Consider the following 144179-nt stretch of genomic DNA (forward strand, 5'->3'; position numbering starts at 1 on the left):
AATTTCATAATTATCTATCTATGATGTGTTTCTAATAGTACAACCAAATCAGTATTTTCTTTTGATATAACTGTAAAACTAATCTGAAAAGTTGCTATTCTAAAAATGAAACCTTCATCTGGTTGTAAATATTAAGATTAAACCAGCAAGAATGAGTCTTTGGAAACTCTGAGTTGTGTAAAACATAGTGCGAAAGAGTGCACTTTTGTGGGGGTGGGGGAAGTCACATGATTAAATCGAGTCTTTCTGAGTAGTGATTTAAATCAAATCCACCCTGCAACCAACTATGGAGCAGTGGGTTGATGAAATTTGGGAAGTGCAGCAATAAAGGAATCCTAAGTTTAAGAAAGATGTTATGGCACCATGGTTTCCATTTATCTCTTTTAAATCAAATTTAAACCAAGTACAGTCACTTTTATTTTTTCTGACTAATAGACACAAAATAACACATACATACTTACACATTGTGATTAACGCGAGATCCCTCCTCCGTTTCCCACTCCCCCCACCCTACCCCCGATGGGCGCAGTGCTCCTGAGGAGTGCTGTGCCCTATGTGCGGCTCCTGGTGAGGAATCGCACAGAGCTGGGTCAAACCATGGCAACGGGCCACATGTTCTGAGGTCTTGGGCACAGCCCAGGACCATGGAAAAAGCTGGCCCAAAGGGGAGGGCGAGATCCCGGGGCAAGGGAGGGATCATCCCTCCCTGATCCCAGGATCCCCTGTGCGTCATGTGGATGCACAGGGACAATCCCAGGGTTTGCCCTGGGATTTCGCCCGGTCTAGCTAAGGCCTGTATCTTTTATGATCTTTTTCTCTGTCTCTGTCTGTCTCTCTAGCAGTCATTCTTTTCTTATAAACTGTAGTACATAAAAATGGTTCTTAGCCAATGCCAGAAACAATTTGTGGTCCAAAAAATAAGTGACATCTAGAGTAGTATTGATTTGACAATTTTTTTTTAATTCCATCTCTTCCTTTCTTGATTATCATTTTATTTAATACTAGCAAGTAGTTCAATTTCAAAGCTCTTATTTCATTACAATTCCCTGCAAATTTCACATTTCACTACAAGTGGCACATGATCAGAAATTGCTCCTACCCCTATTATCACACGTTTACATTTTTAATTATCCTGGATGTTAGCATGCACGCACACAAACACACACACACAGACACACCATCTTTCAACTGTAACACTTCCAGGCAATCAATAAATATAGTAGGGATAACACTGGAGGAATTGTTCATTTCCTCTTATCCTCTTTGGTCTGTTTTCTAAATGCTCATTTAATAAGTTTATCCTCTCTTCTTGTGTTTTACTTAGTTCTTTCATAGTAACTACATAGGAAGCTGCCTTATCGTGACCCTCACCTATGCCCTGTGTAGTTTGACATTACATTCTCCTAATTTTCCACATCCAAATGAATGATCATCCCTCTAATTTAATTATCTGGTTTTCATTTAATTAATATTGTTCATATTGATTGCTTCTATTTAACCTTTATAGTTATTTTGAAGATTTTTGCACAATTTCTTCTTGGAATTCTTGGAATAATAAATTGCGTCATACTGCAAGTTCCTTAGTTGTCTTCTTTATGACCTCCAGCAGACGAGTGTTTTATTGCATGCTCGTTACTGGGCACTCACAGATTTTCGTGGGTCTCTCTCACAACATCGTCTGCCTCCCACATGACTCCCACCCCTTCTAGCCTTCTTCGCGTGACAAAAAAACACCCCAGTAAATCTGACTTATTTTTAAAGATGGAAGTTGCCACTATCTCCTGCTGTGTGCAGGAGAAGCAGCGTGATCAAAACGGCCCACTAAATGGGCCATGTACAAGTTGTTTACCTCCTCTTTCAAAAGAGGAAGTAATGAGGGAGAAATGTGCAGGCGGAGAAGCAATAGTAAGCAACCACGATTTCCCCCTGTGTGATGACGCTCTATGACTAATTTTGCTGTTCTTGTTTTAACATTTGTGCTAACCTGCCCATTTCCTCACCTTGAAAGCAATAAATCAAAATCACCCTGGACAAATTAATCTTCAAACTCAATGGCCCTCTTTTAAATCCATAAATTCACAGTTTAGAAAATCAACTGGTCAGTTAAACCAAACTCCAGATCAAATACTAACCAATATTCACAAGCAATTATAACCAGTAGTTCCATTTGCTTGTGTTCCTTTGACCTCTAGAGAATGTGGCAGAGGCGCCCCCAGCTTCTCTCTCCAATTTAGAGCTGTGTTGCAATTTGGTCATGCGGTGCAGCAATATGGAGGATCCCTGCACTCCTCTCCAGTTTGAAGCTGGAAATGAAGGTAGGGATGGGGCATTTGGACATTGGAGAAGCTCTTGGAGTGCCTGCATGCCCAGCACCAACACAAGCCACAGAATGTCCATCTGGCTCCAGGGAAGAATGCTGGTAGGGACTGGCCATTTAGGTCTGGTCATTGGCTGATGGAACAAAGGCAAGATATAAATGTACTAACAATGCAATTCTATGCATGTCTACTCAGAACTAAGCCCAATGGAACTAGCTCTCAGGTAAGCATGCATAGGATTGCAACCTAAATGTAATGAAAATAATGCTTTGGGCTGCAATCCTATAACCTTTTACCTGGTATTAAGTCCCATTGAATCCAATGGTATTTACTTCTAAACAGACATGAATAGGATTGCAATGTTAAATCTGTATAATTCAAGCTACAGTCCCCCTATCAATCTTGTTCCATTTTAATTCATTATTGCTTTTCCATATTCGTAGTACATGTGTCATCATAGAATATAGTTAAATTTCTTATAAGTTGCTTCAAATATATGAGATATTCTTCAAGACATTTGTTTCTAACACTTTGATCCCACCGTATCACCAGATGGCTTCTTAAAAACAATAAAAGCAGCTGATAAAACACTAAAAGCAGCTGATAAAACACTATTCAGTGGCATTTTAAGATGTTTTAGGATGTTTTTAGGATGTTTTTAACAATGTATATTATGTTTTAATTCAGTTTTATGTATTTTATCGTTTGTTGTTGTTCCCCGCCTTGATCAGAATGGAGAGGCGGGTAAGAAATAATAATAATAATAATAATAATAATAATAATAATAATAATAATAATAATAACACCAACCATTAACCCAAGTAAATTGTTGATCAGCTCCAGCAAAAAGCAAAACATAAAAAGTGGGGGGGGGGGAGGAGAGAAAAAAGCAAACAAAGAGTTCTCAGACAATATTAAAATCCATTATTATTCCAAGCTTAATGGGTTAAAAAATCAAAATATATCTAAATCATCAGATGGGAAAAAAGTAATATTAGAATCATAGGGCTCATCTACACCAAGCAGGATATAGCGGTATGAAAGTGGTATATGGTATGTGTCAATGGGCCCCAACAGTTGTCCGTGCACTTCAATGCCACTATAAAGCAGTAGTGTGGCTCCTGCCTTTTATATGCCACTTTCATAGCAGAATATCCTGCTTGGTGTAGATGTGCCCATAGTCCACAGCCAAAAGATACTCTAATAAGATTGTTTCAGTAATTATCACCATGTTTATTTAAGATGGCTCCAGACAGTATCTTAATATACTGCTTCACCTGTACTAAATTTTCCAGTCCCAAAACAAATGGAAGAAACAAATAAATTACATCATTTGGTAGGTTATTAGATTGTAAGCCTATGCGGTAGGGTCTTGCTATTTACTGTGTAATCTGTACAGCACCACGTACATTGATGGTGCTATATAAATAAATAAATAAATAAATAAATAAATAAATAATAATAATAATAGGTTTTAGGATGTTGGCCTTCCTGCATCCCTCTTGAGGACACTCCAAAGGGCTGACTTCAAAAATACATGTTTGCAAAGTGGCCTCTGCCCATGCTTTAGCTGAGACTAACCAAGACAGGAGGAGGATGAGAAGGGAGGGGGGAAAGACTTCACCTGCAGCAGTATGGCATACTCCGGGGGAATGTCAGATGGTAAAATGGAGGGTTTCCCCTCCAGTTACTCCTGCCCAGCTCTCTGCCTGTGATCAGATGTTATAATTGGAAACAGGAAAGAATTCCAATACAGCTCCTAGGTAGCTCTGATGCCCTCTATAATCTAGAGGATGGAGTAAAAGAAATCTGTAGCAGCATGACGTTCAGTACTCAGGGGAATGGCAGGTATATTTCTATTTATATGTATAAATTATATATGTTTTAATTTTGTAAAGCTGCCTTGAGCCCCACTATTGGGAAAAATGTGGGATACTACTACTACTATTACTACTACTAATGACTTCCTAAAAATGCAGAGTGTAAATGTGTGTTCACATATTCACATATAGTGGAATGTTCTTTGAAAACTTAAGATCTAAATGTTAGAGTTGCTTTTTCTGGAAGAACGTTGTCTGTAAAGATTTCTTCCCTCATGCTTCCTCCCAGGCTTCTTCTCACTCTTGGGTTGTTGCCTGAAAAGCAAACAAGTCTTCTCCTTAAGGTATTTTCATTTCTAGCAGAATTTGCAAGCATTTGTCTTTGTCATTAATGAGTCAGGGAGATGGGCTTTTGAACTTTAAGTTGTTGCTGTTAAACAAAAATGAAAGAGGGGAAAAGACTGGAGATATTTGCCAACACAGGCGTCATTCAACATAAAAATAAAAAGACTAATAAAGCAAACAACCTCCGTTGTTGTAGGAAAAAATGAAGGTAATACTGACTAAGATTAGAAACTTCCATTTTTGGTTCACTGATGGAAAATTAGCATCCTGGTTTGAAGCATGAACTGGATATTGAGAAAAGTCTTCTTGGGAATATGGAGAATTTGGAACTCTAGGCTCATTAGTACCTCTGGTCATCCTAACCTGTTGCTTATTTTAGGAGTGCTTATCAAAGTGTGCCTTAGTGCAGAAGTGAGCAACTTGTGATCCTCCAGATGTTTTGGACTACAACTCCCCTGAGCCCTCACCATTGTCTGTGGTGGCTAGGGCTGATGGGAGTTGTAGGAAAAGCATCTGGAAGGTCACAAGTACTACTAGGGATAAGTGAGAAATTTGCTCCATCTAGGTTTATTTTACATATTTCCCGATTTGTATCTCATAGAATCATAGAATAGCAGAGTTGGAAGGGGCCTACAAGGCCATCGAGTCCAACCCCCTGCTCAATGCAGGAATCCACCCTAAAGCATCCCTGACAGATGGTTGTCCAGCTGCCTCTTGAATGCCTCTAGTGTGGGAGAGCCCACAACCTCCCTAGGTAGCTGATTCCATTGTCGCACTGCTCTAACAGTCAGGAAGTTTTTCCTGATGTCCAGCCGGAATCTGGCTTCCTTTAACTTGAGCCCGTTATTCCGTGTCCTGCACTCTGGGAGGATCGAGAAGAGATCCTGGCCCTCCTCTGTGTGACAACCTTTTAAGTATTTGAAGACTGCTATCATGTCTCCCCTCAATCTTCTCTTCTCCAGGCTAAACATGCCCAGTTCTTTCAGTCTCTCTTCATAGGGCTTTGTTTCTAGACCTCTGATCATCCTGGTTGCCCTCTTCTGAACACGCTCCAGCTTGTCTGCGTCCTTCTTGAATTGTGGAGCCCAGAACTGGACGCAATACTCTAGATGAGGCCTAACCAGGGCCGAATAGAGAGGAACCAGTACCTCACGAGATTTGGAAGCTATACTTCTATTAATGCAGCCCAAAATAGCATTTGCCTTTCTTGCAGCCATATCGCACTGTTGGCTCATATTCAGCTTGTGATCTACAACAATTCCAAGATCTTTCTCGTTTGTAGTATTGCTGAGCCAAGTGTCCCCCATCTTGTAACTGTGCATTTGGTTTCTATTCCCTAAATGTAGAACTTGGCATTTATCCCTATTAAATTTCATTCTGTTGTTTTCAGCCCAGCACTCCAGCCTATCAAGATCACTTTGAAGTTTGTTTCTGTCTTCCAGGGTATTAGCTATCCCACCCAATTTTGTGTCATCTGCAAATTTGATCAGCGTTCCCTGCACCTCCTCATCCAAATCATTAATAAAAATGTTGAAGAGCACTGGGCCCATCTCGTGGAGCCAAATGGGGAAACTGGTGTAATTTGTGGCTGGAATTCCGTACTTCTTTGGATCTGAGGCCTTAGCCAGAACTAGGCCATAGCTAGACCTAAGGTTTATCCCTCGATTGTCCAGGAGTCAAACCTGTTCATCTAGGTGACACACAGGGGATCCTGTGCTCAGGCAGGGGCGAACCCTGGATGATCCCAGGATAAACCTTAGGTCTAGCTGTGGCCCTAGTGGTCTGGTGGGATGGAGGGGTGAAATCTCAAGATTTTTTCAACGCGGGATCTCGGTGCACGATGACCTCAGACGGAGAGGCGTCGTGCCCGCCATTTTTCCCCTCGGTTAAAGGGCCAGCAGCGCACGAACGCTTGTGCGCAAAAGGTAAGTGATTTTTTTAAAAAAAATAATTACTTTCCCCGCTCCCCCCACCCCACCCTCAATGGACGCAGAGCTCCTGAGGAGTGCTGCACCCTGGGCGTGGGTCCCAGCTCCTCGTGAGGAATTGCGAGGAGTTGGGACAAACTGTGGCGCCCGGCCACATGTTCTGCGGTCTCGGGCTCAGTCCGAGACCACGGAAAAACCAGGCCTAAAGGGTATGGCAAGATCCGAGGGCAAAGGAGGGATCATCGCTCCCTGATCCCGGAATCTCCTGTGCATCATGTGAACGCACAGGTACAATCCCAGGGAACATCCCGGGATTTCGCCCTGTCTAGCTATGGCCTGAGATGCATTCCGAGAAAGAAAGGAAATGCACTCGACAACATGTGCATATTTGAAAAATGTGCAAACACACTGGGAACATTTCTAAAATTAAGCCAAACACTCTTTAATCAATGGAGGAATATGCCCTTTAATGTGCTCATTAATGCATCCATTTGAAAAATGTACACAAAAATTTCTTCCCCACCCCACCTCCCATAAAAAACAAAACAAACCTCAGGTGGAACTGGCATGAGATGGAATTGGAGGCAGGAAAAGGAGGAGGTCCACAGGCACAGACTTGATATATTTGCCCATCCCTATTTCCTTTGCTGTCACAATTTCCTAATCTCTAGAGCATGTTATTATCATTATTCTGCAATAGATAAAGTTACTGATAACTTTAGGTAAAGATACTGATAGCACAACAGCAACACTCCCTGTGGGTTGATGCATCTCAAACAGCAAGCAAGAATGGAACAACTACTGCCACAATACAGCTTGCTCTGTAAAGAGAGAACGTGGATAGAAAAGACTGAGAAATCACCTTCGTAGTGTGGCTTTCTGAATGAGGAATAGATCCCCTTTATGAATGCTGGATTACAAAATAAACTGCTGTTCCTTCCAGCAGGTCACCCTCTGAAGTTGTGAAGTAAATTTCTGGTCTCTGCCTCTGGTCTGATGACTGGCAGACCAACGCTGGAACTGGTACAAGAGCACACACACCCTCAAAGGATGAACTTATGACGTTGAGTTGCCTCTTTGCCGAGCAAAGTTTTGATACAGTTTTGATACAGTATGGGAAGCACTGAGGTCCAGGCCAATAAGGAACTTATGGCTGGCTGGTGGAAAGCTGGAGGTTGCAGGACTTTTTTTTCTGTCTAAACATGCATAGGATTGTGCCCTAAAAGATTCGACAGCCAATCAAGAGGGATTTTGCAACTATAAGCTTTGAAAGCCAAGGAGGAGCTGGAACTCATGAGTAGGGTGGGTGAGAATGTCATTTCAGTTCATTTTAATAAGAATTTACAAAATTGGGATGGGAAGAACTTGAGATTTAAAAAAATGAAGGTGGGAGAAACAGTAAGCAACAGATCCATCCAATTAGGCCCTGAGCTTTTAGTGCTTAGCTGTTGAAAGTCTGGGTTTGAGTATTCATGTATCCAGCCATAAATAATAATAATATACTGAATTAGGGTTGCCACCTCTTTTTTCCTGTCAGTCTCCTCATTTTTAACAGCTAAATATGGCAGGCAGGTACACACCATGGTCCTCTCCCTGTACCTACTGAATTTGGCTGGTGCAAATAGGTGTGATTTTCATTTTGGGAGCTTTGGCTAATGGGAGTTATAGAAATGTATTTTCTTTTTTTAAAAAATAGTTAATCTTTGATCAGAATTCATATTCGAGATGGAAAGAATGTAAGATTTTTAAAAAGTTTTTTTTTTAAAAAAAAACACTGAACGTAAGAGAAAGCAAATCAGACAGATTCCTCCATCGCTACTTGTAAGTAATTCAAGACTTTCAACATTGTCTGTCAACAGTGGAAGGGGATGCACTGATAGGGTCTATTGGTGAATGCATTCTTTGAAACTTCAGGAGGAAAGACTTGGAACCCAGAGGAGTCAGAGCACAAAAGAGGCAAATTATCATTTATCGGAACGACCCATGGAGCAGATTGGTTGGGAATTTAAACCTGAATTATCATGAATAGCTGGAGTGGGGACATGAAAAAAAAGAAACTTTTTTATTTTTAAAAAAGAACAAATAAATAATAATAATAGTGTGCAAATCAAGTTCGCCATCTGCCATGAAAAAGGCCGTTGTTTATGTTAAAACGTGTTGCTTATCTTTTTTCCTTATTTCATTTGCAGTCATCTAGAGCAGCACACCTCACCCAGTGTTATAGGAGCAAGATTTAATCCACCACTGATTAAACGATCATAATTGTGCCTTCTCACAATCCATTAATTATTTCCTTAAGGGCCTGAAACCCTGCCGAAAGTCTCACAAGCCTACACAATGTTCTTGGTTTGGTTTTAATTCATACCTGCTATCGGAAGCAGAGATCTCAAAACTTCTTACAAATACTTCTGTAATGTAATAGATGTGCAGTTGGAGAAGAGCTTAAATTAAACCAAATAGGATTGGATATATACCCTACTGGATTCCTGTCTACAAATATTCATCTTTCAGATACTGCGTGGGGTCCTGTATTAAACTTTGCTGATGATACCCTGCTTGTGTGAAGGAAGTCACACTTCCTTCAGAGAACTTGCTAAGAGGGGAACTAGATGTCGTGTGCTTCCCTCAGAACGCTAATGAAACTTAAATGATTGTGTGTGTGTGTGTGTGTGTGTGTGTGTGTGTGTGTGTGTGTGTATGTGTATGTGTGGTATTTAGAGAGGAGAATTAATGGGCAGGAAGGGATGTTTAACCTTCCCCCATTTGGCAAGACTTCCCTGCTGCAAATGTCTCCAAGTAATTGGTAACCATGTCTACCCTAGCAAAACTCTGAAGTAAATCTGACAGCAGGAAAAATGCCAGGGAAGAAATATTAGCAGAGGGAAATCGTTGGGTGCACAAGATGTTAAGCACCTCCTCCCTGTTGCCCAGAGATCCTCCCTTGTTAATGAATCCCCACCCCTGTTATCTTGGCAAATGTTGGTCCAGGAATACATTTGCCAAGGCAACCTGCGGTTCTGCCCTTAGATGGGCAGTGAAGTGATTTCAACTGAGAACATTAGAACAAATGAACTTGTGCGAATATTACATTACTTACAGTAGTAAATATTACTTCTCAGTCTCTCAGGGCATAGCTAGACAGGGTGATATCCCGGGGATCGCCCGGGGACTGTCCCTGTGCGTTCACATGATGCACAGGGAATCCCGGGAGCAGGGAGGGATAATCCCTCCCTTTCCCCAGAATATCGCCCTACCCTTTTTTAACGGTTTTCCCCGTGATCTCGGGATGATCCTGAGACGGTGGAACACGTGGGCAGGTGTCACAGCTTGTCCTGGCTCCTCATGAGTAACCGCGAGGAGTCAGGATCTGTCAGGGGTGGGGTGGGGTAGTGGGGAATTTTTATTTTAAAAAAACCTTATGGTTTTGTGGTCGAGCGCTTGCGTGCTCCGTCGCCTTAAAAAAAATGGCGGGCGCGATGTCCTCTCCTTCCTAGGATGTTGCGTGCTGTGTGCAGACAGAGGGGGAGATCTCACAATAACCATATTGCGAGATCCTCCCTCCTCCGTCACACTAGACCCGGTAGGTCTAGCCATGCTCTCAGTGGCTTTTGATACCATTGTCCATGGTAGCCTTCTCGACCATCTCCATGAGTTGGGAAATATAAAAATGAACGCAACAATTATTTGGTTGTGTGTGTGGAGGGAGAAACATGGATCCTTTAAGCAAAATTCCAAAAAGCATATGTCGGGACTTAGCTTTACAGTAGGGATATGTGAATCACTTGCCAGAGTGAATTATTCCTTCCATCTCTGGCTGGTGCATCCCATTTTTGCTACGGATCACTACGTGTTCTGTGGGCCCTTCTTTACTCTGTGTAGTACCTTCCTCCTCCCCTCCTTCTTTTAGGATGTCTATTTATCTGCACCTCTTTCTCCTTTAGTCCCAGAACCTTCTGAAACCTTTAGTTACAAATTGGTCTTCTTTAGTAAAGATAAGAAAATCTAAATCTAGGCAACAATGCATAATAATAATTGAGCAGATCCACTGAAAGAAATCTAGAGAAGGAATAAAATGTCTGCAATTTCCACCCTTCGGCACCATCTCTTTCTTTCTCCACACCAACCACATCTCAGAAAATTTTCAACAAGGAACAAAACAAATTGTGTGTGTGTGTGTGTGTGTGTGTAATTTTAGGAACGCTGCACCCAAGGCTGTGTTGGGAGGATTTGATCTGCAGTGGGGAAGAGAGAGGCTATGGTTGAGGTCTTTCAGGGAAGGGCCCTTACTAAAGAGCAAAGATTACTGAGGAATTAAATATTCTGAGGGAAGCAGTTTGCAGTCAGAAAGAACAAAAAGGAGACTGAGTCCTTATCCAGATGAATTCAGTCTTTTAAACCCAGCAACCAGCTCTTTACGCTGGGGAAAATGGGGGTGTAGGGGAAAGGTTGAGAGCCAAAAGCTAGCTACAGGGAGCTTTCTGGCTCAATGAAGGCATCAGCTTGGAGAGAGAATGTCAGACTCTGGCTAGTACATTGATTTAGAAATGCTTCCAGTGCCTGTGTATAGTTTTAGCATGTGTGAAGCTAGACCAGTGTGCAGGGCGACCCTATGAAAATGAGGACAGGGCTCCTGTATCTTTAACATATGTATAGAAAAGGGAATTTCAGCAGGTGTCAATTTGAATGCATGCAGCGCCTGGTGAAATTCCCTCTTCATCACAACAGTTAAAGCTGCAGGAGCTCTGCCCTCTTTTGTATCTGGTCACTCCAGCTATACCAGCTTGGGGTTGTGTTAGCATTGGATACAGGAAGTTCATGCTCAAGTGAACCCACACTCAACTGTGAGACAGGGCTCCTGCACCTATAATTAGGGACTGGAGAACTCATGGGGGGGGGCGGTCATCCTGTGAGTTTGCCAAGCCCTGCATTTCGGGGAGCCAGCTCCTACAAGTGCTCAGCAAAGCACACTTTCCAGGGCCTCTTGAAAGTGTGCAATCCCCCCGGCCATGCTAATGGTGTGCCAGGGGAATTGCCCCAGAAAGTGAGCTTTGCCTCCCCCCTCCCCGGTGCCAATCAGGGCCTTAAAAGAAATAGGGCTTTTAAGGCCCCCATAGGCATGGGAGGAGGGAAGAAAAAGTGGAATTTCCCCAAGGCTGAGGACATTGTGTATTACCTCCCTCCACTCTGGCATTAGAGTGGAGGGGAAAATGCACAATTCCTCCAGCCTTGATGAAATTGCATGTTTCCCCCCACTGCGTTAATGGCAGCTGCCATTAACTGAGGGAGGGAGAAGGAAAAAGGGGGGCAGAACTGTAGCATTGGGGTAAAAATCCACTGGCTGCAACTGCCTGGGCCCATGACGGCTGGACATGGGGGCATCTGCTGCCTTTGCAGACTCAGGTGGATTTTTGCCCCAATGCTGCTTTTAATAGAAGAATGAATTTCAGCAGATGTCCCTTGCATGACAACTCTGAAACTTCCTGGGCAGCCTTGTGAAAAATCATGATTTCTACACCTTCTTTCTCAGAATTCTTTACATGTTGTGCCAACAAGTAAAGCATTTTCTCAACAAGGACACAACAAGTATGGATGTATGAGGATTTCGGTCCTGTTTGCAAATGATGCAAACATGTCCCATTCTTTATTCTTGCTAATTAATCTGTGACCCTCTCATCTCACACTGTTCCCCCGCTCGTGCTCTTCGCTCCTCTGATGACATGTTTCTCACCTGCCCAAGGGTCTCTACTTCCCTTGCTCAGCTTTGTCCATTTTCTTCTGCTGCCCCTTACGCCTGGAATGCTCTTCCAGAACATTTGAGAACTACAAGTTCATTCGCAGCTTTTAAAGCTCAACTAAAAACTTTTCTTTTTCCTAAAGCTTTTAAAACTTGATTTTGTTCTGACTTTATACTGCTAGTTTTACCCTACCCTGTGCCTGTTTGGTGCATTCTCTTCCCCTCCTTATTGTTTTATTATGATTTTATTAGAATGTAAGCCTATGCGGCAGGGTCTTGCTATTTACTGTTTTACTCTGTACAGCACCATGTACATTGATGGTGCTATATAAATAATAATAATAATAATAATAATAATAATAATAATAATAAAATACTAATTCACCTGCCTGAAATGAAAAATGTATAACTTCCTTAAATGCAAAGAGCATTGGGTGGAATGGCAGTCTTGGGGCATGTCTAGAACTGCATGGTGTTGCGAGAGGGAGGGGGGAGGATCTCATGGTATTATGCGCACGAGATCCTCCTCCTTAGTCTACACGTGGCGTCCCAGGAGGACGTAGGATGTTGCCCCTGCCATTTTTTTTTAATGAAGATGAGCACTCAGGCACTAGAATGAAAAAGTGTGTGTGTGTGTGGTTTTTTAAAAAAATATTCCCGCTCCCTGATGGGCATGGAGCTCCTGTGCCCAGGTCCCGGCTCCTCGCAGTTACTTGCGAGGAGCCGGGACAAAACCGCGATGGCAGGCCACACTTCCTGTGGTCTCAGGATCATCCTGAGACTGCAGGAAAAAACATGATTAAAGGTTAGGGCGATATCCCGGGAAAAGGGAGGGATCCCCTGTGCGTTATGTGGATGCACAGGGACGATCGCGGGGTGATCCCCAGGATATCACCCTGTGTAGATATGCCCTTGACTTCTAGGCTTGTTATAATAGTCCATAGCCATGTGTCATGATAACCAGTGCTGTACTGCTTATCAGGACACATAAGCAATGCCATTGTGCTGAATACTGTGTGATCAGCCCACTGTCTAACTGATTAGGAGTGTTATATTTGCAAAAAAAAGTTTGTTAACATTTTTTCCTCAATGGAGAACTCTTCACAATTCACGCATTTGAATCACCAAAAGAGGCTGGCCCAATAAAAAGTATTCTTACTTTTATTTATTTTGTCTCTCCCATTGGCTAGGAGCAGCATGGTAATAAAGTTCATACCAAAGTGTTAAATGTTGCGTTTGGAATTCCACTAGCAAATGGTAGGATATCAAGAAGATGCAACTGTTTTACATTTTCCCTTTCCTCTGAACTGGATGATTTAATGCAGATGTACAGCACAACATGTCTTTATCTCATTGCCCTGGGTGCAGATACGAAGTACAAACATCTATTTTCTTTCTTTAAAAGTAGAATATCTTAATATTGGAAATATTTAGAGTTCGGTTGGACAGGAAATGGTGGCTGGTGATTTTAGCTGACCGTACGTCTTCAGCAACTGAATTTGATTGGCAGTTATCTCTACCCTGGCAAGAATCTCAAGTGTAGGTGTAAGTGGAAGCCGTCTGAGGAGCCTAGATGGACTGCACATGCCAGTCCTCCAGCTTCGCAAAGCAATCTGGAGAGCCAGCCTGTGTCAGAGTTCCCCGGCTCTTTGAAGCAGCGCCAGGTCTTACACATGTTTCACATTAATACAATGCGGAGACAGCACTGGAGCTGCAGTTTTGTTATGTCAGTGGTAACATAATGGCTGAGGCTCGCTGAGCCAAAAAAATAAAAATCCAAGCCATGCCAAGACTACATTTCTTTCTGAACTGCAGTATTGTCTGCTAAGTCTTAGAACCTGGATAGGTAATGTAAAGTGGTCTATACAACTCCCATCACTTTGGGACATTCATTTGATGCTCCTGACTATTCCCATGTTTCCATTGTATCTACAATCTTCACCATTTATTTATTTATTTATTTATTTATTTATTTTACTTAAATCTACAAATTCCCTACATTTTTCTTGCATCCCTTCTCAGTGTGGCTCCTCTAGAATCCTCCTCTAATGTTTCCTTTTATCTGACATCTTTCCCCTCCAGAAAATGCAGTCTTCATTTAATAATCTAACACCTACCAACCTTTCCATAACAGAACAACCTGTTTTCATCTTAACCTATATTCATCTTACTTAAATAGTTCAAAGAGTGGTTGCTCCAGCCCACCCCTATCTGCTATCTCACACCATTACCTGCCACTAGAGGGAGCTGTAAAGCCACAATTGCTTTGTGCCAGTTCCCCAGGCCAGGGAACAGTGCAGAGGGCCGAATTACTCCCATGTGGGGACTGTTGAGAAGCACTTCCACAAGATTGCGTTCTATGTGGTGAGCATAATATTTGAAGAGCTCCTGCCATATGTATTAGCCAAGTCATATGCTTCACTCAGATTGTGGCTGACATCCAGGGCCGGTGCTACCGTAGAGGCCACTCAGGCGGCCGCCTAGAGCGGCAAGGTAAGGGGGGCGCCGAATGCCGCACCTGGAAGCCGCTCTGCCACAGCGGCTCTGAGAGGGCAGCTTCCGGGTGTGCTGTTCCAAAGCTGCCCGCCTGCCCCAGCATCCTGGCTTCGCTTCAGCTGGGTGGGCACCGAAGCGAAGCCAGAATGCTGGGGGGTGCGGGGGGGGGGGGGCTTCAGAATGGCGTGCCTGGAAGTCAGTCTCCGAAGCCGCCCCACCCCCCACCCCAGCATCCTGGCTTCACTTCAGCTGGGCGGGCAAGATGGTGCCCCACGCCCAGGTACGCTGGGGTGGGGGTGGGTGGGTAAAAGCAGCTCGCCTGCCTAGGGTTCAAAATAGTCTGGCACCGGCCCTGCTGACATCATTGTGGAGACACTGTGTCTTATCATCTCTACCATTTCACTAGATATGTCCTGGGCAGAGTCCCTGATTCATACTCAGCTTAAGCGTTTTGTAAGAGGAAGGAAGTTAATAGCTCACCACGGACCGACGTCTTTGCAATGTTCCTTGCAATATCTAGCAAGATATCCTAAGAATGAAAATTTGCTGCTTGAAATGCTGAGTAGGCATTACTTGCAAGTAGATCCACTTGCAGTTAAGCATCCTAGCCTGTGATTTCAGTTTGGAAGCCAGCAGCCTACCCATGAGCAAATAAGCACCTCAGCAGGTCCTCTGGCAGGGAGCACTTCAGTCTGCGGCACTGAATTTTCTTTATGCTTTGTGAGTGAGACTAACAAGACCATAAATGGAATAATGTGAGATTGCTGCTAGGATCTGCTTGTGAGGAAGAGCTCCAACTTGTTGTGTGAAGCAGAAGGATAGGATGCCTACCTAATGGCAGTTACTCTTGAGTAGGTGTCCAAATAATGCCTCAAAGTAATTTCTGTCTATACCTCGCATGTGTAAAATTTACACGTGCAAGGAGTAGGCTTTTGAATAAACATCAGAGGTTGTCATATTCATTGGCATGCTTAAATTACAAATGCTCAAAAAGTAGCCCAGAAGCATACTTGAGATAGATTGTGCCTCTTTGTTTTGGAGAGAGAGAGAGAGAGACCGACAAGAGCTTGAACAGCCAACGGTAAACGAAGGTTAGTATTGAGCCATTAGTATTTGAACCAGTATTGAGGTTCAAATCCCTACTCAACTATGAAGCTTTCATTTGTAATTTCACGTTAGTTGTGAAATGACAGTCATCATTGTAGATTTCCCACAATGCCATGATTGGGGCTATTTTTTGTGGTGGCCAGCATTTCCCCCACAAAATCCTTCTCCAAGAGGGGCATTCAGTGAAACCTAAAATCACTGTCAGCCTGATGGAACTTTGGAAAGGTCCAGTATGTTTCCTCCTGAAAATTGTAGCTTCAAACCCCAAAAACTGCAACAGAGGAACCTGTTTTACTCCCTCTTTTGCCAGCAAGCTTCTACAAATTCAGGCCAAACTTTCAGCTTATTAAAAAGATGGCTCAGCATTACTGTTGTCACCATGACTTCCTTTGAAGAAAGCCAAGAATCATCATCCTCATCCTCATCGCACAAGCCACCTGCACCAATAATATAGTCAGACTTTGTGCACGTTGTAATTTAGGAACCAGTATCCCAGCCAAATTTGGCCTCTCTGAGGGATAAAACTTGGTGAAGGGCATGAAAGGGAGTGTAGCAGCTGCCACAGTGAGAGCCTTTTCAGAAGACACCTTAAACAATGGCTTTAAGCCAGAAAGCTGGGCTGTGTTCAGAAGACACCTTAAACCATGGCTTTAACTATGGTGAATAAGGCATCTTCTGAACACGGCCTGGCTTTTTGGCTTAACCACCATGGCTTTAACCATGATGGTTAAGCCAAAAAGCCAGGCCATGTTCAGAAGACATCTTAAGCCACAGATTTAACCATGGTGAATAATCCTTTTTGCTTTATTCACCATGGTTAAAGCCATGGTTTAAGGTGTCTTCTGAACGGGGCCTGACTTGCTAGCAGTTTACCTGAAAGGGCAGGAATTGGAGAGTTAATCCACCCACTCTCTGCTCTACTCTCAAAGCAGCATTCTGGCAAAACTAGTTACTGACCTGGAGCCTTCCATAAAGCTAGCAACACAGCAAGTGGAAATGTAAAGCAAAGCACATTTTTGTCTGTATTTCGCCATTTCTTCCTTAGGGCACATACATGGAGCCAAGGATAAGATGTATTGTTGCAAATACTAGTGTGGGTTGTAAAAGTAGAATTATTTTATTTTTTCACTAAAGTGTACACATTATTTAAAACAGGGTTCCTGTGCCTCATTGGCTCCTTCATTAAGGCACAAAGAAAAGCCACAATGTAGCTTGGTGTGCAATGGGGAAAGTAAGTGTGCAATCAACAAAAATGGAGCTTAAAACCCATTGCTATCCTGAGTCCTGAAAGGCTCAATAGTGTTTTGTGAGGTATTTATCTTGAACTAGCTTCTTGAACAGACAACCGCTGCGTTTTCAAAGAAAACAAAGGAACTATGAAGATTTTTGTTTTATACGGCTTGTATGGGCTGGAACACACATTATAAGTCTCAGCCCAAAGGCTACACCGTGGAGGTCTTCAAGCTGAAAAAACTTTCTCTCCAGCGTGGGAGAAGGGTTGCTTTTGGATTACACTTCCTCAAAAATGGCCAAAATGGTTTAAAAAAAATGCTATATAAACATGCTCACTTTCATTCCCAATATTAGTTAGCAAGAGAAAGTCATGTCAGTTTTTACCTCTATGTTGTAAAGTATATGAATATGGTAGGAAGAAAAAATGCTTGAAGACTTATCCCCTTTATACTGATTATTAATCACAGTAACATTTTTGTGACACAGTTAATAAATAATCTGCACTCTAATTCATGTCCTTCCCTTCTCCACATCTTCCTATTGCTGGCTTTCAGTGAAGCATTCGTGTTCACTCATTATCTGAGTATCATTCACAACGAATTGCAACCAGCACTGACTTCAAAGCACCAGGATATTATCGACATACGTAGATTTATTCCTAAATGTCATCCAGAAGTTTTTGTTGTGACTAAAGAAAAAAGTGGGTGCCTGAAGTATCCACTAATACAATTTATTTTAAAAATATTGGCCCATGGTCATAGAGTTTGTTTCAGATCTGCCCATTTTGGATGATAAACCATTAATCTAACCTAACTACCATTGACTTATCTAAATTGGTCCCAACCTAACTCTAGTTAGTTGTGGTTTAGGCTGAACTCCTGTATTCACTTACCTGGAAGTAAGCCCCATTCAACACAGTAGCACTTAATTTTGAGTAAATGTGTAGCTTTGATATTGACTTCTGTGGCTAACCAATTAGGAATAGCCACAGCGCTGTCCCTGACCATGTTGCTGTCCCTGACCATGTTGTCCTCCAATCACAGTGTTTGGGGGAGAGGAAAACACTAAGTGGCTGCTGATTCTGGCCATGGGGGGGTGCGTGAGGGAGATCTTTCTGCTTGGACATCAATCATCCACATTTCCACAGTGTGCAAGTGCTGCTTGGCTGGCTGGAAGGCATGGTGAGTGAGAAAGCTTCTACACTTGAGTCAGGCACAGGCATGCTCTTTATTTCAGCGACTGGGTGCATGGGGGTGGGGGCCTCTGTCCAATAGATCTGGAAGTCACTAGGTTGGAGAAGACTGGAGTGGGTTTTTAAAAAAATCCTAAAAAAATCAAGGCATGAATGGATATGATTCAAACTTGACATGGCTAAAGCCCTCCTTAAGAGCTATCACCTTGCCAAGTTTCATCTCTTTTTCTTTAAAAATTACACAGATGTAAGCATTTATGTTAATTTTAATTGAAAAATTCCTAAAAATTCAAAGCATGAACTGATCCGATTCAACTTTGGTGGGACTACGGCACTCAAGATCTATCACTGTGCCAAGATTTATCAATTTATCTTTTAAAATGAGGGAGCTGTAAACATTTCTGTTAATACCAGTTACCTGAATAGTGAACGGTTCTTCGACGGGTAATTTGATGAGGTGAAAAGAGGGGGAGAAAGGGGGGCACTCCAAAATTGAGGCAGAGAATCACCTCCATGGAACTCCAGATTGGATTTTGAGGCAGAGACAGCCCTCTTTGCACACCCCTAGTAAATAAGCATAGGTTGGGCTGCATGTTCCATTGAAAGAACAGGCAAGTTAATCATGGATCATGTGTTCTATCAGCTTTAACAGGATTTAGTTGGAATTACATTTTGCTGCATTGGGTTCTGTCTTAATTCTTGATGCAGCTGAGCAGAATGAAACCACATTGAAAGTAGAAATGACTGTAGCTTTTACTACACATTACAAATTAGATCATTTCTCTATTATACAATTTTTGCTCAATGGTTTCCTTTAAAAAGAAAGGCAAATATGTACAATTGGAGATAGGGAAAACTAATGAGATTAAACTAACTTCATAAGAAAGCAGCTACCACTCTATTAGGATGTATGTACAGAAAGAAGCCCATGAAGTAGCTTAACTAAAATAGAAAACAAAAAAAAAAGTGGGGGGAGAAGACAACGGGATACATCTTATTATGTTTTCAGATATGAAGCCTGAATGAATGAAAATCTTAAAATATTTAAATATTTGGGTTGGTTTACCTGGCTTTAGTGTTGGCCTGGGTGAAGGATTTAAGGCTTTGGGGCCAGGGAGAAAGTTTTTACTGATTCTCATTGGGACTTTTCTAATGGACCAATATGAAAACTGCTTTTTTTGGTCTACTTCAGAACAATAGAGTGTTTCTTATAAAAATGGGTGTGTTTGGTGGAAACTCAGGATGTGGAGGGTATTGCATTGAAAACTGCCAAATATTTGCTTTCAAACTCCTTGGTGTGACAATTGTGTTAATATTTCTAGGGATTTCTCTGACGAACAAAATTGTGAGAAGCATCTACTTAAAGGAGAGAGGTGCCATTAAAATACACAACACGTCAGCAGTTCAAAAGAGTTTAATAAATAATGAGGATTCATTTCTTTACTGTATAAACTATAAATATAACATATAGTCCTCATAACTTAAAATAATTTACAGGCTGAGGTAGGGGGCCGGGAGGAGGTGGGCATAGAGCATTGGTCAATTTCAGAGGTTCTCAGTTTTCCTACTGATTACGCATACACAGGCAGTGTCAATCCGAATGAAGCGCCAGGCTGCCTGCTTCCCTTCCATGGTCAGTGCCTTGACAAAGGTGTGCGTAGTGGTGCAGTAGGAATTCCAATGCCTGGCATCAATGCCTCGACACCCGCTGGACACTGGCTTAGGGTCTCTGCACTTGGTCTCAAAAAAGTATTGCTTGTAAGCATTGTTGTTAAGGTTTACATCCACCATCACAGTCACCTCTTTGCCTTTGATGTCTGTTGCCGTGGTTTTGTTGGCTACCCATACACTAACACTGTCGCATACGGAGTACTCTCCCCGGTTATGCACAGGATGAGTTGAACGCTTGGCACGGATATTCCTGTTGAGAGAGTCTGTACTGTCTAGGAACTCCACATTCTGCCCGTCCCTTGACAAAGGTGGAGGCTGTGTGCTGAACAAAACCCGAGGTGACTGGAACCGCCTCTTCTGAAAAAGCTTTGGATCCACAATAATGTTTGCAGCTTGCCCAGTTTTTCTGTCCTCTACCTTCCCAGTGACAGGCTGGTTCTGGCCTCTGTGCCGAGACGTTTTCATAACATGATGTGTTTTAGACCGGCTGCTTTCAGAAATGTCAGATGTTGCAGGAGACCCCAGTGGTGCATTATCTTCGCATTTTGGTGCTGCCCATATGCCGATCACAAACGCTATAATCAGAGTGTAGCACAGCATGGACATTACGCTATGCACCTAGGAGAGAACAGACCAGGAATATTACCGTAAGCAAAAATGACATACAAGAGGGCCCATTCCGAGTCTAGTGGATATGTGCTGATACAGCAATGGCAGTGCAAATGTACTGCTAAGATATTTCATGTTCTTTATGAGGCCCTGGCATGTGGATACCAGATGTGGCTTTCCTTCTCCCTCTTGCAGAAACCCCCTTCAAATAGCAAAAGTGTACTTAATAAATTGGAAATACTAGGAAATAATAGCTGCACTATTAATTCCTCTGGTACTTTTTGTTATTAGAAGATAACTTATATAGAGCAGTTGTTTGGGGTTATTAATGTGGAGCGCAGATACTGGCAAGAATTGCCATGGGTTACATTGGAACCTCTGTGATAAAGAGCCACTGTACAAAGATCAAGTATATTCTTTCTTCTAGACTACCATGAGCCACAAGTTCACTATAAAGCAGCAGAAAGGCCAGAAAGAATATATCTCCAAACTTCTAAAAGGCCTCTCTAACTTCTTAAAATCTTCTTTAAATAATGAGTAGAAATTGATAAAAAGCTGGCATATGGAGATAAAAGCCAACATATGAGCCCTGACCTGATATGTCATTGAGTGTAGAATTGTCCATTTCCTCAGAGTAGCACCAATATAATAAAGTGGTACATACAATCCAGTACACAGTTAAGTGTGCTTAATCACATTGATTTCAAGGTGCTTAAATATGCTTAAGCCTGTGCTGGAGTGAGGCCATGTTATAAAATAAACAAATACTGGCAAAACTTGTTTTAACTGAGTGTACCACAATCAGTAGGCAAAATCCTCAAGTTCTCATGGGGGAACTGTTCAGATCCTGATGTTTGCCTGTAGGTCCACCATCAGTTTAGTAACCCTTCTAGACAAGGTTCAGTCTCGAGCGTAAGGTCTCTCGGACACCTCAGATCCTGTTTATGTCCATTTGGTGTGATCATGCTTTGCTGGGGCCAATAACTCATGCCAAACTCAAGGTCCTTTGGTCTTTCAGAATTCTATGCAGAATTTATTTTACCTGAGGAAAGCTACAAAACACCAACCAGTGGGAGTTCCTGGAAATACCTTCTGCAATTAGAAAAATGAAAAATGCCAACTGGTAATTTAGCAATCTTCATCATAGCAATCTCCCTAAGAACATAATCAGACCAAATCTAGTCCAGCATTCTATTCACATAGCAGCCAACCAGCTGCTGGTATATAACAATAAAGATACGGAGGCATGCTGCCATCAATACTGAAAATAATATACACCCATCATGACTAGTAGCCTTATCCTTCATTAGTTTGTCTAAGCCCCAATTAAAGCCAGCTAAGTTGGAAGCAATCATTACATCTTGTGGTAGAGAATTCCATAGTTTAACTACGGGCTGTGTGAAGAAATACTTCCTTCTGTTTGTCTTGGGTTTATTTTATTTCAAATATGTCTAGGTCATCTTTCAGGATAGAAGCTTTCAGAGGGTGGCTTACAATTATAAAATACACATAATAAAAACTGGTACAGTAATAAAACAGCAACCTTTCATAAAAATAACAAACACCAGCATAAGAGCTTAGGTTCTAGTATTATGAGAGAGGGATAAGTTTGCTTTCTCTACATCACACATAGTTCTGTACAACTCTAACTTGTCTCCCTGCACTGCCCTTTTTTCTAAGCTGAACAGTCCCAGACGTTGTAACTTTTCCTCAAAGGGGAATTGCTCCAGCTCCTTGATAATTTTGGTTGTTCTTTTGTTCATCTTTCCCAGCTGAACAACATTCCTTTTGGGGTGCAGTGACCAGAACTGTACACAGTACTCCAAGTGAGATCTCACCATAAATTATGGTACTGAGAATTTTATTTTCAATGCATATTTTAATTATGCCCAACATGGAGTTTGGCTTGTTCACAGTAGATGCATGGGTCAACATTTTTATTGAGCTACCCACCACAACCCCAAGATCTGTTTCTTAGTCAGTCACTATGAGCTTGGATCCCATCAGTGTGTTGGTGAAGTTGGGATCCCCCAGCCCCATATGGCAATCACTTTATACTACATTTTCTGTTCTAATGCCTATTTTACCAGTTCTCCAAGATGCCTATTTGTTTTAACCATCCTAAATAATTTGGTGTCATCAGCTAACTAGGCCACTCCTAGTTCCCGATGATGTGTAAACAAATTGTAAAGCCCTGATCCCAATATAGAACTTTGTGGGACCTCACTGTTTACATCCCCACTGTGAGAATTGACCACTTATTCCTATTCTCAGTTTCTATTCCTTAACAAGTTACCAAACAATAAAAGAACCTCTCCTCTTATTTGATGACTGCTAAGTTTGCTTAGGAGACTGATGATAGACCTTGTCAAAACCCTTTTGGAAGTCCAAGTAAACAGTGGGGCAGCTTGCATGATTAAACAGTCTGATGTGGCTTATTTAAACCATGGTGGGCTGCAGTGCTTGCTGGCGTTGATTCTTAATATTTATCACTCAATCACAGCTCGTCATGTTGTGTGAACCTGGGCAGCGGTATAAATTCAGTCTTACACTAAACAGTTCCTAACCCCCTAGTGGGTAACTAACCTAAATCTAAATAGATGAACATCACTACAGATAAAACCATAAATTAAAATGTATTTAATGCTATTATTTTAGAAGAGTATAAATCAATATGATGGTTGTGAGTGTTAGAAACTTTCTCTGTGATAAGAGGGAAAGAGAATGTAACAAAAATATGAGATTACAAGAATTGCAACTACCAAACCTGGTACTACAAATATCATTAGCAAGACAATAGCTTGAGATTCTAACACTGTTATGATTCATTTGTGGTTTAAAGCTAAACTCAAATGCACTAAACAATTGTTAACTCCCCCATTTACTTCTTCCTGCACATTACTTGAAAATAAAAGCTAAACTAAAGCATTAGTTTAGTTTCTCTAGGTATGTGAACCATAAAGGTAGATGCTAGAGTGAAAGAGAAAGCTCAAGACTTGGGGCCTTGCTAGACGAGGCCTTAGCGCGCCTTGAGAGCCGGTTTTCCTGCTGTGTGTCCAGATGATGCACAGGGGAATCCGGCCCCAGGCCGCACTGAAGCCTCCTCTAACGCGCCATAAGCGAAGTCGCTTATGGCACTCCTTTTCCGCAGCTCCGGCCTGAGGCCGGGGCTGCAGAACGTCTAGAGACTTCTGTGGCTTTTTGCGGCTACTCGCTCTTGCAAAAAGCCACGGACTTGGCACAGCGCTCATACGAGCACTGTGCCCATCGGCCCGGGGGGGGGGGGGGAGAGAGTGGCAGGGGGAAGGCTGGACCCGGCAGGAGGGGGGGTAGAGCAGGCATCGGGGATGGCAAGGGGGGAGGGTGGGTGAGAGAGAGAGCGCCTGCCGCCGCCCGAGCGAGCAAGCAAGCGGCGCTGCCAGGGCAAGGCCTGGCATGGGGGGGGCGGCATCGCCCGGACAAGCGCCTGGCGCCGCCGCCCGAGTGAGCAGGCAAGCGACGCTGTCAGGGCAAGGCCGGGGACAGGGAGGGGGGGGCTTCATTTTTTTAAAAAAATGGACTTACCTAGTCCGGAGTCTTCGGGCCGCACGTGGCCCCTTTAAACTTAAAAAAAAATGGCGGACGCTACAGGGATCTCGACGTCCCTGCGCGTCCCGCGTGTGGAAGCCGGGGCGGCGCGCGCTAACGTCAGCGCGCCGTCGCCCCGCCTCCAGGCCAGCTTATCCGGCCGGGTTTAGCAAGGCCCTTGGAAATAATTCTAAGTTCCATATTCAGGAATAATTCTTAAGCTCAGAAATAATTTTAAGCTCCAAATTCAGAAACTATTCCAAGTCCTAACTTTAAAAAATATTCTAAGTTATAAAGTCTACGAGTCTGGAGAGGACCATAGTTTCCCAAGTCCTTGGATCGGAGGCAAGGAAGAGAAAGAGCAAAGTGAAGCTGCAGCGTTGCTACCTGTGCTTTTATACATTTGTTTTAGCCAAAGGCAGGGGCAACAATGAGTGATGAGACCACCATCTTCCAATCAGGAATGTTGGTGCATGAATTATTAGACCACCCATTCACCAATCAGAAGTGAGGTGTCTCTCTATCCCAACAATCTCACATTTTATGCCCATGTGTTTAGGGAACATCTCTGGCATTACAACTAACAGGTTAATTTGAAGTTTTTTTAAAAAAAATGGCTAAATGTCTGCCATCTGGGCATGTTATCTTGACTGGTGTATTTCTCCCTGGCATATCTTCTTTGAACTCATGTTCATCGTTGGTCATATCCACCTGGACAACTCCTCCCAACTGTGGCTTGTGCTTAGTGCTTTGACTTCTCCCATACAACTAGCATCAACTATGGATTTTTCTTATCTACAGGTGCACACCATGAGATATCAAACAGTAATTTTCTTCCTCTTAGTGGGCGTCTGAGCATACTCAGTTCTGCTATTTGCCTCGCTCATACACTCTGCATCCTTGCCCTGTGAACCTTTCCCTGCCCTGTACACCCACTACTGAAGCTGGAGAAGTGGAGAGTCAGGTTCTGTTGCTGAAGGAGAAATGGCAGTCTCAAATTAAATCACACTTAGGCCACAGCTAGACCTAAGGTTTATCCCTGGATCGTCCAGGGGTCAAACCTTTTCATCTAGGTGACACACAGGGGATCCAGTGCTCAGGCAGGAGCGAACCCTGGATGATCCCAGGATAAACCTTAGGTCTAGCTTTGGCTTTAGACTAAGTAAGGCACTGGGCTTCTTATTTTCCTGTGTTCTCTTGGAACAAATTGGTGTGGCAAAGGCGGTTTTCAGTAAGGGCAAAAGTAGCACAACAACCATACGTTGAAGGAATCAACCAATTCCCTTTCCCTCACATTTCAAATGAAAGTCAGATGTCTCAGGATGGACCAATTTAGTTTTCTGATGTCAACAGAAATGGTTTACACATCAAAATCCAGACATAATTTACACTCACCCAGTAGTAGCCTCCACCTTTAGTGTTTACCTTGCTTCTTAATAAGAAAAAGAGACATGGGGTGGCAATGAAATGCTGAAAAAGAGACTAGAATTGTGCACAAGGGCAGATTTACTGCTTTGAACTGTAGCAACTTTCAAGCAAGGATTTATTTCCCTTCCTCAAGGTATTTTTTATTGAATCGTTAATTAACATCAGGGTCTTTGCTTCCAGCTTCTAAAGATAAAATCCAATTTGGATCTTTTAGTAGGAAATGAAAAAAGGAATAATTAAAAATCAAGGAGGAGAAGTCAGGCAGTGTTATTTGTACGTGTAGATTCAAGCAAGGCTGGATTCAATGCAATACCTGTGATGAGCATGCTCAGTAATGAAAAACAGACCACAGGTCATTTGTGTTCTTAAATTCACAGGCCTGAAAACATCCTGGCTGCTCTGTCAGGAATTTTCTAAACATTCACAGAACATGCCATGTGCAGATATATGTTTAAGGAGAAATAACAATGCCAAAGGTAGACATTCAGTCCAAGCATATAGCCTTTTGTTTATTTATTATTGCATTTATATCACTCCTTTTTTCCTGCAAGGAACCCAAGCTGGTGTACATAATCCTCCTCTCCATTTTATCCTCACATCAACAACCCTGTGAGGTGTGTTAGGCTGAGAGTCTGTGACTGGCCCAAAGTCACCCAGTGGGTTTCCATGGCCGAGTGGAGACTAGAACCTGGATCTCCTGACTCCCAGTCTGACACTCTAGCCACTACACCACAATGGCTTAGTCAAGAAGGATTTTCACAAGCTTAGTCAAGAAGGATTTTCACAATAGTTTCAACATTTAAAAAGTCACAGATGTGTTAATAGGAAGAAAATATGCCCCAACAGATGGGAACGCCAACTAGATCAGTCTCCATTTTAATAACAATTGGCAAATTGTCTCTGTATATTTGATCATGGCTGTCCCAAGACATTTTGTTGTTTGAGGTAGGAGGAGAACATGTTATGCCCTTCCCTGTGCATTTTTGGGAAACCCCAAGTCTCCTGTCAGAATCACAGCCAGAATAATTTCCTTTGCATCTCTCCCCTGTCCCATGCCACTTCTTTACTATTTTTCCATGGCAGAAATCAGCTTTAATACCAAAGGCTGTTCAAAAGCATAACTAGTTTGGAAGCAGTGAACTCATGCATGCTCCCTTTTTAAAAATCCAAGGGCACATGCATCAATTCACTGAACCAGACTAGATATCCCTTCTAACACACTTTTAATTATTTTGTCATTGATCAAATGATTAAAAATCATTTAATGACTTCTACACCCTTGGCCTTAATTTAATGACCATATTGTACTCACAACCAGTATGGCTAAGTAGTGGTAAATGTGGACTCCCAGAAGTGGTAAATGTGGACGCCCTATGTGTAAAATGGGTATTCTGTTATGCAGTAGTTATTGTAAATATGAAACAGGAAGACAGCTATTTTAGATTGCAAAATATGGAGAAGATCTTGAAGTGTTAAAAGGAGTATTTAACACTTTGCTTGACAGAAGATGATCTTGCCAGAAGCAAACAACATAGATCAGGAACCAAAAAAATAAAATAAAAAAAATTAGGCACTGAATCTGTTATACAAAAACACAGGGTTTTCCTATCTCAGTAGCATAGACTCGAATTACTGACAGAAAAAGAATCAATTTCCCCAAACTAACAGTGCAGCTAATGGCCTGTAGATTTCAAACACAAAATTACAAAAGGAAATAATAATAATGATAATAATGATGATAATAATGATGATGATAATAATAATAATAATAATAATAATAATAATTTATTTCTTATCCACCTTTCTGATTAGATCGAGGCGGGGAGCAACAGCAAGCAGAAAGAACCTCTTGGAATGACTGGAATTTATATAAGGTACCCAAGTTCAAGCCTCTCTGCAAATTGCAACCTATCCCTATCCCTATCCCTGTTTCCTCACAAGTACTGTATCAGTCTTTTAGTCATTAGAATATTGATTCTGAATAAAACTCATTTTGGATGGCCTCAATCGGCAAACTATAAGATAAAATAACTGGCTTGAGCTACTCTCCTCCTGCTGTCTGGCTGCCTTCTGAGTGAGATACCTTTGTTAAAGAAGGGCTCCAACTGCTATCAAGTTAAGACATTCCAGACTACAACTGACACAATCGGGAACTAATAAAATGCATGCAAAGCTCAAGAGTGTAAGCCAAGCTACAGACTACAGGTCAAATCAGACATCTGTAGAAAAAAGGAATTAAGTATATTGGGACCATTCTAGAGAGGTTTCATTCCATTTGAACAATGGAGAACACTGTCTCTGAGAAGCAAACCTAGACAGTGGGCGTTGCTAGACGAGGCCTTAGCGCGCTTTGAGACCCGGTTTCCCTGCTGTGCGTCCAGATGACGCACAGGGGAATCTGGGCCCAGGCCGCACTGAGGCCTCCTCTAACGCACCATAAGCGAAGTCACTTATGGCGCGCCTTTTTCGCAGCCCTGGCCTGAGGCCGGGGCTGCGGAACATCTAGGAAGGTCCGCGGTTTTTTGCGGCTACTCGCTTACTCGCGAGTAGCTGCGAAAAGCCACGGACTTGGCTCAGCGCTCATACGAGCGCTGTGCCCATCGCGCCAGGGGGGGTTGATCCCGGGGGGGGGGAGATGGGGGAGGGAAGGCCGGACCGGCAGGAGAGGGGGATGGCGGAGGGCGACACACGGGAGATGGCGAGGGGGGGGTGGAGGGCGACACACAGGAGATGGCGAGGGGATGGTGGAGGGCGACGACGGGGATGGCGAGGGGGGGGCGGAGGGCGACACACGGGAGACGGCGAGGGGATGGCAGAGGGTGACGACGGGGGGGCAAAGGAGGGCAGATGGGGAGGCTTAAGTAAAAAAAACCCTTACCTTCTCCGGCGGCTTCGGGCCCCACGTGGCCCCTTTAAAAAAAAAAAAAAAAACGGCCGACGCTGCAGGGCTTCCGTCATCCCTGCGCTTCAGCCGTCTAGGAGGCTGGGCGGCGCGCGTTAAAGTTAGTGCGCCGTAGCCCCGCCTCCAGGCCGGCTGAGCCGGCCTGGTCTAGCAAGGCCGTGAATCCTTGGAAGAGAGGTCCAAGTACAAATACAATCCATTTTCTTTACTACTATTAGTTGTCTTTCAAATCAGGTAACTAGTGAGACTGAAAAGCAAATATTCCTCTCAGTGCCTATTCAGGTATTCGATTCTGAATGTGTGAAGGAGCCAGCAGGAACACATGGGGCTGGCCCCACACTGTTAACCTTGCCCACATGGCAGCCAGGGCTTCCTGGGCAATGTGCAATTGCTGTCAATATGAAGGGAGATGGTTCTAAATGAATAGGGTTTCCATCATGGGAATGGGAACTTTGACACCGCAGCTTGGCATGGAGCCAGCCCAGACAGGCTAACAAGATTTTCTGAATAGGTAAGAGGAGGGCCTTACAAATGTCTTAAAAAATAATCCCCCCCTCCAAAATTTTCAGGGCAATGTACACCCTCTCCACATTTTACCTTCACAGCAACCCTGTGATCTAGCATAGGCTGAAAGACAATGATTGTTCAAGGACACCCAGTGAATTCTGTGGCTGATTTGAACTTGGGTCTCCCCATTCTAAGTCCAACTACTACATTACACTGGCTCTGGTTTTGTGCTGGACTACCAAGAGAGGAGGATGGTACAACTCAGGGGAGAGGTAGCCCTGCCTCCAGGTAGGGAGGACTGCCATATGCACAGGTTGGGCAGTCAGTCAGGTGGAGCTTGAGGTAGGTGAGTAAGTGGGCAATGCATTGGCTCCAATTCCCTGGCTTGCCTTTCTAGGTGTTACTGAATGGCAGCAGGAGTGGTGGTGCAGAGGAATTAGCAATGGGGCATAGTCAATGGGAGAGGCAGCACTCTTGATGGTAGCAGAGGTTAAGTGCTAACAGCCAGGGCCTGCGTCAAGGATAGGCATGGTTGGGCACCTTCCAAGGGCCAACACCCCAGCAGGGCCCTAATGACAACAGCCCCCTAAAGTTGCTTCACTTCACCATTGCAACCTGCTTGCTCACCTGTCTCCCACTCTGGCACAGACACTGGAGGTGGTGAGAAGGAGGAGCAGTAAATATCACTGCCTACTTTCTCATTGGCTCTCTGCCTGTCAAGCAAGCAAGAGGTAGCAATGATGGGAAAGAGGAGGAGGATCAAAAGCAGCTGGTGACAGTGCTGCTGACAAGGTAGACTCACTGAGGGAGGGGTCCCATTGATGGGTGTCTTACCCAAGGGCCCTCCAAGACTTGGAGCTGACATTACCTACAGTTGTGCAGACAGTGACTGTTGTTGGTGATTCCACCACAAACTGCACTTTTCCAAGTCCCATCTTGGGAAGCAAGCCTGGGTCCCTATTCCATGGCTTACATCTCCAGCCAGGACTGGAATGATGTGGCAGCAGCAGGTCCCAGCAGCTTCTCAGTGGTGGTAGCAATAGGATGCTTTCAATGATGGAGGATATTGCACCCCAAAGGAAGGGTTTTGACATACCAAGCCTGCCCCCATCTTGTGTATGTATGGGGCCCAGGAGGAGAGACCGAAGATGTCCATGGCCGTTTTAAATGTTGTACTCAGCTGCTGCTTTTTGGCTGCCTTCCCTGCTCAATATGCAGGAGACAACATATACTGGCTGGCCTTAGTGGCCAACCAAAAATTGGTTGTTGCAAGGATTCCACTTCCCCCAAAGGGCAGAGTCTTGTACTTTATCTCATGCTGCATCTCTGAAACATAGCACAAAGCCAGGGATAATCCCTTGCTCCTCTCTTCAATTTTGAGCTGCAGAGGAATATTCTGTCCAATGCAAAAACAACCCCCCTCCAGCTCAGAGCTAGAGAGGGATAGAGGCTTGCTTTCGCTTTGCTCTTCAGGTGAAGAGACAAGTTCATGCGCATTCATCTCCATTTAGCTTGGAGCAGAAGCTGGGAGGCAGAAGTTCACTATAGCTTTGAACTTGCACCCAGCAAACAGAGAGTAACAACAAATCCCAGGATTCCATTCAACTTTGGGGCTGGGGTGTGAGAAAGGTTCACCCCCAATCCTCTGCTGCTCCAGCGTTGGAAATAAGCCAGGAGCCTTTGCGTTGGTGAGGGAGCGAGTAAGATTGTCCAGCCCTGCCAGTCTCTTTCCAGTCTGCCACCTAAAGTAGCCTGTATCACTCCATTTCATAGTAGGGTTGACTCCAAGTATGATATCCAGAATAAGCAACAGCAGTGATCCCATGTAGTGAAAATAAACCAATTAATGGCAAATATTTCACATAAAAGGCTTATTGAATCTGTGGAGCCAACTGCACAGTTGGAAATACTTGAAGCAAGTTGCTGAAGGTAAATTTTAATAGTAGCCTACTTAGCTCTTCCTACTAAAAGCAGCCAACAACTACATCATAGGGGGCTGTCAAGTCAGCTTCTCTGTACGATAAACTAAACCCACACTATGAAAATGTAGGTACACAACCAAAAAAGATGAATGGTATTTCCACATAGACAGTTCCTAGTCCTACCAATTAAAAAGGCACTGTGCAGTTTTTTTCCCATATTCACTCTTTAAAGGGTTTTATGATCAGGAAAAAATAGAAAGTAGTTGGAAAACATTGGGAGGGTTAAACCTGGAAGATGATGTTGTCTGACCCCCACACCCTAAAATTATGTGAATGATGCAGTGTGGTTTCAGAATAAAACTTTTGTCTGGAAGTACCTGAATGAGCAAACTGGCCAAGACAGGAAAAAGTCACTTCTTATGTCTCAGATCATAAAGAATACTGTTTTGCATAAAAAGTCTACGTGTACATGCTTACGCACTTGTATGTTCTTCATTTTCCTTTGTCATAGTTGGAAAACTAACCTTAGTAGTATGTCATCAGTCACTTACACCTGGGTGTTGACCAGAAAGTTGCTGCACCAGCAAGATCTTTCTTGCAACCAGATATGCAACCTGGTTAAAATGTTTTGTACTGGGTGCTGTTGGAGAACTTGAAGTATCTGGCTCAACAATATTCCCAAAACAAAAACTTTTCAAGCAAGTTTTCCCCTTTTAATGGGGACATAGGCACACAGCCTGGCTGGTGACCCTAAATTAAGCCCTCATGCAACAATTAGCTATGATGCTAAAATTACAAACCATGCAGGTATGAAATTACATATGTGCTACTACCAGTTGGGAAAAAAGCACAAATTGAGTAAAAATTATTCTTTGATCTACTTTGTCTGCAGGGAGCCTTTTAAATAATCTGATATGTTGATGCAGTATCACTACTATGTTATGTGCAGCCCAATTCTCTGAGCAGTGAGTAGTTTCAGGGTTTCAGCACCTATCGAAATTTGGCTTCCTTTGGACAATTGGAAGCTTGCTGGTGTTTTGTAATTTTTGCATTTATTTACAAGCATATAGGTTAGGCACAGATGGAACTTTACACCCTAACCCTTACCACAGAGCTCCAACTAAGTTATCTAATCCTCAGCTTGCATTTGTCTCCCAGCTTCAGAAACTACAGGCTCCAAACTCCCCCCCCCCTTTTACACCGACCTCTACACAGTGGTGTAGTGGTCACTTTGGAAGAGAAGGTGCTCATTGTGATGTTCTCCATTACTGTGCGACCCAGGGCAATCCATAAATTCAGGAAGCTGTGTTGATCCAAATTGACAAACCAGTTCTAGCCATTTTCATCTCCACCAGGAGCAAGCCATTTGTAAAGCGAATGGTTTTAATTGCACATTCAAGACCAGGCCACCAAAACCGCTTTCCATTACAATAGGGAACAGTATGTTGTTGTTGGGAAAAATTCCTTTTCCTTAGCTAAGCTCAGAGGGAAGAGGGAATTTTGAAGAGGTGGCGGTGGCAGATGATGCCAGCATCCCTGCTAATCAGAAAGTGCCAGGGCTGCATTCCTGTGAGACCTGGCTCCACCACCCTCGCACCAACACATTCCATAGCTGGGAGGAGGGAGGGAAGCTTAGCCCTAATTCCCAAATGGTTGTTTCCTTCCAGAAGAGTCCCATGATTGAGAGCAGTCTTCTCTTTAACAAAGGCATCCAGCTACTCTCCAACCATCCTACTGGTTCCATTAACCCTGCTCCTGTCCAAGTCCAGATTTTGCTATCAGGAATCACAGGCCTGGAAGGGATCTTGAGTGAACACCCAGCCACACCCCAAACCTACATAATGCATCCCATTATAATATATTGCTTCCCATTAAAATAAAACACATCCATTATACTGTATTCCATGTTCCAAAGAGCAGACTTTGTTAATGGAATTGTTTCAGAATAACGCTGGTTGCCATTCCACACATGTGCCAAAATTAAAGTGTTCTCCTCTTCCCACAAAACATGAAAACCTCATGCCACAAAAAGTACAGGATTACATTTTTGTAGGACTATCCTATAAAAATAATAACACTTTTGCCGTAAAGTCCACCACTTGAAGCAATGTTAATCACAGAGCTACTACTACTGGCTTATGCCAAAAATAATTCAAAAGCATTTCCAAGCACTGCCACCCTAAGAAAACATCGCCTCTATTTCAACTGGCAGCTTGTTTTAACCACAAGGAAAAAAAAGTTCCCATTTCAGCAGTATTTTTAATGTTCTTTTTTCTCTATATTTTCCGGATTCACCATCAAGGCTAAATCCAGTAAATGAAGCAGTGTCAAGCAAACGATGCTAAGGACAGCATCTGTCAGTGTTTCCATTGTCTGCCCAATTCTCAGGGATTAACATCATTCGCTGAATTGAAAACTTTCTTTGCAGGTTGTCAATCCAGATATAAATTACTTTCTCCTTAAGTATTTAAGCTAGTTGAAATCAATTTAGTTCAATGGTAAGCTGTTACACTTTCCCTTTTTCAAAGACTCAGGGCATGTCTAGACCTAGGGAGGGGAGAGGGAGCATCTCACGATATGGTGATCGCGAGATACTCCTCCTCAGTCCACACGCGGCGCGCGATGACCCGGGTGGAAGAGGACGTCGCGCCCGCCTTTTTTAAATTTTATTTTTATTGGAGATGGTGAATGAGCACTCCATCGAAAAGGTGAGGTTTTTTTTAAAAAGGACCCTGCTCCCCCCTCCCACCCCCAGTGGGCACGGAGCTCCTAAAGAGCTCTATGCCCCATGCCCGGTTCCCGGCTCGTGTTTACTCGCGAGGAGCTGGGACTAAACCGGGATGGCTGCCCACACATCCTGCGGTCTCGGGACAATCCCAAGAATGGGGGAAAAGTCAGGATTAAAGCCATCCCAGTTATCCCGGGGAAAAGGAGGGATGATCACAGGGATGATCCCGGGGCAATTCCCGGGATAATCCCTCATCTAGACATGCCCAAATTCTCTTTGCTCATGCACTAGAGGACACTAGAGACAAGGGTCACAAAATGGTGTATTTTTGTGTGTATGTATGGCAAGGTGGAGAGCTGCAGTTTGTAGAACAGTAGCATTAAAAGTAAAAATCCAATTGGCTTTATAGAATACTATTTGATACTTAAATAATCCATTACAGAAGCAACAAATTGACGTGTGTTCTCCAAGTTCTTTATATCGCTTCTTTTACTTTATTATAATACCCTATTTCTTCGATTCTAAGACACACTTTTTTTCCCATATAAACATCTCTAAAAATGGGGTGCGTCTTAGAATCGCAGGTGTGTCTTAGGTTTTTTTTTCTGTTGGTGGTACTGAAATTAGTGTGCATCTTACAATCAATGGCGTCTTACAATCGAAGAAATACGGTATTAAAAACTGTAAATCCATTTATTTCTCTGCATGTCTAAATGTGGTTTGTAGGATAATTAACTATCAGCCTCAATTTTGGCCCATTGAATTGAATGTGCTATTTAGAGCACTCCTGTAGCGGCACATTGTAGTGGAAAGTCAGAAGCAACCAACATCTGTCCAATACTACAGGGTATATACTATTACTCATATTCTGGTCCCACATATATTTCTGAGGACCTTAGAGCTCTCCAGAACATTGTTTCAGAACAGATAAAGAGGAGTAATGAAAAAGTCAGTGATTTTGCAAGGAAACAAGGCATGAAGGGAGTATATGCACCTTGTTTACAAGCAGAATAGCACTCCTCGAAGCATGATTCCGCTTGCAAACAATTTGTTTCCTTGCAAAATCATGGCATATTTTGCTGCTACCACCACGGTAAGAACAAATGTGGTGACAATTTTGGCAGTGGTGATGGTGGGGAGACAATGTAGCCCCCTGGCCCCTAAAAGTTGCCCATCCCTGTTTTAGATCACATTTTATTCTCACTGGTATTGGTTTATGGCTTATTTAGTAGTGGTGCCTCTAGTTCTAAAGAGACAGGATACACATATTTTAAATAAATAGATATATAATATAAATAGGAGTAATATTGTAGTATACAATATAATATAATAATACAATACCTATTGGTATCTGGCAACATGTCAACATCATAGTTGGCTCTAATAAAGCCTGGGCTATCAAGGGATATTCTGAAGCTCATATTTAAAGTGGATCCATCTAGTCTTTCATTAACTCAGTAGCAAAGGTCAGGGAGGAAGATGAAAACCTGCTATCCTAAATTTCCTTGATTCACATATAATTACATTTCAAAAACAAAAAAGCTCACAATCTTCTAGTGTTTCGTATTTCTGGTTCCATTTGACCATGACATCATGAACAAAGGACAACTCTCTCCACCCAGGGAATTGGCTCTGGGGTTAACAAGAGCTCCATAGAACCCATCTGCCTCGAGAGACTTGGTTTATTTGAGTAAGAGAATCCTTGAGATTAAGAGCAGATTTCTTTTTTTCCCACACCTATAGAATGAAGGAAACCAGGCCCTCTCTCCCCTACCACTAACTCCATGCAATTTAGATATTTAAGACTCAAACAATTCCGAGCAGAAATTGCAGTCCCTCTCCTTCCCTCTCTGCCCTGACTTCCTTGTTTCAATTATAGCCAATGCCCAGAGCTTAGTCACCCACTTTTGGGGGAAAAAATCAGCTTAATTTCTTAATAAGGTGTGACACCCCCAAGCCTGCAGAATCCAGGTACAGAAAGAAGTCTAATTCAACTGCATTGAAAGATCAAGTTTTGTTCTATTGTTATGATCACTTGTTTAATAATGATGTAATAAATACCAGATTTCTGTCTGTTCCTAAGAATTAGTTATCAAATACTTCTCTTTCTTGATCTCTAATTTTACAAAGCCAGATTACCCTCTTGATGCTATGGAAATTATATAATTCCTAATGTCTCACTAGTCCTGGAGTGAAAAACATTATCTCAGTTCTTGGTTCATTATTATGCAATGTCTATCTCAGTAAGTATAACCATGTACACAAGGCCAATTACATTTTTAAATTATCAGTTAGAGGAGTGTGGTACAAGTTGTTTTGACTTCCTAAGGTTTCCTTCAGACAGTTGGTTGTGCATTCCAATGCACATCATAATGCGCATTCTAATGTGCATTGTTGCATGATTAGACCTGGTTCAGCAGTTCAAAGGGAGGGCAGTGCAGCTTCATTTGCACTCACTGGTGTCAATTCATATATGAATTTGACTCCATGGCAAAGTGACATCATCATGTTCACTAAATGACTTTGATTGGCTAGAATCATGTAGCAAACGAGAAAGAAGAAGCATGGTTCACATTTTTAAAAATGGTGCCAAAGCAGAAGCAGAACATAGGAACAACAGGTAGTAGCCAATAACGTTCTTACGTTGATGGAGCTGCTTCCATCAACAGAACTGAAAGGCAAGCATTCCTCCTCTCCCCTGCAGCACCCCCACAACCTCAAAATCTGCCCCCGCTGCAACCCCCAACCCCTGGAACTTTTGGAGGTGAAGTCAGGGAGAAAGTCCCATCATACAAACAGACCTCTCTTTGCACAATGTTGGATTCCACCTGATAGCTGTGAAAAGACATGGAAATTCACTTGAAAAAGCAGAAGGTAGTGTTTGGAGGCATCCTTCAACATCCCTTTAAAAGGATGTAAATTCAATATCATTTTGATGGATGGTCTTTCATATGAATTTTTGTGTGTGTTTCTAAGGGCCTTGCTAGACGAGGCCTTAGCGCGCTGTGAGGCCCGGTTTCCCTGCTGTGCGTCCAGACGACGCACAGGGGAATCCAGGGTCAAGGCGCACTGAAGCCTCCTTTAACTGAGGCCGGGGCTGCGGAACGTCTAGCAAGGTCCGTGGCTTTTTGCAGCTACTCACTTACTCTTGAGTAGCCGGGAAAAGCCACAGACTGGGCACAGCGCTCAGCGCTGTGCCCATCGGGCCGGGGGGATCCCGGGGGTGGGGAGATGGGGGGGAAGGCCAGACCGGCAGGAGAGGGGGAGGGCGGAGGGCGACACAGGGGACGGCGAGGAAGGGCGGAGGGCGACACAGGGGACGGCGAGGGAGGGCGGAGGGCGACACAGGGGACGGCGAGGGGGGGGGGCGGAGGGCGACACAGGGGACGGCGAGGGAGGGTGGAGGGCGACACAGGGGACGGCGAGGGAGGGCGGAGGGCGACACAGGGGACGGGGACGGGGAGGGAAGGCGGGGAAGGAGTGGGCAGGAGGCATGGGAGGGGATCAGGAGCGGATGGAGGGGGCTTAATTAAAAGAAAACCCACCTACCTTGTCCAGAGTCTTCGGGGCGCATGTGACCCCTTTAACAACAACAACAAAAATGGCCGACGCTACAGGGCTTCCGCAGTCCCTGCGCGTCGGCCGTCTAGGAGGCGGGGCGGCGTGCACTAAAGTTAGCACGCCGTCGCCCCGCCTCCCTGCCGGCTTATCCGGCAGGGTCTAGCAAGACCCTAACTAGAAAAAACAACAACGGGGGACATTAGATTCATGCATATGCATACCAGGTGCTGCAGAGTTGGCTTTTTGTTGGGCTGATTATGTGATATGAATGCTGATAAACTGCTAATTCCTGTGCAAATGTGATACCTAAAATGTTCCCATTAATAACCTGATAGAGCCAAAATGGGGTTTAACTATTAACAGCTCATAATTCTCACTGTGTCTGGTTGGAGTATATTTACACTGCCCACATTTTCTTTGTGGGCTTCAGTGTTACATTTTTCCCTTTTGAGGTCTTACTCCCTTCCTTCTGCAGCTCTGTAAAGAAGGTGATTTAATTGCTTTGTCATAGCTCATAATAAGAAACATGAAAGACCAGGAATAACATATTAAAACCTGCATTGTGCAATCAGTAATTAAAGCCATACAGTTGGGTTGTGTGGCTTTCAGTGCAAAATGAAAACCAAGGTCTTGAGTTTATATAAGGACACTCCTGAAACCTTCATGTAATTGATGGCACAGTCCCTAGTAGGTATTAAGCAGCACCAATGGAAATCTGAGTTTTTTTATTGGAAACAAATGTGAAAGAAGCTTCCAGCAGCATCTGAGTTCCTTTTTCTCCTGCACTATATATTGCATCAGCAATTCTCTCCTGCTTCTAATTAACAGATATAGCCACACTTGATACATGCCTTTTATGATAGAAAGTATATCAATATGGTTTCCTCAGTTGAAAGAGGGTCTTTCTTCTTTAACTTTCATTTATGAAGCAATGTGCCATTGGGTTATCCCCTCCCCTCTCCAAACTGTGAGAATGGGCATCCAAATGGCAAATGCGGTTCAGTGTAAGCAAATGTAAAGTGTAAGTGATGCACGTTTGGCCCAAAAGTCCCAACTTCAAATATAACCTGATGCGATCTGAGCTAGCAGTGACTGACCAAGAAAGAGATCTTGGGGTTGTGGTGGACAGTTCAATCAAAATGTCAAGCCAGTGTGCGGCTCCTATAAAAAGGCAAACTCCATGTTAGGCAAAATTAGAAAAGGAATTGAGAACAAAACTGCCAAAATCATACTGCCTTTATACAAATCTATGGTGGGACCACAATTAGAATACTGTGTACATTTCTGGTCACCACATCTAAAAAAAGATATCGTAGAGCTAGAAAAAACACCAAAAAGGGCAACTAAAATGATCAAAGGGCTGGAATAACTCCTCTATGAGGGAATGTTACAACAACTAGGATTGGTTAGCTTGGAAAAAATGAGGGTAAGAGTGGCCAAGATAAAGGTGTACACAATTATGCATATATGGGTAGGGAGACTTTTTCTCCCTCTCTCAGAATACTAGAGCCTGGGGTCATCCCATGAAACTGGTGGGACATCCAGGACACATAAAAGAAAGTACTTCTTCACACATTGCATAGTTTCACTATGAATTCATTATCACAAGATGTAGTGATGGCTGCCAATTTGGATGGCTTTAAAAAGGGGTTGGATAAATTCCTAGAGGAGAAGGCTATCAATGGCTACTAGTCCTGATGGCTATGTGCTACCTCCAGCCTATGTACACTGTTTGCTGGGGAATATGGATGGGAGGGTGCCATTGCACTCATGCACTGCTTGTGGGTTCCTGGATGACAGCTGGTTGGCCACTGTGTAAAAAGAATGCTGGAGTAAATGAACCCCTGGTCTGATCCAGCAGGGCTCCTCTTATGTTCTTATATTGCTCTCTCCATCCATGATGTTTATATGCTTGCATTATGACTATCCTGGCAAGTAATGAATATGCTGGTTGCAGCAATATACATCTCCAGCTTAAGGCCCCTGGAACAGACCCAGGTCTACCACATTTAGAACACCTTAGGTTCTTACCTCTTCTTTTTGGTGTTTGCTCTGCATGGACTTCCAGGAAATGAACTAAAATGTTGCCATTAATGAAAATGTTGCTACCTAGTATAGGGCAAAGTACTTCTATTATGGCATCAAACCCATTTTTCACATTTCTTCAGCAGTTCCTTTCTCTTTTCTAGAAGCATCCTTGACTCGTGAAGTGACCCTTTGCAGTAGAGTGATGAGTAAGGTAAAAAAGGAGATAAGCTTGCTCAGACCAGACCAATTGTATTTCTGTCCCATTGAACATTAAGACTTATTCTCATTATTGATAATTTGAACAAAAGATGTTTGATACAGAAATTATTTTGTTTGCAATTATATGCAACAATATAGTATTATGTATATTAACTTGCTCCTTTATTGTATTTAAACAATCCCTGCTTTCTAAGGCAGATGAGTTCAGAATATATTCATTGTCATCAATCACTATGATCCAAAGAACAGAACATTTAGTAGTGGCTAAGAGTCTGCTCTGCAAACCAGGAAATCCCTGGTTCAAATCTCACTTTTTGCCATAAACAGAAGGCAGTGCTACACGAGCCATAAGTTCTATGTGGGGTGTGTTGAAACACTCCAAATGTACTACATTTTTTCAGTTATTACTATGACTATGGCCATGTTTACCCCAGTTCTTCATTGCTCCCTCCCAATGCAGAGAGCTTCAGCTATTGGGCAGTATAAAAATGTAATTAAGTAATTAATAAATAAATAAAATCAGGTTTGTGGATTGTACAGTAGAGTGGGCTAAACTATACTGCATTGACTTCATTATGAAGATTTGAAGTACCAAAACAGTGCGCATGTTCCCCACAGCAAGAATTTTCTAACTGTCTTCTAAGTTCTAGAAGCCAGGAAATAGAATCCTACCTTAGCCGTAGCTTTGCTGGAAGACTTGGGCAAGTCATTCGCTGTGTTCATTAATTTATTTTATTAGAATATTTAGTTTTTAGTGGCTAAGTTGTTGGGCTGGAAATCAGGAGATCCAGGTCCTAGTCCCCACTTGGCCATGGAAACCCACTGGGTGACTTTGGGCCAGTCACAGACTCTCAACCCAACCTACCTCACAGGGTTGTTGTTGTGAGGATAACATGGAGAGGAGGAGGATTATGTATGCCGCCTTGGGTTCCTTGGAGGGAAAAAAAGCAGGCTATAAATTAAATAAATAAAATAAATAAATGACTAATAATGATGACTTCATTTGCTGGGTATTGAAGATGAAAGAACTAAAGACTGTATAGTAAAACGTTCAAAATGAATGGTGATAATAAAGCATGATAATTTTCTAGCAACTAATGGGGAAGTTGCCTGGCCATCCATTCCAGTGTTCATCAGTGTTTTGTTTTTATAAAAAAAACACCCTATAGACCTGAGTCATGCTGAGTAATCTTTCATCACACAAATTGTACCCTTAGAGCAAGTTAATTGAAATGAGGGTAAAGGTTTCAGAGAAGTTCAAGTGCTTATATAAAATAAATCTGGAATGTAACTCTTGCATTGTCAGTGAGATATGCATTTTACTGGCCAAAGAAAGAAAAGCAAAAGAATGAAGTTACATTCTATATAGCTTCCTGTCCTGACAAGACTACTCAAATCATGTCAACATATGAAGTACTCCTTTAGCATCTCTAGTACTGCAATCCTATTATATTTACCTGGAAATAAGCCCCATTTAAATAAAAACTTCTGAATAGGTTTGCACTGTTAACTATAAGTAAACTCTGTGTAACATAATGGGAATTACTTCTGAGTAAACACATAATATGCTGGAAAACGCATCACTGAGGAATTACAATTCTTGGAAGAGAGGTGAGGTACAAATAAATAAATAAGTAAATATCCGCGGAGCCCTCCCCTCCACACTACATCTTAAAAGTCTGGATGTTCAGATTTCTGACTTCACCATCAAGTCAGATATTTCCCTCCCCTATTCCCCACCGACTCCTGACCCCTGGGTTTTGGAACACCTTGCCTGATAAAGAGAACTGGAGGTCTCAGAAGCATGCACACTTTTTGTGATCTTTTACTTAGGTATTCCTCTAATATGGATTTTGGAATATTTCTTATGGTCAACACCTTGATCTTTATTATTAACACTATCAGTTTCTGAACATCAGGGAAGGCCTGGACAAGTTGTCACACAGAGGAGGGCCAGGATCTCTTCTCGATCCTCCCAGAGTGCAGGACACAGAATAACGGGCTCAAGTTAAAGGAAGCCAGATTCCGGCTGGACATCAGGAAAAACTTCCTGACTGTTAGAGCAGTGCGACAATGGAATCAGCTACCTAGGGAGGTTGTGGGCTCTCCCACACTAGAGGCATTCAAGAGGCAGCTGGACAAGCATCTGTCAGGGATGCTTTAGGGTGGATTCCTGCATTGAGCAGGGGGTTGGACTTGATGGCCTTGTAGGACCCTTCCAACTCTGCTATTCTATGATTCTATGATTCTATGATCAGGGATAGTGACAGATATATGCAGAAATTTATATCTCCCAGAAACTGATAACATAGAACTTTGATACTAGCTCACAGCAATGGTTTATTTCTGAGGTCCCCAATATGGTGCTCAGGGATATCATGGAACCTCTCTTGGGGCCTCCTGGGCTCTCTAATTCTCCTAACATTTAGTTTGTATTTTTGTAGAGGCTTAAATTCATTTTTTTAAAACCCAGGGAGGCTGGCATTCTGCCAAGCAAAGTGCTGGCCTCCAAGGCCATCTTCATTTCCAAGAATGCCTCTGAGCCCTATGTGAGCTCAAAAACATTCTTAGAAAATAAAAATGGCAGGTTACTGTAGCCCAGTGCTTTGTTTTGATGCCCAACCAGCCACCCAGAACAAAGGTAAGCTGGAGTTGGTAGAGCAAATCCTGGGAGGCTGCGTATTTTGCCTGGATTTTTGGTGTGGGGTATGTATGTGTCTTTTGTGTGTGTATGCGTGTGTTTCTCTGAGCATCACCAGCTTGCTGTCTGTGAAATGGATCTTTTGTTGTGTTATGTGGGGGTAAATATGTGATTTGGCACTTAGATCCCACCACTGCCTTATATTCAGTTTTTAGGCATGTTACATGTCTTTGAGCCTTGTCAATTTGCCTTCTGTGAAATGGGTGTTGAAGCAGAAAATGGTGGATTCAAAAGTGTGGTTTTGTGTTTTGTTGCTCAGACCCCACCTCTTGTTTGTAGCTTCTTAGACAAGTCACCATTTTGCTTTCTGGGAAATCAGCAGCCTTTTTGTGAACAGGCAAACACCCCCAGGGTAGCAATTTTGTGAGTGCTTACAGCACACTCTCAACTTCCAAATGTGACCAAAAAGGTTGGGGACCCGTGTTTATATCCTAGACCAGTATCTTTTTCACCTAGAGCAAGCCACAACATAATTAATTAATGCATCCTTGAAAATAATTGTTGCACCAGAATTGTCCCTTAGGGCCAAACTACATGAAATGTTAAGTGCTGTGCTGAATTTGGTGCCCCTCCCCCATCCTTCAATCAAGTCTGAACCTGTCTTTTCTGTTGGTTTCAAGGTATATAAAGGTGGGGCTGCCTAAGATGCTGTGCTGACACGGGGAACTGGTAGTGCCTGCAGACATAAATGTTTTATTGCACTTAAAGTCACTGTGTTTATATCTAAAATAGCAGGCATAGGAGTGGGCTGATGATCAAGACTGGGAATGTGGCAGCAGGGCCGTTTAACCATTTCCCCCATCACAGTCCCAGCAAAACTCCCCAACACCCCACCCCCAAACTGCTATTTCGTATTGGGAGGAAAGCATCCATCTGTTTTATTTATATATTACATTCCTATACCGCCCAATAGCCAAATCTCTCTGGGCAGTTCACAAAACAAGACTCAAAGCCAAAAAACTACAATAGCATAATAAAACATAATATAAAAACATAAAAAGTTTTAAACATAATAAAATCAGAGTTCAACCCCGCCCCCCAAAAGTTAACCAAAGTAACTGCCAGAAGCTGTGCAAGTATCTTAAAACACAGTAACACATTTGTTCCAGAACTTAAAGACTAAAATGCCTGGGAAATTAAAAAAGGTATTTACCTGGCACTGAAAACAACAACAATGTAGGTGCCAAGCAAGGCTCTTGGGGGAGGGCATTCTACAACAGGGTGCCAGCACTGAAAAGGCCCTCTCCTTAGTAGTCACCACCTTACCTCATTTGGTGGAAGCACCCAGAGGAGGGCATCTGAAGATGATCTTAGGGTCCAGGCAGTATATATGAAAGGACATGATCATTCAAGCAATGTGGCCTCAAGCTGTGTAGGGCTTACTTAAAACCCAGAAACAGATTGAAAGTTAGTGCAGGCAGATCACAATGCACTGATGTGATATGATCATATTGGTTGGTCCCCGTTAATAATCTCCCTGTCCTATTTTGGACCAGCTGAAGTTTCTGGCAGCAACTTTGTCTGGCATCATGTGTGAAGGAATGCAATACAAAAATAAAAGTTACTCTAAATATCAGGAATGGGAACAGCAATGAAAAATGGCAGGAATAAAGGGTTTGGGGGTGGATTATGGACTCCCTGAAGTCACTACTTTCCAGCACTATTTGGCTCAGCATGTCTTCTATGTACAGTAGAAGGTACAAACATATACCCTCCAAATCCAAGTATATTTCCTGGGTGTGTAAATTACAAAGATAAAATGTCACTTCAAGTCCTCAGTGACTTAGGCCTTAGCTAGACCTAAGGTTTATCCTGGGATCGTCCCAGGGTCATCCCTGTTCATGTAAATGACACACAGGATATCCTGGGAGCAGGCAAGGATGACCCCGGGACTATCCTGGGATAAACCTTAGGTCTAGCTAAGGCCTTAGTAGGCAGCTTTACCCTGTTCTGCTCAGAAGCATCACATGTATTTGGTCTTAATTATGGATTCATACCTCAGCTGCCTTCTCTCTAAGGCTGATAGGACAAGAGGCAAATTGTCATACATATTTTGAAAGCTATATATTTTGCACAGCTTATATTTGTGCTACGCTATGCAGTGTGCTGCTCTTTTACTAGTGTGATGTCACTACGCTAAAGTGTTTCCACACAAGAATGTGTTATTTATAAGAACATAGCTCTGGAGTATCAAGGGCGGCTACATCTTTCTGCTTTAAAGAAGACTGGGTGTGGATAATTAAGATATGAAGCTACCCGCCTCTTCATTTTAAGCACCCAGCCCAGACTATAGCAACAATAGTTAGTGGCCTGCTTGGCAGACAGTGTACTTGGTTTCTGAGAACCAGAATGAAAATCATGCTGCAGGCATTGCTGGGACTTCGGTAGGATTGGGAGCCAGGTTCATCTGGTGAGAAAATGATGGCAGAGGGAAACACCCTTGAAGGGGAATGAGAAACTGTTACCAAACTGGATCCCTCTCAGAAAGTGAGCAGTAAAAGGAGAATGTTGATCCTGGCAAACTCAACTTTGTGAAACTGCAAGGAAGAAACAAACCCAGACTTCCAATTCCTGCTAACTATGTTTCTGAATATGATTGTCCACTTACACACCCACTGCTTGCTAGACAGAAAATGTATATGTAGTTGTAATGACCAGTAATGGTCTATGGCAACCCATCACTTCCAGGACACTGCCATTCTGTTAATGGTTTGCCACAGGGCCAAGCTGTTGCTTTGACAATCCTAAGTGCTAACAGAGTGACACAGCCACTGCTGAGTTACTTTGACAGAAGAGATAATGTAATCCAAATTAGATACCCAAGACAAAAATGACCTCCACAGAACAAACAGTTCTAAAATTAGCACTGTTAAGGCTGAACATGGCCAGGGGCCTATCAAAATAGTGAAGGGGAAAGAGTGGATGGCCACGCTCCAGTCCTGCATAAAATGCCTCCTGGAATGTAGGGCACAGGGTTTGCATATGATCCTTCAGGCGAGAAGGGATATACACCTGCAATAATGGAAGGCAGTGTACATCTAGGAAGCTGAGCATGGAGTATGGTAGTTGGGAAAATACACAGCATTAAATGAAACCATAAAGCTTACGAGAGAGAAGCAACTCTTCCACACCAAATTCCAGATGCATATATGCTTTATAGTTAATAGCACATGACATAAGGATTTGAAAGGTATGAAACAGTGCATTCACACAAGTGTGGTTATAGAGTTTTAAATGACTAGGAGCATTTCAACAGCAAGTGCTATTTTTTTTTTACTGCTGAACATTTTTAAAAACAACACTAATTTAAAAGACACAGAATAGGTCAATTTTTAAAAAAATGATTATTTATTTAATAGCCTGTCCCTCTGACAAAAAGGGCATTTACTCCTATTAACAATAATAAAATTCCAATAAAAACAAAAATACAATGAAACCATAAAATCAGATTTAAAAACAATTAAAATACATCAATAAAAAGAAATAAAACACAACTAGGTAGAGCTCCCTTCAACAGCAATCCAGCTTAAATGCCCAAGGCGTGTCTGAATAAAAAATATCTTCACCTCATGATAGAAATTGAACCAAAAAGGGAGCCAGTTCAGCCTCACTTGGAAGGATATCCAGGGACTAGAACTGCTCTCTGTTGACTTGCAAAAGTGTTGTGATCTGCCCTGTGTAAATACTTCCTCCCAAAACATTTTTTAAAAAAGACATTGACAGTGCCATTCTATTCATGTCTACTCAGATGTAAGTCCCGTTCAATTCAGTGGAGCTTACACCCATCAAAGCGGATGTATAATTGCAGTCATAGTGCTATATACCTGACATAAAGGCATGGATTTCATGATCCTTTGAGAGCTAGCTTGAACTGGAAGGTTTATCAGCCATTCTGTCTCTTGGTGCAGTGCAGACACTTGGTAGGGCACATGTTCAAATGTCAACTAGGTCAGGAGCCATGTGGGTTAGTCTGAAAGTGAGGGTCATCAAAATGCGTGAGGTGGCCTGAACTATGAATACAAGGTCACTTAAGGTCAAACTGAGTGAGCGGAAGCCATGGTATTATACTACATCATCCCAAAGGAGTCATGCATCAACAGTCAGAGCTGAGAAAGCTAGTACAAACATAGACAAAACTCACAGATCAGATCTAAGGATGAAGGGTCTTGAAGGTTGCCCTACAAGGTCGTGTGTGTGTGTGTGTGTGTGTGTGTGTGTGTGTGTGTGAGTGAGAGAGAGAGAGAGAGAGAGAGAGTAAATTGAAATTTTGAGCTACCACAGCATTCATCATTTCTGTACACAGGGATGGTGTGTGTATGTGTGTGTGTGTGTGTGTGTGTGTGTGTGTGTGTGTGTGTGTATATATATATATATATATATATATATATATATATATATATTTCCAATTACACCCCATTTTTAAGTGCCTAGATAACCAGGTTCCTGAAGTGGGAAGTGTCAAACGTGATGGCATGCCCCTTGCTTGTATTTATTTATTTAACTTATCTCATGTCTTTCCACAAGGAAGTATCCAAGAACATAACTAAATGCTAAAATATCATATAAAATATATCACAATTTAATATAGAGCATTTAAATGTACAGGAAGAGCAATGGTGCAGCTAGGGCTGGACCCAGTGACCAAAGCCCATGGTCCTCAAAGCTTCAGATGATGGAGGCAGCAGCAAATAGCCACAGCATCACCATCTTGGCTGGCATGGATGTGCTGGGCTCTCCTGGGGCTGATGCTGATCACCACAGCATCCTTTCTCTTATTTCTAATTTGTTTTGTATAGTCAGGGGCAGTTGGCCATGTAGGCACAAGGTTACAAATGAGCATTTTATTAATTTTACTTTAAATATATATTATACTTTTCTACAACAAAATGGTGCTTTTCCCCAAATAAATGTGTTTAGCATCAGAAACAAGCTCTATTTTATTCTTGTAATCATGATGATGCTATGATTTGAATTTGAAATGTGAAACTCCACATGCTCAAAAGATTTTTCTTCTTTTAAATCAAGGTTGACAAACAGTCTTGTTTTTATTGTGGTGTGTTTTGCTCAATCATATCAGGAATGCAGAAGCACTTGTAAAGTCTGGAATGGCAGTGGAAAAGTGGGGGCTGGGAAAAGAAACGTTAGGTGTGTGCTTTGCAACTGAAGTAACACAACATGGCCATGTAAAGGGGGTCCCCGTAAGACCAGTCACTCCAGGGTCTAAAATTACATAGCTGCACCACAATACAGGAGTTTGTTTCCATGTAGAAGATGGCAATCCTAGTAAACAAGATGGAGTAGTTGGATATCTGTCTAACTGAACATAACAAAGGCTTGAATTATGTACTACGGACCACTGTAGTGTGAATAAAGGCTACTGAATAAAGAAAGGTAAGACTTAGAAGGCAAACTCCATGAATCACTGGGGTGGAGTTGAGGTTGTGGTAACATGGCTATTATTTATAACCACTTTTTTTCTATGAGCTTATAAAAATTATATAAATGTAAGGTTTTAAAAATGGCCATGCCTTAGCCTACAGCTAACCAACTTGCAGCCTGTGGGACGCATATGGCTTCCAGAGCTGTTTTATTTAGACCATAGCTAGATGGGGTGATATCCCGGGGCGATCCCCGGGATTGTCCCTGTGCATCCACATGACGCACAAGGGATCCCGGGATCAGGGAGAGATGATCCCTCCCTTTCCCTCGAATCCCGCCCTACCCTTTGAGCCTGCTTTTTCCATGGTCTTGGGCTGATCCCGAGACCACGGAATATGTGTGCAGGCATTCTGGTTTGTCCCAGCTCCTTGCTGGGTGCAGAGCTCCTCAGGAGTTTTGCGCCCATTGGGGGTGGGGTGGGGCAGTGGGGAAAATTGTTAATTTTTTTTTAAAAAAACCTTATTTTTTGCGCACGAGCGCTTGTCTCCTTCAAGGAAAAAAACAAACAAAATGGTGGGTGCGACATCCTCTCCCTCCGAGGCCGTCGCGTGCCACATGTAAACAGAGGGTAGGTTTAGATGAGGCCTTAGTCTCCTAGATATTGTTAAAATTATCTCTAAAAACCAGCATACTTTAAAATAAATAAATAAGTAAATCCCTTATCACGCATAAGTTTAGGGATGTACTTGATAATCATCTTTTACAGAGACTGTAACTTGGAAATAATGTCAAAAATAAATTTAGAATCTAAGGGCAGTATCCAATACTGCAGCGGTGCTTCCACCTGCCGCTAGGGTAATAGGAAATAACCCCAGAAATGAGGAGAAACTTTCATTTGCAGAGCAGGACGGGTCAGCAGAGCTCCTTGCCACAAGCTCTGCCAACCTGCCCCATTCCAGAAATGATTGTTTCCTCTCCTTTCCATTTGCTTCAGGATCTGCTAAGGTTCCTGTTGCATTAGCAGCAGGTCCCCCTACTACTAGGGCAACACTGGATACTACCCCCCAAAAGTAAAATAATTTTCAGTGTTTCAGGAGCAACTACATATCCTTCAAGACTGAATGAGACAATAAAACTCTTCAAATACACAGAACATCCATGAATCTGTCATATAATTCTGATGCTACACTAATTCAGGAATCATATCTTCTTTATACTAATTGTTCAGACCTCATTGATCTTTTATTCAAACAAGGATAACTTCTCCCTCACTCCATTTCTCTAATACATTTTCTGAATGTTTTTTTAAAGTTGAAAACCCAGGCGCACTTACATTAGAGTAAGTCCCATTGAACTCAGTGGGGCAAAGTTAAAATGCACACATGTTGTTAGGCTGTTTATGCCTGAAAATGACTACAGAGTAATGGGACGTACCATTTTTCTTTTTCAGGACTGAACTCCTGTTTGTGAGGAAGATGCTATCAAGGTGGTTACATTTGGCTCTCCAAAGAAGATAAAACGAGGATGATGGACTTGAAAATGGAGGCAACGCAAGAGATATGAATTTCAAGAATTCAGTAACATCTTTAGATTATACCATAAATTATGACAGCTGATGTTTCTCACTCTGGAACATGTGCCCAGCTATTGCTTGTACTGCTGTGTGGTTTGGTATTCTATACTTTTGATTGCTCTGGAGTTTTTATACCAGGGTGTTCAATAATTTACACTTTAAATTAAATAAAATTATGGTTAATATGGACTTGGCTGAGAAAGGCTGGTATTGTTTTCAAGCAGAAGCTGGAGTTTTACACAATCAAAATCTCAAAACAAACTGCATAAAAATCTTAAGGAGTGGGGAGCCTGTGGCCCTCCAAATGTTTTCAGACTGCAACTCCCATCAGCCTCAGCTAGTACGGTCAGAGATTGTGATCCAACAGCATTTAGAGGACCACAGACCCTGCCTCTGGTCTTGAAATACAAGAAACATTAAAATATGTTGGAAATGGGTTCATCTGAAGGCACCCTGAATTATTTTCCAAAGGCCATTTGGAGTCTCCTAATACCAAATATATATTATACACACACACACACACACACACACACACACTCAAAAGAAAGCAACAACACACACATAACATCACCCAAAGTACTTGTACTGAACAAATAGGGATCAATGTTTTATATGCATTTTTCACAATATGTAATACTTCAAAAATAATTTATTAATGGTAAAAATATCACTCTACACTGATACCAACGTTCATTTCAAAGATTCAAATTAATTTACAAGCACAGACAAACTTACTCAACCCATCATGTACCATATTTAGACAATGAATGAGGGCTTTTTCAGTGGTGGCCCCCCAATGATGGAATGATATCCCTGAGGAGGCTCGCGTGGTGCCAACATTGTTATCTTTTCCGCGCAAGGTCAAGACCTTTCTCTTCTCCCAGGCATTTAACAGCATTTAACAACATATGCTAAGTTTGTTTGTTTTTAATGGAACCCATAACTGCTGTTGTTTAAAATGGATACTGTTTTATATTGTTTTTATATTTTTTGATAGTTTTAAATTTTGTATACTTTTTTTTTTAATGTCCACTGTTTTTAACTTTTGTAAACCGCCCAGAGAGCTTCAGCTATGGGGCGGTATATAAATTTAATAAATAAATAAATAAAGCAGCAAGAACCTGCAGAACATAACTTCATGTATCTCCTTCATAGTAGATGGACTGCCTTTTTCTTTTCTTTGGTAACTTCAAGGAGATTCTTTCCTGTTCCTAAATGAGAGACGACTGTTATCCATATGAGAGCTTAAGGGCTTGCTGTTTCTATCACATGAATTCTCTCTTTGTTGCCTCATGTTACAACTCTGAAAATACACTTGCTATGTTGAAAAAAGGTAACCAGGGAAGTCTAATGAAAGCTTGAGTTACATGTTACGTTACATTTATCTCAATGTATGCATCAAACAGCTGAGGAGATCCAAATCTCAATAGCATTTATTCTGTGCTCATCACTATTTTGGGTTTAGTCTTGATCACACTCTTAAAAAGACATACCAATTTTAGATTTTGTAATCAGGAATAGCTATCACACAATAAATGGCAATAGATCCTGATTTCACTCTGCTGTGCAACCTGAAGTCAGATATTTTAGTTGATATATTCAGCCTTCCTCCAATTATTGTTTAAAGATGTCTGATCTGGCCACAGTCACACATGCCTTAGTTACATTCCGTTTGGACTGCTATAATGTGCTCTATGTGGGGCTGCCTTTGAAAACTGTTCAGAAATTTCAGCTGGTCTAGAATGCTGCAGCCAGACTGTTGACTGGGGCTGATTACAAGGAGTATGTAACTCCCTTTTTATAACAGCTTTAATGACTACCCATCTGTTTCCAGGCAGAATTCAAAGTGCTAGTTAATTATTACTATAAAGCTTGGGACCAGGCTACCTGAAAAATCATCTTCTCCCATATGAGCCTGCCCAGTTCTTAAGATTTTTCTTTCAAAACTGCTGCCTTCAGAGGTGTGTTTGGTGATGCCTTAGAAAGAACCATTCTCTTTGGTGGCCATTCTCAGGCTGTGGAACTCCCTTCTGAAGGAGACTAAGGCTGTTTCTACACCTTCCTCCCCCCCACCCCCCAGGATTGTCCCTGGATCGTTCCTGCTATCCAAGAGCTCATCTGCACCAAGCTGGATATTCAACTATGAAAGTGGTATGAAAGCAGTGTATAAAAGGCAGGAGCCACACCACTGCTTTATAGCGGTATTGAACAACACTGCAGGATCTATGCTACTGCTTTATAGTGGGACAGAAGTGCACTGGCCAGTGTTGGGGCCCATGACACATCTACACCAAGCAGGATATAGCACTATGAAAGTGGTATGAAAGCGATATATGGTATGTGTCACGGGCCCTGACAGTTGTCAGTGCACTTCAATACCTCTATAAAGCAGTAGCGCGGATCCTGCATTTTATATACCACTTTCATAGTGTAATATCCTGCTTGGTGTAGCTCGGAGGATGGCAACAAGGGAGAGGGCCTTCTCAGTGGTTGCCCCCCGACTGTGGAATGATCTTCCTGATAAGGCTCGCCTGGCGCCAACGTTGTTATCTTTTCGGCGCCAGGTCAAGACCTTTCTCTTCTCCCAGGCATTTTAACAGCATTTAACAACGTTAAGTATTTTTTTAATGGACCCCAGAATTGTTGTTTTAAATGGATACTGTTGTTGTTTTTATACTGTTTTTATGTTTTTAAAAAAATTTGTATACTTTTAATGTTTACTATTTTTAATTGTTGTAAACCGCCCAGAGAGCTTCGGCTGGGGGGCAGTATATAAATGTAATAAAATAAATAAATAAATAAATTGGTGAAGATGAGCCCTAAAAGACACACAGGGGATCCCAGGAGCAGGCAGGGACGATCCCTCCATTTTCCTGGGATAACCCTTAGGTGTAGAAAGGGCCTAGGTTTATTCCCTCTCTGCTGTCCTTCTGCAGCCTGGCAAAGACCGCTTTATTCAAAAAGGCCTTTATTCAAGAAGGTGAATAGGTCTGTGGATTGGGTGCTGTTTTTTATTTTTTATTTTAATTTTTTATTTTGTAATTATTATGTTTTTATTGTATTTTAATATATTGTTTAATTGGTTTAATCAAATTTAATTGGGTCTGTAAACCACATAGAATGCTTTTTTTGGTAGAAAGACAGGATACAAACCAAATCAATCAATAATAGCTCTGTTACAACAGCTCTGTAACAAAAACTAGAGTTTTTCAAATTGAAAAATCAGATTTTCAGTATTAAATCTTTTAGAAATACTTCAATTTGCCCCTCGAGGATGAATTACATTTGAATTTGTATGTTTTATTAACATTTACTCTGCTTAATTTAACCATTTGCAGATGTTAATCCATTCAAAGGTCTAAAACATTTCATTCACTGGATACATTTGGAACTGAAGTTTACACTGGCTCTGCTCAGTCTAGAAAGAAAAGTTTGTGTACTTGAGGATACAGTGGATTTATTTATTTTTGGGCTTTGCTGATCTCCACATTTGAAATCTTTCCCCGGATAGAGGAAAGTCAAACACTGGATTTCTATATATACACAGAAACCTTTTTAAACCTGCAGCAATTTTAAAATGGCACAGCTAGTGCAAGCAAACCATATTTATAATGGAGTTGCCTTCTGAAAAAAAAAAAAAAAACCTTTCATGTTCAATCATCTTATAAGGTCTCCATCACACTTGACTCCAAGCCATTTCCTTGCTTCTCCTGACTGTGTTTGCAAGAGCTTGATTTCATGTTTGCCATATTTCTTCTTACTTTTTCTATGAAGCATCCAAATGCAGAGATGCACCCTTTCCATCTCATAATCCTTCCTGTATTTCCCATGGAAAAAGAGAGGGAGGGGCATACAAAAAGGTGGCATTATGTAAGTAATAACTCCTCTGTGTTGCAAAGTGATAACATATCCCATTCGAATTCCTTTGTTTCTCCAGCACTGTTAGTTCATTCACAAAGGCTTCCAGCTGTGTCAGCTGAGATCTAGTCAGAAACCAAGAGGGACTCCAATCAAGCCAGAAATACCTTTAGTTCTACACTGGAATCTGTGTGAAGATGTCAGACCAGCACAGGCCACCCGTTACTGCCTGGTTCATGGCTCCCAAAGAGGGAGGGAGGGAGGAACTGAATCCATGCTTTGGTGTGACCTCTTCAGTTCCTGGGAGTGAAACTGGGGAGCAGGCGTGAGTGGGTGTTCACATTCTCTGTTCGCCAATGCTGGAGGGAAGGCAGCTGTAACAGACCTCACAAAACAGGTCATTTTCTTGCCCATGGAATACATTAATGAGGCCTGGAAAAGGGGGGTAATGAAAATAAGAAAGGGAAATGGAAAATATGGACTTCTGAGGCTGGATTTTCCATTATGGCTGCTCCCTTCCCTTACCTTCTTCTGTGGGTATTCTCACCATCATCAAACAGTCACAGGCTATTTTAATGAGGAAGAGGAGAACTAGCTATCACTTGTGGTCCTACACGTGAAATTAACAAATAAAACTAAAAGCTTCCCATATGGCAGGGAACTTTTTGATTCTGTCTCTATCTAGTGTTACTGAGAAACTGCCATGATGGCTTTGTACATATAAAATTTATATTTTGTATTCTTGTTTGCATACTGCAGCACCTTGTCTAATAGGTACTGTTGCTTTGAGAGACTACATGGGCAAGAGACTCATGGGAGCTAACATCAAGAGGATCCTAAATCCAGTGACTGTCTTTAGTGACATTTGGGAACTCTGGATAAATGTAAATGCTTCCTAGTTACCAAGTCACCACCCTAGCCAGACAACCCACAAGAACACCTTTACACTTGGCAGGAAACATGTCCAATGCTAAAGCATCCTCACCCTGAAATGGGCCAGCAGGTTAAATCACTACCTGGACACCTGTCATGGCACTCCTTTTGTTCTACTTTTGTGTACCTCTAACTGTCTCTCAGAAGAATGTTTTTCATAATGCTTAGTAAGCTTTAATTCAATAAAGTTATTGCTAAGTAAAGTTACTACTGTGTAAAGATGTGAGTAAAGCTGATCAATCACTTCTTTGAGACAGGGTACTTCTACCCAAATACAGTCCCTACAGAGAGTGAATGCAATCTATTCTCTCAGAACCGAAACAAACATTGACAGCATATTTCACAATACACAAGTGCCAGCCTGCCCTGCAATCAAATATTTTTATCTGAACTGATCAGCACTCACCCTCTTCCTGCCCTTCATGACCTACAAAAACATTTATATAAATAGAGCAAAGGAAGAATTTGAGTAAAGATGCATCTGCAGAAGAGTTGTGAAGGGATTCTATATATACATCCATGGTACATCTGACAGCATAGTTCACAATCACAGAAGATTTCAGCTTGCTCTAGATTCTGCCTCTGAGTACCACAGACAGAGGATTTGGACAGGTGACGAAGTCTGCAGGACAGGATTCATACTTTTGGAATGAGAAAGAAACTCCCTACCTCTTCCTGCTATCAGTTTGCCCTCTTTACAAATCAGTACATCAAATCAATTTGGTAGGAAGCTGCTGTGCAAACATGCTCTAAATCTTTCAGAGCAGGGTAGGCAATCTTTTTTGGGCCATGGGCACATTTGAAAATGTGAGAAACTATCCTGGGTACCACCAGAAAGTGTAAACCATGGGAGGCATGACAAAGGACAAAACAGAAGTCACACTTGAAAAACAGAACTAAGGCCTTAGCTAGACCTAAGGTTTATCCCTGGATCATCCCGGGGTCATCCCTGTTCATGTAAATGACACACAGGATATCCTGGGAGCAGGCAGGGACGACCCCGGGACGACCCCAGGATAAACCTTAGGTCTAGCTAAGGCCTAAGTTCTGGCTAGAGCTCGGAAAGAGAAGATGATTTTACTAATCTAAAGGGAAGCCTGGAACTATTCCCACTAACGGTAAAGGTTCTGCATGGCTTGCAGAAGATAGAGAAGGACTTGGCACCATTAATTGTATTTGTCAATCATAGAGCTTAATATCACAAAGTGCTACTTGCAATTTGTTTTGTGCCTCTTGAGTACTCAGCTAGCAAAGTTAAAGGAAACAAGCACATATCTACACAGATTCCAAAGAACTGCAAAAAGCCTGCAAATCTGCCCCTGAACATTTTATTATCTACCTATTGTCATATTGAAATAAACATGTCGTTGAGAACAATGCTCTTAATCTCCATCTCACATGAAATAAGAAAATACAACAAATTAAAGTTGCTACAATGTTGTCATAATAAATTATGAATGTGACAAGAAAGCAATCATGGAATATGATTTTTTAGGTCATTGTGTATAGATGAGGCATCACTGTTTTAAGTATTAATCCTCTTTCTTCAAAAATGACACTTTTCTTTACTGTCTTTGAAACTGGGGAAACTTTCAAAAGCAATTTGTGATGCGACATAATGGTCTACTGCTCAAATCAAAGAGTTAAAAGTTCACTGAACATATGTAAGTTCTTGGGTGTTCCTCAAACAGTTCTTTAGATGCTGACCCTAACATTTATATTCCATGGGATTTATATCTAGAGAACTGGTTTGTCTCTCCACCCCAAAACTCTTGCTCTAATTCTCAGGTGTGTTATTTCCTGATTTCCAATACATATCCTCAAGAAATGACTTGATTATTCATTTGAGAATATTACCCTGCTTTTCATTCTGGAGACCACCTAGGTAGCTTACACCAGAAAATGTAAAATAATTCTAATACTTTAAACACATCAGCAAATGCATAAAAACCAAGCAGAAGATTTCCACCTTATTCTAGGGCAAATGTTTTCCCAAATACATACAGTTTGATACTTGCCCCAGAAGGGTATTCCATAATTTAGGTTAAAAGGCCTTGTTCTTAGTGCCCATGTTCAATACTTGTGATGGCAGGGGAACACAGGGCAAAGCCTCAGATGTTGACTTGTGTATGCTGGCAGATTCACATGTATGGAGGCATTCTTTCAGATGTCCTGGTCCTGGACTGTTCAAGGCTTTAAATGTCAATAACAGCACTTGGGTTGAGCCCTCAAATGGTTAGGCAACCAATGAAGATGGAAGGAAATTGGTGTAATGTGCTCCATATGGTGCACATCTGCTAATAATCTGGCTGCTGCATTTTGAGCCCACTGACATTTTCAAATACTCTGTAGAGATAGCCACATGTAGAGCATGTTTCAATAATCAATTCTAGATGCAACCAAGGCTCGAACAACAATGGCCAACTCTCACCTAGAAAGAGCTCAGCTGTTTCACCAAATGAAGCTGATGTAAGCCGTTACCATAAACAGATTGATTGTCATTTGGATTACTGCAATGCATTATATGTGGGGCTGCCTTTAAAAATGGTCTGGAAACTTCAGCTGGTACAAAACAGGGCAGCACGCCTACTAACAGGGATTGGCCGGCGAGATCATATCACGCCAGTCCTTCTACAACTTCATTGGCTGCCAGTCCAGGTCCGGGCCTGATTAAAAGTGTTGGTATTAACTTTCAAAGCCCTAAACGGTTTGGGGCCAGGTTATTTGAAGGAACGCCTCCTCCCATATGTGCCTGCCTGGACCTTGAGATCATCCACAGGGGTCCTTCTCCGTGAGCCCCTGCCGAAGGAAGTGAGGCAGGTGGCTACTAGGAGGAGGGCTTTCTCTGCTGTGGCACCCCAGTTGTGGAACAAGCTCCCCAGAGAGGTTTGCTTGGCTTCTACATTGTTTTCTTTCTTCCGCCAGCTGAAGACCTTTTTATTTTCCCAGTATTTTAATACCTAATTTAACATAAATTTAAACTTTGTTGTTTTAATCTCATATTTTAACCTATATTAATTTTGTGCAGTTTTATTCTGGTTGTACTTTTTATATTGTATTTTGTATGTGTATTTTAAATTTGTTTGTTGTTTTTATGCTCCTCATGGTTTTAATTTTTGTGAACTGCCCAGAGAGCTTCAGCTATTAGGAAGTATAAAAATGTAATAAATAAATAAATAAATAAATAAATAAATAACGCAACCCTGTTCAGAATAGTCAATATACCTATGCTTGAATTAACAGAAACCCCAACCAACCATACTTCCATCTTGTCTCAATTAAGTTTCAGCTCTCTCACCCACATCCAGTCCATTACTGACCTCAGGCACTGCTTTAGGATCTAAGCCCCCTCCCTTGGAAGAAATGAAAACGAAAGATAGAACTGGGTATCATCAACAACCCAAACCTCTGATTTCATCCAATGGTTTCATGTACTCATTGAACAGCATGGGGGACAAGATGTGGGGTCCCACATGCTATATGAACTGGAACAGCAGTGCTCACAGCACTATCTTTGACATGACTTTGCAGGAAGGACCAGAACCACTCCATCCCCAAACTAGTTGCACTAATAAAGGATTTTTATTCCAATGTCACAGACCTCTAAGGATTACCAAGAAAAGTCTTATGGCCACAAAAAAATAAAGAGAAAAATAATGCTCTCCTTGGTTGCTGAGAAAACCATGATACGAATCTTGTCACCTTTGATCATGATGCAGACAGTAGCACTCCAAGCTTTCCATATTCTATTATAAGGCACTTGATGGTGGAAATGTACACATACCTAACACTTTCTGATGAGCAGAGAAAACTCCCATCTTTGCTCGACACAAGATAATTATAGATATCATATCTAATATGCCTACAGCAAAGAAAAATAAAGCACAATTTTTTTTCAAAAAGTGTGTGCATGAGTCACTTATTGAATAACAGTTTTTGCTTGCCCCTGCATAGCTTCATGCTTCGATGCAAAGCATGCAATTTGTCATTTAGAAATATATCATCACATTTACGCATGGAGGAAATGCCTCACATGCTGATAAGGTTCCATGGGTAATGCAAGAATGAATTATAACCATATTAATGATGATGCAATGCTATTTCGCAATTGTCAATTGCACAGTGATAAAACTGCAACATACACAGACACAAAACTTCCTTCATATTTGGAGTTTTAGCAATTGCTTCTACAGCAACTACTATATTCTACTATATTCTATAACACACACTATGGAATGCAAACTATAGCTCAATACTACAAGGATGATCAGTAGCCAGAACATATGGAATTGGGTTCAATTTCACTTCTGCTAGCACAGAGTCACAAGGTGTGACTTTATACCAACACGGTGAGAAGGCAACAGACAGAAAAAATAGCATGACCAGGATTTGAGAAAGGGTGAAAATAAGGCTGACATTCTGCTTTTGCTGAACCTAATAAGATTTGACTGTTGGGCTGCAATGCACAGTAATTACAGACATCCCAGTGATGTATACGAAAGTAATCTAAGGCCACAGCTAGACCTAAGGTTTATCCTGGGATCATCCAGGGTTCGCCCCTGCCTGAGCACTGGATCCCCTGTGTGTCACCTAGATGAACAGGTTTGACCCCTGGATAATCCAGGGATAAACGTTAGGTCTAGCTATGGCCTAATACTGCTCCGGATTTAATAATTGGTGTCTAACATTATCAGTGGATCAACGGTACATGTCTATCAAATGTATTTGTCTACCATCTTATTTCAAGTGGACATCTCATAGTCCCATGGGCAAGAGGAAGCAGCCACCTTGGAAGGGGCTTTTGCTCTTAAAGCGGAGCTAGAAATGTTTTGAATATATCAATGAATGAATGAATCAATCAATCAATATTTAGAATAATAGTTCTGATTTTTTGAATTAAATGTTTCTATCCCACCTTTTCACTCTTCAGAGCTACAATGTGACTAACAAATGCTAAAATTACAATGCAAAAATAATGATTATCAAAATAACATATTATTTCAGGTAAAAACAGTCTGGGTAAAAGTAAGGTTTAGGGTAACAGAAACCTTAAAAAACATGGGAAGCAATCATAGAGATTCAAATATTTTCTAAGCCCCTGAAACAGAGGACAAGGCTAGATGAGGGAGTAGGAGGGCAACGACCTCGCGATTTAATGATCGCAAGATTGTCTCCCTGGTCTACATGCGGCACGCAATATTGCAGCCGCCATTTTGGTTTTTTTTAAAGTAAAATGCGCGCAGGAGCGCTCGAATGAAAGGTACATTGTTGTTGTTTTAAAAAAACAACCCTCCCCCTCCCCCAGCTCCTCACAGTTACTTGGGAGGAGCCGGGGCAACCCGTGATGCTCAGCCACACGTTCCATGGTCTCGGGGCCATCTTGAGACCATGGAAAAGTGGGAATAAAGCACCTGCAGATATCCCAGGCCAAGGGAGGGATCATCCTTCCCTGCTCCCAGGATCCCCTGTGTGTCATGTGGAATTGTGGATGCACAGGGATGATCCCGGGATATAGGGCTGGTCTAGCCATGGCCAGAATTGTCTTAAGATGCTATCTGGAGATCAGCAAGGAGGAAGCAAAGTGAATCTCCCTATGGTGTTCCATAATCTCAATGCTACTACCAAGATGCTCCTGCCTCATGTAACCACCCAGAGAATGTTAGTGGGCAGTATTTCTATAGTAGCTTTCATAAATGAAGTATTTAAATATAATTCTGAACTGATAATCAATGCTGCCAAGCTTATCTATCAATGCTTGCCATGAGCCTCAAGTATATTTGTTTCTCATCATAACAGAGGTTATTTAAAAACTGTTGTTTGTAGAACACTTGCTGGAGGTCTGCAGACAGCTGAGTTGCAATGCGTAACAGTTTTCCTTCCTTGTTACCTGCTCATTAATCACTTTTAACTAGAGACACAGCAAATATGATTTTATGTAGAAAATGCCAAACGGAGAGGGGGAGAGCTTGGATTGTAAAAAAGACCCAAACCTATAATTAGAGATTGAGGATGGGAGAATACAATTAGCTTTATATTAGATTATGAGTTAAGATAAAAATAATATGAGAGGTAAGAAGACAAATACCTCTTTGGGTAGCATTTTCAGCAAGCTCTACAAGGATGTGAGCTAATAAACTCACCTTTCATTAGACATCAGCTACAGTATTATGCCCAATGCTGATTACCAAATCAAAAGGATTCAAACTGGAGAGGATGCTATCAGCAATGATGAGAAGCAGTTTGCACAAAAAGGTACTGGTCATGTCTGGATTATAGATTAAGAACATAAGAAGAGCAATGCTGGATCAGACCAAGGGTCAATCTAGTCCAGTACTGTTCACACTGAGGCCAACCAGCTGTTGACCAGGAATCCACAAGCAGCACATGAGTGCAACAGCACCCTCCTGCCTATGTTCCCCAACGACTGGAGAACATAGCCATACTGCCTCTGAGGGCCTTGCTAGACCTACCTGATAATCCTGCCGGGAGTTGGGGCGACGTCGCGCTACAGCTAGCCGTCGCTACCTTTTCCACACATAAGACGCGACGGGGCAAGAGGAAGCCCCGTTGCGTCCGCCATTTTTGTTTTGATCTTAAAGGGCCATGTGCGCAGGAGCGCAGCGCTGGATAAGGTAAGTGTTTTTAAAAATAAATATAGAGTCCCTGCTCCCCCTGCCCCTGATTCCCCCCCACAATGCCTGATGCCCCCCCTGCCCGCTCGCTCGCCCCCCCTCCCTGATGCCCTGTCCCCCGTCCTTCTTTCCCCCTCCCCGATGCCCGGTCCCCCGTCCTTATTTCCCCCATCTCCCCTCCCCGATGCCCATGCCTGTGCCCATCCTTCTTTCCCCCTCCCCGATGCCCGTGCCTGTCCTTCTTTCCCCCCTCCCCGATGCCCTGTCCCCCCATCCTTCTTTCCCCCCTCCCCGATGCCCGTGCCCGTCCTTCTTTCCCCCCTCCCCGATGCCCTGTCCCCCGTCCTTCTTTCCCCCCTCCCCGATGCCCAATGCCCTGTCCCCTGTCCTTCTTCCCCCTCCCCGATGCCTGTCCTTCTCCCACCCCTCTCCTGCCAGGTCCGGCCTTTCCCTTGGCCCCTATCTCCCCCCCCGTGATTCCCCCCCCAGCCCGACGGGCACAGAGCTCTGCCCAGTCCATGGCTTCTCCCGGCTACTCACGAGTAAGCGAGCAGCTGGGAAAAGCCACGGACCCTGCTAGACCAGGCCATAAGCGAATCTGCTTATCCTGGCTTAAAGGAGGCGTTAGCCCGGCCTGACCCCAGAATCCCCTGTGCATCATCTGGATGCACAGGAGGGAGACCGGGCCTCACACCACGCTAACGCCTCGTCTAGCAACAGCTTAATACTGGAGGTATCAGATAAGGTTGCAATCCTAAATTTGTTTGGAAGTAAGGTCCACTGAACACAGTGGATTTACTTCTAAGTAAACTTGTAGAGAATTGCACTGTAGGGTCTTGATCCAGCTAAAGCTATTTGTGACATTGGGTACTTATTCATGCTTAAAGCAGACCAAGTAAAATCAATTGGACATGTTAAATCATAACTCTTAGTATGACTAAGGCCATAGCTAGACCTAAGTTTTATCCCTGGATCATCCAGGGGTCAAACCTGTTCATCTAGGTGACACACAGGGGATCCAGTGCTCAGGCAGGGGCGAACCCTGGATGATCCCAGGATAAACCTTAGGTCTAGCTGTGGCCCATGTCTAGATGCAAGTCAGTGGTTGCAATCCTATACATATTCACCTAGGAGTAAACACCAAGAACACAATGAAATTTACTTCTGAGTAGTCATGCATGGAGTAATGGAACAAATTTAGTTTTAATTGTAATAAAGTCAAATTTTAGTTGTACCAGAGCTAAACAGGATGGGTAGGAAATCAAGATATCAGTTTTTATATTAAAAGACATTCCATGATACAGCAAAATAAATTTAGGTTGGATATTTTCCCTGGGGCAGGCAACTAATAATATGTTTAACTATGATGATAATCTTTCGTTCCCAAGGGAAATTGTTGGGAAGGATGGGAATAATAAGCCATTTGATCAAACAGATATCTGAATGTACCTGATAAAGCACCTATGCACCTGCACAGCAATTGAAAGTCTAGCTTTCCTAAAAATGACTCAGGTTTACAATATATTACTTTGGCATTGGTTTTATTCCTTTTTAACACTGATGCATTGACATGCAGGTTAGAGATGGTTTGGTTAGGTTTATCTTTTTAACCATTAATGATGTCTATGGTGAAATATTACCTGCCCTCCTGCAATAAAACCAGGTCTGGCCGTGCCATGCAGTGGGGTAAAATGACCAGCTTCAAGTGGCACCATTGTTGTAGGAGGAGAAATGAAGCCAGGAATGGGTGTCAAGACTTTTTTTTTAAGTGTTGGCCCTCCCTGGACACAGACATTTGGGGTCCACTTCAGGTAGCAAAAATGTATTGAGCCAGCACTGCATAAAACCCTTAAACCACTTCCCTGTTGCGCTTCTACCAAATGTTGGTGACTGTGTAGATGAAGTCTCAGATCATGTGGGCCACAGTTATAGTGCAGCAAGGATGTGCACAAACATAAAATATCAACACACACAGTTCTGTAGCTGCACGGCAGCAATTAGGCAAGGTCTGATGGAAAATCCATATTCCAATCTACTGCAAGTCAGTATTAATTAGACAGCAAAATAGATAGCCATGATTACAGTTTGGCATCATTATATCACGATGGGAATAACTGTAAAGGTTCTTCTTGTCTGGTCATTTTATTTGCACATTAAGGAGTATTTTATCTAGCATTAGAGAAACATTAAAACAAACTTCCTGCACTAATCCAGAATAATTTTTCAAGGTATACAACCAAATTGTGAAAGGCCATGGTCTTTTTGCTGCTGAGAAATTATTCCGTTATTTATATACTTGTCAGAACTCATATACATGAAAATTGGTTCACAACAGGTGAGCAAAGAAAAAGGTTGTAGCTCTGCTTCCCAAGCTCAAATGGAAAAACAACCATGTTAACATCCATATTAAATTAACAACACAGAATTGGTCATATCTATAGAGCACCCTTATTCAAGGCCAAGGCACAGAAAGGAGAGAAAGAAAATATACTTTACTGCTTTTTATTTGGCGTCATTGGCAAACTTGGCCACTTCACTACTTACTCCTAATTCCAATTCACTTATGAACAAGTTGAAAGAATTGGTCCCAATACCGATCTCTGTGGGACCTCACTATTTACTTCCCTCAGTTGGGAGAATTTACTATTTATTCCTACTTTTGTTTTCTGTTCTTTAAGTTTGTTTAGGAGTCTTTGGTGAGGAACTTTATAAGAATCATTTTGGAAGTCCAAGTAAGCAATGGCCACCAGATCACCCCTGTCTACATGTTTGTTGACACTCTCAAAGATCTCTAGAAGATTAGTGAGACAGGACTTGCATTTGCGGAAGCCATGTTGATTTTTTTCAGCAGGACTTGTCCTTCTATACGCTTACTAATTTTGTCTTTAATAACGCTTTCAACCAATTTACCTGCGACAGATGTTAAGCTAACTTGCTTTTATTAGATTTCTGGAATCTGATTAGTATAACCAGAAGAACTTTGAATTCTTAATACAAACATAAAATCAACCATTTCCCTACCTTGAAAAAGGTGCTTTTCCAGGCAAAATTGTGCTTTTCCCTCCCAGACATTGGATGTTGTGCAAGGCCAGAAAATGGCAGACCACAATATTCTTTCTTAAGGAGCTCTCCTTTTGGTGAATGGGTGACCAAAGACTAAAGTTTGAACTGAAGCAGATGGGTAGTCCTGCACACTGTTATAAGAGATCATGTTGTTACTGCTAATGGTTAGCAAACAGTCTGTTAATACTTAAGGAATCAGAGCCAATTCCTTCTTTACTTTAAAAGAACGTTTCCCGATTGCCTCTTCACTTTTTATCACAGGGAATCTTAATTGTTTGAACATGTGTGTACCGTTCACACTGGATGGTTCTCCACATGTATTCTGCCAAATAAATGCAGCTAGTTTTGTAATCCAATTTAAATAGCAAAATTTGGAATTGATGGGGACACAAGAAGATTCTCAGTTAATACTAAGGGGGCGGGGAGACTGCAGTGTGAAACGTAAGCACACATTTCATCTTCACAGTCCAATATGTTCTTGAAGATATAGGTGAATTCTCACAGCCCTGAAATAAAGAGTGAAATGGCATCAAGTAACTCTCAACACAAACTAACTTCTGTTTTTGGAAGCACCTTAAGTCCTACTGAGATGTAATTCTGATAATAAGTTAAATCAGCAGTGTGTAATTGGATTTCTCTTTCCTGGCCTAATCTACACCAAGCAGAATATTGCACTATGAAAGCAGTATGGAAGTGCACTGACAACTGTTGGGGCCCAATGCACATACCATGTACCACTTTCATAGCACTATATCCTGCTTGGTGTGGCTCCTGCCTTTTATACTGCTTTCAAAGTGCAATATCGTGCTTGGTGTAGATTAGGCCCTTATCAACTTTTTGTGACTTAAGTTTCATGTTTTAGCAAAGCCTGCCTGTATTTTTCTGGACTCTAAGCACCTATTTCAATGAAACTCACACATTCTACTTATAGTAGATATCTGAGATAAAAATACAAGGAAAGAAGTATCAAGAGCAACCAGGGAGGGATGACTTGTATCTGTTCAGCACGCAGATACTTTTGTTGACCAGATAAGATGTAATATGCATTGGGTTGGGACAGGGACTTACAAAGGGATGAGAAACTTATGTCATTTCTGATATGGGAAAATGAAGTTCTTTCCACACTATGCAATGAATAGTTCCCCAAACCTAGCAAAAATGTCAGGGTCATATAGTTCAAACAAGGCAATGTTGGAAGGGAGAAGATGCAATAATGAGAGTACACTCACTCTTTCCCAGCTATTATACATGTAGGGTGACAAACCCTTCCCATAATTTATTTACATGGAGAAACTTGGGAGATATCAGGCCCTATATTGCTGCCACCACCAAAACATTGTGAGCAATATCCAGCTAATGTAAAAACAGAACTAAGTGGAGCTTGCTTCTGAGTAGCCATCTATAGTTTGCACAGCACATGCCACTTATTTCAAAAGGACAGATGTAAGCATAACTCTCCTACAGAAATCAGTGCAACTTACAAGCATTTAATTTTCGCTACCAAGTGTTCTACGACTTTGAAGTGCCACTGTGTAGCTTGTAAGAATGTATACCTCATACCGATACCACACCTAGTTTTTTTCTCTTTGTGTACACTGGGTAAATGTTACATTATCCCATTGATGCAACAGAAATATGACGAACCACCTTCCAATGAAGAGCCAGGGATGCAATTTAAAGAAGGTAAACAATGAAGGCAGTTACCATCCAATATTTCTGACCGTTGTGTAATTATGGCCTTAGCTAGACCTAAGGTTTATCCCGGGATCGTCCCAGGGTCATCCCTGTTCATGTAAATGACACACAGGATATCCCGGGAGCAGGCAGGGACGACCCCAGTACGATCCTGGGATAAACCTTAGATCTAGCTAAGGCCTCAGTCTCAAGAGCACTGGTAAGAGCATGTCTTACCAGTTCATTAGCTTAATACAAGTTAACGCAGTTCACTTGATATACATGACAAAAGACTCCATTAAATCCCTTTGATTAAAAATGAGTGTGCACTTCTTAATATTGCTAATAGTTTTAGAAAGCATAAAACAAAAAGGCACAAGCCATAAATTGAACTAAAATACTGTTTTGAAATTTAACCTTGAATATACCCAACAATGGCCTTTGAACCTTGTTATGAATCTCAGGCACTTCCCACATAAAGATGCGGGTCAAATTCATTTGGTTCACATTTTAATACAAATCAACATAAATCACACTTCACAAACTAGAACACAATTATCCTTCAGTTTTCACAATTCTCTGAATATTGCAATGCAGTTTTTTGGTAAAAAATGTGTACATCAGGGGAAATTACATAAAATATATGTGTAAATAGAACATATATTAGGGGAAATTGCTTGCCAAAAAAAGAAAAAGCATATTAAGAAGAAAATGCATCCAAAACATGTAGGCATTTAAAAAAATCCTTTAAAAAAATTCACAAATTGGACCAAATGAACTTGTGCTTGAAAATAATGTGAACATTATAGAAAGTGAAATAGACAGATTTAGCTTGTTTGCATAATAAAAGAAATATCTCAAGCTAGCTACTAAAAATGTTAGTTATTGAACCATCACTGGTTATTTTCTTTTTTATATATAACCTTTTCAATCAACCACAAGCCTCTCAGAAGTGATAATAGGAATGGACAAGGGCCTTCTCTGCTATGGCACCCCAGCTGTGGAATAAGCTCCCTAGAGAGGTTTGCCTGGCATCTACATTATACTCTTTTCAATGCCAGGTGAAGGCCTTTTTATTTTCTCAGTATTTTAACAGTTTATCATCAAAGAGCATGTCTACACCAGACCTATTTCCTGGGATCGTCCCGGGATTGTTTCTGTGCATCCAAATGCCACACATTGGATCCCAGGAGCAGGCAGGGATGATTCCTCCATTTTCCTGGGATAACCCTTAGATGTAGAAAGGGCCAAAGTCTTTTAACTTCGCTGTTTTAGATCTGTATTTTAAATCTGTATAAATCTCTGCATTGCTGCTCAGTTTTATCCTGGTTGTGCTTTTATATTGTACTTTTATACTGTGTTTTTAATCTGTTGTTTGTTTTATACTTTCAATTGCATTTGATGGTTTTCACTTTTGTGAACTGCCCAGAGAGCTTCGACTATTGAGCGGTATAGAAATGCTATGAATCAATAAATAATAAATAAATCTGTCAATTTCAGTTTCTCATTTTTCCACTCTTAAACTTGGTTCCTCTAGAACACTGAGAATTTCTCCAGACTTAAATTCAGTTTGTCTTGAATGTTGAGAATTTTTTAAAATGTTCACATAGAAATTCTCAAGTATTTTTGTGCACATTTCTCCTAATACATATATTCTGTATGCATTCTTGCCTAATATACACATTTTCTGCAAGCAAATTTCCCATTTTTGTACATTCTTTTCTTTAATATATGCATTTTTTGAGAACTCCATTGCAAAATTTGGAAGAGTGCAAATTTTGAAGGATTACAGAGTCCAGTATTGGAATCCAATAGAAAATGTCTCATAAAGTGCCACATTTTCCAGTGTGTAGCAATTATCCATCTCTGCCATATCAAGAGCTAAAAGATGAAATACCTTAGCAGTAAGCTAGCACCAAAACAAAGCAGGCAAAAGCAACCTAACTCCCACTCTTACTTGTAGGGATGGTCCTGGATCAAGCAAGGAACAAGAAGAAAAAAGGTGCCTCCTTGGACAGGTGAAGAGAAAGATTGTCACAGAACGGAATGGTATAAAAAAGAAGCTAATGGAAGAAGAAAACCAAAATGGAAAGGAATATCTCAGTTTTGGACCATTTTAACATGTTAGGTGTAAACTGTTGAGGTTTTTTTTTTTTTTACTGCTATGCCTTGGTAACAATACGCAGTCCCCTCCCACTCCCTGGCCAATAATTTGAAACAATACACAGAGGGGAAATATTAATTTTGGTGGCTTTTGGATCAGGCTTCAGGAAAGTGACTACATGTCTAGGCTGCTGTTTTGTTGAGAAAAGTGGACAAACTAGTAGAAGCTGCCTGTAATTGGGAGGTGAGATCTAAGGAGTACTTCCCTCAAAGAAATTATTATTATTATTATTATTATTATTATTATTATTATTATTATTATTATTATTATTGACTGCCTTTTACTGATTGATTGAATATGCTGAATAGGGAATAATCCACCACGAACTTCTGCACAAGTAATGGGGCTTACGTGGGAGAACTTCCTTGAGCAATGCTGAGTCGCAATACTGCTTACCCAAGAGACCAAGGACTGATTCATATATATCTACAACAACATGAGAGATACTTTCATGCACTCAAATAATGTATGTATAAGGGATCATGTGGGTGAAACCGAGGGCCTTGCTAGACGACGGGGTAGCCCGGTGCGAGCTCCGGTCCGGCCCCTGTGCGTCCAGTTGACGCACAGGGGATCCCGGGCTCAGGCAGGGGTAACCCTCCCTTGGCCCGGGATAACTGCCACTGGTTGTGGCCCGGTATTTCCCATGGTCGCGGGCTGAGCCCGAGACCATGGGTGTGTAGGTCATTCCTCTACTTTCCCTGGCTTCTGCATTTACTTGTGAGTAGCCAGGAAAAGAGCACACAGCGCTCCACAGGAGCGCTGTGGCCATCAGGGCAGGGTGGGGAGATGGGGGGGAAATGGAGCCAGGGGTGATGGGGGGGAATCGGAGATCGTGGGCAGGGATCGGAGATCGCAGGCGGGCAGAGGAACTGGAGATTGTGGGCGGGGGGGGATCACAGCCGGGGGGAAATTGGGGGCAGGGGGACCCTTTTTTTAAAAAAACACAACCTACCTTTATCATTGGTGTCCTCCTGCGCACATGGCCCCTTTAAGATTCAAAACAAAATGGCCAACACGACAGGGCTTTCCTTTACCCTGTTGTGTTGACGTGTGGATAGGAGTGACAGCCCGTGCTACTTCTAGTGTGGGCTGGCCCCTCCCCATGCCCAGATTTTAAGGTAGGTCTAGCAAGGCCCTGAGATTCCTTGCCTACTTCAGGCAATGTTCGTGTTGGCTTCCATATGGCTTCTGTCTGAAAAAGGCTATAGGTCAAGACAGCACTAGATTCCCTCCTTACAGAGCAGCAAATACAAAGATAGACATAAATACTTCAGATGTTGTACCTAAAGCATAGTTAGCTTTACTCAGAAGTTTCAGACAAAAGACCTGCTTCGTTCCAAAAATGAGTTTCTGTGCCTTTCATACAGTACATGCCTGTGTGTGTACTAGTTCCGATTTATCACACATTCCATGGAGGGGTAAGAAATTATTGCTCTTCAAGGGAAACAGCTATGTTGACAGATATTTATGGTAGCTAAATATACTTATCTGAATCTTCATGTCATGAAAGTTTTTCCCCCAGCGTAAAATACTCAAGGCTATAACATTGTTCATTCTGCATTGGCAGCCAATTCATTTCCAGACCTGATTCAAAGTACTGAATATTACCTATAAAACACTAAATAATTTGGAACCACGGGTGCTTCTAGACAGAGCACTAATGGTCAGAAGGCATCGTGCTGCTATTCTGTCTTTCCTTTCTTAACCGATTTAGTAAGAAAAGGAATGGAAGAAATGGTCGGAAAACACAGGGGGGTTACGAGTGGAAGACAACGATGTCTGGATACTGTGGTAAAATTCCATGAATGAGGCAGGCCAATAATGTAAGAAAAGTCTGCCTGGAAGCAAACCAAGTATTTGAAGGGCTGCTTTTTCCCACATGAACCTGCCCACAAATGGCATTTGTCATCAGAGCCCCGGCTCTGCATCCCATCACGTTCACAGACTCGGCTGGGACATGTGGGACATTTTCAGTTGCAGTCACCTGATTATGGAGCTCTCCCCTCCAGGAGGTTGGATTTCCCCATGTCTTAAAACCTTGTGGTGAGCTGTAAAAGCATTTTGTTTTGCCAGGCCTTTAGTGTGGGCTGAGTTTCTTTTCCTCTGCTGTGAAGTGTTCCAGTGGTTTTAATTTTAGCTTTCTGTTACTATTTGTTATTAGTTATTGCAGTTTTGTATTTTAGATGTTATTGTTTCAATTATTATTAACTACCTGGGAGGCCCATCTAGGCCAAAGGATGGGGTTAAAATATTTATACAAATAAAATAAAATCATATAAGAGAATGCTCCCTTTCCGTTTATCAAACAGATGCCCAGTTAATTAGAAGATGGCTGTCTATTTGGTAGCATTTCTTTTTCTGTTTTGGACTGCTAGTCAAAAAGCCTGACAAACATAACAAGAAAGCTATTCATCACCAGAAAAATTGTTAATAGCTCCCTCCACTAAAATGTAAGTCAATGAGTGGGAATGGAAGCACAAGCTTATACCATTAAATGAAAGATATTATTTATAGCTATCAATATTGCCATACTTGAGATTAGGACACAGAACTCATTCCTTACTGTTTCAGCTAGGGCTAGTAAAATCACTTGGGGTTTTCCAAAAATTGAGAAAGATGTAATAATCTCACAATGTGTCACCTCCTATAATGCAAGGAAGCACTGTCAGAGCTGCAAGAGGCCAGGGACTTGGTAATGTTGCAAACATGATTAAATTAGTTGTAATAGTCCTCCTGGGATTTTTGCTGTTCATGAGATATTTATGAATGTGGCTCTCTGGGCCTATGCTTCTAGACACATGACTTTAGTGCTTCATCCCTGTCTCCTGCTGTATCAAATGTTGTATATATGATGTGATGCTATTATGGACTAAGGCCGTAGCTAGACCTAAGGTTTATACCAGGATTGTCCTGGGGTCAAATCTGTTCATCTAAGTGCCACACAGGGCATCCAGCGCTCAGGCAGGGACGAACCTGGGATGATCCTGGGATAAACCTTAGGTCTAGCTACGGCCTAAGTGTTACCACTTTTACAAGAATTACACTTTTCTTTTCTTTTTTAATGACTCCACTCGATTGACTTTATGGGCAGCCTGACATGCAGGACTTTAGTAGACGAAACTTTCCCCAAAACTTATCTCTGTGCCAAGAAAACCTTCACCAGCTAAATTTCTTAGTATCAGGCTGTTGTTTAAAGCATTAAAGCCACCCAGATTTTTTTTTCTTTTAAAGAAGTGCCACCATTACGTGCCACTGACACTTCAGGAAAACATCTGAAAGATCTGTTCAGCCATAGCCAATGTGAATATTTTTGTCCAATATACCTGCATTTTACACGAAGCCAAGCCAGTTCCTGCTTTGACTTGTGTTTTAGTGTATAAGTTTCTTCATTAACTCTGAATGGCCTCTTTCTTCTGAGCAGTTTGTATTTTTCAACTATCCTCTCTCTGTTATGCAATAATTTTGTGTTTGTTGAAAATCCAGTACAAACATACTCCCCACCCCCACCCCAATGGAAGAGAACAGCGCCCAAAAATGTTCTAAATCAGCCACCAAGTCTTAACTCAGTTTGCTTTGGAAAGTGCCTTTTGTCTGACTGGAGCACAATAAATTTTCAGTACTATGCATTTTCTGACATGTTAACTTCTATCTTGTAGAGCTATAGCTCATAAATTAAACAGCAATGATATGAGGCAAACATGAGCATAAAGCAACTTAATACTATGGCACTACTTTTTTCCTTCAGTGGAAGAACAGCTTTATTGTTAAAACAGGATAAACACGGTAATTTCCCCTCATCTTATTACAGAAGTGACTGATAACTTGAATTAATGAAATCCCACTAAATCAATGGGACACATCATTATCAGTGGGATGTGTAAATAATCATCTATGAAATTTGTATCAGCACAAAAGATACTGCAAACTTTTTCCAATACTCTGCACAAGTCTTATTTGCAGCATAATTCTATAACATGTCTACTCAAAAGTAAGACCCATTGCATTCAGTGGGACTTATTCCCAGATAAATACATATATGATTCAGCCCTAGGATTGTATTCAAGGTTATTTCTGCTTGAAGTAGACCCAGGGCGTTGCTAGACCTGCCGGGATAAGCCGGCAGGGAGGTGGGGCGACGGCGCATTAACTTTAGCGCGCATCACCCAGCCTCCTAGATGGCCGACGCGCAGGGACTACGGAAGCCCTGCAGCGTCGGCCAATTTTTTTGTTTTAAAGGGGCCACGTGCGGCCCGAAGACTCTGGACAAGGTAAGGTTTTTTTTTTTACTTAAGCCCCCCCATCTGCCCTCCCTCCCCGTCCCCGTCCCGTGTGTCGCCCTCTGCCCTCTCGTGTCTCGCGTCTGTCACCCTCCGCCCCCCCTCGCCCTCCCGTGTGTCGCGTCTGTCTCCCTCCGCCCCCCTCGCCCTCCCGTGTGTCGCGTCTGTCTCCCTCCGCCCCCCTCGCCCTCCCGTGTGTCGCGTCTGTCTCTCTCCGCCATCCCCCTCTCCTGCCGGTCCGGCCTTCCCCCCCAGATGCTCCTGGCCCGATGGGCACAGCACTTGTAAGAGCGCTGTGCCAGTCCGTGGCTTTTTGCAGCTACTCGCGAGTAAGCGAGTAGCTGCAAACAGCCATGGAAATCTCTAGATGTTCCGCAGCCCCGGCCTCAGGCCGGAGCTGCGGAAAAGGCACGCCATAAACGACTTCGCTTATGGCGTGTTAGAGGAGGCTTCAGTGCGGTCTGGGGCCAGATTCCCCTGTGCGTCATGTGGATGCACAGCAGGGAAACCGGCTCTCAAGGCACGCTAAGGCCTCGTCTAGCAAGGCCCCCACTGAAATTAATGAGGCTTAAGTTAGACTAACAATGGATACAACTCCTAACTATCTCCTATAATAATATAATAGGAAAGCTGCAGAAAATCAGAAAATTGCTTGGCTTAAGACTTTAAAGTTTATTATTATTATTTTATTATTATTTATTTATATAGCACCATGTACATTGATGGTGCTATATAAATAAATAGTAATAATAATCAATGTACATGGTGCTGTACAGAGTAAAACAGTTTAAACCATAAATTTCCAAATAGTAAATTAAGATTGCAAGAATGACAGGAATGGATATTGGAGGCAATATACACAAGCAGTAAAATAACCAAAGCAGGGATAAGACTTCCAGATGGAAGAGACAACAGAGTTCCAAATAAATAACATTCTGTTGATTTGTCTTCGTACTAAAACATTTTAGAGATCCAGCTAGCAATGTATTTGGCAACACTGCCAAGCAGTTATATGTGAAATGCAACATTTTAAGCATCTATACATAATTTGCTTTGCAAGGCTGAGACTACACATGTAGATATTATTTGGCAAGTACTAATCAAACCCTTTTGGTTTAGAGGCAGTCCTGATGTAAAGCATCCTACCCCATTGACCTGAATCAGAGTGTAATTCAGAGTTTTTATATTCATTAAAATGATCCAGCCATTTAGTACCATGTTTCAAGGCAGGTGATTAATTTGTATTCAGTTCTATGGAGAAGTGTAATAAAATAAATTGCTTGAATTATGAATTAAATTAGTTGTATGATTTATTTTCTAAATTTATCTTCTATAATAATAAATTAGGGTGTGTGTCTGTCTGTCAGTGCCATAGCTCAAAGATGATGAAGCACAGACATCTGAAATTTGGCCTGCATACTAAGGGATTCCTAGGGGTGTGTACTGCAGGCTTTAAAAAAATAACAACCCCACCTTATTTAAACCAGTCTCCATGTTTGAAGCCTGCAATACCAACTTCAGTTACTAGGTGGCAGACTTCCCTAACTAACACATGGCTTTGCAATTGATAAGAGTTTGAAGCTGGGGTTGGGGGAGGATGATCTCAGGCACAGAGTTATATAGGTGCTCCCCCCCCCCCCCGCATTTCCCTGAGCGGCCGTTTCCCTCTCAGGGAAATGGAGTGGACAGACTCTTCCTTCAAGAGCTATAGGGGTACAACATTGCAGTGGTTGCGACTTAACTCAGTTAGGATGAGCACAATGTGCTCAACTTTGACAATTGCATGACTTTGCTCAAAAGCTTCAATGTATTAAACTAAGGGCAGTTCCAACCCATGGTGAAGCCAGGTCCATTCACTAGTAATTTATAAATTTGCACAGCTCCCTTCCAAAGAGTTTGATCAAAGTTTAGATCTAGCAGAATAGAAGAAGTTTCCCAAGTAACAGAAAAATATTTTCTATCCTGTATTCATGTATAAAACTCCCTAAATTGTTTCTGACAGTTGTAACTTTATTAACCTAAATATGTGCTGCCTTATCTCTCACAAGCCTCTCTATTTTAAAGCTGCACGTGTTACCTTTTACTTTATGTCCAGGCTTTAAAACTAGCATATTGCAAAGTTCAAGGAATTGAAACTGAGATTACAGGGTCTTTTAATAGGGCTACCTATATACTGATAACAACACATTATTCTAAAACACATTATGTATAAGTAGGTTGAATTGAAATAAATTATTCTTGAGTGAGATTGGGGAACACAAAATAGCAAATTGAGCACAAATGTTTTAGAAACCTTCTATAGCTGCAAGCCTGCACACCAGCCTTCTCCAATCTGGAACCCTCCAGATATGTTGGAACTACAACTCCAATCATTTCCAATTATGGGGGTTGCATTCCCAACATATCTGGAGGGCGCCAGTTTGGGGAAGGCTGCTGCACACTATTATGAAAGTTTAAATCCCATTGGCTTCCGAGGCATTTAAGCAATCTAACACACACACAGGACTGCAGCCTATGTTTTTAATTTTCCTTCCGTGATTGAATGCTATTGTGCTTATTGTCTTTGGTATATTTGTTCTCTTAATCAGATAATCCATTAAGGATCATTTCCCATACTTATATGTTCTACTTCCTTCTGCTCATGTCAACATTTGATTCTTAATGCTCACTTAAGTAGTACATTTAAATGAATTTTACTTTAAATCTATTTGGATTTGGTCTGCTTTTTATCATCAGAAAACAATTAAGGCTGGAGCTTGTGGATCCTATCAGGAAGGAACTGGGATGGGACTCCAAACACTTAAAGGCCTAAAGCTCACAACCTTTAATCACAAAGCACACTCTTGCTCTGCAGTCTTTGTACACATTTCTGTTCTGAAGAAGTGGTGCATATAGACACAGCATAGAAGTTCCCAGTACTGATGTAAGGGGGACAATCTGAGACCCAAATTCAGACCCAATGCAAATACAGCAACAGCTACCAGGAGTATTTTTGTAAAGCCCTGTTGGATGGTTTGCAAAAAGGCTTTTAGGGGATGGTATAGGGAAGGAATGAACCAAGCAATGGAGAAGGATGCCTTGCATTGCGTGGCATTACCCTTTGTTAGAGGAGTCCTGACTCCCTTGCATGATACAAGGAATGGCCTATAAAACCCTTGCAATAAATGAGTGTTAGCAGAAAACAGCTACCTGGCTCTGCTGCCCTGCTCAAAAATAAGACTTCACAGTTGCAGAAGCATATATTACTGCTTATGCCACAACAGTAGATACTAGGGATTGCCTCTATCATTTTCTCCATGAGGCTTGTGAAGAGGGGCAGGAAGGAGTCCCCCCACCTCCATATGGTTAAGAGGCAACATACCTGGAGATGTTCAGACCGTTATACTATCTGTAAGACTTAGAATTTTGAAAGAGCTCTACTTTTATTTCCATATCTTCTGAATTCTTTTGACCACTGATTTGATTCCCAAGACTTCATAAAGTTTTCTTGAAAGTCTAGTTTTATCTGTATGCACCAGCAAGTATGACAGTTTAGGTCTTAGTTGAGTGCCATGCTATAAATATGTAATGCAATCCATACCCCATTTTTATACTTTTAAGCATGCAAGTTGATTCTTGACAACAAGTCTGCAAAAATTCACTGCATAGGGTGACCATATGAAAAGGAGGACAGGGCTCCTGCAGTTTTAACTGTTGTGATAAAGAGGGAATTTCACCAGGCACTACATGCATACAAATGACACCTGCTGAAATGCCATTTTCAATATAATGGTTAAAGTTACAGGAGCCTGCCCTCCTTTTCATAGGGTCATCCTAATGCTGCACACATTCTTGGGAGCAGGAATGAAAAGTAATCTGTGGAAGACCACATAAGATGTCTATCTTGAAACAGCCAGCATGCTTCAAAGTATGAAATACAGTATTTTTTTGTCTCATGGTGTTCCACTAAGATCTGATTTATATCTTAGCATATTATCCCATCCAGAGTGGGCTCTAGTACTAGGCAGAGTGAAGCAAGTGCCCCAGGTTGCAAATTTAGGAAACACCAGTGGCAATAACCCCACCCCACTCCCAGCTGTTCCTCCTGCACCCCACATCCACAGACATCTTTTGGAGGACAGAGCTGTATATGCCACATGACCTGCCTTGCACCCCCTAAACTAAGCTGCTGCCCTCAGGGTCTGTGGGAGATGGCAGTGTTGAAATAAGATTCATCTTCCAAACTAGTTGGTTTTTGTATAATTGTTGTGAACCGCCCAGAGAGCTTCGGCTGTGGGGCGGTATATAAATGTAATAAAATAAATAAATAAATAAAGTGCCATGGGATATAATCTTGTCTTTTGCCTCAGGAAACAAAATGTGTTGGGCCAACCCTAATTCCATCCAGTAGTTGATATGGTGCAACCAGAATTTTGTGTCACAATAGCTATGGAATCCCATGCAAGGAAAGTAAAAGAGCGTAGGGCAGTTCTGTTCCACTTGCCTCTGAAAGCAAAGGGGAGACTTTCTGCATCTTTTACGTGATACAGTACATAAGTATAAGGAATATTAAGGGAAATGACCTAGCCATATAGCTTCACATCCTTGGAGTGTTCCTGGATTATACCACGAAACTCCAAAATTACACTACTGTGCTCTACACTGAGCTGTCCTTGATGATAACAGCCTGGAAACTTTAGCAGGTGCAAAACACACAGTCAAGCCCAATAGCAGATGGCTTGAAACCTTCAGGAGGGACCATGCTGACTCTGCCACCAACGCAAAATGCCTGTTACAGCCACCCAGGATCACCCAGCTGGTCAGATGCTGTATTTCCTTTGCCCAGCACTTTGCTGGATTTCCTTTGCCCAGACCAGGCACCTGCGGATTGTGCATGTCATTTTAATGCCCCCACAATGTCTCTGGACCCTCAACATAGTGTTGTTCTGAACTAATGCAACAGTAGGACCTGAGAGGTATTGTGGGGGAATTAAAATAACGAATACCTGCCAGCTACAGCACTTACTGACTAGATCAGCTTTTGTTGCTGCCACTTTCAAGAGGGAAAATAGTGGCTCCACCATTCCAGAGAGGGTCACTGAGGATAGTGAACATGGTAAAGCATCCCTCTCCACCAAGATAAATGTGAATGACTAACAGGGTGAATGATGAGGATGTCTTTGTCCCACTTAGCTAGATTGGTCAAGAGGTTTAAGAAGGAAAATCAAGGGGCTGTAGAGAAGCATGAGACAATAAAGAAATTCCAGATTACACTTATTGGCAGAAATCTCACTCAGCTTGGGGGAGGGGATTCTTTCTGTTCATTTGGAGCTTTCACGGAAGCTAGTTAATATGCTAGAGTTGAAGAGGTTTTAGGCAGGTGGGGGGAGTTGCAAAAAGAGGCTAAATGCAGTTGCTAAATGGACCAAAGGCAACAGAAGATTTACCAACCACCTTCAGTACATCAGAACATATGAAGATACATTATGTCAAGTCAGGCCATTGATCCAATTAGCTCAATATTATCTACTCTAACTGAGGGTGGCTCTTCATGGACTCAAGTAAATACCTTTCCCAAACCTTCTAACAAGATGTGACAAAATTCACCCTCTGCATCCAAATAATGGGAGGAAGAGGAAGGAAAAAATGTGAGGTCTAAGATGGAAGACTAATTGAGGCCTACCACTGCTGCCAAATAATAGTTTTCTTCTTTTTTCTTTTTCCTACCCATCATTTGTAATCTGATGTAATATGTCACCGTGCAACGTTACTATAGTACAGACATATATTCCTTTCAGGTTTCAAATTTGGACAGCCAACACTGCCTGCACTAAACCTTGCTCTATATTTTCTTTAAACCGTATTCCAGTTAGAACAAACCACAGCATATGAGAGGGGCATGTCCATTTTAAAAAGTCCATTAATTCTGAGCCATAATCACACTCAGAAGAAAAACTGTGAAAATAATTAGAGATGTAAGAAAACAACAACCCTGACCCCACCCAGCATTAACATCTATAGTGCTGTTTAGAATACCAAAAATCACAGTTAGGTCTTAGGTAGCAGCAAGAAAAAGGAGATACATTTCATGTAATATGAAACTGGCAAAGCAGTAATCCACCTCTCATTGGAATACAAATGCTGCTAATTTCCTCTGTGTGGTTCAAAGCTGTCAAAGAGAGTCTAATCTTTTATTAGTTTTCAGAGCAGTCACCACCTCTCAGGGAAGCTAAATAAGCCTTAAGCATAGCAACTTTAAAATTGCAGCCTGTCTTACAAGTGCAGCTATTCAAAAATAAAATAAATGACCCTCTGCCAGGCTGCAAATTTTACAGTGATGTTTATTGCATTTCAGTGTTAGAGGCAAGACCTGGGATTATATTTTTTGACAACAGTTGTCACGCTTAACCATGACAGAGGAAAATCCCCCAAGCACAACCAAATAAATCACCATACCTGCTGTTGGGTGAATTCCTATATCTATGCCTGAACCTGTTCAAACTGCAAATCAGTGTAGCCTCTCTCAACAAAACTATAGCTGACTGGGGACAACAGAGAGGAATTCACCATCACTTGCTTAATATGGGGTTTAGTGGGATCTACACCCAGCACAAATGCTATCATTTCTGACACATCCAGGGCATAATTATTATTATTATTACTTATTGAATTTTTATACCGCCCAACAGCCGAAGGTCCCTAATATTTATATTAGGAAAAGGAAGTTATTAGAGGCAATAAGGCTTCCTTCAGAAAATGGAAGTCTCACTGAAATGACAAGAACACAGAGGAACACAAATTTGTATTTTTAAAAATTCAAGCCAACGATAAAGGATTCAAAAACACCATCTTGGAAGAGTTCTTGTCACCTTGGGAAGGTTCTCCTCTTAAAGGTGGCTTAAAAATCGCTTTAAATATATAAAATAAAAATAACTTTTTAATGTGAGTATAATCATGGACTGTGGTGTGAATAGCCATGGACATCTGTGTACTGCAGTGCTTGACCACAGTGTGAATCATAAAATAATTTTGAAAGGTCACACTTAAAAGTTTACATTACTACCTTTATCAACTAACTTTGAAAGTGGAAGATTTCAAAGCAAAACTACTTCCTTGGGGTTTAGGCTAGCAACTTTTATGATTTGGTAACATTGGTGCTACGCAAACCTAGTGTTATTATTTCATGCTAAGGAAAGTGACAGATGAACATCCATTGTTCTGGTAAGCATTAACTATGACCTTAGCTAAATGGGGCTTTATCCTGGGGCGAACCATGGGATTATCCCTGTGTGTCCAAATCCCGGGATCAGAGAGGGATCATCCCTCCCTTGCCCTGGGATACAACCCTCCCCTTTGGCCGTGTTTTTTCCATGGTCCCGGGCTGGGCCTGAGACCATAGAACGTGTGGCCAGGTGCTGCAGGTTGACTTGGGTCTGCGCGATTCCTCGCAAGGAGCCGGGAGCTGCGCCCATCAGGGGTAGGGTGGGGGGAGTGGGGAAAATAATTTAAATTTTAAAAAGGACTTACCTTTAGTGTACGAGTGTTTGTGCGCTGCTGGTCCTTTAATTTTTTTTTTAAAATGGCAGACACGATGCCTCTCCTGCTGAGGTCATCGTGTGTCACGTGTAGACAAAAGAGGGATCTCGCATTAAACACAATGCAAGATCTTCCCTCCTCCGTCGCGGGATAGCAGGTAGGTCTATCTAAGGCCTATAATCCATTCTTCCTTCTGTGTCTGTTTACCTAATCGCTGTTATGCTCCTCCTCACCATTGCCCAAGATAGTTTCAACTAGGCAATCTAGAAAGTATAATCATATGTTGTTACTTGTTCCCAGTATAGGAAAATTGGAATTTGATGAGGTTTGATATGGCTTCTTGCCAATAGGTTCTCTTTTCTATAAAACCTGTAATACCACAAACTCAAAATGCTTGGAAAAAGAAAAAAGAATACTTCATGGGAAGCAAATATTTCTCTCCTCTTAAAGATTACAAGGTGTTTCTTAAAAGTGAACACTGACATGTGAAGGTAAGCAATACTAAAGGAGATCTGGACAAACTCATATTCTTTCTAGATTTTCAGAATATCTTTGTTACAGTTTGTTACAAAAGTTTGTTATAAAACATCCCTCCAGTCTTTGAAAATTTCACCCACAGAATTTTGGGTATTACAACCAAGACTGGGGTTGTTAGGCTTTTTGAGTTAGGTTTTCTTTTTATTCAGTACTTAAAAAGGGCCCTTCAAACATGTAGGAAATATGTGTCTACTTCCATGTACATAGTTCAATTTAAATATACCATATCATTAGGATTGTCAGCTTTTTAATTGGCTCTGCTCCTGTGTCTTTAATAGGAGTTATACAAGCAGACATTAAGCAGGTGAAGCATTTTGAAAAAACTTATTCCTGAACTTAACTGAAGATGTACCAGCAAGAACCAAATGCTTTACTGGTGTGCTACATTTATTCTAAAATAAACACCCACAAAATAAATAACTTTTAATTATTAGGATCTAAGATTTAGCACCATTCAAATTAATTTGAATTACTTGAGATGAATTACTTAAATTATTGTTCTTCTGAGTTTTAACTTACTTAAATTATTTTGTAAGAATGTAATATAACAATTAATATCATTATAAAATCACTAGGATTCAGCTTCCATTTTTTAGATGTCAGCAAAAGTATACATAATTAAGCTTCCTGACAGCTAGCATAATTTCTTTTCTAATAGGTAAAAATATCTTCCCCATAAGGGGACAGGGTAAGAATCTGCATTAGACTACCAAATGTAAACCTCCTTTTTCATGTTGTAATTCAATCCAGATTTGTAAAAAATAAAATAAAATAAATGTTACAAACATAAAGGGGTCTTTGCTGAGAAAGAGAGAGAGAGAGAGAGAGCTACATCAGAACTAGAATTACAAATGGAATGCTAAACACAAATGCTGAAGACCACTGCATTGAACTCAGATGTACAGTGGTGGCCAAAACTATGGACTCTTTTTGAAATTTTCATGTTTTGCAACTTTGCATGCTTATCGAAAATGTTATTTCAAGAAATTCAAATGTTTATAAATCAATTTAAAGACCTGATTCACGTAATACAACAATCCTGCTTCTTTTCCTGGGTGTCCAATCAACTCTTTTCTTTGGTGCCATTGCTCTATTTATGATGTATGTACGTACACTTTTAATTTGAGAAATACTTCAAATATTCACACAATCTCCAATTGCGCTTCAGTTACAGAACGAACAGCAAAACTGACTTCCCCCAACTTGAAACATGATGTATCGCAGCTACTGCCAAGTGATTGGTCCCAAGAACAAGGACTGTGATTGGCCAGTAGAGTTTGTAATTCCAATCTGCAGCTTCAATCACACTTGTGTTTGTTTTTAGACTAAAGTAAGCATAACTTTTTTGTACTGCAGATATTTGCATTCTTTTTTTTTGTATTGAATTCAGCATTAAATTCTCTTTCAATTGATATATAAACATTTGAATTTGTGAAACAGAACATTTTCTATAAGCATGCAAAGTTGCAAAACATGAACATTTCAAAAGGTGTCCATAATTTTGGCCACCACCGTATTGTATCTTCCTTCATTATACAGATACATTGACCATCATTTATCATAAGTTTACAGCAACCTGGGGAGAAAAACCTCAATGCCCTAGGAATGAAATTGCTTATGCTGACCATAAATAAAGATTGAGACCCTTTTAAAGAATAAATACAGGACTTAATACTGAACCACCTATCATCATAAACTCACAAGGTTACAAGTCAAGGAGCAACAACAAAGTAATTTTGTGGCCAGTTCTGGGTGCCACGCTTTAAGAAAGATGTAGACAAATTGAAATGGGTTCAGAGAAGGGCCACAAAGATGGTCAGCAACGGAGAAAACAAGTCATATGAGAAAAGGTTGAAGGAATTGGGTATGTTTCGCCTTGAGAACAGAAGACAGAGGTGGGACACGATAGCACTCTTCAAATTCTGAAAGGGCTTGTAGAAAATATGAAAGAATGACCAGCAGCCATGTTGAAGAAGAAACTAAAGTTCCTCTCCCAGGTGAACTCCATCCCTCCTTCCTATTCTCCCTTTAACTCAAGAAGAACTGCAACAATATCATGCCACAGGGCTGTCACACAGAAGAGGCCAAAGACTTCTCTGCTTCCCTAGAGGGCAGGAGAGTAGATTTTGACTGAACTTTAGGAGAAACATCTTCATGTTACGAACAGTTAAACAATGGAACCAATTGCCTAGAGGAGTGGTGAATTCTCCCTCACTGGAAGTCTTCAAGTTGAAGTTGGACTGTTGGGGATGCTTAAGCTGTAGATTTCCTGTATCAAACAGGGTGGCCGACAAGGTCACCTTCAATTTTATGATTGAATTGTTCAGTTTTAAATGTAGTACACCATTCTCCATTCAGTCGTACTGATATGACTTTACTGAATTTTCTGGTGGAGTTTTCTTTAATTATTTAAAAGCACAGCAGTAACATTGTGCATGCAAACAGAATGGTCCATATTTAAGCCACTATAACAGTCACAAATTCCTACATAAGCCAATGGGCTTGAACTGTCCAATACGTACTTATATTCTACTTTAGCTTTAACCACACAAAAATCTTAGTAATGATTTTATTGTGAAACATAAACCAAAGGTTTATAACAAGAAAATGGAGGATCTTATAATGACTGCAGCAGATGTGATAAGAATATTACTTGACTTGAAATTGATTACATTTATAATTTTCAGTGAATGATGGGCTCCAATGCCAAAACAAATTTCTAGACCACAGGAGCTCAATTACACTGAGATCCTACATTTATTTATTTTAAGAAATAATGTACTGATAACAGTGTCTTGGATGATCTAAGAAAACTGCAATCCTAACCACAGTTTTCAGGTTGAACTCAGTGGCACTTACAGTTTTACAACTGATCTGCAAATCCTGTTCCATACATCAGGTTCTGCAAGTTTTATTTTTCATAACATTGTGAAAATAAACTGTTTTTCAAGATAATTCAATTCATTACTACTACTTTAGTTATACAAAAGTGTCCTTATTGTAGTACTATGGGAATTAAACTTCTGTGCATTTCAGCTGCTTTTATACATTTCAACTCTTACAACATTTCTTGATTTTGCCTAACACAAGTAAAACGTTTATAACTACTAAAAGCTGTCAATTTTATCTCTGTAAAATCATCTTCTGTGTAAAATTAAGCATACACATATGCCGTCCTATGTCTTTATTCTCCAGAGGGAAAAGAACTTAATCTTCTCTGTGGTTAATCATGAGACATACTAAATACAGATTACTAATCATCCAGTGGTAACATTGCAAAGTGAAATTTTTTAAGAAATAAATTAACTTTTGATTTTTTGTAAAGTGTGCTAAATTTGCCAGTTCCACACAATGGTAGTAGCAAAATTAACACAGATTGTCTGCATTAGAAAATGAAAATAAAAACTGAATACTTTTTCTGATAGATGGGTGCAATTTCTGACTATTTTCTGACTATCCATTCAATGCTGTTAATGACATCTGAAATTATGACCTTTAAATTTATATGGTATGAGAACTGATAAGATTTGATTATAATTGTTAGACCTCACAGGTCCATATTGCCCAGCCCAAAATATGACCCAGTTAATCCAATACTAAGTATGAACAAAATCTAGTCACTGAATCTCTGACAGAGACTGGGGAAGAGGGAAAGAAGGGGACAACTGAACATACAGCTGAATCCCATGTATGAGTATTTGGAAGTAGGTCTTACTAGTTCAATGGAACTTAGGCCCAATATAAACATAATGCTAGTAATGCAAGAGAAATGTATCTGCATAGTGTAGGATGCTACAGACATCTTGTTTAAATCAGGTCAGCTTGCCAATGAATGCGTCAATAGCACAAGCAGCAGCCAGTGAAACTGTTGGTTAGTAAACAAGGCGGGAGGGGAATGCATGCAATTACCAGAAACCATTGGGAAGCAACAGTGGAGGCAGGTGGAGCCTCAGTCAGTATTGTGCAAACTTGTAGTTACTGATTGGCTAGTTGTCATAGCTATATCAAACTTCCGCCCCAAAAGAACAATTAAAGAATGAATCATTGCCATCACTCTTCTGCATAGATAAAGATTTTTGTGACACTCACAGCAGTTCAGAGGTGTGGTTGAAACGGTGGGCTGGACCCACCTGTGATTCAAAAGGACCTCATGAATTCATAAGGACATTATGAAAGGGTCACCAAGCTATCAATAGTGACTGCTGTAGCAGACACACTAAACACAATAGATGGGGGTGGGTGGGATTTACAAAGGGACTTCAGAATCAGGTGAGGGAGGCAAATCAATGGTGTATCAAATAGGAATAAATTTCTGTTGTTGAGTCCCTTGAGTAAAATTCTGGGACAGCTGAGTGTGCTCCTTTAATCAGGTAAATGAAATATAAAAACTACAGGTATTCCCAAACAGTATTAAAATATTTCACTTCTGTAGTGTTTGTAACGTCATTTCAGTGGGGATTGATCTACTCAAATTTCTCTCCGTTTTTTGTCCCATGCTGAGAAGAAAGCTATGCTAATTTGCTTGCATTAAGTAAGGGGAATAATGCCATTGTAAAGGATTTCTATCCATCCGTCCAGGAGGCAGAAGAACTTTACAATAGCCCACACTGTTTCCCCTAAAATGTTTGGAAATATTGTTGGACCTTCTAGAAATGATGTTAATACTTTCCAGCTGAATTTCCAACAGCGACAACAACAAAAAGAGTGTGAATGCAGTTTAGAAAATGCAAGATAGAATAAATCTAGCTGGGGTTTGGGTATGGCTTTTAAATTATGGCTTTTAAATTTAAATTATAAATTATAAGCTTTTAAATTACTCCTATATCCTGAGATTGTCCCAGGATCATCCCTGTGCATGCAAATGACACACAGGAGATCCCGGGAGCAGGCAGGGATGACCCCTCTAGCTAAGGCCAAAGTTTTGACCTAGTAAACTGATGCAACATTATAATTTCCCCTCTTCTACCAACCACCAGCCTTTTAAAAATCTTAATTCCTCTCTCTCTCTCTCTCTCTCTCTCTGTTGTATGTCAACTCTCTGCTCTAATTGTCTTTCTCAACTGACACCACCTGTCACTCACTGCAACTCTACAGGTGGATGCTCAAGTCACAGGGCTCATCTACACCAAGCAGGATATTTCACTATGAAAGCGGTATGAAAATGGTATATAAAAGGCAGGTGCCACACTACTGCTTTATAGTGGTATTGAAGTGCACTGCAGGATGTGCACTACTGCTTTATAGGGGAACTGAAGTGCACTGACAACTGTTGGGGCCCATGACACATCTACACCAAGCAGGATATAGTGCTATGAAAGTGTTATGAAAGCGGTATGTGGTATGTGTCATGGGCTCCAAAAATTGTCAGTGTACTTCAATACCACTATAAAGCAGTGGTGTAGCTCCTGCCTTTTCATACCACTTTCATAGTGGGATATCCTGCTTGGTGTAGATGCTTTTAACTGGGTGACCAAGGGAGGTTCATTATACACTTTTAATTGGGCAGAGAATAGTATTTTCCCTTTGTAGATTATCATACTTAGACTGTGTTATGCTGCTACTGCCCTTTTACACTTTTATGCTGCAATCCTATACACACTTATCTGGGAGTAACTCCCATTGAATTCAGTGTGACTTACATTTGAGAAGGCATGTACAGGATTCCACTGTTAGCATTCAATCCTATGCTTGTTTGTCTTTATGATGATGAAGATCTCCTCCAGCAAGACCAGAGACAGATCTCGAAGGATCACCTCCCCCCCACTCATCCCTGCCCCTCCCAGTGCCAAAGAAAATGGCAGCTATCTTCCCAAGATCAGTGTTGTATCCTCATGAAGAAGATGCTGAGGAAGGAAAAGGTGTGCACTGGTGAGAGAGGAGAGGTTGTGAAGTCTCTCATTCCCTGCTCCCAGGTTCAGTATGACATAGCTAGACAGGCTCAAAGGCCCATCTAACAAAATATGCTTTACAGGAGAACGCTACTCCTATGCCACTCTTCCCACCATGCCTGAAACTGCCTGGCAGGGTATTGGATTCTTGGAAGCTTCTGTCTATGGACAGCAATTCCATAGGACTGTACTCTAACTGTAGTTTCCTGTCACATCCAAATACAAAAAACTCTAATTTGCTCTTACCAGTTAGTTCAAAGAAACCAGGATTTGAAACCACATTTGATACTGGTTTATTTGAACTATGGTTAGAATAAATCAGTTTCCTGTATTTGGATGTAATAGAACCAGTGGTTTGTTCAGAATTGTGACCATAAGCTTTTAAATTACTCCCATTACTCACAAAGGAAACTCAGGGCTCACTATGGTACATTCTTGTAACGAAAATTCATGGTTGTCTATTACAGTTGAACCTGGTCATAGGCTTTTTTCCTCACAGAGACTGGATGCTGATTTTGCTAGTCCAACTAGAAGATGGAGTCAACAATATTAGAGCATGGTGCAGTCAAATTGAGCAGCTATTGCATGAAAAAACCTGAACTAGTTGAAATTTCTCTTCCTTAGATATTGTTAAATCCCTCTATATTTTTATCTACTACTTCCAGTTTAATACTTCAGTATTGAGGAAGCTGCCATTTGAACAAGCCCTTTGAGTATTTTTCTTAGCAAAATATGTTTTATAGTAATGTTTGGCTCTTTTATGCTATCTAGAAGCTGATGTTCTAAGCACAGTAGCTTTTATCAAGTCCAGATCTCACATTCTGACCCACCTGTGTATTCTCGTTGTGGTTGACACAAAACTAATTTTGTTGTATACGTTCCCCCCCCCCCCCCACTTAGAGGACTCCATTGCTGTGGTTAAACTTCTTGCTATTTGGCAATCTATCATTTCCATGGACCATCATTTACCATCTTATGGGTGGTCTACTATTTCCCCTAAAGTTCCATTTGTGCAGCAGGCCAAAGCCAAAGCAGGGTTAATATGGGCAAGCATCATCGTTAACATCAAAGCGACTGCATGCATGCATAGGGGGAAGTTCTTCTCTTTTATCTACCTGCAACTCAATTGTATATCTTTCTTTTTGTCTCCTTGTAACCATACAAAGGCCAAGAAAAAAAAAGCACAAAAGCGCACGCCAAGGGAAAAAAAACCCAAAACCCCCCACAAAACTTCCCTGTTTCTATAGGTGAATTAATTCCAGACCGTGAATCGTTTAATGTTTAACCTATAACAAAGTCAACTATTTCCATCTGAAATGCCAGATAGTCATGTGGAACATTTTCCCTGAAATTTTGTTTTATTATTAAAATTACTCCTTCACTTCGAAGACAGAATCACAAGGGTTTCTGGCATACAATATAAAGCAAAAAATGGGATCTGTGCATAATCTCGCTCAATACAAAAAGTGGAAAACACATCTGGAGGGGTGGTATATGGCTTTTTTAAACAATTGGATCCTATGCACATATACTCAGAAGCAAATCCATAATGTCAATGCAGCTTACATCTGTGTAAGTGTGTTTACATATTTGTGGATTTACAAATATGTAAATTTTTACATATTTCCTAACTTCCTAAATGGAGGTTATTAAATTTATCAGGAACAATTCATGCTTATCAGATTACTGTTTTGCCAGCAGAGGTCACCATTGCTTTAAATGGTATGATAGACCATGGCATCTCTCCCTCTCTCTTTTTAATAGAAAACTTTAAGGGATGGCCTGGAAGAGCTACATCCTCTTATATTTGATGACATCTCAGTAAAAATAAAACATTTTAAAAGTATAACAACTCCAACGTGACTACAATACAACCAGAATTAAATGTGTTAATACAAATAACAAATACAACTCTTCCTTTAAACTGCGACTAATAAAATGGAATACAAGGATATGTGCATGAATCTTGAAACAAAACTTACTTCCTATGAACTCCATGCAATGGATACAGATTTTAATGCATAGAACCAATACAAACTGACATAAACAAGTGGGGTCTATCCCCTCAACAGTAAAACCACATATTTCATTGGTTGGATCCATATTTAGTCATACTTAGAGTAGAGCCACTGAACTCAGTGGAACTTAAGTTAGTTATGACTAACTTGCCCTATGATTTCAATGGGTTTACTCTAAGTATGACTAAATCTGGATCCCACCCCATATCTATATCACCCAAATTTGTCACCTACATGTTGTTCCAAAAGCATTTTCCACTTAGAAACAAGTGAGGCTTTCTGAACCTAAAATCTGACAGTTTAATGCTAATAAGAAATAATTGTTCTTTTAAGTTAGGACTGCCACTTGCAGTCATATAAAACTTTTATATGACAAAGGAAAATTCTTGAGCTTTCTGCAAATTTTTTAAATGAATTTGAAAACAACTCACTCAAAAGAAGAACAAGGATGCTTTTAAGCAAAGTTGTTAACTTTGTTCTTGTCAAATGCTTGGAGAAAATAATGAGCAATAGAGTCCTCATAACTTCTATCATGAAATAGATTCTGTCCCTTTAGGGCGAGTTCCCTGCATTTCTCAAGTTGTTGAATAATCATTATCCCAATTCCACATACTCTTTTGAAAGTGACTATATTGCTGAACAATGTCTCCAGATGTTCCTCAGAATGTTAAGCAATGATTCAGACACTTGACATAAAGGTCCTGATCCTCTTTGTCTCAGCATGTTACCCACCCAACTCATTTGGCTTTTGGTCCTTACTATCCTTTTGTCATGGAGGCAAGATAGGAGTGCTTTAAGTCCCCTTTTCAGAGTTTTATGGAACATAACAATATGCTGCTCATTTTATAACAGCATAGTGTAGCCCATACAATGCCACAGAACTGTCATCACCACTAAATTATTTAGTTATGAAATTATTGTAAAAGCAAACACTACACTGAAGACATTACTGCAACCAGCTGAGTTTGCAGTCATTTGCAAAAGTAAAGCTGTCAGGAAGAGTTTTAGAAACAATCTTTTAGAGCAACTTAACAACCAGGACCTCAAAGTTCAGTTACATTCTTAATTAGGCTAACATATGAGGCTAAATCACTGCACACATTAGAAAAGCAACACCTAACTCCACTTTGTATCGCAAAGGCATTACACTAACACATCGTGATGCCTACAAACTTCCAGGCTGCGATAATTTGGAAAAACCAGCCTGACAAGTAGGCACACTTCTATTTATATATTCATTTAGTTTCTGGGGAAGTAAGGGAAATGCTTGAAAGTTAAGTGGAGGAAAATACAAGCCCATAAGCTACAAAACAAGCTACTAAAGCAAAACACCCCCTCTCATCAGATCTCCCCATCTCTTTCCCCAGCTGTCTGGTGTTTCCCTTTGGAAAGCACAGCTTAATCACCAAGCATAAATCAATGAGCACCTTCAGTTTCCATCCTGTCCCTGCTAGGCACACAGCAGGGAGTTTGTTGCTTGAGGGTGGTGGGGTGCTAACTGACTGGAGAAATGCAACCCAACTAGTGTCTGGTGGCTTTAAAAGTATAAAATGGTGGCGAAGAGCCACCAATCCCTGCCCTGATTTACACCAGAATGCCACAGATACATGTATGTGTGTAGTTTCATAGAACTAAATAAATATGGGCAACTAATGCAATTTAAAACTACATACATAAATAAAAGTAACCTGTGCTGCTTAGCACGGGGCTGCTCTCTAGGGAAATGCATGCCACAGATCTCCGCGCAGACGTCTCGGTGAGGATGTTACAGAGGTTGGACTTTCTTGCTCTCGCAAATACGGATTCTTGCACCAAAGGCGCTGGCTGCAATTTCCAGTGCCAGCCAAAGGGACGGGCTTCTGGGAAATCGCGGACCTGGAGTTCGCTGGCGCCCGGAGAAGTGGACTCGGTCCCCCAGAGAGGAAACTTGGCAGCCAAGTGCGCTCCATGCCAGGGCAGCCCAAGCAGCCCTTTGGCACCCAAACTTCTCTCACGCGCCCGCCCGCCCCTTTCCCTGGCCGGAGCCTGGCTCACTCACCTCACGTGCTGCCGCCGCGGGCAGGTGGAGAAAGAGACCCCCTAGGAGCTGCTGTTGCTATAGGCGCCGCTGCCCCGGCTGCAGGGAATCCTCGAGCGCCTTGCTCCGTGGCCACTTTCCCAACGGACACGAGCCATTCAATTCACACGCGCGCCGCAGCCGCATTCACCGCGCTCTCCTTCAACTCCGGCGGAGCTGCTGCTGCACTGACTCACGAGAGGGACGCGCTCCTCCTGCGCTGCGCCTGGGTCCTAGCGCCATAAAATGCGCTCCCGGGGAGCTGCTCAGACTCGCAAAGGAAAGTCCCCGGAGGGGCGCTGACTGACTGACTGCTGAGGAACGCACGCGCCGGGAACGGAGCTGACTGAAAAGCGGCCCGAAACTTTCCCGCCGTCTCGCGCATCCGCCTCGCTTCGCTCGGGACAAGTAGGATGCTGTGAGGCACGCGCCCAGCAACTCCGGTCCCCTGCAGGGGATTAACAGAAAAGCAGCTGCCTCGGGGGCCTTCCCAACTTCTAATAGCAGGAGGTTGGACGTCGCGCCCACGCTTCCACCAAGAACCACCCACCCCCTACCCTCACCATTTGTTTATTTAAAGGTGTTTTTTAAAATCTTCTTCTAATTATCCAATTCCAGCAGGCTTAAGATCTAAGAAAACAAGGAAAAAGAAAAGGGGAAGGAGGGTGGTGGTGGGGAAATCAAGTCTTTCAGAAGGGCTGAGACGCTGCTCCCCCCTTTTATTTCCCTCCCTACCGCCTGAGGAAATCGCTGCTCCTGGAGATAGCTGAGGGAGGAGGAGCCTTCATGGGGGAGGTTCTTCAGCAGGACTGGTGGAATAGCCCACTTGCCACCCACCCCCAGCCCTGCAGCCTGTTGGAATGGCCACTGGTGGTGATAGTCCATTCCACACATAATAGGTTTCGGCAACTTTATTTATGTATGTGCTGTACTACTACCCCACTTTCCAGACAGTTATTGCCTCCCAAAGCGGCTCACGTCAATCAAAAAATCAAAACCAGAGACAGGTCCTGTCGTCAGGCTTATCAACTAAAAGACAAAGTGCACAGGAAAAGGAGAATGGAGGGAAATTCTTCCAGGCCAGAACAAGGTGCTGAGCTATAAGCAGGCATTCAAATGCACTTTGCACTAATCATCCCTTGCTGGTGTTCTTGCTTGAATAGCAACTGGTGGCTGTTTAGCCAATGGATGGGGCCAGTGCTTTCCCTCCCCCAAGCCCCCCTCCCGCCACTTCTGCAGTCCCAGGGCTATAAACAGATTGGAGCGGAGTGTCCTTTCCGTGACTTCTCCTTTTCCATCTGATGGTTGGGCCAGGTTGGTCACCTCCTTGGTTGATGTTCTTCATTTCTTTGACTTCTCTCCTTCAAAATCGAAACAGACAATTCATTCATGCTCTGTAGGGAATTTACATGACAATCCTCCAAATTAATGCCAAAGAAGACTGCCCAATAGCAAAGTGCAGTTTAAGAGTAGTGAATTAGGATTGTGAATAGCAACGTTTGGATTCTCAAATAATACACTGTCAAAGTAAAGATTCACAAGCAGGAAACTCCACAAATTAACAAAGCAAAAACTTTGAAAATCTTTGAAAACTTTGAAAATAAATAAATAAAATGATTTATTTATTTATATTCTGCTTAATATAATAAAAACTCCTAAGCAGTGAATGATGAATTAGACAGTCAAACAAACTGTAGATTCAGAAATGTTCTTATGTTCTTACTATATTGCAAACTCAGTGGTGTAGCGGAGGGTCAATGTGTCAGAGCTTTTTGCTTAGCAGGTATGATGATATCATGTGCCACCCCAACACTCTCATGCCTCCCTATTCTCTCTGAATTTAGCTGCAATCCTCAAAGTAACTGGAGGTATAAATTGAATTCTCCAGCAAGAATATATTGCCATAAGCTATTGGAATGCACAGTGTTTGGGGTGGCTTGGTCTTAAATGGGTAATTAAGACCTATTAGCTTTACAAAAGTCCTACAAAAGCCTTATATAAGTCTGCATTTCTGAACTTTCCTATGGGGGCCGTCATGATGAGTGCCTGCATTTCAAAAGTCACTGCTACACCACTGGTTATAAACATTGTTAGTTATGGAATGCAGGAATTCGATACTGAGCAACCAACACCAGCCATTAGCAACAGTAGCATGTTTGCTAAAATAAAACTGGGAACATTAAAGTAATTAATAGCAACTTAATGATGCTCAAATTACTAACAATTGCTAATAACAATTAACCAGCCAAATACAAAATATGCAAATTGCAAATTCATAATATCTGAACAGTATGCTGGACTAAATGGACATTTGGTCTAGTCTAGCAGGGTATGTTCTTATGTACAACTTACAAAATATTGAGTAAGAAAGTCAGTCAACTTCATGCACCAAAGAAAGCAGAGATCTCTCTATAAACCTCATGCCAGAATAAACCAGTTAATTTTTAAGGTGCCACAGCAGACTTGGCGTCTTCTAATAAGAAATGAATGCATGAGTAAATCCAAATTGCATAATTCATCAACGATTAAGCAATAAATCATTCCTTCAGACTTTGAATGCAAATACACAGCTAATAACAACAGGTCTTTGAAAGTTATACTGGCCTGAGATACAGCTGATGACTCTATTCTCAGATTTCATGAAGAGTGCACCCAGTTCATACTTCCATAGAACATAATGGACATCACTCAGGTCAAAGCCATACCTCCATTGATGTGCTTGTCACCAAAAATCACTTCCATGTGGTTGGGGCAATGCCTAGATTTGTCTTTTCAAATGTTTGCATGATAAGCACCCATGCCAGTGCTAACAGCCCCCAAGGAGGTGTAATGCTGGTATGTATACTTCCCATGCAATTACTCTGAACCACATGGGAAGTCGAATCCAGATGGTATTACAGTTGCATGGAGATTCAAATGCATGGCAATTTTCTGCACTAGCTATACCACAGAATGCTTAACACTAACATCAAACCAGCTCCTCTTTCACACACTACACCTTCAAAATGCTCATTTTTTAGGCATGTGCTCCGCTCCGATTAGAAGCGCAGAAGCAGGAGCGAATTGGCCTGCTCCGCCTTGCCCAGAGGCGGAGTAGAAGTAGACCGCAGACCCCTAGAAGCAAGGCGAAGAGAAGCGCCCATTTTCGGAGCGCTTCTCTTTCCACGGAGCGCTCCGATTGCCATCTTGAAACATTTCGCCCATAGATAACTGGGTTGTTTTTGAAGCTATCGTTCTGAAAATTCTTGTGCTTAGACAGTCGTGGATGGGGGTCATTTTGAGACTACTCTCACCTCTCTGCGTCGTGCGGGTTGCGTGCTATTTTTTTAAAAAATCGGGTCAACAAACAGGGACAGCGCGGGTCAAACGGCGGTTTTCGTCCATAGGATTGCATTGCGGAAAAGAATCAGGGATAACTGGGTTGATTTTTAAGCTATCGTTCTGAAAATTCTTGTGCTTAGACAGTCGTGGATGGGGGTCATTTTGAGACTACTCTCACCTCTCTGCGTGGTGCGGGTCGCACGCTAGAATTTTTTAAAAAGTAGGGTAAAGGCGGGAAAAAGATTACCTTTTCGATTGCTGAGGGGCAGAGTCAACTCCCGGTCATGATCACATGATCCCAAAGTTGGAGGAGGGGATAGGCAAAACGGTAACTTGGGATTCTGGGAAACTTCTCTTTCTTAGTCTGAACGGACTTTTCCCAGTGTTTTTTAAAACAGTAGCCCCACCAAATGCACAAACACAACTTGTGAAATCATATAATAAGCCAATAATAAGAGATAGAAACACAGCACTGCTACCCACCCTAACTTTGAGGAACAACTGAAAAGATGTGGTGCAAGGGGATGAGCTCCCCTAGGGCATCTCATTGTGGACGTGCCCCCACTCTCTCCTGTACTTGGAAGGCCATCAGAGCCTTCCAAAGAGAGTAACCCGGTGGAGCGATGCCTATCATGAGTTGAAGTGACAGTTCCACTTCTTAGCGGTGGAGCAATGGCTTTCATGAGTTGAACTGACAGCCTTGCTTCTTAAAAGACTGGTTGACCACCAGTCAAATTGGCAGCTGCTGCTTCTCCCTCCCCTGGGCACGTCCCCCTATTGCTGGTAAAAGACAGATATAGCCTTTTTAAAAAAGTTCTTGCTGTTTATTCAGCAACACTGCTGCTTTTAATTCCACCCCTCCTTCGTTTATTTATTTATTTATTCCATTTTATATGCATTACTGGCTTATCCTTGGCTCACTTCCTTATGCCCCCAGAAATGTCTGCTGCCTGCCTGCCTGCCTTCCCTCTCTCCTCCCCTGCCCGCCTTGCAGGGATGTAGTGTGTGTCTGGCTTTGACTCAGGGGAGAAGTCCTTCCTGCGCTCACTTGGAGTTTTGGAAGTTCCAAATCCATTTTTCAAGTGTGGAAGAAGATTCATATAGGTTGATCTCTACTCCCCAATTCATGGCATGTTGGGATTTCCTTTGAAATGGCCCCATTGAGAGGTCTGCAGGTTTAAGCCCCGCCAAAAAACAGGGGATGATGGGACTGCCTTGAGTCTCGGTGTGTGGCGTATGTATCCCTGGATAAGCTGTCATGGTGGCGAGTTTGAGGTTTCTAACGTGCAAATTGATGGAGCTATGGAAAGTGGTGTGAATGCGGTGCCTGATTTTCAAAAATTCCCCAAAAATCAGGGGATGATGGGATTGCCTTGAAACTTGGCGTCCATGTGGACACATGGATAAGCTATCATGGTGGCGAGTTTGAGGTTTCTAACGTGCAAATTGACGGAGCTATCGAAAGGGGTGTGACTTAGGGTTATGGGTGGTGCGTTAGAGGTTAGAGCCCCGCCAAAAATCAGGGGATGATGGGACTGCCTTGAGTCTGGGCGTCCATGTGGACACATGGATAAGCTGTCATGGTGGCGAGTTTGAGGTTTCTAACGTGCAAATTGACGGAGCTATCCCAAGGGGTCTGAATGGGGTGCCCGATTTTCATAAATTCCCCAAAAATCAGGGGATGATGGGATTGCCTTGAAACTTGGCATGCGTGTGTATACGTCCATGAGGTGTCATGGTGCCAAACGTGAGGTTTCTAACTTGAACTGAAAAAAAGTTGTTTACTTTTTTAGCTTTCAATGCAACCCTATGGGGGAAAAACGGAGCTCCGATCCGGATCCGGAGCTCGGAGTGGAGCGGAGTGGAAATGAAGCGGCCCGATCCGAAAATCGCGGATCTAGAAGTGAAGCGGAGCGGGGGGTCCATGCACACCCCTATCATTTTTACACAATACTTATATGGCAACCATACAGAAAAGAAAATGATAATTTCAAGGTGGTACAGAAATGATCAGTAATAAAAATAATAAGAAATGATTACAGGTAAAAAGCTAAATATATACTGGGGCAGTATCCAAATGGGGCCTTCCGTGCATGACCAGGCCTGCCGCTTATGCTCAGCATGCTGCTAGCCTCAGTCTCCAAGTGGCCCCTACTGCTTCTATGATGTGATATAGGGCTTCTAGGGGGCAAGTCCCAAAATGAGGAGAAGTGCTTGATCTACTCCCTATCCAGAAATGAGTGTTTCCACTCATTTTGGGATTTCCCCCAGAAGTGCAAGTGGTAGGGGCTGCTTGTGGACTGAGGCCAATGGGGCTGGCTATGCATTTACTGGAACATGTTGGCCTGGTTGCATGCGGAAGGCCCCAGCTGGATATAACTTATGATGTGCAAAGAGAAAAGGCAGCCATGAGAAAGTCTTGATCATAAAGACGAGAGGATGTGGAGACTCCTGCTTTAGAAAAGACGTGGGCAGACTTCAGATTTATAGGATCTACTTTGTTTTTACTAGAAAGCTGAGGTTTACCTACCTGATCCACCAATCTGGTGCAGTAGATATATAAGAATTAAAGAATTCTGAGCTGAGGAATTTGATTTGACTACTAGAACTAAACAGAGCTCCTAGTCATTCACACAAAAATCTACTTTCTTCATTTCAGCAGGATACTTTAGGGTAGGTGGGGAGTCATTTTATTATTGCTACTGTTAAACAATTGGGAGTACAAAATTCTTGCTGATCTACTGCAAATCATTCAACGACCTAACAGTAGATCCAGATCCACATTCTCTTATAAAAGAGACAGGCATCAGCCACTGATCCCAAGTGTGTATAACTTTTCTGATTCCATCCAGCAGAGAGCAGTGTTGGGAGAATGTACCATTTCTTTCTAGCAAGCAAGTCTTTAAAGAACAAGGTTGCAATTCTATACAGACTTAATGAGCTGAAGTAAGTACCATTGAGCTCAATCAGATTTTCATCTGAGTAGACACATATAGTATTGCACTGTTAAACAAACTGAGATGTGGGAGCAAAATCTCATTTCAGATTGTGGAGTGACATTCAGAAGTTAGTATGACAGAGGAGCATTCTCAACAAGCATATTTCCCTGTATCCTAACCTAATGCTCACAGAACTGTGGGATATAATCATGTCTTTGAGTTTCATTTCCATATATTCCTGCTTTCCTCCACTTCAGCTTTCTTCCTCTCAACCAGAGCTAAGCTGTCATAAAGCAATAGAGACTATCTTGAATCCCCTGTTTTCAAGATATGTTATTGTTTGGGGTATGACTTCTATAAATGCTCCAATCTCTTTTAATCAATCTGAGCAGATTTAAGAGACAAGGGATATGTGTCTATTGTTTCATGAACACTGCTATGCAATCATGCAGATGTTTGCATGAAATATATCAGGACAGGGTTTCTCAGGATCTAGAAGAAATCAAAAGAATAAAAAAGAATTCAGAATTTGTATGGTGTTAGATAGTGCAAGGGGATTTATGTTTCACTTTACAATGTGTTTCTAGTATCCCTCTGCCTGAATAAATTTCTTCTTGTCTAAGGGTCTGTCTTCATGACTATGGGAGGAAAATGTGTCTTATTATCCACAATTTTAGGAAATTGGCTCTGTTCCATCTTTGTCACATGGCAGAGCATACCATCCCTAAAACCTGGCTTTTCAGCACTTGAAAAACACATGCTTCTGGGTTGGGTTGGGGGTGGAGTAGAGCCAAACATCATCAGTGAGAGAGACTTGTTTTTCCCACCCCTGTCCAGGCTCCCCCCTGCTATTACAATTTTATAAATGGAAACTAATACAGTAGAAACAGCACATTTTGAACAGCCATTAGCTTATTTTCTAAACAGATTATGCCCCTACCTGGGAATATTTAATCATTTTCCTTCACCCTGCCTGGGTGAAGGAGATGCTAGTTTTGCCTGTGACACAAGTTGGTCAGTCCACCTCCAACAAAAAGAATTGTGAAACCAAGGGTCACTTCTTCACTTAGTTTAATCTTATGATTATTCTGAAAATAAATGGCCTCCCTGTGTCATCTTATCACCTACCATTGTGCTAACTTGGTGGAATACAGTAATGGAGGGGGTGGGTTGATGAGATAGAAATTCAATTGACCCAATGCTGAAGGAGCAAGTGAGGCACAGGGTTTCTATTGCACCAGAGGTGGCAGCTGAACCGCAGAATTAATAACTGATGGAGACTCAATTTCTATTAATTCCTACTCTAGTCATGGAAGTTCATTACCCTAGGGCAGGAATAGCTAACTCTTGGAAGTGAGGTCACTATATTCTCCACACATTAGACTGTGGGCTAGAGCAAGCTATCTCTTAAGTTGACAACATGTGCTTTTAGATGGGATTAGGACATCAATTTGTTGGGGGAGGAAGGGTGGCAGTACCAAAATAAAAGATCCTCTCAAGTACAGTCTTTAAGGGGCTAGAGGAGAGATGTACAGATTTCATTAAATCTGTTCTGTCTGTTTCATAGATTGTCTTGTTCCATTGTCGACTCATTGATGGAATCAGAATTTTTGGAGGAGAATTTTGTTCATTTGCAAGTGTGCACTTGTGCTAAATCCCTCCCCCAAGTAAAAAAACACACTAACCAGCCAGCAACCTCATGTAGAAGTCTGCAGAATCCACACAACTTGGATAAAGCCAGCCCACTGTGGAATCCACAGGACATAATAACAGAAATATGATCTCATTTGAACCCATTGCAAATTTCTCCAACATCTCTAGTCTGGGAAATGCTCTCTTGGGTAAAAGTGCCTTTCGGAGATGGAGTTGGGGCAGGGAGGGATACTGTATGTGTGTGATTGTGTAATGAATGAATGGGATGTGCTGTTGGAGATCAGTGAATGGATGGTGGTGGGTAGCTGTCCTGGGGTTCTCTGTGAATTGCTCAGAGAGCTTTGGCTATTGGGCAGTATTGAAATGTAATAAACAAACAAATAAATAAATAAGATTTCTATAAAATCAGTGTTATGGCAGTGCCATTTGGCATCTTTATGCTAGAACAGACTTCCCCAAGCCAGTGCTCTCCAGATGTGTCGGACTACAACTCCAATAATCTCCTGCCAACATGGCAATAGGTAGCAATGGCTGGGGGTGATGGGTGTTGTAATCTGACACATCTGGAAAGTGCTGGATTGGGTATGCTTGTGCTAGAAGCCTTGAAGTCAAGGTAAGAGGGGGTTTGGAGAACTTAGCTTTAAAGGACAACATAAAGAACCAGCAGAATACAGTTACCTCCAATGCAAACTATACCAGAAGGGCAGAGAAGGTCATACTGGAGGGCATATATTAAAGTAGAATGTATTATTATTATTATTATTATTATTATTATTATTATTATTATTATTATTATTTCCCACCTTTTCCCCAAAACTGGGACTCAAGGTGGTTTACAAGACTAAAACATGTACAATTAAAACATATAATATACAATTTAAACATATTATGGGGATGTGAGTGGCAATACCAGGCCCAAAAGTAATTTAGCCCTGTGAATATTGTACTGCCCTTCTGACCAAAATGCTCAGTGTGATTTTACTTTGGAAAATTCAAAATTGGGAACTCCAAAAATTCATAATTTCAGTTTGACATTCTTTATGATAAATGTGAACACCACACAGGTTTGGTGAGCCAACTGGCACAGAGAAGTAATAAGAGGGCTTCTCTGCCTCTGCCCTCAAAACCTGATCACTTATTCTCTAAGCACAGCTAAGCACATTCTTAACTTCATCTTGAGTTCCTCTTACATTATGTTGATTTCACATTTGCTTAATTTTGATTTTTAGATGTTCTAAATTCCTGATTGTCAAAGTAATTAGTAGATGCTTATGCCTGCTCTTGTTAACTTGACAGATCTTCTAGGTAAGTCTATATTATTCTCATTCTGGGAAGCTCTTGATTTAACAACTTAAATAGAACTGAATATAAAATATGAATACCAATATTTTGCTGCATTTTATTTGTTGAAGTAATAGTGTTAGAATGTTACATATACTGTCTAATTACTGTTCTTATTTTACTATAAATTGATAAAGTATAGCCTAGGTGCCAAAGTTCAGTAAATATACCTGCACACCTTTTAAGGTGGGCATCATGTTTTGGGAACTTTGAGGCAAGGGTCCTCTAGAACAGTAATTAGAGAAACAGACTTTAGGACCATCTCTATATTAAGGAATGCCCCCACCCCCTGCATCCTTACTATTTGTTCTTCTTCTGAAGTCTTACAGCTCCTTTAGAAGGTGATCAATGGCAACCACATGATTTGTAATTGAAAACAGTGCCATCTAGTGGTCTGAGTATCCCACAATAAATTTAAACAGTGTATTATCTCTGATCTTTTTAGAGCAAGATTACTGAGGGAAAGAGCAGGAGACACTGGACATCAGGAAAAAACTTCCTGACTGTTAAGAGCAGTACGACACACTAGAAGCATTCAAGAGGCACCTGGACAGCCATCTGTCAGGTATGCTTTGAGATGGATTCCTGCATTGAGTAGGGGGTTGGACTTGATGGCCTTATAGGCCCCTTCCAACTCTACTATTCTATGATTGCCTCTGGGCCACACATAGGGCTCAGAATTCTTAGGAAAGGACAATGGTAAGCAGCTGAGGGCCAATGCATTCCTCTGCAATGTGGTCAACCACCAAGAAAAAAGAAAAGAAAATGGGATTCCTATCACTTTTGACTCACGAGCTGGGGCAGGGGCTAATGAGTCCAGTGGGGAGAGTAGTTGGAGGTGGGGTAGGTTGGAAGAACAGCAGTCAGCCTGGCAGGGGTTCATGGAAGCCAATGGGGAGGCAAAGAGGAATGGGAAGCCAGTGGGAGCTCAGGTGGACACTTGGGAGAACTTGGAGGTTTGGGGAGGGTTATGTGTCTCTATGGACCTTTCTACACCTGGGATTTTTCCAGGGATCATCCTTGGATCATCCCTGTGCATCCAAATGACGCACAGGGGATCCCGGGATGAGGGAGGGATGATCCCTCCATTTCCCCGGGATAACTGAGACCTCAGTTATCCCGGTTTTACCTGTGGTCCCGGAATGATCCCGAGGACTGCAGACAGTGTGGGCACCCATCTCAACTTCTTCCCTCTTCCCCACGAGTAGCGGGGTTCATCAGGGGAGGGAGCTGGGATGGGGGGAGTCCAGGTCCATCTGGGGTGGGGTGGGGAGCGGGGTCTGTACTTTTAAAAAAAGTTTTTTTAAGTTTCGCTGGAACACTAGTGCGCTCCAGCTCCTGCAGCTTTAAACAAAAATGGCCACCTCCACTCGTGCAACCTTCCTCCTCCCATCCCAGATGTTGCGCTGGCATTTGGACATGGGGGATGATCCCAGAAGAAGGTAAGTCCGGGATTGCCCTCCCCCCTCCTTCCCTCTACACCCATTTGTTGTAGAAAGGGCCTATGTCTGAATGGTTGGGCGCTGCATGTGTGTGAGAATGAGAAGGAGGCAAGGAAGTGTGTGCGTACATGCATACATGCATGATGAATTCATGGGGTGCCTGTGTGTGTGTGACAGAGAGAGAGAGAACACTCTGCTAAAAACGTCTCCCACATTTTTCAACCATTCTCATTCAATTTGATACAAGAGAAATTACTTTCAAAAGAAATTCAAAGGTAAAGAAAAATTTAGAGAAATTTCCATGGATTGGGTTTGGGGTTCTTGTGCTTATCTTACTTCTGGGGTGGCCAAGGTGTTTGTGTGAATGTCCCAAGTTGGATTGTACAGCCATCTCCCTGGCAGCTGCCTCAGCTTCTTGCTGAAGAGGCTACAGTTTCCTGCACTTTAATTAAAGCAGTGGAAGGCAACTGGGGTTGCCCAATCCAGGCTGCAGAGGTTTGGGCACCTCCATGGGCCCTGAACCCTCCCCTCTCAAAGCCCTTCCTCCGATCTTCTGAGAAGAATCCCCATGTTCAGAGATAACAAGGGAATTCCCCTCTACTCAACTGGGGCTTGTAGGACCAGGTCTTATAAGTGCCACTGGAGTCCATTCTGTGCTGCTTGTGCTCCAGTTAGGATGCACTCAGCAGAGGAAAGACTAGGCTGTTGAGAGAGGTACCATGGTGCTCTGTGCCTCCACACAAAGAAAAAACCCATGTGTATGGACAGCAGCACATGATGATGTCGTGGGAGGGGAAGGGCTTTGGGGTGAGGCCCTGATGATATTTGTTTAGGAAAATAAAAGAGTAATCTATTCCATATAATTTTGAATGTAGAACAGATGTTCTTTTTCCTGCAGATTTGGCAGCTGATATGAAATGTTGTTAAATAATGGTATAGAAATAGATTTAATAAAATAAAAACATAACATTATGTGACGTGCTGTAAGCAGCAGTTGCCTGATCAGTGTATTTAACTTATAGTGGTAATAATATTTTCACACTACACTTCATGTTATACAGAGTAAACTTCCCCCCATGCAACAGTCATCCTCATTCACATACACACACACACACACACACGCACACACACACAGAGAGAGAGTATATCAACAGCGAATGCAGGTTCAAAAGCCAAACCAACCACTTGCATCATCATAATGTAGCAATTTTGAATAATAGATCTCTATTCTCTACATTCTTACCAGTTTTCCTCCAGGATAAAAAGCAAGATCCTAAGTTAGCATTATAATAATTAATATTCAATATCCCATCACTTCCTATTTCAGCAAGTAGCAAATTTCACATATTTTTCACACTTAAAAATACTCCCTCCCCACTTGCAACATTTGACTGGGGAGGCAGAAAATGTACAAGGCAATGAGCACAAGATTTTAAGAGTTGTTGTGCACATTATAAAGGAGAAACTCCATGTTTTCCACTACATGTACATTTGAGATAGAACTCCTCCAGTCAGTCCTAGATTTCTAATGAATTGCAGTACAATCCTATACATGTCTATTCAGAAGTGAACCTTTGGCTATTGGGCGATATAAAAATGCAATAAATAATAAAAAATAACCCCAATTTGAGCTCAATGAGACCTAACTCCCAGATAAGTGAGTATAGGATTACAGTGTTCATCTGTATGTTTGTCTCATCCACATTTTACATTTTTAAGTGGACACCTCCAAAAATGTAAGCCCATAATAGCATATAATTTGTTATCTTACAGTGCAATCCTATGCATATCTACTCAGAAGTAAGCTCCAGTGAATTTAATAGGCTAGATCTACACTACTGCATTATAGAGGTATTGAAGTGCACTGATAACTGTTGGGGCACAATCCACATTCCATATACCGCTTTCATTGTGTTATTTTTATTCCATATTATTCAAAATACTGCAACAAATGTGATTGTGTATCCTACAAGGTATAAATGTGCAAGAGAGATATAGCGTTACCATGATGGGACCATAATGATTTGACTCAAGGTGTAGATCTGGCCTTAACTCACAGTAACTGAGTACAGGGGGTTGCAGTATTAAGCAACTTGACGCTAGATGTCTAGTAGCTTTGGCCTGAATGAAGGGATGGAATATATGCCTCTTTAAACTGTTTTGTGCTGTTGACAATTGGTTTGATCCAGGGAGGCTACTCTCTCTGTTATGGAGAGAAAAGCTAATATAATATTCTGATTAATATCTTGTACAAATTTGTTCATGGCCTCAGTCTGCATAACATTACCCCCATATCAAAATACCATTGAGATTTAACTTTAATCTGCTCTGACAATTTCTGCTGCATGGAACTATTTTAAAGCACTGCATCTGGTCAAATAAAAAGACATGATTACATTGTATGGCCTATCATCAGGCAGCAATCATTCTTTAAATTTTGTTAGTCATGTATCTAATTTGTTTCCATTCATTTTGCTCCATGGTTAGGATAGAAAACTGAACGTCTGAGCATCCCCTCACTTTACAGATGAATGGGTCATAAAGGCCAACTCATTACTAAATTGAAATATAGTTCACTCCCCTGCCTTTTCTTAACTGTTTCTGCCACATGAATCCCCAGTGAAATCAATATGTGCACAGCTGAACTGGGCCACAATCAGAAAATCGACCCACCCACTTGGTTCCCTCTATAATAGATTGCAACCCAGACAAAGCCATGCTAGGAAATGCCCAGAATGGATGAACCTGGCATCTCCATTTGGACTTGATTGGAGAGTACAGTAAAGATGTACAAGCTCATTATTGGGCATGAAACCATATATCTCCCGTAGCAGAGGAAAATAGGATTAAAGTTATAGGGTGTGTATTTGTATTTGCTTTCAGTGTATTGTCATCATACAATAAGGCAGCCAGTCTTGATAACATTCAAGATTAAATATGTCAACAGTGGGGGTTGATTGTTCGTAGTTGAAATGGTCTCAAAATAATTAGCAGATGAAGTATCCACTGAACCAACCTATGGTAATTGTACTTCCAAAACATGCAAAAGGCCTGGAGCCATGTAGGTCCTTGTCAGCAACAATAGTTTATCACTCAGCTGCTAGTTATTTGCTAGTAGTGGCAACCCAGAGCACAGTGCATAATCTATTTAAAACATGATCCATGCTGTGTAACTGGAAGCAAAGCAGCATGATGCTGGCAAGGATAGACAGATGACCTGGTGTGTTGTTCACTGTGTGATTATAGTTCAAAGTGGCGGTTACATACCAGGGACAATAAAGGTGTTTTACTACTACTCTAACGTAAGTAAGCATTTGAATGTAGGTTCCTTCAAGTTCCAAACTGTGCATTTTAAATCCCCTGCCCATGATTTAGGGAAAGTGAAGATGAGCACCCTGAAGGCCAGGAACCAGATCAGGGCCAGCCCTACCTTGAGGCAGAGTGAGGCAGTTGCCTCAGGCAGAAGATTTGCGGTGACATACAAGGGCAACAAAATGTTAGTTATTTACTTTGTTATTATTGTATTTTGTTATTATAGGGATGGAGAGAGGTGCTTATGGGATTTTTCTGCCTAAAGTACCAAAATAACTTAGCTGGCTTTGGATTCTATGCACTTTGAATGTGGGTGGGAGGCACCATTTGCTGCTCTGCCTCAGGCAGCAAAATGTCTTGGGCTGGCTCAGAACCAGGTCTTTCTAGCTCCACAGCCATGTTGCAATTACAGACAGCGGGAGGGGGGGGGAACTTTCCTACATGCTTCTTTCAAATACCCTCCTTTTGATATTCACCAAGAGTTTAGTTCATCTCATTAGCATTCCATTATGCAAGTCTCTGGCAGGCTAATCATGACAGCTGTTGTTCCGCTGTTTATTCCCTGCACAGAGCAATTTCATTATCAAAATGTTATTTTAATTAAAGTAGGAAATCCACAAGAAGGATGAGCGAGAATATACTTTTGAGATGATCTGCCAGACAGGTGAGCTCAGTTCAGAGACCAAATTCATAGGAAGTGGTTCACACTTAATATTGTATATCAAGGATTCTGATAATTAGGAATAATTTGATTATGGCAATTTTCAGTGATTTATTCATCTATAACATTTGTTACTAGAACTTTTACAAGTGGGGACCTGCAACGAAATGTTGCAGTATATCACCACCCTGAACAACGGGCCTCCTGTTCAGGATTCCAGCCACCCAGTCAGCCATGCCCTCCTCAGGATACTATAAGCTGTAATGAACTGAAGCAGGGGATTCCACCTATGAGCCCATTTTCTGTATTTCTTTTCCAGCTGACACTCCACATCCCCATGACTAATAAGCATGCTCAGTCCTCATTGAACCGTTTGAGGGGAGGGGTTTCTCTCTTAGGTTTTTTTTAAAAAATAATATTTTTCTACTTCTGCAAACCTTTGGGTCTTCTGAGCATGATGATATTTCACTCTTCTTTCTTTGTAGCAAAGCAGTTCCATTGCTATTTGCTACTGGGCCTGTCCAGTTTTTCTTTCTTTCATTAGATTAACTACACTCAATTGTACTTTCATTGCAACTTAATCTTTAACTATTTCACTGATCCAGCATGTACATACATATATACACACACATACTTGTGTTCCACTGGATTCTGCTTGATGCAGACTTCATGCCAGGAAAGATGTTTTGGGTATCCCAAACTTCTATGGCCTTAGCTAGACCTAAGGTTTATTCTGGGATTGTCCCGGGGTCGTCCCTGTTCATGTAAATGACAAACAGGATATCCCGGGAGCAGGCAGGGATGACCCCGGGACGACCCCGGGATAAACCTTAGGTCTAGCTAAGGCCTACGTTTGTTTGTTACATTCATGTCCTGCTTTTTCCTCCAAAGAGCCAAAGTTGATGTACATCCTCCTCCCCTCATTTTAGGTTAGGCTGAGAGTCAGTGACTGGCCCAAAGTCACCCAATGAGCTTCATGACTGAGTGAGGACTTAATCTGGTCCCAGTCCAACACTCTAACCACTACACCACACTGGCTATACACCATACTTACATTTTTACTCACTGCATTAAATACTTGCAAACATCTAGAAGTTAACATTAACAATATGGTAATGAATGTACATATTTACAGATCTTTCAAAACAAATCAAGTTCATCATTCTATCTAGTGCACCAAATTGCCTCTCAGACTGGATTGGGCAACAGCTTTGTATTTCCCTTCTTGCTGGCATTGAGGTGGTTGTAACTGTTCCCTGATGTTGATCCTGTTTCCAGTTTAAATATTACCATTCCCCCATCTACATTTTCCTGTGTCTGCTGCTCTCACTCTTGATTGTTTTTTATACCATGGAATGGACTGACCTTTACACTCATGTTATGATGGTTAGAATAGTCCATGGATTTCAGGATGAGATACACTATTGATTAACACCTTGGCATTATCATATGTTCAGTCACTTGTTCCAACCTTTTCCTTTCTATGGTATTATTTATGTCTGAAGGAGCATTGTTGATGTCTGATAACTAAAACAGTATTCAGGTCCCACTGTGAGCAATTTACAGTTCCCAGCTGACTTTGCAGCTGGAATCTAGCAGAGTAAGTATGATGATTTAATACAGTCAGGAAAGAGCAACTAGTAGAATCCAGTGCCAAACATAAATGGTGTTTTATATTTAATCCAAGATCTCAAATAGCTTCTGATTAATTATATGAAGAGATAGATAGATAGATAGATAGATAGATAGATAGATAGATGACCAGTATAAACAAGGCACTTAGAAGTAAAGGAGTGGGAAATGGCTGTGGCCAAAGCAATGAAGAATTTTGTTTCATGTACCAGAAAAGGAATGGACTGTAAAGGCTGTGGCAACTTGAGGAAACATAACCCTCTAGTTGGACAGGTGATGCACAAATTGCTCAGTTCATCTTTATGGGATACAACAAATTGCTGAAGAAAGATGCAGAACCTGGGGAAGATGCAGAATTCACGTGCCCCAAACAGCTTCCACCAGCCTCACTCAAAGTTAGTGATAGCCTACTCTGAGGGAAGCTCAGAGGATGTCAACAAGGCAGAGGGCCTTTTCAGTGGTGGACCCCCAATTATGGAACGATCTCCCCAATGAGCCTCACCTGGCGTCAACTTTGTTATCTTTTCGGCACCAGGTCAAGACTTTTCTCCCAGGCATTTATTTATTTATTACATTTATATACCACTCCATAGCCGAAGCTCTCTGGGCGGTTTACAAAAGCATATGCAGAGTTTTTTAACTGACCCCAAAATAGTTGTTTTAACTGGATATTGACAGTTTTTATTCTTTTTATGCTTTTTAAATTTTGTATATTTGTTTTTAATGTTCAATGTTTTAATCTTTGTAAACTATCCAGAGAGCTTTGGCTATGGGGTGGTATATAAATGTAAATAATAATAATAATAATAATAATAATAATAATAATAATAATAATAATTGCTGTAGTGAAAACAAAGAAGACTCCCATGGCACCTTAAAGACAAAGAGATTTATTATGGCATAACATGTATTATTAAATTATTAGTCTTTAAGGTGCCATAAGTGTCTTTGTTTGACTGTTAAAGACTAATATGGCCACTCCTCTGGAACTAGTCAGCTGCAATGCGCTCCCATTGGAACATCGGCATGTCCCTAGGAAAGGGAAATATTGTTTTTCCACCTGGTAGCCTCCATCTTAGAGGGCAGGGCTTGGGGAGGGGAGGGACTTGGGGAAAGGAGGGGAGGGTCCCATGGAAGGAGCCCAAGGCCACAGCTAGACCTAAGGCTTATCCTGGGATCATCCAGGGTTCGCCTCTGCCTGAGCACTGGATCCCCTGTGTGTCACCTAGATGAACAGGTTTGACCCCTGGACGATCCAGGGATAAACCTTAAGTCTAGCTATGGCCCAAGTCTCCATGGAAGGAGCTCAAGTCTCCATGGGCCAGACAGGCAACCTCTGCAGGCCAGATTAGGCCCATAGGTTGGAGGTTGCTCACTCATGCTACATACTATGAAGCTCTTGCACTTCAGTGTTTTATTACACAACATTTAAGAATTTACACAACATTTAAGAAGTAGGCAAAGGCTTTCCATTGCACTGCATAATCCCAGAGGCAGAAAGAGCATGTTTGGTATTGAAATAGGATGTGGTAAAGTGCCATTTCCTCTAGGAGGTCTTAAGCAAGGCTGAGGTTAAGCGAACAGTACAAATCAAAGTTCAGGTTAATTACACATAGCCGTAGGAATCTTTCTGAAATGTACTCTTAAGTGGTCTGGATGAATCTAAACCAATTTGGTTTAGAGGAGAGCAGGGTTTACTCCAGGACACGTATTGCAATGCTTGTAAATCATTAGACTGCGCTATGTAGTACAGATCATGCCTTTTTATGGGGACATTCCTGCTCCAAAGAAAGCAAATTCCTTTGAAACACATTGTGTTAGTTAAAACTTTTAATATGCTTTGATATTTCTAGCAGGCACTTTACATAATATAGTCAAGTTGCAAGAAGCCAGCAGTAATGGATTCTATATACATCTGTGCTCTGTGTGGATAACTAGGCCCTTGGCACAGTGGGTTTTTTAAAAAAAGGTTAATCAAGGTAGATTAGATTAAAAGGTTATTTGATTTACAAAAGATGGAATTATACATGTCCACTGAGATTTGTTTGTTAGAATGTACTGCATGTTCTTATAAGCACGACTGTGTAAAAACTTGGCCGGTTTGTGAAAACACTGGACACAGGGAGGTTTTTTTTTAAAAAAAATATTTTTTGAGCAAGATTGTTCAGTCTAAGGGAAACTGATTCAAATGTCTGCATCACAGGTCTTCACAGTGGAGACTGGTGGCTCTGATTTTGGTGGGACTGTGAATCCACTCTGGATTTTAGTCAGAACCAGCCAGAAATCTAAAGGAGCTATCCAAGATGCTGAACCTATTTTTGAGGACAGGGTTCAGTACCTTCAATAGCTATTTTAGAGTTCTGGCTGGTTCTGATTAAAACCCAGAATGGATTCACAGTCCCACTGTAATTAGAGCCACCAGCCTCTACAGGTTCTTCAGTGCACATTTCATTGTTTCTCAATAGAAAGATCTGGGAATGCTTAAAATGTCCTCCAAACACGTATCCAGCCATGTAGGAATCACTACCCTGTGATGCTATCCCACATGGCTGTAGAGTGTGTGTATGTGAATGCATGACATTAGGCAGAGTGAGGCAAATGGGTTTCTTGAAAGGTCAGCAAATAGTAAACCATTTAATTTATTATTATTGCATATTTACTGCCAGGGAAGGGGGAAATATTTGTTGGATCTTTTGCCTCAGGTGCCAAAATAATGTGACCAGGCCTTGATACAATACACCTTGATAGGTTGGGGCCAAGTAATATTTGCTGCTCTGCCTCAAGCAGCAAAATGCCTTAGCTGGCCCTGAACCACATTATTGATGGTATGGGTCTTTGCATCCAGCCAACCATCTTCTTCTGGGAGCATATGATGGATTCCTGAATGTTTCCTACAGTCAAGGTGTTAAAATCTCATTATTCAATCTCAGAGTGCCTTCACATAGTACAAACAAGTAGCCTGGACCATGATTGTATGTTATGGTGAAGGAATGAGGAAAAGGGAGTTGTATAACCAGGGCATTCACATGCCATTTCCATTGAAATGGGCCTGATGTTCACTTAGTGGTTTGTGTGATATCACAGTCCTGGTCAGTTTGACTCAGGTTGTGATGGTGAAGGTGTCACATCCAAGAGTGCAGAAGTGACCTGGATGAATCAATGGTGCCAGACCTGAGGAAACACCAGGCCTGAGTACTTCTCCAGTACTTGAGATCCCTGAGTCTGAGATGCCAGAGTCCTCTGAGCCTCACTTCAGCACTGGGCCACCCACCCCCCAATTTCATGAGCCCCACATTCCATGGAGGTGATGTGCCAATGGCAGCACTGCTTTAGGCATGACCTCTTGGAGAGACAGTGCCTGTTCAGACAACATCCTAGCCTATGGTTAGGCCACTAACCCTTTGTAGCAAATAATTAGTGAGCATGTTTACACCGTGGTTATATAGCCACCATGGTTAGGAATGGTTCACATGGCACACTAAGCCACAATGTTTACCTGAAAATGTTTAACAACCATGGCGTAGTATGTCATCTGAACAGGGTCATTGAGGAGTGCTAGGCTCCAGGCCAGAAGCCTGTCCCTTTATTTATTTATTTATTAAATTTATATACCACCCCATAGCCAAAGCTCTCTGGGTGGTTTAAGATTATCATCTTGTAGGAAAGGGTGGAGTCTGGGACTGTAGCATAAAAGGCTTCAGTTTAGTCTTAGACTAAGGCCTTAGCTAGACCAGGCTACATCCCAGGGGGAACCCTGGGATCGTCCCTGTGCATCCACATGATGTACAGGGGATCCCGGGATCAAGGAGGGATCATCCCTCCCTTGCCCCAGAATACAGCCCTCCCCTTTGAGCCCGGTTTTTCTGCAGTCTTGGGCTGAGCCCTAAACCGCGGAGCGTGTGTCCCGTATCCGTGGGTTTACCCAGCTCCACGTGATTACTCGTGCGGAGCCGGGAGCTGCACCCATTGGGGGTAGGGTGGGGGGAGCGGGGAAAGTAGTTAAAATTACAAAACCCTTACCTTTGCGTACAAGCGTTCGTGCACTCCGTCCACTTTAAAAAATAAAAAATGGCGGGCGCGATGCCTCTCTTCCTGAGGTTGTCGCGCCTTACGTGTAAACAAGGGTGAGATCTCGCATTAATCGCAACGCGAGGTCTCCCCTCTTCTCCCCCGGAACAAAAGGTAGGTCTAGCTAAGGCCTAAGTCAGAGCAAGTAATTAAGAGTTCTCCTGGGTGCTGCAACTTCTAGCTTGCCTTGATGTGCCCTAGCACGGAGCCCTGTGGGCTTCAGACCAGACCAGACCAGATAACTGACAGCACACTTTCAATATATTAAGTATGGGTTTCTTTGTAGTGTAAACATTGACAGCACTCCAAAAAACTTTTTTAAAACCCTGAAAATTAATACCAAGAATTGCTTGCATTGATTTTCTGTTAGCCCATTCTGCTAGCTGTCATTCATCCAAATGAGTCTCTTAAGCCCAAGAAAAATCCACACAAACGTTTTCTCTTTTGCTTTACCAGGCATGGTGGCAATCCTGAAGACCCTCCAACTAGAACCACCCATTCACTCATTAGAATGGACTGGAAGAGAACTTTCCTCCACTGCCCTCCTCTATTGTTGACAGGGCAGCATGTGTGGCCAGCTTTGGCAAAGGTCCATTGAAAATAGAGGAGTGGTTCAGGAGGGAAAGAAAAGATGGCGGTTCCAGTAAGGTTGCCACAGAACAAAAAGGTCATGGAACGTAAGCATAAGCTTGGAAAATAGCAGTACCGTTTTTCTTTTTCTTTTTTCTCTGGGGCAGCTTAAGGAATGTGCTTTCAAACCCACAGCAAAAATTGGGGGAGGAGAAGCAAACACAAAGGGGGAAACTGAATGTAAAAGAATCTTGCAAGTAATAACCTGCTCTGATTGCTAAATGAGCATTCTCTGCTTTAAACCTTTTCAATGCAGTTCTTTCAGGCTGGAGACATGGAGGCTGTGAAAGCAGCAGAGAGAAGGAATCAGCAGGAAGAAGACTGCATCCCTGACATCCAGGTAACTGATTTCTGGGAGACAATTTTGTCTAAGCACAAATTCATATCTAGTTGTTTTTTTAAAAAAAAATATATCTGTGTTTTCAGTTGCTTTTTGTTTTGATAAAAAAAAATGAATATCATAAACCAATTATGTGAGAGTTCAATCGTTGGACATTTCTGCAAAAACCCACATTTGTACTTTTCTGTCTAGAATATGTGGAAAATGGTTCTCCAGGCAATAAGGTTCAATTTCTGCTCTTTTATTCATAACTAAATGTGCATCATGACAGTATTGAGATTTCAGGCCATCCATGGTGAACTGGTTTCCTCCCACCCCTTTATTTATTTACAGCTTTTGCCAAAAACCAGCTGGAAGTGGAAGCCCTATAACTTGATACTAAATGGTGGTGAGCTGTGGTTTAAAATTGTGAAGGGTCATTTGGATATCTTTGGATGAAATTTTTGTTGGTGAAAGTGAGGGAAATGCTAGAACAACCAAGAAGCATCTTGTTGGTGGGCATGTTATTTCACTGTTCAAAAAGACCGTAAACAGAAGAAGCAGTTGGTCAGAGAGCATCTCCCCTGGAGAATTCTATAATCCAATTGGGTTTATGCATCTCTGGAGTCAACAGAAGAATGATAGAAGCAGAGTGGGTCTCTACACAGAGAAGGCTTTCATCTCTCTAGTGATAAAGAATCATGTCTTCCTGATACCATCAATTATTAGAGCACCTGTTTCCAGACAGACCAAAGCATGATATCTAATGTATGGCTTGCAGCCTGTCAGGACAGTTATTTTCAAGGATAAGCCCTTTCTTGTAATAAGAGATAAAATGTCTCAAACTAGCCCTGACAAGTTGATTTCAGAAGTTGTATACAGAAGCCCGTCAACGGCAATACGTCTGGGAGGCATCAACATCAAGATTAACTTAGCGAACTCTGCCAGAGTGTCTTCCCCAAGCTAACAGAAATTCCAGTGTGATCCTGGGGCTGCCTATATGTCTTCTTTGCCCCTTGGTGGCTGTGCAGTGGTGCTGTGTGGCTGCTATGCAGCCACCACAGGGCTTCCCCGCAAAGCTCCACATTTAAAAGTTGGGGATTTACCCTGAATTTTCCATTCAAAGCGAGCTTATCATGGCCCTTCCACCATGTGACCTCACTCTGGCATCCAGCCAGGGGTGTTCTGGGGTGGATGGCAACCACTGATTGGTTGCCAGAAGCTAGTCAGAGGGCGGTGGGGGGGCATGCCTGATGCGCTGAATACAATGAGGATTACCCCTGCCACCCCACAGCAGCGAAACTGTGCGGTTTAGTGGCAAAGCAGCAACAAAGTGAAAGCAAACTCCCTGCCTTCTAGCACAACAAATGTATGTTTAATGCTGGATGAAGTGAATTCCTAATATAGGCTTCAACACAAATTCTTTAAGAATAGATTCACTTCATAAAAATGTATGGCCACAGCTAGACCTAAGGTTTATCCTGGGATCATCCAGGGTTCGCCCCTGCCTGAACACTGGATCCCCTGTGTGTCACCTAGATGAACAGGTTTGACCTCTGGACGATCCAGGGATAAACCTTAGGTCTAGCTATGGCCTATATTTAAAATATATATACATTTGTAACTCTCTTGTCTTCCCAAGTGGCACCATCAGTGTGGTAAATAACCATCATAAAAAAGTAAAACAGTAAATAACAGTGTTACCAAGGGAACCCTGATAAAATGTCTGAATGGGGTCATCTTAACTTAGTACCTAAATGCACCAAGAGAGGATGTGAGCTAATATCATCTGGCAAGAAATTCCACAGTTTGGGGCCCACCAACAACAAAGCCCTATCTTGCATCCCCACTCTCCACACTTCTGATGACAGAGGGAGACAAAGCAAGGCATCCTCTGATGACCACAGTATGGGGGTATATTTTCATATAGGAGGAGGCAATCCTTTAGATATTGAGATCCAAACTATTACAGGTCAAAACCAGCTCTTTAAATTTACAAGTATCTGAAAATTAATTTAACTTGGTTAGGATGTGATCCAAAAGTTGCATCTGGCCTTTGTATCCCAGAGCTATGTATACTAGAGCTTTGCAATCCTTTTTTCTTATTGCAATCCCCTCTAAAACTGCTCTTGAGGGTTGGGGACTCTCGAAAGTGGCACCTGATGCATGATGCTGAGCTACCTGATGCATCATGAGGAGCCGCGGCCTACTTCCTGGCTTCAGTGTGCTTGAGTGGAAGCCGCCAGATGCAAGCCAGCAGCGGAGGCAGCACTGGACCCAGGTAAGTGGGGAAGGGGGAGGATGGGATGGCCTACTTCCTGGCTTCAGCGTGCTCGAGCGAAAAACACTGGATGCAACGCAGCGGCAGCAGACACAGGTAAATGGGGAATGGGGGGAGGGGGCTTACCTGGTGCCTCCTCCATCCGTGGTGGCAGACAGTGCAGGCACCATGTATGTGGGGAGAGTTTTCTGGGTGCTGGCTGCTCAGCTGGCACCCAGAAAACTGAGTTGCCTCTTTGAGGTAGATCAGGGCTGCTTCGGGGGCTCGAGATCAGCCTCTGAGGTGGATCGGGGGTCCCTACACAGCCCTAGTGAGAGATATTCTGGGAAAACTGAGAGGTGGAGCCTCGTTCACTGCAGGAGCAGGTGAACATCATGTGGCCCATTGGTGATGACTGTGATACAATCCTGGAATAAACGGCTGGTGTAGACATCCCCAGAGAGGTGTGGGACAGGACCAGAGAAAGGTGGCTTTCACACTGCTCTGATGATGTATGAATCATGCCCGTATGTCAAGTGATTCTGGATTCTGTGGATTTAATATGGCCACAAAGAACCAACAGACCCTCTTTTCATATTTTGGATGTTTTGTTGTTTCTTCTGTCCCATTAGACTTGCTTTCATAAAGCTATTCTGCTCATATTTTAAAGACCTCTTTCATTAGTTTGTGTGCATTCTCTTTTACTCTGTCTGAACTATATTGTGTCAACTTTTAGGCAGAAATCCAGCTGATTTTGATAGGTTGTATCAAAAGTGAATAATATAGTATAGACAGTATTTCTTGTATTATTATTATTATTATTATTATTATTATTATTATTATTAAATTCCTTAGATACCTTTCTCAACAAAACAAAACAAAAACTCAAGGTGACTTACAATCTCTGTGTTAGTACTTTACTGCCCAGTATCATTCCGCAGGCACCAGGAAAAAGCCATTGGACTCCCCTCCCAGCTGGTCCCCCACTCCCTCCCAGCTGGTCCCCCACCCACGCACCCCACTCGCCTGCTCACTGACTTGTAGGACTTACCTGAGGCCTTCACCTGTGCTGGTGAGTCAGTTGTCCTCCTCTCTGGGCTATCCCCAGTCCCAGCCGCTCTCCCCACTCCCTCGCAGGTGCTCCCCCCACGCCCCCCAGCCGCTTGCCTACCTGGCAACCCATGGGACTTTCCTGAGGCCTCCATGTGAACTGCTTCAATGCCACCACTCTTCCCCTACTCCCAGCTGAGTTTCAATCCAGGAAGCTTCGGCTATTGGGTGGTATAAAATGCAATAAATAAATAAAATATATAAATAAAATAAATATATACTGTTGCTTAGCAACACAAAGTTTTTCTCATAGCTCAGAACCTCCAGCATACAAAATTCTTCTCATAGCTCAGAACCTCCAGCATGTCATAGCTCAGAACCTCCAGCGTGCCACGCATTGCCAAATGCCATGCATTGCCTTGGTGTTTTTTATAGAGAGAGACACTACAACCTCATAAAACAACTAAAACTTCAGTGACATCCATAAATAAGTCAACAGATTCATTAATAAGCTCATCATATGCTGTTAAATAACTTGATGCTGTAAAGATGACAGTTTAAAAGTCATATCATGTTATTTGTATTGTCTCTCCTTAGCAGCTGGCATGTATTACTCCCTTCAGTTCAGGATTGTCTGGAAATCTAAGCAGTAAATCAGATATTTGTTTTCCTTTTCTAAATCCTTTGTCATGCCCAAAAGCAACTAGACTTTTCTCCGGAAAGTCACACCATGCCTCCGAGCTAAGGAAGTATGAGACATTTATTTCAGTTCATTTTGGATCAGGATTTTACCCAGTTTGCAACTTCCAGTCCTAACATGGACTTGGATGCAATCTGAGGTTGAAGTCCATCCTTTTCTGAGCATGCAATGTGATTTGCAGATCCCCAAAAATGCATTCAACAGCATGCATACATTTGGAAAATGTGCATGAAAAAATGCAAACATTTGAAAAATGTGCACAAATACAGTTTAATCAATGTGAGAACATGTGTGCCTTTCAAAGGTGTGTACAATCGATGCGTACATTTTGAAAAATAGACACGGAAATATGCACAGATTGTCATGCAAAGAGGAAAAAAAGCTCGCAATCTGATATGGACTTTCAGAATGAAATTTGAAATGAAATTTAGAGAACTTAGGTGAGCTAGAGTTTTTGCTGATTCACTCATTCATTCTCTGAGCCATATACAGATAGAACTCTTTGGCCATGTGGAGTGTTCAGATACACCAATTCAGAACACTAGGGCCATAGCTAGACCTAAGGTTTATCCCTGGATCATCCAGGGGTCAAACCTGTTCATCTAGGTGACACACAGGGGATCCAGTACTCAGGCAGGGGTGAACCCTGGATGATCCCAGGATAAACCTTAGGTCTAGCTGTGGCCTGAGTTCTTGTAAACTAAGATACCAGCTGTGCTGATGGCCATGCTCATTGCTGCTAGCCCGAGTGCAGGCCAGGGAGGTTTGGGGTCACACAGGTAGCACAATTCTCAGGGAAATATATTGCACAAGCTGTGTGCAACCTAGTACCTCCTATTTATGGTACTGTTTCCTAAAATTACAGTTCAGCAATGAACAGGCTGCTCAGTAAGCTCCCATGTGGACAGAGCCCTAGATGGAGTTAGCTTAGATCAGAAACTGAGCTAGACAGTTTGTTTAAATTGGCAAGAAGATATCTGGGAAATTAATCCAAGCAGAATACTTGTTTTATGCTGTGACCTCGTTTATGGCACTTGCTGTCAGAAGAGCAAAACAAGCTTTTCAGAGGGAAACCTATAAGAAACAGAGATTAATGTGTGAACATCTGTGTCATTCATTGAAATTCTGCACAGATCTGCTATGAAGCCGAGTATGTACTTTGTGCAGTGACAATAAGCCAAGCCATTGTGCTTAATGAAATCTGATACTGTGCATGTTCCAGCCAAATGGAGTTGGTTGAAGACAGGAAGTGTAGTGTCCTTTTGGTTTCACCAAAAAACTTTGGACTGAATGAGCTGGAGGATCTCTTCCATCCCTCTGATCTGTTATTAAAACAACACTTGGGCCTGTAAAGTGAAATGTCACCATTAACAAAATGGCTAAGTTCAAAATCACTGCTGGAACTTCGCTTATCTTATTAATGGTACATAGGACCTAGTTCTGGGACTCAAAAGATGCACCCATCCATGGCTCAACTGCAAGCATCAGTGCTTCTTCCAAGGAACTATGTGGTTAAAGCCTGATACAAATATACAGGTACTTGTAATGCAGTCACCATGTGCTTCAATGGTAACTATGTGGTACAAATAATTTCAAGAGACCATTGGGGGTGAAAAACTCCTGAAAAAGAAGCCTATGGCCTTAGCTAGACCTAAGGATTATCCCAGGTAAATGAAGGGGTCGTCCCTGCCTGCTCCCGGTTTCCCCTGTGTGTCATTCGGATGTACAGGGATAATCTCGGGACGATCCTGGGATATAGGCCTGGTCTAGCCATGGCCCAAGAGCAGTATCCAAGGGTGACTGCCAGCAAGCAGCCAGCCCCATCTATTTCACTGCACACCCACAATTTGTGCAATGAAGATTTAGGGCTTCCAGGGGCAACCCAAAATGAGCCAAAATGCTCTGTTTCTGCCGCTGAAATGTCACAGTTGAAATAGCTGCCTCCACCTCGCACAAAAGTGAATGCTCCACATCCCATTCATAGAGTCGAATTACAAGCAAGCCATGCAACAATTTCACTAGCCATTGGAATTTTTTGGGCTTCCTGTGAGATTCCTTAGATGCCTGAATTGGGAGCCAGTGCAATTGCCATAGCACAGGCGTAATGTGAACATAACACCCAATCCCAGTTCATAATCTAGCAGCCAAATACTACTTTCCAAGCAGTCTTCAAAGGCAGCCCCATATATACACATTATGGTAATCTAACCTGGAGCATACATCATTGAGGCCAGGCCAGTGCTTTTCTGCCCTTATCTGTTCCCTCAGGGACTGAACTCCAGCATGTAACAAGAGTGTGTGAGTACAATGTTCCCCAAACAGTTATATCTCTCTTCCTTACCACACACGTTTTTATTGCATTTATGGTTCTCTAACTTAGTCTGGACTCCACATTCAAGCTGTCAGAGGGGTAGTCCTCCTTCTTGGCAATTTACCTGAGTACGACAATAGTTGCTAAATTAAGAGAAGAGTTGAGACTTACAAATGGCATATTCTATAAACAGACTTCAGTTTTCCCTATAAAGGGCACACAAGATCTTTGGTATAAATGTCGTAACAGTTGTCTTGTGCTTTTTTTTACAATTAAATCAACTATAGTTTGTTAAAAAAAAATTACAGAATGGAGCTAGTTCTGAAGTTTGTGTGTGTGGATTTCTGAGAAATGTATTACTATCTATTTTAATAGCAAGAGGAAAAGATTTTTTCCATAGTTGCTGGTCTTGAAGTAAACCAGGACTGGATAGCATACCGAGACACTCACTGTACACAGTGCCAGATAGATGACACTGTACTATTAGGTTGCCTTAGTCAATCCAATACAATTTCTGCCCCACATAAAACAAATTAAATATTCTTTATCAGATCCACAAGGCACTTCACAATGATGTGACAACCACACACATAGGTTTGAGAATTTGTACAATGAAAATGGTTTATACATGGAAGATGCTGCCAGAAGTAAGACTTTTATTGGTTGCAATAAAGTTTGGAAATAAGGCAAATCTTGCCTGTCTGCACAGAACTATCATTCCATAAGTCTATTTTTTTTTAACAGAAGAGGACCTTGTGCACATAGTGCTATTGAAACAGGTTCTGGGGTTGCACATGTCAGTTTGATGTATTTGTTGAAGTGATTGTCCAAAATTTGGTGAATACCAACATTCATGTGCGTATGTTGATGACAGGGCTGTGCACAGACCACCATCCCGACTCACCTAGGAGGCAGTTTTGGAGCCTCCGAAACAGCCCAGATTTGACTTGAGGTGCTTTGGGGCAGGGCCTCTTGCCTCAGGACTGAAGACGGAGTGAGGTTCACCTCCCCTAAAGCAGGTCAGCCTTTGTGGGTTCCTGGGCACCTGCTGCACGGCTGTGTGGCAAACACCCAGGAAAGCCAGGCACAAGGCTGACCAGGATTCCACTGGACTCCCTGCTTGCTTGCTCCCGTTCTCTCCCTCCTTCCCGTTCACCACCTGTACCCAGAGCTCCCGCCATCCTTCCTCCTTCAATTGGGGCGCTCTCTTTTTCCTAGATCCAGAGGGAGAGGTGGGTAAGAAAGCTGGTTGTTGTTGTTGTTGTTGTTGTTGTTGTTGTTGTTGTTGTTATTCTAAGGTCACAAACTGGAAATGGCCTTTTACAGCCACCGTAGTTTGTGGTCATAGATCTATGAAAACCTCTGAGACCCCATCTTACTTTCAAAACTTGGCTCTAATGGAGGCGGATGCATGACAAAGGTAAGTCCTGTGGGCGGTGGTAGCAGCACCAGGTTTGGGGGCTGGGAGGGAGGGAGGTGTGTCCAGTGGACTCACAGTCAGCCTTGTGCCAGCTTTCCCATGTGGGTGAGCAGATGGGCAGGGAGACTGGTCCACCACTACCCCAAATCAGCCCAATGTGCTTAAGAACCAATCCATTTCACCTCATGTTGTCTCGGGTTAACCCTGTACTGCCTCATATTTGGGGGTTTGGCCCAAGGTGGTGAATTATGATAATCAAAAGTAATTGTCAGAACTAAGTCTAGGATTGTTAGCATTTGTATGTAAATGCTGTCATTAACCAAATTTCAGTCATTCAGGTCAACGTATCCATTATCTATGATGTGTACACATACAGGGTATATTATATCCATTACAGCTACTGATCAGAAGCACTTTATAGCTCTTGTGTTTTCCAGATGTGAGAAATAGGTCTACCTTTAACTAGAGATGGATGAACCTGTCAGTTTTGTTTTCTCTCAGTTTTCTATTGTTTGTACATTAATGTTTGTACAAAATGTTTGTACATTTTGTTCATCCTGAACTTCAAGATTTTATTTTTTTTAAATTGTCTGATCCTGTGAATGCAGTTTTGTGCACATTTCTTCTAATTCATTCATTTTTGTATGCAATATTGCCTACTATACACATTTTTGAAAGTCATTTTCCTAATATAATGTATTTTTGAACATTATTTTCACTAATATATGCATATTTGTATGAACTTTCCCGATACAGACATTTTTGTGCATTTTTTTGATTCAGGAACTTCATTGCAAAATTTGGAGAAGTACAAATTTTAGAGGATAACTGAGTTTTAGCTCACATGTTGGATTGAAAGTGCAAAATTATTTAAGTTTGCATTAAAAGGTGAACCCAATTAATTTCTCCCCCATGCTTACATTTAACCTATACTGTAATGTTTCCATTTGATCTCAACAACTTTCCATAAGTGATTTGGATGTGAACCTGAATGTACACTTCACTGTAACCTGTATATGAGATCATTGAGAATAACTTTATTAGTAATGAGCTGTTGTCTAAAATTTGTGAATAGCTAATGGGTTGGATCCATGGTTAGTTTTAAGTTATGACTAACTGAAATCCCATTGAATTTAATGGGTCTAATCCAAAGTTAAGGGGGATTCTGTCCTCTTCCCCAAGGAGAAAGTTACTCAAAATTCTCACTTCCCCAGCCTCTTTTACCAGAGTTTTTATTTCGCAACCCCACCCAAAATGCCAAAAATGGAAGAATAGAAACGTCCAGGACAGCTTTATTTTTCATTAAATTATTCTCACATCACTAGTGCCTATGGTGACACAGGACTTACACTAGTAGAAACAGATTAGAACATGGTACATGACAGTGTTAGATACTTTCTAACACTGCTAGATACATTGTGGATTTCTGCAACACCCCTAACTGAGATGTGTATCTTTTGTGGCATACTTTATAATACTGAATAAAGTTTGAAAATTTGCATGTGGAAATACCTTCTGGGAATCATTCAGATAGATACTATAAACAGATGGGAATTAATAGAGTCAAAGTTTGATGTGCATGCTTGCTAATGGGTTAGGGTTCTTCATCTGTCACCAGTTCTGGACCAAGTTCAACTATGCTGAATATTTTCCAAGGATAGCTGAGGACTGGATGAAAAACTGATAAGGCCATCATGTATAGGAAGGCTCATGAGGACAATCTGCACCACACCTTGTTCTTTGATTCTTCTTATCATGGTTCTGCAATTCCAGCATGGGACCCAACTTCTCTCACTTTTCTAGTGTTTATATTTCATAGCAGAGAAGGGATTCATGGGGCATGTCTACACCAGCCCTATCTGAGTGGAGATTTGCTTTTGCTGGAGGAAAGAGGTGGGGAGGTGATCTTTGTGTTCCATCCTTTCCCCCAGTACTTCCTAAAAAAGCTGCTCTGGAGAACTGGGGGACCTGTTGGAGGAACATGAGAGGTGACTCAGGGTCTGCAGGGGAATTGGTGAAGATCACTTCCCTGTCCTCTTCCTCTATGCAGGAGCCTCCACTGGTTCTTAGTGACTTCTGGGAACAGAGTGAGCCCTTCCATTCACTAAATGGCCAATCTGGATTCAACCCAGAAAACTATATTTCTCAGGCATTTACAAGAGTTACTAAAATGGGAGCTAATTCTATTGTGGAGTACTCGGGCAACCATTTCATCCCTTTTATTTTCAATCCATGCTGACAAAAATAGTTACTGTAAACAACCTCTCATGTTTATTGCAGATCTATAGCAGATTTCTACAGGAGCTGAACACATCCACAGAGGTTAAAGGCCACTGTTAATTCCTGATTTACTTGCAGTGGATGATATTTTATATGTACGCTGCCCTGAAATCCTTGTGGAATAGGGTGGGATATAAAAGTTTTAATAAAATAAATAAATAATAAATATTGTTTGTGCTTCCCTATGTATTGCCTCTGCATCATCTGCTACTGGTTATTTTTAGAGACAAGATACGAAGGGCATCTTAATTTTTTGTTTACCATTTTTCAGATTACTGAAATCCAGGAGCAAACCCATGATTGATAGGAAGAAGAAATTCATGATTTTTTTTATGACAAATTGACCCAACCTGCCAAGTTTTGATGGGGTTCTATCAAGCATGAGCTTCTGTGTGTTCTTCCATACCAGCCACTCAGTGTTAGGCCTTAACCTCATGGCTGGGAACAAGAAAATCTGTCTTTCCCAGTAGTTACTCTTCCACGTCCCCCTTTCTACCAAGAGGACTTTAGTGAAGACATGAAAAAACAAGTCCTTCATTCCAGTGGCAAATTTGCAGTGAGAATCTTTCTGTCTATTTTTGTCCAATTCCAGCTGGACACCACTCAAGAATCTGATATTTCCCACTACTTTAACTTTTTTTCTTTGTGCTTTAGTTGACTCCCTGTTAGCATAATTTCTGAAACTGAGACAGAACCACAAATTCAGTTAAAGCTGAGGAACAAAGTGTATGCTTTTGTTTGTGTGTGTGTGTGTATCCTATGACCATTTCATACAATCAAACTTTTTTTTTTCCAGGAACAGGCAGGACCTCACGACTAGGGCACAAAAGCTTTATCCAGAGGCAGAAGAGATGTGTAGTTCAATCATGTAATCCATTAATCTTATAATTCCTTTGCAAAAACTTGTCTTCAGCTACTTATTGTAGACTGGTAATTCTAGAACTTGCCATATATTTAAAAGTGCTTTGCTGTAAAGATACCATTTTCACTAGAACTTGTGTAAATATGATCTTTGGTGGTGTCTTTTTAGGCAGGAATAAGTCCAATTCATCCATGTAATCACTTTCCTATCATGAAAGTATCTTTGGATTTGTTTTTCAACTTGGATCGTCTGTTATCTGTATGTTTCTCTCTGTGTGTTCTAGATTTAGTTGAATTGAGTGCACCTCTTCAGTATTCCTGCGTAGCCTTTCAAACGGAGTTTGGTGATGAACTTTTTAAGGGCATGCCTGAATACTGGTTCTTGGTAGAACACAAAGCAGATCAGGAGAATTGTGAGAATTGTGTCCAATACCCAGTGAAGAACGTTGTGCTAAACTCCCCACAAAGTAAATTTTGTGTGTGGTCGCATTTTAGAGAAAGTACTTCTTTCCAGGGCAAGACCTAGGTAGAATGAGGCAGCCAGCACAAGCAGTGGAAGCTGGTGATGGTGAGAGTTTGGAAGACAGAGCTGCATGAGCCACACAGGCTACCCTGCTCTCCCTAAGCTAACTTGTTGCCCCAGGACGATGCTGTTCCATCACTAATGTTGAAATAAGGTTTAAATGCCGTACGAATCATCTTCAGTCCTTCATCTCAAGCAACAACATGTCTTGAGCCAGCCCTGGGCTGAGCATTAATGCATCCATATGACTATGACAGAAGCTCCCGTCTGTATGTGTCCTATAAGAGTTTTAAAATGAGGATAGTTTTAAAATCTGTGTGAATGTACAGTTTTCCTCAGAGTGCACAATGTTCATTTTTGCAAACCACTCTCTTGAATTTCTTAACAGGTCAGCAAAAGTAAATCCGGTAGTGCTGCAATTGGTCCTCCAGATACCACAGAGGAACAGTATGAGCCTTGCTAGACCTACCAGATAATCCGGTGGGGAGTCGAGGTGAGGCCGCGCTGCAGCTAGCGTGCGCCGTCGCCCCTAGGTAGATGTAAACATGCGACGGGGTAAGGGAAAGCCCCGTGGCGTGGTCCAGTTTTTTTCAACTTAAAGGGCCATGTGCGCAGGAGCGCACCAACATAAAAGTAAGTAGTTTTTTTAAAAAAATAAAGGTTTCCCCACTCCCCCTGCCCCTGATTTCCCCCCACAATGTCTGATACCCCCCTGCTCGCTCGCCCGCCCGTCCTCCTCCTGCTCACCATGCCCTGTCCCTGCCCGCCATGCCCGTCCACCATGCCCGTCCCCGTTCTTCTCCCCCCTCGCCATGCCCTGTCCCCGTCCACTATGCCCATCCCCATTCTTCTTCCCCGCCACACGCCATGCCCTGTCCCCGTCCGCCATGCCCGGCCCCGTTCTTCTCCCCCTGCTCACCATGCCCTGTCCCTGTCCACCATGCCTGTCCCCGTCTGCCATGCCCTGTCCCCGTTCACCATGCCCATCCCCGTTCTTCTCCCCCCTGCTCGCCACACCCTGTCCCCGTCCGCCATGCCCGGCCCCGTTCTTCTCCCCCTGCTCACCATGCCCTGTCCCTGTCCGCCATGCCTGTCCCCGTCTGCCATGCCCTGTCCCCGTTCACCATGCCCATCCCCGTTCTTCTCCCCCCTGCTCGCCACACCCTGTCCCCGTCCGCCATGCCCGGCCCCGTTCTTCTCCCCCTGCTCACCATGCCCTGTCCCTGTCCGCCATGCCTGTCCCCGTCCGCCATGCCCTGTCCCCGTCCGCCATGCCCGTCCCCATTCTTCTCCCCTCCGCTCGACATGCCTTGTCCCCGTCTGCCATGCCCTGTCCCCGTCCGCCATGCCCGTCCCCGTTCTTCTCCCCCCCTCTCCTGCCGGGTCCGCTCTGTCCCCTGTCTCCATCTCCACCCCCCGTGATCCCCCCCCGGCCCGATGGGCACAGCGCTCCTATGGAATGCTGTGCCCAGTGCGTGGCTTCTCCCGGTTACTCACGAGTAAGCGAGCAGCCGGGAAAAGCCATGGACCCTGCTAGACCTTCCGCAGTCCCAGCCTCAGCCCGGGGCTGCGGAAAAGCCAGGCCATAAGCGGATCCGCTTATCCCGGGTCAAGAGAGGACTTAGCCCGGCCTGACCCCGGGATCCCCTGTGCGTCATCTGGATGCACAGCAGGGAGACCGGGCCTCACACCAGGCTAACTCCTCATCTAGCAACGACCTATGTGTTGAAGCTGGAGTCAATATGGTAGTATGTCTTCTAGAACTCTGATATGAACATGAAGCCTTGCCTTACTTGCGCCTCACTTATTATGGAAGAGAAAATTATAGGCAGATGAGCAAATGATGAGCTTGGACAGACAAAATTCAGGAACATTTGACACTTCGAATTGTCTTCTTCTTTTTTTCTGATATTTCTTAGAATAAAACTTCTCTGTGGATATCATCCAGAAATGCTCATAAACACATCTCCCTTTCTTCACGTCTTGGGGTAAGTTTGTTTTTGTAGGAGAAGAGGGGAATGCAGAAATTCCTCTGAGCTGTCACCACAGAAGCAGATCCACCACTGAGCAGGCAGAAGGCCAACAAAGCACATGGGCACAAGTGCAAGCAGCCAAGAGGACAGACATATCAAGTCAGGTTTATGGGGGCAGCTTTCCCAGCCAATGAAATCCAGATTGCTGTCTGTGCTGTCACAACCCCAGCATGGTAAATGGATGTGAAAACAGATAATCCACACTTTGGCAGGAGCAACACAGATAAAGCCCCAAAACATAACTTCTAGGCCACATCAGATGAATTTTCCAATTCAGCAGAAAGTTTTGGCTTACGGAGAGCTATAGAGGTCACATTATTTATATTCTAGCTCTAAGTGAAAAGGGATTATTCAGTCTCAGGGAGTAGAAGAACATTTTTGAGCATAGAAGACTGTAAATGCATAGCTCCCAAAGAACACTGACTTGGGGTACTTTATTTTACAAAGGCATGTATTAATTAATGAGGCCCAATATTGGGCAAAAGGCGGGATACAAATAATAATAATAATAATAATAATAATAATAATAATAATAATAATAATAATAATTGTGTTGCTATTTTTATGAGATGTTTTAATCTTTGTATTATTAAGCACTTTGGATATTTTGCTTTAAAATATAAAAGCAGGACATAAATGTGAAGGGAGGAGGAGGGAAAGAAGAATATGATCCATAATGTGAAATAACTGGGCTTTCAAGTAGACATATCTAGTTTTCAGGAAGAAAGGAAGAAACATTTCTGGGGCTTCTACAAAACCACATATTTTGGGATATTTAGCAATCACTAGGGTAATAGAGGAATTTGGGCTTAAGGGAAGGGGCAAAAAGGTAATTGAACCTGGGATCCAGGCCTTAGTTAGGCCTAAGGTTTATCCCAGGATCGTCCTGGGATCATCCCTGCCTGCTCCCAGGATATCCTGTGTGTCATTTACATGAACAGGGATGACCCTGGGATAAACCTTAGGTCTAGCTAAGGCCATAGAAGCTATTAGAATGAGCAGGGAATGAGCAGAATACAGGAGTCTTTTCTTTTGGAGTGAGGCATTGCCCACTCTTGTTTTCACCCTCTTTTATTTAAATGGTTGACAAGGAGCCTTGCCCAGAACGTCAGATTCCCTCCCACCACTTCACACACACACACACACACACACACACACACACACACACACACACGATTGCTTGATGCCTATTTGGGTAAAAAGCGTAGGCAGAGTTTCTCAGGAAGCCAAAAATAATTTTATATTATTTAATTGGTGAATGGATGTGTAACACCCATATACAGGTAGAAGGGCTATGAGGCTAAAGATTGCCCTGACACCCTTTGAAAAGGAAAGGAAAGGAAAACAGCTCCAAGAGGGAATTTAATGAGGAGAAACAGCTGAGGATGCTCATTCCATTCTCTCCCCATAGCTTCCCCAGTGCAAGCTGCTCCCCCATTAGAGTGCAAATGTTCTTTTTGAACTACATAAGAGGAAAAACAGCTGGGAGAGGTGAGGATTTGGAGTGGAGAAGCTGTGAATGGAGAAAGATTGAGGAACCACCACCCTGTCCCTTCATAGCATCTCTACTCCAAGTTCTGCCAGGAGTTGCGTTTCTGAATTCCACTGATAGCCCCGTCTTTGTTACAAAATTGGATTGCGACTAGTGGATGAATTTGAAATATACATTTCTGCTAGCTTTGAAATCTATATAGTGAATTCAGTAAATAAAATTGCTCAAAGGAAGTCTGACTTCTCCAGGTGCTTTATCCAAGGTGCATCGTGTAAATTAATAAATGCTCAACCTTTACTCCAATAGCCAGCCTAAGATTATTATTTTTTATGGTTTTCTCTGAGTAGATGGATCAAAGAAATGACACAGAGAGAGGATTCTGGGACACAAGCTTTTCATTTCCTGCCTTTTGTTACTTTGTTTAACGTTAAAGCTTCCTGCTCGACACTCCATCCTTCACTCAACACCCTTTCAATTTGATACAACACCTTTCCCAGAGGGGCAGACATTAGTACTCTTTGGGGCTAAAGTGGATACTGAAGAGTAGAAATATTCTCACATTGCTCTGTTTGTACCGGGACATGTCACTGCATGGCATTAAGGGGAGTTGCCACCTCATACTCCAGATACTGGAAACAGCCCTTTACATTTCCTATTAAAGCAGGAGAGAAGGCAGTCAGGCCTCCTCTTGAATATCAATTCCAGCAGGTACACCTGGAGATCTGTACCTACTCATGACCATAGGTGAGTACAGGGTAGGGATGCCAGAGAAATCTGCATTGGAATAAAAGGAGTTTGGATTTCTGTTAAGTTGACCCACAGATTTTGCAGCAGACTGGCTTTCCCCAAGTTGCATGGATTCTGTGGACTTGTGGACCAGCTTTTTTTACTTTCTGGAATTTTATGCAAATTTAGTCATAGAAAAATATGTAATTTTTTTTTAAAAAAAATCTGAAAATGTGCATTTCCCCCATAGGCTAAAACACAAAAATGTACATTTTGGGAGGATTTGTGCATTTTTGCAACCGCAAATTTGCACACATGCAAATTTGGAAATTGGAAAACATCTGACGCCTTCTGATTGGATAGGCTATGAGCCTCCATCTGGAAGCAGCCCCAAACTTATATTACAATATTGTACTTATATGGTACTGCAGTTCCACATCAAGGATTAGAACAGGTGCATGCTCTCCAACCCATGTTAGATGACAAGGCAAACATGTTTTACAGGAAATGGGAAAGAAACTTTCCAATATTTTCTTCTATCCATTGATTTTTAAGATTTCATTTTTGCTGTTGGTTTGCAATGGATCCATATGTAGGGGGAAGTTCTCTTCCCCCCACCACACACACACACTACCCTGCACAATGGGAAAACACATTCATATCTGGGTTGATGCCCTTCCAAACTGCATTTTGAGGGGAGGAAGGCTTTATTTATCTAAATTCTAGGCCCCCTTTTAGAACAAAGCCCTCACATAAAACACTCATTTAATATATTCTCATATCTCATTTTAATCATCATCATCATCATCATCATCATCAGCTACAGTCTAAACCAATGCACAATAAGCCATTATAAATAAACTACAACCATTAAAAACAATTTCAAGGCTAGCAGCCTTGTTTCATTTCAGCTCTATAACTGTCAAGTAGACTTTGGAATTTGCAGAACCCAAATTATTATTATATAATTGTTAGATAAATATCTGTCAGAGTTAATTAAAGGGAAAAGCTGCCCAGTTCCCAGAGAAATGTTTGTGCTGTGCAAATGCATTATCAGTTAGGGAAAGAAGCAGGACCTCTCCTCCCTTTACTGGATTTATTTAATTCATTTTTTTAAAAAAATTAAGGAACACACAATGCTAGGATGCAGGTGTTCTGACAGTTCTGAAAAGTAATTTTATCACACGGATTTAAAAATACTTCATTAAGTCTTGTGGTAACAAGCCAAAGTATGTGAAGCCTGTTCAGAGCCGTTGATGCTGTCATTGGAACAAGGGGCTCTTCGCAAGCCTGCACCTTTTCTGGGTGGGGGAAAAAACCCTGTTGAAATCTCCAAGCTTTGGGGTTCCAAAAGTCCCACAAACCCTATTAGTTATGCAGAGCTCATGACCTTTCAGTGTCTATCCAATTTCCAAATCAGAAATTCTATTCAGACTCTTTATTTTTTGGACTGAATGCATAAACCGAATTATTATTGGAATTTTCGGATACATTCATTGCTCATCAAGACAAACTTGAATGTTTCATTCTCTTAAAACAAAGTTGTTTCCGACAAAGGAATTGTCAGTAGCAATGGGATTGCCTTGGTCCCAGTAGTGAATTTAGTTCAGATGTTGCTTGAGTTATTTGACAAGTTAGATGGTTGTCTTCATCAAATGCTGTCAAAACATCACTTGCGGTGAGATGCTCTAGTATTTATTTTAATTAGTTAATTATACAGTTGGTTAAAGCAAGGCAGGGTGTATCTGCACTACAGCTTCACTGCTGTATACATAACATAATTATCAGTGTTGTGTCCCCATTTCCCCAATAGTAATTACTTCTCAGTTGATGTTTAGTCAGTGCCAGATTACCTTTCACTGTTATTTAACACACACACTTTCTTAGACTGAGCACAAAGTGACACTTGCAAGTTCTTTACTTTTCTCTCCATTCTGTCTACCTCTTCTTCAAGCAGAGGACTGTGGGAAAATCAGTAGCCCACTGCCTTGAGATGATGGATGCAGGGGTTGTGTGAACATAGTAGTAGTCATAGTTCCTTAGGCTACTGAAGTAAACAGACTTTATTCTGCAAACAACTTGGCTCAGTCAGAGACCAATCAGTTTAAAAGGCTGAGGTATTTGCTTTTGCCGGTGAAGTAATTGGTAAAGTTTAATAAATTAATAATCTGCATTTACTTCTTTTGTTGGATGCTATGCAGGTGGGTGGCTTTAATGTGCCTTTACTAAGGATGGCCTGACAGTGGTATAGAATACAAGCATGAGCCCTGTGTGTGTGTTTGTGTGTGTGCATGCGTGTGTATGTGCACAAACCCTCTTCAATACCTGGCCTTCTTGTGTGATCCACTAGCAGTTCAGCCTCAGGAGCAATAGGAACTGTTGAAGCAGTTAAGCCACATAACTAAACCATATGATGGAAAAGCCATTTTCAGCCCAGCTGCAAAGTCATAGTAGCTGACTGCAACAAGTACTAGGGGCCCTACAACCCCCTCCCCACAGGTAGTTCCCAGACCAGGGGCATCTATAGAGGAGCAGACATAGGTTTGCACACCCATGCAGATATTCAAGTTAGGCCTGGAAGACCATTTTGCAATATCTTTGAACATGTGGTTTTGGGCATTGTGGCTGAGGCACATTTGAACCTCTACTTAATTAAGTCCATATAGGCCACCATCGATACCCTCATGGCTGAGGAGGCAACCCAGTATGCCAAAGGCAATGCAGCTATTCTGGGCATCTTAGACATCATCAGGGGAACATCCACGAAATGGTGACCTGGGGGGGGGGGATCCGCACATCGCTCCCAGAGCGCTTCTATGTGATCCCAGTGCACCCCGAAAATGATAGTCTGACTTCCCTGTAAAAGAAACGAGGAAGAGCCGTCCATGCCGCCGCCGCCGCCGAGGAGAGCTCTCCCCCGGCGAGGAGAGCTCAGCAAAAGAAGGAGGGGTGAAGAGCGGAAGAAGCTCTCCTCCCCTCCTTCTGTTGCCGAGCTCTCCTCGCCGGGGGAGAGCTCTCCTCATTGTCGGCGGCGGCAGCAGCTGCATGGACGGCTCTTCCTCGTTTCTTTTACAGGGAAGTCAGACTATCGTTTTCGGGGTGCACTGGGATCGCATAGAAGCGCTCTGGGAGCGACGTGCGGATCCCCCCAGGAAGTCATGTATAGGCCAGGGACTTGACCTTGAATGATGGAACAATAGATAAATAGTTGTTGTTTTTTGGACTGCTGAACAAATTATGCTTGAGCTGTTTACCAATGTCCTACTGCTAATGGCCCTTAACTGGATGTGGTGCCACAAACCAAAGACATTAGAAACAGCCACACAGTTGGTGGAAACTTTTTGCTGTGGCAGAGGAGCTGGAATATTCAGCAGCTAAATGGAGACCATAGATTCCTGATGGAGAGCCAGCTGCCAGCATCCTAGGAGGGGCCAGGAAAACATGGGGATGTGGCTGTCTGCCAACTAAGGCCCTTTCTACACCTAAGGATTATCTCAGGAAAATGGAAGGATCATCCCTGCCTGCTCCCAAGATCGCCTGTGTGTCATTTGCATGCACAGGGATGATCCCGGGATGATCCCAGGAAAAAAAGGCAGGTGTAGAAATGGCCTGAGCCTCCTGTGCCTCAGATCCAGTTGGGGAGTTATGAAGGAAAATAAGGGGTGAAGAAGGCATCAATCTATCCAGCCACAGTCATTTGCTTCATCTATTGATGAGAGGGACATGCGAAGTATAAATTCCTATTCATGGAATGCCTTTATGTGGAAGCCTTAATGGCAACACAGATATGTAGGCTATGGTCCAGTAGGTGGTCCTGGTCCAGGTGGATGGGAGAATAGTTTTGCAGTTAGTGGACATGGGGTATGAATGCACCTTAGTGAATCTGCCCTGTGGGGCAATGAGGTCCTGCTGGTGAGCTATATCCATGCAGGTGTCAAACTCTATCACACCCACTAGACCAAAATAGCTATCAGAGGACAGATTCACTTGATCCAGGTGGGAATAATAGTAGGGTTTGCCCAAGCCTTGGTTGTAGTACAGGAAAGGCCCATACTTGACCAAATTATTAGACTGAGTGACCCAGATCCCCTGTCTTACTTGGGGATAAGGGTGACAACATGCAGCTAAATGCTCTGAATGTTATCTAAACTCAGATGGATCTTAGGTTGAGCATGGGATCAAGCTCTTCCCCAGGACAAGGGGACCATCTGGACTCCATTCTGAAATCAACAGGGTTCTGTGTATTGCATGATATCCATGCAAGACCAAAAAGGAAGTACCTTTACTTTGCCCAGCAATTTATGGCTCAAATTGTTATGGATGGCCCATAACATTCCACCCTTCAGTCACCTGGCCACAGCTTGTCCATAGCTTTTGAGCAGCTTACCCAATCAGTGATATTATATTCTGCCCCAAGTGTCAGAAGACCGAGGGAAAGAACAGGCCCACCAGACTACTGAGTCCCCTTCCCATTATAGACACACCCTTTGAAAGAATAGGTATAGATATAGCAGGGCCCTAAAATAATCCTCCCAGTGATAATCTTCTGGTGAGCGTAGAACCATAATATGGAATATGCTGATGCACTTCGCCATTGCTCAATGGCTGTTTAAGCTTGGGGCAGGAATTCTGCAAAGCCTTCTCCAGGTTAGCAATGTGGGCGTTCCTATGGCAGAGGGTTTCTTCCTTGTGTCCTCTTGCCAGTGTATGGTGCAACACATATTTACTTGAGAGTAAGCCTCATTGAATTTGGTGGGACTTGCTTCTTCCAGGTAAACATGCCTAGGATTGCGCTTTTACTAAATTACCCTCTTAAGAGCAGACCACAGGGGTGGCAAGAAATTTGTGTTGCTGTTTTTTAAAGTGATGGAGATGACATTCTAATGCTGTATGATGTGTGTGTTTGTACTTGAAACATGGAAGCCACATACATGGATGCCAAATAGTTTCAACTTTCAAAACAGCCACAGTTGTCTTCAGCACCTTTTTCATTCTACAAAGTGAGGTGGGTGGCTGACGTGTTTTGTAAAGGGTATGTTAAATCTGAGCAACTTCCATGCTGCCTTTACATGTATTCAGAATAGATGTTGTGTGCCCTGGAGGTCTAAAAGCTTAGAAGATTTTAATACTCTGTAATTCCAAGTAAATAGCTCACCTGGTGCTTGAGCTCACAGGATGAAACTAGAAGACATAGCTAAAGATTTAATAACCTGAGCGACATCTCCCTGTCCTGAGCATGGCAGCTGGCTATTGGAAGGCACAAACAAATATGCCCATAGTGGTCCCATACAGGAGGCCTATGATCAGTATGCAGCTTTCCTGCTATGTGTATAAAGATATTCTTTACCTCTGAGATATTTGAATCTGACTATGGGCCTTGCTAGACCTACCTGATAATTCGGTGGGGAGTAGGGGCGAGGTCGCACTGCAGCTAGTGCGGGTCGTTGCCCCTAGCTAGACGTAACACACGACGGGGTAAGGGAAAGCCCCGTCGCGTCGGCCATTTTTTAAAAATTAAAGGGGCCATGTGTGCAGGAGTGCACCAATGAAAAGGCAAGTATTTTTTTTTAAAAAATAAAGGGTTCCCCGCTCCCCCCTGCCCCGATTTCCCCCAATGTCTGATGCCCCCCGCCTGCTCACTCGCCTGTCCGCCTCCCACTTGCCATGTCTGCCCCCCGCTCACTCGTCCGCCCGTCCCCCACTCACTTCCCCGTCCACCCCCACTCACCATGTCCGATGTCCTCTCTGCCCCCCCCGGCCGCGATCTCCCCACCCTGGCCCCGTTCTTCTTCCCCCCCATCCCTGATCTGCTTGCCCTGGCCCCGTTCTTCTTCCCCCCATCTGCCATGTTTGATGCCCCCCTGCCCGCTCGCCCACCTGCTCGCCATGCCCGCCCGATTACCCGCCTGCCCGATCACCCGCCCGCCATGTCTGATGCCCCCTCCACCCCCCATCCCCCCCATCCGTGATCTCTCCACCCTGGCTCTGCTCTTCCCCCCATCTCTCCTGCTGGGTCCGCTCTTTCCACCCCGGCCCCCATCTCCCCCCCCCCCGTGATTTTACCCCTCCCAGCCCAATGGGCACAGCAGCTTCCCCAGTGTGCGGCTTCTCCTGGCTACTCGCGAGTAAGCGAGCAGCTGGTAAAAGCCACAGAACCAGCTAGACTGAGCCCGGGGCGGCGGAAAAACCGGGCCACAAGTGGATCCGGTTATCCCGGGTCAAGGGAGGGTTTAGCCCGGCCTGACCCCGGGATCCCCTGTACGTCATCTGCATGCAAAGCAGGGAGCCCAGGCCTCGCACCGGGCTAAACCCTCGTCTAGCAATGGCCTATGTCTGCATGATGTTTGATATGGCACCACTGGAAATGTAGCATCAAAGTACGTTTTACAGTCCTTGAACTATTATAATATGCCTGGCACAGAATATATATATATATCTGTCTGTATGTGGATCCATGTCAACATCTACCATATAGTCTTGGGGCAGTATCCAATGACAGCGATGGGCAAGCAACCACTTCTGCCAACTCCATTCCACAAGCAGGTTATGCAAGATTTTACACTTCCTATATGAGATTTTATGCTTCCTATAGGAAGCCTCGAAATGAACAGAAATTCTCATTTCTGGATTGGGACAGGTCAGCAAAGCTTCTCTATGTGAGCTCCACTAATCTGCCGCATTCCGGGAACAAATGTTTCTGCTCATTTCCAGTTGCTCCCAGAAGTGCTAAATTTCCTTTGCATAAGCAACAAGGGCTACACTACAGCTTTAAAGTGCTTTAAAGCGCTTTATAACAGTTTTGACAACTGTTGGAGCCCAGGACACACTGCATATACAGTTTTCAAAGTGCTTTAAAGCGCTTTAAAAGCAATAGTGTAGATGCCCCCCAGGTCTCGCTTGTGGAATGGAATCAGGGGATGCAACCGAATCACATGGTGCAACAGCAGCCTGCTGGACACCACCCTTGAAGCACAAAGGCCTGGTAGATTTGCCTGCAATCCCTGCTCTGTTCAAATAATATTGATCTAATAAATACTTTCTTTACAGGATTATTACAAGGATAATAATTGCATAAAATAATTAGTAGCAGCATATTTTGATGACACTGTCAATAAAATTATGTATAAAGTAACTAGGCAATGCGAACAACCAAGGAATATCCATTTTACTGAATATATGTCTAGGACACAAAAAATAAAAATAGTTATGAAAATAATTCCATCTGCATACCATGACTTGTGTCAACTAATTGTCATTAGTAAGTCCATGGGAAAAACATGTTTTGCTATAGACTTTACTGATTTATCAATGCAGTTTTATAGGCACGCATTCTGAGAATCTGAACTTCTTTGCCTATGAGATCTTTCTTTATTCAGCATACTTACCTATGGAAAAAATGCTAATTAAAATTTGAACTCTATACGCCAGAAACATTAAGAAGATACTGAAGCAAAGACTAAAAATAGCATGCTGTTGGGAATACACTAACTGACATTAGCCATAAAGGTTGGCTGGCAGTGTCAGCTGCCAGCTGTGAAAACATATGGAATCGGGATGGGAAACATTCATGAACTTGGGAGAAAGGATAGATTTCAAAGGGTAGCCAATGAAAAGGGTTCAGGGAGAAGAGCAACTCAGTGGTTGAGAATATATCTTGTGTTGATGGTCACAGGTTCAGCCCCTAACAGAGGTGAGGAACCTCGGGCTGGGAGGGTTAAATCTGGCCCTCCAGGTTTCCCCAGATAGCCCCACCCCTTTCCCAGGCCCCACCCCTTTCCCTCAACTGTTGATCATTTGGGGTTTTCCCAGCTTTTGAGCAATCCCTCCACCCCATTCTAAAAGGTTAAAATGCCTCTACTAAGGTTTAGCTAAGGTCAGAGTCTGGAGGGCTGAGCTGCCAAAAGCTCAGTGGATTTGACCTCCCAGATGGATTCCTTTGCCATCCCTTAGCCTAGTCTACCTGACTAGAGAAGTGAATGGGCTAGAAGTGGGAGCTGCTGAGCTTTGCACCACCACCTCCAGTAATGGGAAGTAAAAGGAAGTTGAGGAAGGAAATGGAGAGGCTGGTAAGAGGACAGGAGAAAGAATACATGGGGAGGATCTATGGGACCAGATTGGTGTGGGGCTCAGTATGGGCCTCCTGCCATGGCCATGGTGGATGCCACCAGCTTCTCTCTTTAATTTTGCTGCCCTTTCATCCTATAGAAGTCTCCTATATAGCCAATAACGAGTGATCACTCTTGCCTGAATGGTCCAGCTGTAGGGCTGGGAAAACCTCAGGATCCCCAATGGGCTAATGTGTTCTCTTTGGGCCCCTCCAGATGACATACAGGAGAGAGTCTCCTAGCAATAGAAAGGGATGTTTCCAACACCTAGGTTCAATTCTTTCCTCAATATTTGTTATCAAATGCAACCAATTATGAGCCTTTTAGGGGAAACTCATCCACTTCTACTGAGTCCTGACACATGGCAGAACCTCTGTGATGCAAGGCCAACTGAAATTAATGGGTGCTGTGTTAGCACAAAGATAAGGTCTTGCCAAAGCTCCATTCATGCATAAAAAGTTATCTTGGTGGACTATGTCTGCATGATGTTTGATACGCTACCACTGGAGATGTAGCATCAAAGTACGTTTTACTGTCCTTGAACTATTATAATAAGCCTGGCACCAAAGCAAACAAAACCAACAAAAAAGTGCCCTTTAAGCCTCCAGAAAAGGAGGACGAAGGGCACTGACATGCATGTGTCCCAAATGTTCTCCTTTCTGAGCTAAGCCGTTGGGAGGTTTTTCAGAGGCAAGCTGTGCTAAATGAATAGATTTCTGTGGGAGTTCAACAATATGATACAAAGGCAGTATCCAGTGGGTACTTACGCCCCCACAGATTTCTTTCTGCTTATGCAAGGGAGATTTAGTGCTTCTGGGGGGAACCTGAAATGAGCAGAAATGGTAGTTTCTGGAAGAAAGCAGGTTGGCAGATCTTGCGTAAAGGAACTCCACTGACCTGCTTTCTTCCAGAAATAAGCATTTCTCTTCCTCTTGGAAGTGCTAAATCACCATTCTACAAGTGTGTGTGTGTGTGTGTGTGTGTGTGTGTGTGTGTGTGTGTGGTTTCTCGCACAATAGAATTAGCAGGACCCTCCGCTTGCTGAAGTGAATTAGCAGGGCAGAAGCGAATTGGCAGGGGTGTAAGAGCCCTGTTGGATTCATTCCAATGTTTACTGCATTCAAAAGACTTCTAGGCTTAGACTTCTTCACATGAGACGGATGTTCTGAAGGAAGTTTACATCCTAAAAAGCTGACATTTCCATGGACTATGAAGCGAGGAACCTCTTGCCTCAGTTATCTGACATATTTCTTTACTTGTCAGTAAGCAACTACTACTGTTAGATGTTTTGTGTTGAAGATTGCTTCTGAGATATCTTTTTGATGTGAATCCCCAAATTAATTCTGAGAGGAACTTCTACTGTAAATGAATGCGCTATTTTATATAACTAGGATAGGAAAGTGGTTTCTTGTTGTGCATTTCTTTCCAGGGTTTTGTTGATAATTAGTGAATGAAGCAAGGCTGGTGTGAAACACAGTATGGACTTTTGAAGAAAAAGATTGTTGGAGGGAAAGACAATTCTCATGGTAAGTTCAGCTTTGTTGATTCTAACATTGCTGGCAATGGAATGTGTTTGCCAAGTCATAAATGTCTACAAAAGGTTCTTTCTCAAAACTGAAACCCACTCATGGAGAAAATGTGATGATTTCAAAGAAATTACAAAAGTAGATTTGGCCATCTATAATATCCTTCCTGTGAGTACTAGTATTGATATATAATGAAGACAGGCACATTCATTTTGGAGGGACTGATCCCAATTTGGAAATGCCTTCAGTATGTTCATTGAGTTCAATGTACTCTCTCAGGAATTGAGCTCAGGGAGGGGGACAGTTCTGTGAGTTTGTAGAAGAAGCCAACTGTGGACAGTGCAAATGGTCTGCTAGTGCCCACTGATGTCATCAAAGACGTTTCCAATCCCTGGAGCAGTTTTCTTCTTTTTAAAAAGGTTTGTTTTTCATTACCAAGGTAATGGATGAAAGGATACATGTAAATTCAATACTTTAAAATAAATAAAAAGGTGCAGAGCCCATTCAAACCACGGAAGAAAGAGCAAGACTGATGGCAGAGCTGCTATTCGGTTTGCTGATATAAACTTGTCATTTCAGTTGCTAAGCCAGGAAGAAAATGGGCACATCCAGAGACTGAGGCCCTTCTACACCATACAGGTGTAGAGGGAGGGAGGGAGGGAGGGAGCGATTCCAGAATTACCTCCTGCCAATACTGTCCCCCATGTCCACATGGCCAGTGTGATATCCGGGATGGGAGCAGGGACGTTGCGTGAGTGGAGGCAGTCATTTTTTAAAAAGGTACAGGAGCTGAAGTGCACTCATGCTCCAATGAAAGGTAAGTGAAAAAACACACTAACAAAACTCCGCTCCTGTTCCCCCACCCACCCCCGATTCCTCCTGGCCCGGCTCCTTCCCTCTACTGCTCCCTGCTACTCACGGGGAGAAGGGCAAAAGGTGGGATGGGCGGCCACACACCTCCTGTGGTCTCAGGATGATCCTGAGACTGCAAGAGGAATTGGGTTTTCCCAGGGATTATTTACCCCTGGGAAAACCCGTGCTCAACACCCCCTTGCCCCTGGGAGTCCCTGTGCGTCATTTGGATGCACAGGGACTCAGCCGTGACCAGCCCGCATTTTCGGGCTGGTGTAGAAATGACCTGAGAGATCCAGTGTGATTGCTCTTTTTATATCCCTGCCATCAGCTCATCTCTTTTCAAAATGGGACCCATCATCACCCTTAAAGCAAGCTGATGTGGGCCTTATTCTGTCAGCAAATGAGAATGGATTTCTTTCTTATCCTTTGAATATGTCCTTTCTGTTTAAGTTACTATGGAAGATCCAAAAAGTATGTAGAATGACCCGGTTATTTAAACACACATACATGCACACTCACAAACCCAGTGCTAATTTCTCAAAAACAAGGAAATTAGAGGCAGGAGTCCAATTCTGTGTGATTCTTTCATAGCCCAATTCTAGAATGTATTATAGTTCTAGACACAAACTACACAAAAACTTCTGAATATGAGTGCATTGATACCCAGGATGTACTGTAGGGCAAAGTTGAACTTGATGTGGGATTCATAACATTGTCTAGCTTTGGCGCATCAAGTTTTCTTTTTTCTTTTTTACTAGTGTTTATAGATTTTAAACAAAACAAAACATAAGCTGCTATTCATGGCTTCTATCTTCTCCTCTCACCAGCTGCAAACTGATCTTCCTCCAGAGGACAATGCATTTTATTATAAATACTGTCCTATTGAAATTCTCTGTGTTTTACAACATGTTTTAGGGATGCAAAGCGTTCCTCAAACTTCACAGGAAGAGTGTAAAACAATGCTGAACATCTCAATATTCTCTTTGCAGTCTTGATGTTTCCAGGTCTCGCTTTCTGACCTTTGTCTGTTCTTCAGCTTGATAGTTCTTTTTACTCAGCTTGGACGTAGGTTGTTGTGTGATATTACCAAAACAGTTGTGATGTGTTTATGTTGGACTCTGCAAATTCACTGGCTTTTACATCTTGTTGATAGAAATGTTCATTCTGACAGAGGAAGGGGCTGCGTCCAATAAAAGCATCCCTATGGGACCCTAGTATAGAAGGGATGATTTAGCAGTTCCTCTGGACAGCTTTGCTGTTACAATGAATGCTGTAACAACAACAATAACAACTTCCTCAAAATGGAGCCTTGGTGATAGGCAATGATACTTAAGAGCTCTCAGCCTTTGAGGAACTGCAGAGGTTGAACAACAGACCTGGTTTAGACTCAAAATGTCTGAGCAACCTAGTGTGAACCACATCTTTTTCACATGGCTCTGTCAAATGGCAACGACATCTTGATAAATCAGCAAATTCAGCCTACGGGCTGAAGAACATGTTACAAAAAAATGGGACTGCTGTCCAAAATGGCTCCCTCACCCTCCATAATGTCTGGTCCAACTCAGTTCCGAGGGAAGACATCAGAGTAGAGTGGGCTTGTGTCCTGAGGACAGCCCTCTATTTGAAGGGCTGTCAGAGGACACTCCTTTTTTAATGGACTGTCCAGTTCAAATCTGATTTAAAGATAAACAATCCTAAGAAGGAAGGGCAGACAGGGCATTGAAGTTGCCACCAACAGTTAGCACCTGGACAGCAGACTGAGCAGCAGGCACAACTGTTCACCTGGTTACATTCTTGCCCACCACGAGAGTGCATTGCATGCCCATTTCAATTATAATAATCATTTCTAAATTAGCTTCTTTAAATTACTTTAAATTTAAATTAAATTGTCCTTCAAATATGAATAAAATTTTATTTAACATATGCAAATTTTATGCAAACTGGTGTCCTCTTTCATCCTCTTTTTTTGGTGGTGCATTTCCTCTTTTAAGGCATTGCAGCAGCGGCCTCCCTACATCAGAGACTGAAGTCATTTGCCAGCTGCAGAGGGCCACAAGCCAGGCTGCCAGCAGAAGTCCCACTGTCACAGACTGGCCCTACTGTTGCTCCTTCTGGTGTCCCTTATTGGCAAGTGAGATGTGCCAGGTCACAGGAGAAGAAGGAGGAGCCTCCGCTGTCCTTGCTTCTTGCTAAGTATGGATTGGGTCCTCTGTATGGATTACGTCCAAAGGCACAACTAAATGGGAAATGGTGACAGCAACAAGGAGATGGGGCAATTCAGGGAGGATACCCACTGAGGTTATTTTGGAGTGAACACTGCCATAACCTGACAGGATATTGATGTGGATTTATTTATTTATTTATTTATTACATTTCTATACTGCCCAATAGCCGGAGCTCTCTGGGCGGTTCACAAAAATTAAAAACATTCAAAGTATAAAACAACAGTATAAAACCCATAATATAAAATACAATATAAAAGCTCAACCAGATAAAAACAGCAGCAATGCAAATTTAAAACACCAAGTTAAAATTTATTTATAGACTGTTAAAATGCTAGGAGAATAAAAAGGTCTTCACCTGGCGTCTAAAAGCATATAATGTAGGTGCCAAGCGAACCTCCTTAGTTCCCTGCCTCCATCAGTGGTAGCCAGGTATGAGGTGGGAAAGCAAGGAAACAGACATCATATGGACTTCAGGACATGGGGAAGCTCTTGAAGTAGGTGTTACAAAGAGGAGCAAGCTACCATTTTTTCAGGAACAGCCTCATGTGTCCCCCCCCCCCCATCATATAGTCCTGTCCTTCAAGTTCATCCTCAGCATACTGGATGAACTATATTTGCAAGTATTGCTGAGAGGGTTTATGTACAAATTGGAAGAACGTGTACATAAAGAAATTAGGAGGGGTTTTGCTGTTCATTACTATAGTTGTTTTTAATTGGCGCTTCAGTATGTAAATAGGTTTAAGCCACTCTTGTTGCTACAGCTACTATTGAAATGGGTTTGATCGTGACAGATGTAGATTACACGGCACTCTCACACACCGATGTCAGAAAGGGCACAGCTTTGGCCAGTGTTTGAAGGAATACCCTGCTATGTTCATCTGTTGCATGTAAAGATCATCAGTCAATCAGCTGGTGGTTTCATATGACAAAAGGGAATGTTTTTGGATGGGAATGGGAATGTTTTTACAGAAGAGCCAGGGACCCATGCCCTAACCTGGATCTTACAATAAAAGAGGTGCAAAATGTGGTTTGCAGGCTTGGGATGCTAGAACAATTGAGGCTTCCCTTTAGAAGTGGTGAGTCATTAGGGGTTACATGTACTCTTAGACGTGCCAACTGTACGACATCCATTGACTGACTCCATCAGGAAGTTAAGATACTGAGCTCTATCACACCAGAGTTATACTGTGCAATCACTACAAATTGCATTCAAAGGACCCCAGTGATTTCTACCTTATAATCTGCTGTTATAGCGAAGTACTCCAATGTGTCCTGCTTTGATTGTGCTTTACCCTCAAAATAGCGACATGTTTTGGACCTTGGAAAGTGGGACTCTTTTGATGTTTTCTGAGTGGCCACTGGGGGCGTGAAAGGATGACGAGGAGCAGAGCCACCCCCAAACGAGCACCATGGAGCCCTTCTTTTCTCAGCCCGGAGCAGACTCAGCCCTCCCTGGGTGAATGCTGGAGCAGGAAGACAAGCCGCCCGGCCACTTCCCTTAGCAGCCCCCAAGCATGCGCAGTGGAGCCTGGCTGGCCTAGCCTGGGGCACATGCTGGAGCAGGACAGGGCAGAGGTGTGGAGGTGGACTAAGGCTGGTGTGGTGGAGCTCACAACAACAACAACAACAACAACTTTCATACACTATGGAGATGAAGTGCAATAATTCGAGGGAAAATGGGTAGGTGTGATAAAGCTCATTGTGTACTTGCAAGGTATGCAGTGCAACCCTATGTATACTCAGAAGTAAGCTCCATTGGGTTCTATGGGACTTACTCTCAGGGAAATGAATATAGGTTTACAGCCATAGTGTAGGAGTCTATAGTAACCAACACTGCATTTCACCTGACATGTCAAAGTGTCACAAATGTTTCCACTTCCTACAGTCTGCAGGGATTTTGAACTCTCCCTGGGGGACTCATTTGCTCTTTTTAACCTCAAAAGAATTCTGTTAACCTTCTGCAAAGGCGATAGGCTAGAAGAGGTGGAATTATTGTGTCACTTGGTTGCTGCGGTTGACTCTCTGATCACACAGCAGACGTTGCACAGAGAAAACCATCTGGGCTTTGCCAGTGTGCCAAATCCACTTGCGCTCGATGCCCTTTCGTTGCCCCAGCTATTTCCACTGACGAAAGTAACAATGTGTTTGCAACACAATTCCAAGAGAAGTGAAAATCAGCGTGGTGATGTTAAGAAGAAGTCCAGATCCTGGACTGGAGCAGAAAGAGCTGAGTGCGCTCTTCTGGAGCAAAGGTGCTTGAAAAAGGTCGGAAGGATTTTCCCTTAGCACGTAGAGCTACAAAACTAATCCATTCACTTCATAGGCTAAATCTTAAGCACATGGTAGGATCATTTCAAAGGTCTGACCTTTCAGCTAAGTGGGGGTGGCTATTAATGAAAGTGCCAAAAAAACAACAACCTCGGAACAGAAGATAATATAATGAGGTGATAAAACAGAGATGTGGGGTTTCAACAAATTCATCCCAGGACAATCACCCAGATGTGTTTATATCAAATAATCTAAACACCAAAATAACATTTTAATCTGCATAATGGTGAGTCAGTAATACATGCCAAGATACTTGATCTCTCTTTCCCTAGAGTTTTAAAGGCACAGAATCAGCCTTTATTGAGAACTCAACAATAATTGAAAACATGCAGCATGAAACTCTTCATTATAGTCTTATTGGTGTACTGAGTTGAGACTGAGAACGACAGAAAGAGAGAGCAAAAGCAAGAAAGGGTAGGCAGATCGGCTTTAAAACTAGACATCTGAAAAATAAAATTGGGAGAGAGTAATGATGTCTTCCTTGCCTTTTGTTTCTTAGTTCATAACTAAGTTTGTGTGACCATTTATTTATTTATTTACAGTATTTATGTACTGCTCCCCATTCAAAATTTTGGAGTGGTGTTCAAGATAAAATAAAATAAAAACATAATAAAACACATTAAAATAGATTTTTAAAAGAAGCAAAATGAAAAGTCAACTGTGAACCATGGCTGGTCATTAAGGAAAGGCTTCCTGGAACAATGACATTTTCAGGAGGCACCGAAAGGAATGCAAATTTGGCGCCTGCCTGACCTCCAGAGGCAGGGAGTACCATAGGAGGGGGGCTACCACGCTGAAGGCTCTTCCCCTGGTGGACTCCAATCTAAGGATGGGTCTATGTGAAAACACCAGGTGCATGCCCTCGGATGGCCCCAGTGACCATATGAGAAGGTGCCATATGAAAAGGAGGATGGGGCTCCTGTATCTTTAACAGTAGTATTGAAAAAGGAAATTCAGCAGGTGTCATTTGTATGCATACAGCACCTGGTGAAATTCTCTCTTCATCACAACAATTAAAGCTACAGGAGCCCTGTCCAGAGTGACCCAATACAAAACAGGGCAGGGCTTGTACAGCTTTAACTGTTGTGATAAAGAGGAGACATCCTGCACAGGTTCAGGTATGTGTGGGGGTGGGTGGGTGGGGAAATGGTTTGAGGGGGATTTTTTTAACCCCCTAAAAATCAAGGGATGAAGGGACCTGTTTCCAACTTGGCATGGGTAAATTCATACTTAAGAACTACTAGGGTGCCCATTTTCATCTCTTTTCCTTTAAAATTATAGAGGTATTTTTTAAAAATCAATTTTATAACCTCAAACTTATTTCCCCCCCCTAAAAATCAAAGGATGAAGGGATCAGCTTCCAACTTGGCATAGCTAAATCCCTGCTTAAGAGCTACCAAGGTGCTAAGTTTCATCTCTTTATCTTTAAAAATGATGGCATTTTTTAAAAAATAAATAAAACCTCAAACTTGTTTTAAAAATCCTTAAAATCAAGGGATGAAGGGATCAGCCTCAAACTTGGCATTGCTAAATCCCTATGTAAGAGCTCACACATTGCCAAATTCCATCTCTTTACCTTTAAAAATGACTGACCTATAAGCATTTTGGTTTCCCATAGGCTATAATAGGGTGGTTATCTAAAATTGGAACAGTTCTCCGATGGGTAATCCAACAGGGAGGAGCGAGGGAGCCACTCTGGAAATTGGAGGAGAGAATTGCCTCATTGGAATGCCACTCTGATTTTAGGAGCAGAGCAGACCTGGTCCACACACCCCTAACAGAGACCCCTACATTGACAGGTAGTATGAAGCCTGTGGACTCTAGTCTGGTGTAGTATCATCAGATATGCAATCCCCACTTTCCCAATTGTGTCTGGAAGTTTTCCTTTTCAAGTTTCTGTGGTCTGGCTCTTAGGAATAATTTCCTACTATGCTCAGGGAGAAAAGGTAGAAGAATGAAATGAGAGAGAGAGAGAGAGATGGAGGAAGGCGAAAGACATTGGCTGTAGAAAAGCACACAAGAGGTGGGGGTGGGGTGGGGGTTGTTTCAAATCCAGTCTAGTATGTCATCCTTATCAGGGCCAAAATCCGAAACCAAGTCTTGTATAACTGCCTGGTATAAGCATGGAGCTGTCACATGTCTACCACAAAGAAAAATAGCATTCATGATCCCAGTATTTCTCGCTCACAGAAACCCCTCCAGTGTATATACAATGAAGAAAAGCTCTTGACTGAAGCTATTCTTATCAGTTAACACAGCCCCTTCCCCTCCCCTTCTTTCAGCACTCACTGAACACACATTTGAGGGCATATCTGGTGTAAATTAGCTGAGGTCTCCACAGATGCAGCCACCACTTCTCACGGGCAACTGCTGTAACTGCAGTGCCTGGAACATGTGCTGCCCCATATCATGGAAATCAGCTCTGAGAAGTGTTGTCTGTCTGTGTCCATGGAGATCTTGGTCCAGGCCTGATGTTCAGAGACACATGAGGTACATTGTGTTGGGATGAAATTGGCTGTGTGATCTAGCCCCAAGTTATACTTCGAAATGAACGAGCAGTGAATTCCATTAGCAGGCAGA

General features: G+C 42.3%; 1 protein-coding gene across 1 annotated transcript; it reads right to left on the reverse strand.

Moving 5' to 3' along the window:
* Nucleotides 1–19581: 19581 nt before the first annotated feature.
* NGF (nerve growth factor) lies at nucleotides 19582–89742 on the reverse strand. Its single transcript, XM_063119637.1, has 2 exons — nucleotides 89569–89742; nucleotides 19582–20462 (listed from the first exon to the last, which is right to left on the reverse strand). The coding sequence occupies exon 2, from the start codon at nucleotides 20448–20450 to the stop codon at nucleotides 19719–19721; it is 732 nt and encodes a 243-aa protein (XP_062975707.1). The 5' UTR covers nucleotides 20451–20462; nucleotides 89569–89742; the 3' UTR covers nucleotides 19582–19718.
* Nucleotides 89743–144179: the final 54437 nt, after the last annotated feature.

This window comes from Elgaria multicarinata, chromosome 1, assembly GCF_023053635.1.
Source record: "Elgaria multicarinata webbii isolate HBS135686 ecotype San Diego chromosome 1, rElgMul1.1.pri, whole genome shotgun sequence".
NCBI lineage: Eukaryota > Metazoa > Chordata > Lepidosauria > Squamata > Anguidae > Elgaria > Elgaria multicarinata.

Coding starts and splice junctions, on each gene's coding strand:
- NGF (XM_063119637.1), bottom strand. CDS start 20,450: ATGTCCATGCTGTGCTACACTCTGATTATAGCGTTTGTGATCGGCATA.